The sequence below is a fragment of the Lampetra fluviatilis genome, chromosome 34 (assembly GCF_964198595.1).
Source record: "Lampetra fluviatilis chromosome 34, kcLamFluv1.1, whole genome shotgun sequence".
Taxonomy (NCBI): domain Eukaryota; kingdom Metazoa; phylum Chordata; class Hyperoartia; order Petromyzontiformes; family Petromyzontidae; genus Lampetra; species Lampetra fluviatilis.
The window spans coordinates 699,641-841,550 of NC_136308.1; the positions used below are offsets into that span (position 1 = coordinate 699,641).

General features: G+C 52.2%; 1 protein-coding gene and 1 long non-coding RNA gene across 4 annotated transcripts; one reads left to right on the plus strand and one right to left on the minus strand.

Moving 5' to 3' along the window:
• Positions 1-4,002: 4,002 nt before the first annotated feature.
• On the plus strand, positions 4,003-116,632 carry LOC144944268 (FERM domain-containing protein 4A-like). 3 transcript variants are annotated; one of them, XM_078872280.1, is made up of 23 exons: positions 4,003-4,096; positions 28,174-28,239; positions 35,997-36,091; positions 40,858-40,953; positions 48,405-48,489; positions 57,345-57,401; positions 62,386-62,408; positions 72,829-72,912; positions 76,166-76,231; positions 77,478-77,535; positions 78,209-78,295; positions 93,245-93,321; positions 99,246-99,417; positions 99,970-100,114; positions 100,505-100,638; positions 101,115-101,237; positions 101,599-101,827; positions 101,990-102,046; positions 103,004-103,202; positions 105,282-105,374; positions 106,030-106,907; positions 108,170-108,290; positions 109,884-116,632. In XM_078872280.1, the coding sequence occupies exons 1-23, from the start codon at positions 4,076-4,078 to the stop codon at positions 109,981-109,983; spliced, it is 3,066 nt and encodes a 1,021-aa protein (XP_078728406.1). In that variant the 5' UTR covers positions 4,003-4,075; the 3' UTR covers positions 109,984-116,632. The 3 variants fall into 3 exon arrangements, with proteins under 3 accessions (XP_078728406.1, XP_078728408.1, XP_078728407.1); XM_078872281.1 differs by lacking the exon at positions 4,003-4,096 and adding an exon at positions 27,776-28,030; XM_078872282.1 differs by lacking the exons at positions 62,386-62,408; positions 72,829-72,912; positions 76,166-76,231; positions 77,478-77,535; positions 78,209-78,295.
• LOC144944269 (uncharacterized) lies at positions 9,268-49,378 on the minus strand. Its single transcript, XR_013639570.1, has 3 exons — positions 49,364-49,378; positions 25,544-25,814; positions 9,268-9,374 (listed from the first exon to the last, which is right to left on the minus strand). It is a non-coding gene; the product is annotated as an uncharacterized LOC144944269 (long non-coding RNA).
• Positions 116,633-141,910: the final 25,278 nt, after the last annotated feature.

The window sequence follows — 141,910 nt, forward strand, 5'->3', positions numbered from 1 at the left end:
ATGCCCCTCCTCCAACCCCTCCTCCACCCCCTCCGTACAGTCCTGCCAGTCGCAGGTGCACGGACCAGTCTGGCTGGCTGCAGCCAGGTGAGACAATAGCGGCAGAAGCCGCTCGCTCCGCCTGCCGCCCCACTCGGTGGTGCCTGGCGCCTCGACGCGGGGACGGCGAGCTAGCGAGCGGTCTCGGCGTTGGTGCGGCGATGGTGGCGGCGGTGGTGGTGGTGGTGCCGGCCCGAGACGTCGTCGCGCCATGTGCACAGCGCCCCTGATCTGCTCTCGGCACGGGGCTGGCCGCTCACTCGACGCCACCATCACTGGGGGAAACTGAGAGGTGACATTTGGTCGTCTTCTCTGTCCGCTGATGTCTCCCTTCTAGCACGTCGCTCTCTCTCCGTCTCCCTCCGGCCGTCTGCATGGGATTGGAGAAGTCACTCGGTGCGTGAAGTTGTCGAGGCCTCTTTGTCAGTGCGCTGGGGGATGAAGGTGTCCCCCCCCCCCCCCGTGCCGTGTTAATTGTGGAGGCGGGATTGACCATACTTCACCATGCTGGTCAGTACAGGTTGGTGAAGATCGCCACATGTCGGTTAGAAATAAAACCTGTTCTTTTATAGTACCGTTTCATGAAACGTATTAAAAAAAATGTTTTTATTTATATTTGTCTTGCTGCTCTTGTGTGTGATCGATATTCTTCAAGGAGGTGTCGTTTTTGTAGCCATCCTATACAATGTACAAACCCTTTATGATTGTCAGGCTTCTGGTGTAGTGTGTTTCTGACAATTGGTGGCTCACAAGTGGTGAAATGTTACTCACTTCTGGCTGTATTGTGAAACCAAAGAATAGGTTCTGCGGACACGTGCTGTTGACAAACACCAGCGTAACGAATGGGGCTTGCTTGGCTCCAGCTGGTGTCATTTAACTCGGGACCATGCAGTGTGTGAGTGGGCGGTGTTCAAGAAGACCCGAATTGAATGTCACCCATTGTGGTCAAGGTGGTCCTGTGTGTGTTTTGTAATGGAAACCCAGCACCGTGTGTGTGCGTGTCAGACCGGGGCTCAATTACAACCGCAGTTCTGTCTTTCGTAGCGAAATGAAATCGCAGTGTAATAGTAATTCTAGAATCGGCTGACAATGCTGTTGTAATCATCAAAGTTCCGCGTGCTGGTCTGTGTATCTATTCGGGCATCGACAGCTCGGCAGGGTTAAGCCCGGATAGCGCCTGGATGGGCGATCACCATTAACAACAGCGACGCGAATTGGTTATCATGAGTTCAGTTTCATAGAATTTCGCGTCGAACTAGGGCACCATAGCGTCAAGAGAGGGGGGGAGCATCCTTCCGTGCACGATCAGCAGTTGACCAGCATTGATTAAAGCAAGCCCCACTGATGATGAGACACCGGTTCCCGAGTTTGCTTGTCTTGAATCACTCCCACAACGCTGTGGTGTGCGGCTGATATAATAATAGGTCGCGCAATAAATACTTAATTATTTTGTTGACGTTGCTGGGGGTATGTGAAGGAGACGTGTGCTGCCTGCTTGTCCACGTTCCCGTTGGTAACGGGCAGCAGTAATGTTTTAGATGTTTTCACGTGGCCATTTGGCGCCCCGTCAACTCGCTGCATTTGCGAACCCAGCTTAACCCTCTGCGTCCATGCTTACTCAACGTTCCTTTCCCAGTTATACGTTTCGGTCCATCTCTCGATGCCTCATATCGTAGCACCCCGAGGGCAATGCCCTTAAGGCAAGCTGCAGCTTACCGGGGCAACCGTTGGCAAATCCCCGCATACGGCGCAGCGGGCAGCTGCAGCAGGAGGTGAACCTGTGCCGACCACCACCTCGGTGCTGAGCACTCTGACGACGCTCGAGCCGTCCGTGCGCAGCGCGCACCGACAAACGCCGCGGCGTGAGCGCCAGGTTCTGCCGAGAGCGGCATCGTTCCCGGCAGAGCGCGTGAGGAGTGTTGAGTGACTGATGCCAAGTAGCTTCGTGTCTGCCGGAGCACGCGTGCCTGCGACCAAGGGGCTGATAGACATCTCACTGGCGATGACAATGAAAAGGTCACGTGCTGGACATTTTAAAAACACGTGAAGATGCAGTTGTTCTTTTATCTACGCGCTGCAGGAGCGCTTTCGCGAGAACGACATTCTACCGCTGATTCGGGATCACGTGTGGAGATGGGCATCACCCGGTATTCTTGGCTTGGCCTCGAGACGTTGACTTTTGGCCTGAGTGGAGTTTCTAGGCCTTCCTGGCAAAACTGACGATGGGTGTCATGATCGCTCGCCTGATAAAATGAAAGATGAGGGCAAGAAGAGGTCATCGCGGCCAATGCTGTTGTCATCGCTTCCTGCTGCCAGATTTCATAAGTGCCGTTGTTGTAAGTGGCTGAATGAGACGAGTAGCACTGCATTACCGAGAGCAAAAAGTCTGCTGCCGGACGAAGGCCGCGGCACGCCGTGCCTCGTGGGGGGGGGGGGAGACACCGTTCTGATGCCGTTTCCCACCGATGTTAGCCACGACCGGGACTCAACCCCAGGTCGCCAGGTTCATAGTGCAGCGTGCTTAACTGCCTTGCCACTGCTCCACCCTACTCTAGACATTTGTATAATTTTTCTACTTTGGAAAAACAACCATAATTCCGATGGCTATTACACATGCTGGTCTCTTAAGTTTGATCCGAACATCTTAGAGCCCCAGGGTCTTCCTTTTGTCGTGGCTCTGGGTGCTGCTGCGATACCTCTCGGCCACCCTCCCTCCTTCATCATCATCGTCATCATTCTGGGCTTTTGTATCGTTTCCTCTCTCCTGCCTTGGGATGTTCAGCTTCCTCTGCACGCGCGTGTAAGAGTCTTGAGATGCGCTTCTATTGAGACAGCCGCTTGTGGTTTTTTTAAATAATCCGGTTCTCCGCCCGTGTGCTGTTTCACCGACGCGCTGAGCCGCGGGCTCCCATCGCTTATCACTGAAGCCGATCTCTATTCTTTCGAACGATATTACGTACGTAAAAACATCTATTCCGCTATTGCAAACGCCGAATTGTTAGATGCTGTACATTCAGAAGCCACGAGAGTTGTATTTTTGCCTTTGAGCTGTGATTATCGTGGCATTTCAGAAATGAACTGAATGCACTTGAAGGCACTGCGTTTGGGCTATGAATAGGGGACATCTGTGCCACGCCAGTATGCTATGCTGGCAGCACATACGAACGCACGCACACATGCTGACAAACACGCCCTCCGTTGCCAAGCGGAGCCAGCAATAGAAGTCCCCGTTACGCATGCGAACATTCCTGCAGTGATTCTTGCTCCGGCAACGCAAAACATTTGAACGGAGTTTTCGCGAAATGCGTTTGTGTTCACTGTGAGATCGGTCTCGCCGAGATCGGTCGCACGCCCAGTGGTCCGTTGAGCAAGGGCCTGGAATTGTTCCTCGAGACCGGCTGTCAACTGCGACAGCTGCAGAATCTGGCAGCAGGAAGGGAGCGATAGCGAGGTCTGGTGGCGTCAACGGCTTTGCCCTTGACGTCCTCTTGATCTTGATCGCGTTGTTAAAGTGTCTAAAACTTCTTAACTTTCCTACTGGGTAATAAGCGAGCACTAGCCGGTGGTGATTGAGCGTGGAGTCGCCCGAGTTGAGTTTCGACGCGCACGCTTTGCGTACGCGCTGAAGGAACCCGTGTACCCTGCTTCGTGTTGCTGTGGACATTCCCTGCTGCTCGCGTCTCGTCGCCGCTAGCGCCCCACACTCGCGCGCACGAGCAGCGGCAGTGGGACGAGGCGGCTCTGCGGCTCCCCACGGAGCGCCCCGCGGGCCGAGCGAGCCCTGCACGGCGGCGGGGCTCGAAAATAAACCTCCGTGGAATTCTCCATCGGGCTCTCGAGTGACACACTGTCTCCCTCGCTCGCTCGCTCGCTCCCTACCCCTCTCGCCTGCTCGTCTCACGAGCGACGGGGGGAGAGCGGGGGGGTTAATTTAGCCGTGAGCTTTAGAGGAGACGCCGCCGGCACTGCGCGGAGGCTCGCTGAAGAGACCGCAACGGCGCTGTGTTGGAAAGTCGCTGACGCCCAGCCTGGGGCAATGGGCAGGGGCAAGTGCAAGGTATTGTGTCTGTACACGTGTGTGCGTCTGTACACGTGTGTGTGTTTGTGTGGACACACGGGTTCGATTGCTGCTCATGAACATCACCAAGTAGACGGTTGTGGGCTGGCAGACGGACGGACGTGGTGCCGGCCACCACCATTCCTGTACCATGCCGGACGAGCCGGGCTACCACCAACCTCACTTTGCTGCTGTGCTCTGGGAGGCGAAGTGAGAGCTCGCCTTCTGTTCAGTCTGCACCCGAGTTCAGCTTGGTGTTGCTGTGGTTTCTAGAAAATTATTTTCAATCTAAATATGTAAAGACGGCTTGGGTGGAAAATCAACCGCCAAATGTCTTGCTTCTCACTCGAGTGTGTGGTGGAAATTCCACATTGGGGCAGTCTTTCCATTGGGCAACTACTGCGATAAGTCGGCTCTATATATAATATATATCTATTTATAAGCTCATTACTGCAGTGACATTTCATATGCCCTGTATTGAGAAACCTGCTTAAGTGCTTCTTGTTTTGCAAGGTGAATTTGTTTTGCTCAACCTACGTGTGATGGCAGTCTAACATAGATAATGTGAAAGGTTCTTCTAATGTCCAAGTTATTGCAGGTCGTGACACTTTGGTAATTCTCCGTCCAGATGATCCGATGACTGTCTCATAGGAGCTGTGGCTCCGAAGTGAACGCTGCGACCGCTGCACCCGACTGCCCCGTTTAAGCAGATCCACGTAAACTTAGCCCGCTATATCCAGCCACACGTTTCGTGTGCCTATTAAAAACAACGCGAGCCTGTAAACAAACTCCGTGTGGGCCGTCATGAAGCCAGAATAGCCAGAGTCTCCCTGCTGGGAGCAAGTCTTGTTCACCAACACCATCTCCACCTCCCACCTGCGCTGCTACGGAGAGTGCAGCGCCCGGTCACGTGTGCTCCTTACTATCGGCTTGTTGCGAACCCCTTTTGAGGTTAGCATTCCCTGCTATAGGAATGTGGAACGGGGTCGCACCTCTCGCGCTCGTCCGTGCAGGGAGACGCGCCGATTGTGACGCGTAGGCGCCACGAGACTACGCACACGCACCGGGCGCGTGCGACGCTCGCGTTGGGAACGTGAGCACGTGGCTTCCTGCCCCCGAGCCCGCGTGGCCGTCTGCCCGGTCCCTGACATTCGACTCTGGGATGTCTCCCCTCCTCATCCCCTTCCCCTGCCACCACCATCACCACCGCCACCACCACCAACACCACCACCATTATCACCACCATCACCACCACCAACACCACCAACACCACCAACACCACCATCACCACCATTATCACCACTGCCACCACGGAGATCAAGGCCACCGTAGTCCAAGGCAGTGAGGCCACCACACCTCTCTCTCTTCATTTTTTTTACCACAATTTTGCTTTTGCTCCATGTTAGACACTTGGCCTCCAGGGTCCGCTCTTGACAGTCTAACCACAAAGACGATGATCCCTCGTGTGGCCTTAACGGACTTGCGCCAAAAGCTTTGAGTGAGCACCTAGGAAGGCCGGCACGACACACGAGAGGGGGTGGGTGGTCCAGCACCGCGCCCCATCGCTTCACTGCACGCCGCGTGGCTGATTGCGCCGTGGATTTGGTAACTCGACGGCAGGTGAAGCTCCCTGCGGCTGGATGGTGGTGGTGAGCGAGCTCGTGGCTGCGTGGTCTCGGCAGAGTTGCCCCTTGGGGAATCTGTCAACGTCACCGGGATTTCGGAATGAGAATCTTTATCGATGCTGGAGCTATAATGCTCTCTTTCACAGATGTTCAGTAGAGTTGGACCATAGTGGGCACCATAGTAAGGCGATTTCTGACCTCTCTACGCATCGTTAGATTTGGCGTGTAAGACGCCATCGTTGCGTTGACCGCCACCTCAGAGTTGGCGGCGTTCTAAAAAATCCGGCGCTCCGCAGGCAGGGTTGGTGGCTCGCGCAGAGATTGCGTGCGGACGCCCAACCCACAGTTCTACAAGTTCGACCGTAGGTGGCAGCAGAGCAAGTCTGTTTCTGACGTTGTGAGTTGAATCCCCTCATAGGCGTGGGTTTTCTCCAAGTGATCTGGTGCCCTTCCACACGAATGCGAAAATTGCCCAAACGTCCCAAGCAGCGGGGCTCTCAGCATTTCACAACTCAAAATGTGCAGCCCTTTTGTCAGTCCACAATACCAGATGTGCAGAACACAGGTTGGTGAAGGTGTGGAGTGTAGCAGCGAAGTGCGGCAATTCATTTTGCTCCACTGTCTGCTGCCCACGGTGTAGCGCAGACCCCTGCAGCTGCCGATGAAAAGCTGGCTTGCTTAATGGCGGTCCCACATTGACCCAGTCTCCAGGCTCCAGCCTGCTGAGCTTGTGTGACGTCACGAGATCGGGCGCATTTCCGATGATTTTGGCCACGGGCCGCTGCTGTAGGAATGTGCCATTCTCACCGCTGGCTCAGGATCGCCAATGAAGGCGAGCGTTTGCCCTCTTCTCGATTGAGCAGGGAGTCACCGGGACTACGACCCCGCGAGGCTGGCACGGCTGCACAGGCACATGACCCCTGGCACAAGCACGACCTCTCACGAAGAATCCAACGGTGAACGTCTCCGTCGGCCTTCGACGTTGAGCCTGAAACTCGTTGACCAAATATTTACCGGCGGCCACCGCCACCGCTACCGCGAACAGAGGGGCCGCCGCACGCGAGAGCCGCTGGTGCAGGGGGAGGGGTGGCTGGTGCCGTGACCCCAGGCCCAGCCGATGTTTTCAGACGCTTCCCTTCCGCGCCGGTGCCTGCGCATAATGCCCCTTTGCTGGCAATGGGGGCTGAGGGGAGCGCTGGATGGAGGAGGCCCTCTTCCCGGTTAGCTCAGGGCAATGTGACCTCATTTTGTTTTGTTGATTGTCCCCCCCCTCTCTCGATTCCATTCGTGCTATCGGCGTCTTGTGGCGAGATGAAGAAATTTTGCGTTGAGAATTTGCAGCGAGCGGCGCACGACCTTGCGCTAGAAGAGCGGCTGCCGAAGAGGTTGCAAAACTGCACGCTCGTCTCTGGGCGAACGCGTCTACGTTGGCAGCCTTGAGGGAGGAAACCAGAGGTCCTGTTTGTTTGGGGACATCACCGGCGACTTCCAACAAATTGGGTCGCGTTTTTCTATACCCCGGCCGGTGGACGACAAGCAGAGTCGACCCTTGACGTGGATTTTAACTTTGCACGGGCACAGATGGAGATGGGAGCAGCCACGCGCGGCCACGCACGCGCCGTGCCTGCCCCCCGCACCTCCAATTAGCGCGGCTAGATACGTACAGTGCGAAAGAAGTTGGACATACGTACGTACCCATCCCAGTCCGTGGGGGAATGGGGATCACGGCGGGCTCGGTGTTCACGAAGCTGAGTGGCGCGAGAGATATTTATTTTGTCGCTTGCTGGTTTATCCCACCGGGTGGCGCTGTGGTTGGAGTGTTATTGAATGATTTAGAAAAAAAGATTTAGCCTTTCTGGCCTAAATACGGGTGTTAAGATGTTCAAACACAAAAATAAACACCAATTACCACACTAAATTGTGGTAAAAAAACACATGCAAATGAATATGCTTTGATAATGTATGCACTGTACTTGAAACTGATTGGCCTGTACCAGAGACCGGCTTTATTGCATTGTCTCACCGGTACTGTCGACCAAAGGCTGATAAAAGGTGAGCGGAACAAGGACAATGCACACATCAAAGCGTTCAATAGCTCGGGTTGAGCAGTTATAGCTATGACCCCCTTTTGCCTGTATCAAGATATTGAATAAAAAAAGGCTTTACCCTTTCTGCGCAATGACAGCTAACGGGCCCCATAGCTGGCAGTCAAAGTGTTGTGAGCACAGTCGTCAGGGCTCGGCTCAGCAGCGTGAAAATATCACGAGTTGAGTTTCTCTCGAGACGCTGCTGCGTCTTCAGCACCTCTGCTTTGTCGCGAGTGTGGGACGCCTCGAGCCGCTTGGGGTACTGAGCTGCAGCTCGGCCTGCTCACGCGGGCCGCAGCCGCCGCAGAGAGGAGCCCAACGTGCGCTCGTTCGTGCGGAGAGGCATTTGACTTCTGTCACTTTTAAACACACGATATGGACTCTGCTTTAAGTATATATTTGCCCTGAGCGCAGCGCACTCTACATTAAACCCAAATGCAACTTGACAGGCGAACGGTGATCTCAAACGAAACCGCGTCTCCGCGGTTAAACCCAACGCTTCTTCATATATTTTTTTACGACTTCGATTACTGGGTCGGTAGCCGACTAATACGTGCCACATTCGGACGGACGTAAACCGATCGGCTCGCCGAACGTTGAGCGTCTACTCGGAGCCGTGAACGCCTGCGGGCGTTCTCCGGCTTGCGCTCTAGCAACCGTGCCAAGCGGCCCTTTTGTTCCCGCGGCCCGAATGCGGAGCGGCGCATTACGAATGTGACAACTTTGATTTGCACTTAACGGGGAATGGGTCTGGACATTCATTCACTGCACAGGGAGTGCCAATTGAGATGCAGGCCGGCACCCAATTCAATTTGACCGCTGTAATTGGCGCCATTTAAACATTAAATTAAATTAAATGCCGCGAGTCTTAATTCACTGGAGCTGCATTATGCATTGTGTGTGTGTGTGTTTATAGCTAATATCATTTCACTTGGATTTACTGTCTCAAGAGGTTAGCGTTGCAGTATTGGAGTCGACATGGTGCAGGGGATATATCAACATATGTAAGTCCTAGGGGCGAGTGCCGTTAGCGGGCACCTTAAGCCCAGAACATCACACAAAGGGGAGGTATGTAAGGCTCTGTATCAGGCTGCCTTTGTCTCCCCGGTGCTCAGGTTAACACACTGCACCAGGTGAAATGTATTGCACCAAGTCGGTGATTTCCTGCTCAAATGAGCGTTGAGAGGCAGTCTCATTGACATGCCTGAGCCAATGGTGGAAATCCTCATTCTAGCCATTGCTTATTTTGCACACACAGCTGTACTAATTTTATCGACCCCCGGAGGGATGATGGGAGTCGAATGTAAATCACAGTCAGGGTTGAAATTGCTCATCCCCTCTAGGGCAAATACAGTTGTGCAATTCCTTTGACCAGATTTTCTGGAACGTGCCCACTCTCGCCCGCTCTCGCCCGCTCTCGCCAGCTCTCGGGTGCTGAGTGGGCACTGGGCGGGTGCTGAGCGGGCACTGGGCGGGTGCTGAGCGGGCACAGTGGGCGAGAGGTTGGTTCGCCGAACTTGGATTGACGACCTCCGTGTGTACAGCAGGTGCTCCAGCTGGCTTGGGCTGTTGGTAGCAAAGGACAGGGCAGCAAAATCTTGGTTAGTACCATGCTCCTACGTCTATGCACTCCATCTTCCTCGCTGATCAGCGTGGTGAAGTATCGTCAAATTGCCCCCTCCTCCCCCTGTGATTCACACAGCGAGCGGCGGGGGTGGCCCTTGTCCAGCAGTGGATGGACAGGGCTGCGTTGACGTTAACGTGCGGAACATCGACAGTCGCCACAGGGAATGTGGAATTGCCATTCCTGGTTCAATGCCATCGACGGAGATGGGCACAACTCCATTCTCTTACTGTGTGTGCATTGTGTACCTGGTGGAGCTGGTGCGGAGTGTAAAACACCGCCACTGGGGAGACAAAGGCGGCCGGGCATGGTGCTCTCTACTCACCCCCTCGTGTGCCGTGCCAGCCTTCATAGGTGCTCGCTGACAACACTTGCCCCGAGAGCCAGTCGAGGCTATACGGGGGACCTTTATCTTTGTACGTGTATATATACGGGCACGGTAAGAAATACAACAGCAGCAGTCGATTAAAAGGAGGAATGCCCCCGCGTGTTTGGGTGCTCGGCTCTGCCAAGACAAACATCCCGGCTCGCTTCCCGCTCGCTTCCCGCTCTCACAGACGGCAGCGGTGTGTGGTGGGAGAAGTTCCCAGCGCGTGCTTTGTAACGAGAATACAAACCCCGTTTCCAGTGCGAGTAATGTAGGCCTCGTGTGTGCACACTCTACGTGTCTGTGCGTCTGTGCGTCTGTGTGTTTTGAGCTTTGCAGCGAAGGTCGAAGGGGGTGCCGCCACCACCGGCCACAGCCGGGCAGGTCGCTTCTGAAAATTAAGTTAATAGCTCATGGGGCTTTATCTGGTGAGATTTAAAAAAAATGATGGTGATTTCTTTACCATTCCTAGACTTTGCACTCCTATCGTGTTTTTGTTGTTGTTGTTGTAACGTTCTGAAAAAGAGCTTAATAGCTCATCAGATTCCTGCAGTATAAATACATTTTCCGATTGTGATTCTGGACATTCCTGATGCTGACGGTGGGGGCCAGTCTCTTCATAGATCAACTACTCTTGCTAAATGCCTGAAGAATACCGAGTGGCTGAAGCGGGAATCGAACCGCCGTCTCCGTGCAGACTGCCTCGGCGGCGGGTGCCATGCGACCCCTCGTCGAGGTTGGCGGGCGTGAGTCGGAGAGAGCCCCCGTGGATCGTTCTCTCTCTCGGGCTATTTTTGAAAGCGCCGCGCTAGAAACGTGTGTGCTTTGTCAGCGGCGTGCGCGGCAGCAGCACCACGCCGTATTTTAGCCGTAATGACCCGTGCCGTCTCAGGAATGGAGGTGCCGGCATGAGGCGGTTTCCGGCGCTTGGGAGAGTCGCTCCCTCGCACGTGGAGCTGTCTGTTAGCGGCCGCTCTTCTGCTTCGGCGGGCTCGCGAACGCGTCGTATTTTCTCAACAAACGATGAATAACAAAGAGGCGGCAGGGTGTTGTGGACCAGTCTCCTTGGGGCACAGCCTGTTCTAACAGGCAATCTCCCATGCAGGGTGTGGACCTATAGCGACTACCCCAGGCACACCCTGCTAAGTACAAGCCTGATGGCAATTAAGATACAAGTTACTGATCATGCTCCGTTTGTATGGCTGTGGTAATGACGATTGTTAGCCAGCCCCATGGAGCTGTTGGTCGTATGCCCAACTCGCGGAAGGTTGCGAGTTCATTTCAGGGCTCGGGATTGACTCAACCCATCATCTCTCTGGCGTGGGATAGAGCGAGTACCACTTTGTCATAAGTAAACAGTGGTCGTTCTTCGGCCATTTGTGTGCCGGTGTCAGGGTCCAAATTAGCCAAATTCAAAGCTTCCCCCACTGATACAGCAGCAATCATCGCGTTTACTGGGAGACTCACGCCCCAGGTCGCTCTTGCAAAGTCTCTGTCATGGTCTCTTGAGTTCTCACCTGGTTACGGCAAATACACTTGAAACTTGCCTCCTGGTGGTGGAAGGCAAAGGTCAACTTCTGATATAAGCACAGCTGTCCTTGCCGCCAAGAGGTGTGCTCATATCCAGCTTCTGCCGTGTTGTTTTTCGGGAGGCTGGTGCATGGACACGTTGGGACATTTTTGCTTTTCTAGTTTGTTTTGAATGCGAGTAAGTCCTCCCGTATGGGGGGAAACGCTGACATTGCGCACAGGTCGCCTGTCCGGTATCTGCTTGCTCCACCGCTCCTTGCAGGCAGGATGGGTTTTTTGTTTTTGCGCGGTTCTTGGCGGCCAGGTGGACGCAGACACATCGAGTCGGCGGGGCTGCAGCGTGGATTTGAAGCTCGGATCCCAGCGGTCCTCGCTCAGTGCTCCGACGTGGCCATCATCGCGAGCTTCCCGAGACATGCCAGCGGCTGGTTAGATCCGCGAGCTGATAAGTGGCGTTGGGTCGTTGGTACGAAATTCTTTTTCCACGCTGCGACTTTCTTAGAGGTTATTTTCTTTCTGGTATTTTAAGTCTGCGCTTCCGTTGTGTGTTTATCGTTGCATACCGTGGTTGGGGTGGGGGGGCCTTTGCTGTTTTGATTTTTTTTGCGTCTCAATCGGAGCTCTCGTTACAACTCTGTCTCATGGAATGTGCCAAATTCCAAGATTGAAAGTTTTTTTTAAATGCTCCCATTTAATGATGCAATGCACACTGGATTCATTCAAGAAACTGTCCTGCGATCTGTGTTACCTGACAGATTCGAAGCTTGAATCTGCCAGCTCCTCAGTGCATCGCGAGGTCAAGAGGTCATGCGGCCAATGCTACGGATGCCACCACGCCTCGTCTGTCATCCCTTCCTTCCGTCAGATCCCACAGCTGTCGCACAACACCGGACTCGGAGAATCGGATCCCACGGTGTCCCTCTCTCTTGCTTTCAGCCTTCCCCTTGGCTGCTGTGATCTCTGGGTGCCACTCCAATGTTTGTCTCAGTAACTGGCCTCCTTTATCCTGTACATGAGTTCCAACCATTGCAACCTTTCCTTTCTGTTCACATCGATGCATGCCTTTAAGCCTCTTTCTGCAGTAACTTGTTAAGTAAATACGCAGTAAACTTGAGTGTTTTTGTCCGGTGTCATCGGTGACTGGGCTGAGCCGTTCCAGCACACACAGTTCAGTTTGCGGCGAGCCGAACCTGCATTTGAACCATTGCCCTGAAACCGTCCCGGTTGAGTTCGGTGACCCTCGAACCTCCAACTGCAAACATCTTTTGTAAATCTCAACGGTATAGATCGCAATGACATCATCGAGATTACATCACGGTGTGTTAAACAGGACATTCCATTCGAGCAATCGTTGTCCGCACCATCCGTGCTTGGAAGGATTTAAAAGCAGCGCAAGACCGTAAACTTTACCACCTCTGCCGTTGACGTTGGGTTTTGTAACAGAAAGCGGCCGTGTCACTCGGACCTCAGATCGCTCCCCTGTCTCCCAATCCGCTCTGAGATCGACTACAAGATTACCCTCGTCCTCTTCAACCTCCTCCGTGGAATCGCTTGTACCTGCCTCTCGCATCTCTCTTCTCGCCCCACTCCCCTCGACGTGCCCCTCGACCATCCTGGGTCGGAGGTCTCCTGCCATTCCCCAGGGGCCTGAAACCTGAAGCCTCCCTCCGCCGCACCGTCCGCACTCATCACTCGCGGCTCAAAGCTTTCCTCTTCTTAGCACTCCTGCCAATGTAGCCACTAAATTAGTTTTTGCTTTTGAAAGTATCCGGAATTCTGCACAAATTAGAACTCATTTCCATTCCACGTCCCGCACATTTTTTGTTATTCAGAGACAGCATTGACCTTGCAGTGCGTTTTGCCTAGGAGTGTTTTTTTACCGAACTGTTGGCTTAACTTAATTGTTGGAGGCTGGGATTCGAACAAAGGCTTTGAGCAGTGTTGGGTCAAGCGCTCCGACAGGGACATTATTTACACTTTGACCACAACTTGTTCACAATGGTTAATGGAAGCCTGCGGCTGTTACTTGCGGTTTGTGAAAACATAGAAATGCCGTTGGCCGTGAAGTTTAAACATTACGTCCTGACTAAATATGTGGGAGCGATTTGGGAAATGCCAAAACTACGTGGCACAGAGCCAGGCGGCTGCGTCAAATATTGGGAACGGCAAAAGGCGAATGCTCGCCGCCATTCACAATCTCAAAAATCCAAATCCAAAACGAGCAACGGGGCGACGATTGTGTCTGTCGGCGACCCCGCGCCCGCGTTGGGAATGCCACGTTTCCACGGTGGGAGCCCAATGAGGACAAACTACCGTTGACTCCCAACAAAGTGGTGCACGTTTTATCTATACCAGAAAGGTGATGGGCTGGGTGATCCTGACCCAAATTTGACACACAGTGATGTTACAACTACGAGTGGTGCACTGTACCGGATTACACACGCAGACACATACACACACACGCACGCACGTGTTCACGTGTGTACACGTGTGTACACACGTGAACACGCACGCACCTACACACAGCTATGCGTGTGTACGCACAGATGTACAGTGCACAGCGTTAAAAAAGCTCAAGTGTCTCCGTGCTGAGACGCGTGATGGGGCGGCACTCGCCATTGTTGAACTTTCCACGTTTCTATGGGGGGAGGCGGATACATCCAGAGGATCGCCACTGATTACCGATTGAAATTCGCAATGTAAACTCGATGTTTAAACATCAGCAGCAGTCGGTAATAATTACCGGGTGGTATGTGTGTACGTTGTGGCCCGCCCTGTTGGTATGTACAGTTGCTCTGCGTATTTTTCCCGGTGGAGTGCTGCGGGGGTCACTGGGCCGGATGCAAACCGCCCTGAGTTTGAGTTTGAAAGCGAAGCGGTCGATCGACGCCGAACAACTTTAGAACATAGAACCCGACTTGCCGGTGTCGTTGCTGCCGTTGTAATGCGGCTGGGTGGTTTCTGTGGTTCCGAGAACTGTCATTCACGAAGTCGCACGTTCATATCCTTCACGTGAGTTCTGGTTTTATCATCGTCCCTCCAGGTGCAGGTGCAATAAAATGGTACCAACTTATCTGGGAAGTCGGCAGCGGGGCAGGCTGTGGGTCGACTGGCTCCGGACCACTGCTTCAGTACCAGCAAGATGACCGCCGATTGTATACTTTACTCATTTGAGCAACGCTTTGAGTCCGGCTTTTCCAAACAGTTATATTTTACAATCATAAAATGTGTTTTTTAAGCGTTTGCAAGTTGCGATGAAAATTTATTTTTAATTACAAAACTGGCAGATAATTAATTTGCTAATTGTTAAACATGACGTAAATTCCAGTGTTTTGTTAAGCCGCTGAGTTGTGTTGTCTATTGGAAGGCACGGCGTAAACAACTTGGGTCAAAATGTGCCACGTTCGAAAAATTACCCGCACATTACAAAAACTACATTTAGAAGATATCCACGCATCGTTGTCCGACTGGGGAAACTGGGCAGGACTCATCATGCTGTGGCTTGATGAGAACGAGAGGCTGTTTCTGCATCGTCTACCTACGGGGCGAAAGTAAATGACAGTCACGTCATGCCCCTTACTCTGTGAAATACATTTACGATGATGATAATTACTATTTCCAATCATTACGCTTGTCGACCCAGGAATACCTCGCTGAGTCTCGAGACTTTGTTGCAGGAGGGTCCTGCCCCGCTGCCAAAATTACTTGGACTGTCTTGGAAATTAAATGTCAAAGTTTTTACGGTGGCCGTATAGACGGCCCCTGATTGGCTCGATGGGAGAGACGCTTCCTCGCCGGGCCCCGCTCCTCGGCGAACGCCGTCCACTCTGCGCCGCACTCTTTGATGCAGCTCTGTTTATAAGGTCACGACCCAGGCCTTCCTGAATTCCTCTGGCCTGGCAAAATGAAACAACGCATTGGGTTTGTCGAAGCCACACGTCGGGCGTCAGTCAGCGATGCTCTCCTGCTCTTGCGGGTCGCTTCTTCGTCTGAAGGGTTCCTATGAGGTTGTTCCCATAGCGACCATCAATGCAGAGCTATTGCTGGCAGCCTGCCCATCCCCCCCGCCATGGGAATGTGGAATTTCCAACACTCTATTTGAGTCATCGACACCTATGCGCTGGATATGCTGACCCCTTCCACAGGAACTTCGCATTCCTGCCGTCCACTCAGAACCACACTTTCACAAACGGCTCATTTGTGTGCACGCTCATTATGCCATGGGCTGTTTGCTGTCCGCTCTCCAGCAATCTGTGTGCTTTGCTAATTTCGTGCAGAAATTGAGCGTCTGAAGCGGGGAGTTGAACCACTTGCTCGGTGTGGAGAGACTCGGTGGCCGGTGCTCTAACCACATGGACTCGCTCGGCCGTGTTGGCTTTGCGCTGGAGCAAGGTGCCCGTTAGCTGGTGAACACGAAGCCTTGGCATCGGTGGGAACGCTTTTTGTCCCCCAGCCCTCTGCCGAGTTGGCCAGGCCCTTGTGTTGATCTTTCCACTCGACGTTGCCCACAATGCGGCGGTGCTAAAACAAAAATAGATGACGTGCGCTCGCTAAACGACGCGCTTTAGTTATGGAGAGGCCTGGCGGGAAGTTGCCAACAATGCGAGGTGGCACACGTTACGTTAAATAATGCTTTGGATCGCTGGGAGTCAAAAGTGTGGCCCTGCTCTAGCGAGCGCGGGGGGGGGGTGCTCATCCTCGTCAACGTGGGTGGAGCGGTGGCGCAGTGTCGGTGCTGCACTACAAACAGGCGAGCCGAGTTCGATTCCCGCTTACGGCCAACATTGCTGACGAATATCTGAACCGGGTCTGGGGCTCCCGTAGGTCGACTCAGCCTTAAATTAGTACCTGGTGCATTGTGTAACACATCAGCACCGGGGAGACAAAGGCGACCCACCCCCTCGTGTCACGTGCCAGCCTTCTTAGGTGCTGCTCGCGCTCAGCACTTGCCCCAACAGTCTGCTAAGGCTACACGGGTGTAGATCTTTGGAAATTTCACATTCCTTTGGTGTAGGCCAGGCTCGCCATAAGATGACCACTCGCCAAAGGAAGATGCGACCCATCAGAGCTTTGGCAGTGGAGCGATGTCACGAGGGGGCTGTGCGGCGTGTCTGCCCTTGATCTGCGTGTGGGGCACGCAGCCTCGGAACGACCATATTCTTCCTAGATTTGAAGCTTTCGTGACTGCAAGGATTCATACTCTTAGGTTTCGGTAAAGTCACGTCGGTAAAAATAAATTATTTATTATTATTTATTTTTACCTACGTGACTTTACCGAAAAAAACCTAAGAGTACGCCCATATTCTCTCGGTGTTTGGGTTGCGCCCACCGTGAAAGAGCAGTTGGTGTGCCGGGTGAGGACGGGGCGCTGCTAATCTCCGGCGGCAGTCACAAGCCAAGTGGGAGAAGTTCCACAATCCCATGATGGGCCGGGGGGGGGGTCCAGTTCTCATCCATAACACAACCGCTTCAGGATTCCCAGAAAGTCGTTAGAATTAACGTAACGTGGTTTGGACTTTCATGGCACCCACAGTAATTGAATATCTGCCACAAACCCTACACTACTTTGGAATGTGTGGGTTCATTTGAGGGAAATGCAGTTATGTACAGCAATAATTGTGGGAGGCAGTGCAATTGGAAAGTTATGTTCTGATGTGGCCGGGTTGCTCCGAGGGCTCGTAATGACTGCATTGGAGCACGGGGTCGGCGCTGGAGCTGGCCTATTCTAATGATACCTTACCTGGAATCGCAAATCCATTCTGAGAATTCAATATGATTCCTAATGGGATCGGAATTGTGAAACCATTGGGGGGGGGGCAGGAGATTCAGGAAAGAAGAGAGGGCAGGTGGGGGCCTAGCCAGCCAGGCAGACACAGACGTGTACTCGTGTTCACGTAAACGTAGAGGCGCGGCCTGCAATGGCTCGCTCACGCAACTGCTGGCGGGTAGACCTCCACTAGAGGGAGCTCTAGGGGAGCCCCTCTGGAGAGGGTATTTGGTCTACTCTTCCACGTTGGCCTGATATATTGTAAGAGGGTGGAGTACCCACACATTACCCCACCGCACGCGACCTGCCGAACAACGGCCTGCGGTTGTGTGCCCGGTTCTACTGCAGGGTGGATAGAGACGGGAAAGGGCGTTTAAAGAAACCTGCATCGTTGGCCATGATAATAATAATAACACCCTCGGTTGTCTGCAATTAGCACGAGGCCTCAAAGTGCTTTCCATAGATCTCAAGTTGTGGAGGAAGCCTCTAAAATCAGGTGAGCCTCAGGACGCCGTTTTACAAAGTGTACCACTCGGATTCAACTGCCGTGCCCGCAGATCGAACCGGCGACCTCCGGAGGTCCAGTGCGCTGACACCACGAGCAGTGTGTGCCGATGTCAACGTGCGAATCGAGTGCCACTTTGGGGATGGTCAATGGTGGTTTTTCCTCTGGGAGACGCTGGCCCCTGGCATAATAATGTTGAATTTCCACCAGTGGCTCCGACATGCCAGCGGGTATTATCGCCACCTCACTCTCGTCGGAGCAAGCGAGATGCCGACGTCGTGAGAGGTAAACGTTGACGTCCTCCCCGGCGCGAGTGTGAACGTGTCCGCTTGCTCGCCTTTGCTGGACGATCACCCCTGAGCCATGTGTTTTGCAACACAGAGCAGTAAATTGAAATAACGGAGAGAATGAGTGATGGGGACATTTGCCAAAATGTCTCTGTTTCTTGCCAACTGTGGCTCGGTGCAGAATGTACACTGCACTAGAGCTTGATGGCATGCGCAGGTGTGTTCATCATTACTTTGGCGCAATGCGGCGGGTGCTGCAGCATTGGCCTTTCCAAAGCAGTGTCCCAATACTCTGAAGCCAGAGGGGTTCATTATACAATTGTTTTTGAAATATTATTCTATCAGTTCTAAGTAGGCCGGGTATAGCAGTCCATACCTGTGTGTGTGCTGGTGCAGTGATTAGCGCTCTAGGCTACGAGTTCGATTCCTGCTCACGATAAGAGTGGCGAACATCTGAACCGGTCCTTGGTTCAGATGAGTACCCGGTGCAGTGTGTAAACATCGGCACTGGCAAGACGGGGGCGGGCAGCGTGATGCTGGCCACCCACCCCCTCGTGTGCTGTGCCGGCATTAACAGGAGCTCGCTAACAGCGCTTGCCCCCAATACTCTTTGTGTTTTCATTGATTGTGAAAGTGCGTGAACCCATATCCCTGCTAATCTGATATGGTTTGAAGCGGCAGCGTTGCCATCGACACGAGCCGTGGTGCGTAACGATCGGCCCAGGAAGCGAATCACAATGGCCCAGTGCTGTGCCTGGAGCCGCTCCGACTGGGCATTGGGCAGGGCTGGTTCAAGTGGCTGCAGCTCAGTCGGCCCGGCCAACGCTCGCAACGTTACGCCGAGGTCAGGAGGTCATTACGGCCGACGTATTGATGCCACAATACCAGTGCTGTGCAGGATGCCTCGGCCGTTCCAATGGTGACTGGAGCTATGCAGTTTTAAATCTCGATTGAAAACTAATTTCTTGAAAACTGCTTTTTGTGCTTAGTTTGTTGTCCTTCCCCAGCACCTCCGATTAGCACGGTTGTCTACGCACAGTGCGAAAGGAGTTCAACTCGCACACACAACCACTAGGGACCACTCCCGCAGTCTCATCACCACCGCCACCAGCGGCTGGAGGCCTTCCCCTCGGTCACCGCGCTGAGGGTGCCACCCCAACGGCCGCCTCGGTGACCTAGGCTCCTCCACCCTGCACGTGTCCCACCTCAAGCCACCACTTTGTCCTTGTGATGTCCTCATCTGAACTTGTGAAGTTGTTCACCCTATCCTGCAGTGGAATGCATTGCATTCATTTCTTTATTCAGAGGCAACAAGTTTCTTTACGACAGTATTTCATATTCGTGTACTTTATTTACCCATTAAAAGCCTCCCCTGATTTTTTTATGATTCTGCTGAATTTGGATGTTTAGCCATTTCCTATTTAGTAAGTGTGTTTCTATTTGTATCAGAGTAGAAACCGGAGTGACTGGAGAAGAGCCAGGTGGGCAAGGCGATACCTCGTAAATTGGTGTCCATGGGTCCATGGCTTACTTGCTGTACTACCTTTTAAGGCTCAACAGAAGGTTAATATCCAGCCATAGTTAACCTCATTTACAGGTGGTATCTGAACCGGTCCTGGGTCTCCTTTCAACTGGAGACTTGCAGTGTCAAAGGGTTATAGGTGAAATGAAGGATGCCACCAATTTGACTCTGCTTTAATTGAATATCTTCTGTGGTGTGTAAACATCAGCATTGGGGACACAAGGTGGCCGGACGTGATGCTGGGCACCTATCCCCTGGTGTGCCATGCCAGCCTTAATAGGTGTTCGCTAACAGCACTTGCACCAACAGCCCGTCAGCAGTCTCTGCGGGTACATGCGTGTGATTGTGTGAGTGTGTGTGCGTACGTTCGTGTTCATACTTGTGTTTGTGGTGTGTGTGCGTGTCTGTGCGTGTCTGTGCGTGTGCCTGTGTGTGCGTTTTCGTGAGTGTGTCTGTGTGTGCGTGTCTGTGCGTGTGCGTGTCTGTGCGTGTGCCTGTGTGTGTGTGAGTGTGTCTGTGCGTGCGTGTCCGTGAGTGTGCGTGTCCGTGTGCGTGTCCGTGAGTGTGCCTGTGAGTGTGCCTGTGCGTGTGCGTGCGTATGCCTGTGCGTGCGTGTGCGTGTCCATGAGTGTGCCTGTGCGTGCGTGTGCGTGAGTGTGTCTGTGCGTGCGTGTCCGTGAGTGTGCCTGTGTAGGAGTTTACGATCGGTTATGTGTCTGTTCCCGGTTGAAGGTTTTATTTATTCTGCATTTACGCTTAGCTGCGTGCACAATTCACGGTCTGCCTCATGCACGTGCGTTTTATTGCGAGCTCTGTTATTAAAGTCCGCGCGTTCCTCGGGCACTGCAGCTGACTGGCCCCCCACTCCCCACTCTGTATCTCACAGCCCCCCCCCATACCCCGGCTCTCTCCTGTGGTCGTGTCTGGATACTATCACTTGAGCACAGCCTCACAGATGACACAAGGCCACGGCACACAATGTAGTTTATCTCACAGTGAGACACCACAACCGTCTATTATAGACACACTATTATAATAATACGAATTGTATACAAGACAAAGATCCCCGCCCCCCGCCCTCCCCAGAGCCTCAACAGATTGTTGGGGCAAGTGTTGTTCACGAGCAGCGATGAAGGCCGGCAAGGCACACGAGGGGTGGGTGTTGCTAGCACCACGCCCGACCACTTCCTATGGCTTTTGTTTACACACCGAACCTCCGATTAACATGGTTGGCTTGGTACGGTGCGAAATAAGTTCAACATACATATTCGTATAAGGCTGTGTCTGCTGTTTCGACCTCGGGGAAGCCCATGTATTCATATATTCGTCACTGATGTTGGCTGTGAGCGGGGAATCGTACTCGATTCGATGGGTTCGTAGCGCTGCGTGCTAACCGCCACGCTACCGTTGCCCACACGAACACAGCACCTTGTATGAGTTTACCTGTACGAGCATGTATGTATGTTGAGCTTCTTTCGCACCAACTAGCCAACGATGCTAATCAGAGGTGCGGGGGAAGGCCAACAAACTAAGGCGTTAAAACAGGTGTCGAGCAAATGACGCTGAGATGTTGGTGGTTTGGCCACATTTGTAATTGCAGCTTAAATGAGAACCCAGAGTGGAAGCATCTTGAACACTCCTGGCATTCGCGACAGTCTTGCAGCCCAACGCTCTTCTGAAGTCACTGCACTGGTTAATGCACCGGCAGTATTAACCAGGGCGGGTGCTAGGCCCGAACCGCGAATATTCGGCAGCAAGGGGTCAAAAGGCACTGCCGCTTGGCCAAGGCCAAGGGCTTGCCAGGAGCCTGCTGCTCGGGCGTGTTGGGTCTGAGCGAGCGGCACGGCCGGAACGACGCACACCTGGCGGCCACTGGGCGCCCCGCAGTGCAAATGTTAACCACATCGCTATGCAAGATGCTCGTTTCAGGCTAAGTCAACCTAAAAGACGTCCGAGCCGGATTCAAGTGCCACTGTTGTTGCGTGTGCGCCGTGGTCAGCATTGGAAGCGAGGTGCGGGACGAGGCTGGGAGATTCTAGTTGTGGAGTCCGCGTTTCAGCAGTGAGCCGATGATGTCAGCCTGGTCACCAATGGTTACACAAAAAATACACAATATTGAATTTGCGTGTGATTTTTACCCAATTTATTGCAGCTCTACAATGTGCCATTGCCAGCCTTGAGGCAATATGAGATATTTAACTTGTATTTATAATGGCAGCGATCAAATATCTCCAGAGGATAAGAACTCTATAATACCCACAAAGTGGTGTTCTTGTTTAGGAGCCCCCTGGAATGATGGGTCAAGTTAAACCACCGACATTACAGTTTGAGGTCTCGACCTTCGAATCCCACCATTCAAGGCACGGCTCTATCTGACCTGATCATACAATAGCATATTAGTATTACCACGACTACTATTCATTGTAAACCCACTATGTACCAACACAGAAATGAAAGGTGCAATATTTCCATCGTGCCAAAGAAAAAAGTAAAATCCCCTGGAGTTGGGAGCGGCATGGGTTTATCGCGCACGCCACTTCCAAGCGCGAACAAAGGTGCTCGTTATAGCGAAGCCGCCCTCCTCCTCCTCCTCCTCGCCGCGCTCACGCCTGGCGCGCTGCCCTTCTGCGGCCCTCCCTGGAGGGTATCGCCGTTGGGCTGGGGGGGGGGGGGAGGTGGTCACTGCAATCGGGGCCCGAAGGACTTTTGAGCTGGAAATGTGTAAATGGTGCCGAGCCCTGCGTGGGCCCCGCGGGGTGGGTGGGTCGCCACCACGGCTGGAAATCGACGTCGTCGAGAGGCCTCGGCGCGCGTTGCAAACGCAAACCTCCGCCCCCCCCCCCAAAAAAAATCTCTCTTCGCCTTCGTCACGTACCCTGCCCAGCAAGAGAAGAGTCTGTCCCGACATAGCCGGGGGGTTCCTGGCTCGTGGCTCTCCACCACCACCGCGTTACGAGTCGAAGTCGCGGTCGGGCATCGACTCGGCTCGTCGTCCTTGCGGTGTTGGCAAATCGAGTGCCGCTTTGCGGGCGGCGCCCTTCCGGCGCGGAGACACCGGCGCGGCGTTGCGCCGCTGGCAGCCGGGCCAAGTTGAGCGCCACCGCCACGTTTACTGAAGCTGGGAGTCAACTCCGACTCCAGCGTGGCGTGGATCCGTCGGGCGAGTGACGGCCGCTTCCCGTGGACGGAGGCTGAGCAGAGGGGAGGAGGGGGCCACTGATTGAGGCATTATCTGTCCCCCTGACAAAGACCCCAGGCTTTGAACTCAGGGTTGCTGGTTCGTCACCTAAACACAAGCATAATGTGATGTCGACTCAGGAACTCACAGACTCGGGCTTAGTGCCGTGACATGGATATCATCCTCGAGAGAAAGACGTCGCGTGACAAGGAGGGAAGAACGCATGGCCTCATTTACTCTGGTTCATTGCAACCACGTTAGCTCCTTGATGAAGAGCTACCACACCAATGGACTTCAACCCAGGGCATCACAGATGCAGGTCCCATGACCTAACTCTGGGTAACAGCTACATGATAGGGACACCTGTCACCTGGGATTGAACCCTGGAGCTCGTAACGCAGGCACCGGTCCTCTTGTGAGAAAATCCGGGTGTAGGACTTTAAACCAGGGGCTTGGAGGTTCTGGCTCAACGACCGTGTCACAAACACAGGGAGGGGGGGTCCCCTCATCCCAATGCAGAGAGCCAGTGCCCATAGGCTACCTCGTGGCAGATCTGAGTATTTACTCTATAAACCGGCTCGGGCAGCTGCATGCAGTTGGTGTGTTTGCACCGCGCGTGTTTACAGACGTGCGCCTGTCTGAGCCGGAGCCGTCTCCCAGCTCAGCGCATGGTCGCCTGGCTCTCCCTCCACTATGTATGTCGGTCGAACTTCTTCCGCACCGTACGTGCTAATCGGAGGTGCGGGGGACAACGAGACGCTCGCTGCTTTTAGCTTTACAACACAGGACAAGTGGTGAATCTAGCGTGGTGTTCTGCCGCCCCGTCCGCTCGCCGGCGCCCGGCTGCCCGCCGCGTGGCCGGGCACACGTCCACGGTTAGTGGCGAGTCGAGCGATCGCACCCCAGAGCTGCCCGCGTGGATTCCAGCTGCAGTCGCTCGCCAGCTGCTGCGTGAAATGTAAAAAGTCGGCGCTGGCGGAGCCGAGTGCCGCTCGTTGTCGAAGTTAGCGGTTCATTTCCGGTGGTCGCCCTGGTTAATACCAAAGGCGTATTAACCAGACAAGGACACGCCGTCTGCTGCGGAATGGATGTTAAAGATCCTGTGGTGTTATTCGGAAAAGAGGAAGCCATTGCGTGCTGGTGTTCTGGTCCAACTTTGAAAATAAATACTCGCAAATGATTTAATTGAGTAAAATCCCAGAGCAGCATGCCCCCAACTGACAGGCAAGATCCGTCGAGTGTAACACAGCAGCGCCATCGTAAATAATGAAGCAAATGCATTTGTTTTGGTGACTAATGATTTATCAACAAAGTGAATTAAATCTGCTGTTACACTAATGTTGCATGCATAGCCTCATCGGCTTAAGAATCCGTTGTTTTCAAAGTGTACAATTCACACAAAGATGATAAGTGTTTATATCTCTATTTCTAGGTAAACGAATGACAAACTAAACTATATAGAACTCACAAGACAGACGATACAAGTTAGGCATTACAAACAAGCCAACTAAATCGTTGATGTTTGACTTAATTGGCTTTTCCCAATGGTGCCAATTCACCCACTCGTGGTCATCCTATGTAGGCACAAATCCTGGCATGAAAACGTGGAATGGCCCGGTTCAAGGCTGCCATAGTAGATGACCACTGATCTGCGCTTGTTTGAGTGGGGGAGACGATTTGAATTCTTATCAGAAATCTAAAAAAAGCTCAAGACATATTTACACAACCCATCGCCCCTATTAATCCGGTGATAATCTCACGGGATTGATTGTACAGTGGTAAAACGGCCAATTGTGTCAACACATAATTTGGACTCTATTCCCGATTATCAGCGTGGGCGACAGATGTGCCTGCGTGTATGGGGGGGACAGGTGGCCTGCGTTGGGACTTAAGTGGCAGCCCAGGGCTGAGCTGGCCTATAACACAATGGGGCTACGCCGGAGGCCTCCGGGGCACGGGGATGGCACTCGGCACGGACTTCTGAGTTTGCGCTTTGGACCACAGCATCGGGGGGGGGGGGGGGGGGGGGGGGGGGGTGGGGTACCGCTTTGTGGGAAGCCCGCAGTGGTTACGTGAAGAATTGGACTCAGCCATAGCAATGTGGAATTTCCACCGCTGGCGTTTCAACGCAGATGGAGATGAGAAACCAGCCAAAGTTTTTTTATTTTGAGCAGGGAAGAAAATGACAGCTCGTTAACATTGCCATAGGGGGACCACATCAGTCCACTGTGCTTGTAGGGTCAATAAAATGAGTTCCACTTTGTGGCAGGCCGACAGCGGCCCGGGCCTTAGGAATTTGGAATTCACACCACTGGCTCCGGGCTGCTGTTGGACTGATGTTTTTCTGTCATCGTGCGGGTTCGAGAGCTGGAAGAAAACTTCTGGCTTGCAGATGATGCTCAATCGTATTCCAGGATATAATAAACAACTTTGAACTTCAAAATATAATGCAGGAGGAAAGCTTTGATAATGTGTAAAACGCACACAGCCGTTGCACATTATGCAAAAACCCATCGGCAGTTCCTGAAGAGCTGCATTGTGCTCGTCTTGTTTTAGGTCACCATCAGAATGCATTCGAGCAAATGTGACGCAACCGGTAGCAGCAGAGAGAGACGAGTGTGTGCTCATCCACGATGCAGGAGAGCATTGTGGATGTGGTCGGGAAGGCGTTGCCATGAGTGGGGCACGCGTGCAGGGTGCAGGCGAGGATGGCGGGTGACCCAGACTGCTATTGGAGTGGCACCCGGGCACCAAGCGAGCCACTTGACCAGGGTGGTGTTTAGAGGATTTGGCTGACAGAAATGTCCATGTGATAAGCCACTTCGTTGAGCTGTTATTTGTGGCCAGGTCGCCTCTGACAAAAAAGTTATAGAGCTCAGTGGGCCTTACCTGGTAACATAAAAGTAGTTTAGTTTATAGTGAAATTTTCGTGACGAGACCGCGTGAGACACAAACCTGGGAGGTGAGCTGCCAACCACGGAAGAAGAATACTTGGATCTGGCAGGAGGAAGGAAGCGACGCCAATGTACGGTGCCGTGGCAGTCCACGGCGTGGTCTGAAATGCCGTGCGTGGCCCTCGTGTTGTCGTGAATCGGTGAGCACCCAGGGCGCTACTGTCGGTGCTCCTCGGGGTTGTGTTTGCCGACAGCGACAGTACAGCCGAGCCTCCGGGTACCGTGCTCCCAGGTGCTTGTGGGCTATCCGCTTGAAATGTTGACATTGAGATCTGCAACGAAAGCAGATCCACGTGTAATGTTTGTTTAGATGTCAGCCACCTGCAGAACACACTCCCGTTAATCCTCACGCAATGCGAAGACGACGCGTGTTTGTTGGTGTGTTGTCATATACTGTGCGTGTGTGACCTGTGTGTGTACGTGCATGTACGGCCAGCAGTGACGATTATCTGAATTGGTCCTGGGCCTCCCCTAGGTCAGCTCCACCTCAAATGAGTACCCGGTGCGGTGCGTCAACATCGCCGCGAGGGAGACAAAGTCGGCCAGGCGTATTACTGGCTATCCAATCCCCTCTTGTGCTGTGCCAGCCTTCATAGGTTCTCGCTTGCAGCACTTGCCCCAACCCAACCGTCTGTGAAGGCTCTATGGGGGATCTTTGTCTTGCATGTTTATATGAGGGGAGTGGTGGCGCAGAGGTCTGCGCACGGTGCTAGAGAGCTGGCTGCCGTCACGGGTGACTGGCAGCGACATTCTAACCCAGGATCTCAGCGGTGCTCCGGCGTGGACATTGTCAGTCTCCTGAGCCGCCACCTCGAAGATGATGGACCCTTAAAAAACTTTCTAGAAATAAATAAATCCAATCGCCCTCCCAGTTGTAAACGGCATGGCGTTCACTCTCAAAAGCACGATTTACAACTCCGCGTGAACGAAGCGTTGGGAGTTTAAAGGTGTCGACTGAGCGCGCCGAGAGAGTGTGACGAGGGAGGGGAGTTGGACTGAACATGCTTCTATCCCACTACACTTCCAATTTGTGTTGTCAGGCGGAGTCGTGAAGGAAGCCGGTCAACACCTCGGGGTGATTCCTCTCTTTGCCAGCGTGGCAGTGCGGCTCTGTTGGCACGATGAACGGCACGCGTGCGTGTTCACCTTTTTATTTTCGTGCTCGCAACGCCACAATAATGTTCAAAAAACAAACCGCAACGGTCTAGAAGATAAACGAAGTGTCGGTGCTGTTTGACAACAGCTTTAGCAGCCGTCCCGTGGCTTGGGGGCTGCCTTGCGGGCGAAGCGCGGGGGGAGGGGGTAGTGGGGGGCGGCATTCGCAGCGAGCTCAGCCCCAGACTTTAATTGCAAACTGCTGCTACTGCTGCCACTGCCGCTGCTGCCGCTGCCGCCGCCGCTGCTCGGGATGCGCGCCCGCGGGTTTCCTGTGCACGAGCTCCCCAGCCGCCGGGCGTCCCCGCCTAGAGCCGTGCACACGAGCACACGAGCGCACGGCTCTCCCGTTCCGCCCTCGCACCTTGGGGGACGCATCCTGCGAGCCGGCACGCCGAGCGAGACTGGCGTGGCTAGAGAGTCACTTGCCCGGCCGTCTTTGTCTCCCCGGCGCATACGTTTACACATCGCCGGCTCGGCTCTGCGCGTGTTTATTATGAAGGGCTTTAGTTTGCCCCGAGGAGAGGCCCTGGACAGATGGAGGCGTGCCGCCTGCTGTGTCGTTGTGCACAGACAGGAGTTGAACTCGTCTGGCTGACGTCGTGGGATGTGGTACACGCGCCGGAACATTCGCGTGCGCTCGGGCACACAGATACACCCAACCAAGCACGCACTGCTGCTTCACCCTACCAGACAAAGACAATCTCCCTGTGTAGCCTTCACAGGCTGTTGGGGCAAATACTGTCGGCGAGCACTTATGAAGGCCGGCATGGCACATGAGTTGGATGGGTGGTCAGCACCACGCCCGGCCGCCTTTGTCTCCCCAGTGGCGATGTTTACACACCACACCGGAGACTCGCCACCGCCAGCACCACGACCGAAAACTCAACACGAACGCAACTCGGCCTCCCTCCCACCACCACCCCCCACACTCGCTCACCCGGCCACCCGACCCCCCTACCCTACGAGCCAATGGCACAGTTGCCGGTCTCAGCTGTGTTTGGACGAACAGACCAATGGGTGCTTAACTCGCTGTTGTGTTTGGGAGGAGGAGGAGGAGGGGAAGGGGAAAGGGGAGAAAAAAAGAAAAAAGTTAAACGGCCGTGGCTGGAGCTGCTCCGCGGTCCGCTGCTCCGTGCCCGTGGCCCCAGCGGGGCGCGATGGACACCCGCGCTGCCGCCGCGAGCCAACGCGCGACCTCGCGGGGACGAGGCGGCTCCTCTCACACGGCCACGCTTCCGGCACCTTCGCACTAAACGCCGACGGCGGACGCGAAACCTGGAACTCGGAGCGTGATTTAAATGTCGCTCTTCCAACCGCCGAGTCGGAAATGGTGGGTCTCCCGGCGCTGCGCCGTGGGCCGCTTGCCCGGAGCTCCGTGCGTGGTCTCCCGTGAGGACGCTCGCTCACTCGCTTGCCCGTCATCGCGGCAGCTCCCCCGGCGTCGCTAATCCGTGGCGTGTTTCTTGCGAACAGATGGCGGAGGGCCGGCGCTGCCAAATCCATCTCTTGGACGCCCGCAAGTTGGAGCTGCTCGTCCAGGTAACGAACCTGCGCCCGCACGACTCCGTGGCTCCATGCCCCTCGTTCGCCGGGGGTCTTTTGCCGTGTGCTGTTGGTTTGTGCGATTCGTTGCCTCTTTCTTGATTTCGTTGCCTCTTGTTCCCGTGCTCGTCCGGCAAGTTTCTCCGGCGCCTCTCTTGCACACGTGGCCCTCTCTGATCTCTTGTCCGCTTATTCGCATCTCTCGCCATCATGGCTTGCAAATCGTAAACATCACATTTCGTAGATCTCACGCTTGCCTCTCGTGAAACTCATATCACTCGGCATCTCATTGCACTCGCACTTTGACGCCATCCGTTACACATCTCTGCAACATCTCTGAACTCACACCGTCTGTTGAACTTCTCTGTCACATAATCACACATCTCGTGCATTTCTCTCCCACGTGATCTCACCTGTTCCACTCATCCACGTCGCTCTCTCTCATCTATCCTCTGTACAAAACATCTGTCACTGTGCGCAGACAACGAACCCCCGTATCTGTTAGCGAGCACCGATGAAGGCCAACACGGCATACCAGGGGGGGTGAGTGGCCAGCACCACCCCTGGCCGCCTTTATCTCCCTCGTGGCGATGTTTACACACCGCACCAGGTACTCATTTGAGACTGAGCCGACCTGTACGCGCACACACACACACACGTGTACGCTATCTTCACATCGGGTGCGAGCACTGCCACACGCTGCTGGTTTGAGCAGGAAGACTCCTGGGTGGCTGAGTTAATGGGTGGCTGAGTTAATGACCCTTGCTAATTCTGCCCGTGTTCGCGATGACCAATGATAATTACCGTCGTGCGTGACCCCACTTGCAGGGGGAGGTCATTTGTGGGATGGCTCGCACGTGGCTAATCCAGCACTCTGGAGGCGAGGGTTGGTGGAACACAGATCTGTGAAACCCCCAAACCCACTGGGCCTGGCAGGTGGTAACACATTGGCAGTACAGCAAGTGGGTTGATGAACTTGGTTGTGTGTACCTCTGTGATCTCCGCCTACGCACGGGTTTTTAGCCTTCCGCATGCAAAGTGCCCGCTGATGGAATTGGGCAAACATCCGAGTGCAGGAGCCTCTTGAGAAGAGTCTTGGCCTGGCGGTGAGGGCTGCCTGGGACAGGTGATGTAGTATTATTGTTGTTGTTGTCGTTTTCATCGTATTCTAAGTGCAGCCAGTTGATGGTTTCAGCCTGTTCACTAAAGCGCAAAACCCATCGTGCTGTCTGTTGCACGTAGTCTTTGCCCAGCTCTGCTGGGGAAAGAAAAAAAAACGAACGTAAATAAATGTCACCCGATGGTTGAGCAATCTACTTTGCCCTTTGCAGAACATAAATGGGCGCTGTGTGAGAGAGGCCAGTGGAAGCGGCTGCGGCGATCGCTCCGTGGCGTCATCTCACGGAGCCCTTGTTCTGTCGCGACGCTCGGAGCAGTTCCCACAAGGGGACGCTTCTTCCTCTTCCTCCTCCTCCTCTTCGTCACTTGAATCCCACGGCGAGGGCTCGCTCGTGCGCTGGGAAGGAAACGAACCTCCATCCGATACAGTCCACGTTGAGTTAATTTGGCAGTAACTAGGGTGTTTGTCGGGGCTAAGTGGATTGGGCGTGTGGAGTGGGGAGATTATCGGGTTCACGATGCTGCCGTCTGCGTTGGCCGTCCTCTACCGAGGAGGCACGAGAAGTGGGCGGCCGCGTGTTGCTCGGGGCAGGGCTCTGGACGTGCAGCGAGGGAGTCGCTGGCCACAGAGACCGGCGCGACGTGGCTCGCGCCAGCAAGGGGCACCCTGGGCCTGTTGGTGAAGTCCCAGGGGGTTCTGTGTAGAGGTTACGGCCTTGCTTATGCCGCCGCTATGCCGCCGCTACGCCATCGCGGTGGCAGCAGCAGCAGCAGCAGGGGCGGTACAAAAAATATGGTAGAGTTATCAACATTTTTCAGAATCACATGTAAACCTCATTTATTTGCAAAGTAAACGAATCCATAGAAAAGTAGCTGGTTTTTGTATAAATAAAAATGGAACCCTTAAATATATTAATAAATAACCAGTGAGTTGTATCCTCATGTGCTGGTAAGCTATGCACTATCATGTTATTTTTGGAAAGCTACGGTGTTCAAGTTCACTTGAACTTGTATCGGTCGCAGCGTTCATGTGTCCGATGACTCGAACTTGGACGTGTCCTCTCATCCATGTGTTCCGCCTCCTGTCGTCTCGACGTCCATCCCAAGTACGCATCTCTCCACGCCGCTTTGCACATTTCTCAGCTTTGGCTCCACTTTCTCCGTCCGTCTCCACGTTCGTGATTTGTATTCCATACCGGGGGGTCACGTGCACACCGAGTACAATCCCGCTGGTTTTAGAGCAGTTGCACGATGCTTTCATTTGTGACTTTAGATTTCCAAAAGCACTCCAACCCTCGCCTGTTTTTGGCAGCTTTATTTCACCATTAAGCCTTCCCCTATTCACAGGGAAGTGGTCACCGTCCTCCTCCTGCTCTTCACAAAGTGGCGGTTGCCCTGGCGTTGGCGCTACTGCTTGGGGCTCGCCCGCTCGCGGTGATTTGCGTGACACTTCGAGTTGCTCTGCGCACCCCCCTCACCCCCCCCCCGTCCCCCCGAGTGCCGGGTAACGGTCGCTCGTTGAGCCGGCGGCCATACAGCACCGCTATTCGCCGGGATGATCGGCCCGGCGTGCTTCAAATCCGCGTCTCCATGGCGACCGAGCGAACGCGTAATGTGCCGCCGCCCGGCGACTGCCCCTCTCCGACCCCGGCGGCGATGCCGTCCGTCGCGGTGGATTCTCGTTGACTTTTCCCGTGCTCTTTTTGCGACGGAGAGCTGGGATTGGTCGCCTGCCGTTCATCATCATCGGGCCGTGGTCAATCCGCTGCTGGATGAAGACCGGCCCGAGCCGCGGCCAACTTTCACGAATCTCCGATGCAATGATCCCACTTCCACCGGCACGCTAGCGTTCGTCTCGCCGCTCTGTCTCCCCTCGGTGGACGCGTTCTCGGGAGAGTTCCACTCTTTGGCTGCCACTCCGTGATTATTCTTGACCCTCGGCTGTTGTCCCTTTCTGGCAGTGGCACGGCCGGCCCAAGCCCCACTTCCTCGTTTACGTCCTTAACCTGCGTTCGTTCTCTCATCCACGCGCTTTCTCTTTCGCTCTCTCAGCGTAATCCCAAGAGTGCGTCTCTCCGCGCTTCTTTGAGCACTTTACACTTTTCGTTCTGTTTTATTTGTTCACGACCACGTTTATGAACTGCAGCAGTGATAGTTTTACACAGTGAGCATTACGATGCAATTTTAATGCAATTCAAATTAATGTACATTTGCTTTAATTCACTAGGGGAAGTCCGGTTTAAAAAGGAGACCCAGGTTATCCGAGTTACATTGTGAGCAGCTGCTATTGTCCTGGCTGGTGTTATCATCATTGTTGGGACATTAAAAAAAATTCGCATTTTTAGGAAGTTACAATTGAAAATGATTGTGCTCTTTGCGACAGAGACACGGGAGGGCAACACAGAATTACCACGGGATTATGAGACGCCACTTTTAATGAAGCACGTTTAATATTCTCAGGTTTTTTCGGTAAAGTCACGTACCTACGTGACTTTACCGAAAAAACCTGAGAATATGAATCATTGCAGTCACGAAAGCTTCAAATTTAGAATTAAGCACGTTTAAGTTCAGCACCCTTAATGTAGCCATGCGAGCGAGCTGATTGAAATTTGCGATGATCTTTGTCAAGGGAGACCTGGGAGTCTAATTAAACGCCTCTCCCTGCCACAGCGAGCAATGAGGTTATCAGCGCCGAGCCAGTGTTGGAAATTCCACATTCCCATGACGGTGGCCAGTCTGCAGTCAATGAGCACTGTTGACTTTCCCAAGAAAGCGGTATCCTGAAAGTGGTGCCATACCATGGTTGGCCAGGAGGAGGCCGTACGGCAAGTGGACTAATCGCCATCTGTTTCCATCCGTATGTGGGGATTAGAGCGTTGTACTCTCGCACAAAGAGTGGGTTTTCTTGCCATACGTTTAATAAACACAATTCATCATCATTAATTGGCCAAACACGCGTAACAAAAATACCCAAAGTGGTGGCAGGACCCTCCTGAAAGAGTGTCCTGGGACTCGGGGTGACTTTCCTGGGTAAATACCGACAGTTCCAATTTCCAAATTAAAATTTTCCTTCCAACTTGCGCTCACAGGAGAAATGCTCACTGACAGGAATGAGCAGCGCCTCACTTGGAGACAACTTGTGATCTAAAACGAGTTACTCTGCGTGTGCAAATACCCCATTCCCCTTGCGGTAATCTGGATGGATTATCATCCGTTCCGTACGTGCATGACGGTAACGATAATTTGTGGTCATTTATTTATTCGCCGCTTGACGAAGGCTTCCCCATGACAGTTTCAGTCGTGGGGGTTGTTTGACCATACTTCACCACGCTATATCAAATGCAGGATGGTGATGATGGGGGCACCGAGGACTGGTTAGCTGTGACCGGGAATAAAACTCAGGTTGCCGGGTTCACAGTGCGGTCGGCTAATCACTGCATGTACAGCTAGAACAAAAATATGACATTACAAACATCGGTTTGCATATACAACTTTTGCCAGTGTCGCTCAATTTTTTTTTAGCTAATTGAAGACCAAGTTTCATGTCCCCAAATAATTTCCAAGCATACATTTTTTGTTCACAGAAATCTTCAAATCTCTGGGGCTCTCCGCAATGTAAATCCGTTTCCCGCCAGGCCGAGGCCTGCATTGCTGCCATGATTTAAGGCGGGCGGTTTAAAGGGCCGCTATTTGTCTAAACAAATAAAAGATCCGTGGTCTATTTGGCGATAAACCAACTCTTGTTAGAAAAAAACCCCCATCTCATAAATCAGGAAAGCTTCACTCCTGGGCCATGTCAAGTACAACAAAGGAGCCACAGACGAGGCATAACGCGCAGGGGAGGGGGCTTTGTTCACCCTTTGATTTTAATCAAAAACAAAAAAATAACGACCCTTCCCAACAGACAGACTTGGCGATCATTCCCCTAGCATTGTTGCTTTGGACTGCCTTAAGTTTGGCCTTTAAGTCTTGTTGGGCATTCGCAGTGAACCATCACAATGTTAGACACGTACAGTTAACAAATTAAAACAAATCTATCCTCAGGTGACACGCGACGGTTGGATTATCGGCCGCTCCTCGCTTGCGGCTCCGTGGCCGACACGACCGCCCACCCGTTAACCCGTTAACCCGTTCACCGTTACTTTAGTAAACGATCCAAACAGATCTTCTACGTCGTTGTCCTCATTGTCTGCGCGTAAGCGATTCGTGTTGTGTGGCAAATAAATTGCCGTGTGCGTGGCATTGTCGGTGTTTTTTTTTAGACCCTCTCTCCCCATTACTGCCCCCCTCCCCGCATAATGGGGAGTCGACTGCACTTGCTTGAAGCAGATGTTAGTGCGAGTCCCTGGCTGTTTCGTGTGAGGTACAGCACCGTTGTGCCGCTCTCTTCGCGAACGCGGTGAGGAACACATTCATAAATAAAAATGGCCAGTTTAATTACCAACTATCCTATTGGCTCTCTGCGCCAATTTTATTTCTTTTCCCCCAGCAGCATTGATAGTGAAGGAAATCGTGGACTGAAACGGTGGACTACCGCCGAGTTGCCGCTGACATCCCGAACTCCGTCGGCACGACGTGGTCCGTTCATGGCCACTGAACTGCCTGGCATTGCACTCGGCAGCCCTCCATGAGCGCTGTGTGGGGCTCTCTTAGTGCTGCATAGCAACTAGGCCCGTCAGGATGCATCGATTCATTGATTGTTAATTGATTCCTCTGCTCAGGATGTGCAGAGGTGGATCTAGAAATGTTTCCAAGAGGGGGACAGTCTCAAAATTTAAGCATTTTAAATAAGGCCTGACATTAATAGTAATATTTATTCCTAAGTTCGGCGCTAGTCTCTCTATAGGACCAACTATGCTTGATTTCCCACAAAGTGGAACTTACTTTGTCGACCCCAGAAGGAAGTCTAACCCCTGACCTCGGATATGAACTGTCTACCTTACAATTGTGAATCAAAGATTTGAACCGGAGCTTTTAAATAAACATATCAATGGACCCATTGCTGGAGGTGCCTCCGCGACAACAAGAGCCCTGGAAAAAAATCACTGGCTGAAAAAATTGCACTTAAGCTCAAACGAAAATACCTCGTTTGCCAGCAAAGTAATATATTTAAAACCAGAATGCACACACGTTGTACGAGTTACCGAGTGTACGGTGAAGGGGGTCTCGACTCCGTGTGCAGTACAAGACGCCGCATTCATTCGGCCTCGCTCACAGCCCCGCCGGCTCCACCGCAGCCAAGCCGTGGCCGGTTAACGCTTCGCTTGAGCCGCTTTTGAACGTTTGAAAACGTTGGTTTCGCGGGTGGTGTTGTTGATGGCATCAGGCCCCAAATAGTCGCGTCACATCGCTGAGATGCGGCGGTTCAGATCCGTGTTTTATCGAGAATGAGAGAACACGCTGTGAGGTGAAACTACTCGAGCTATGTATTACGAGGCACCATGCCATCGATTAAAGTTAATTCTTAAGCTCATCCCCATACATGCATTGAATTGCATGTATGGGAGATATTTTTGTAATTAATAGATGTTGCAGTTAATGGACTCATGTGGGTATCTGCAGCCGTTAGTGGCTGCTGCATTCACCACACTGTTAACAGCAAAATTTGACTTTTGTATAAAAGCGCGGTGCTGAATTGCGACAATTGCGACGATTGGTGACGTTTCCGCGGTGTAAATCATTACGCCTCGAGTTGCATTACCCAGTCGTAACGTGCCGAGTGACAGACCCGGCCGCCCGAGTGAAGGGAAATCGCTGTGTGAGCTCGTCGGCCATTGGCACCCAGAGTGGTGCTCGTTGGACAAGAGGTCGACTGTCAAACGATCGCAGGCACAAAATCCTGACGTGGCAATGTGGGGCCCTTTTCTCTGCACGGGGATTCCCCAACATATAAAAACATATCTGATGTCTAGAAACCTGGGACCTCCTTCGTTACCCTCAGGAATTACATTTTCAAAGGCGAAAGCGTCTCCCTGATAATAAGTTTTTATTTTGGCCTTGAGCACAGCGGTACAAATTTAACATTGTTATGGCGGAGGGGAGTCTTGCAACTGGACAACCACCACTGTTAGTTTCCAGGAAAGTAAACCGCGCCATCAACCCTGGAGAAACGACGTGCCGAGTCGATCCCCGACCGCGAGTTTAGTTCGTAACCTCGTGTGCGCCGGAGCTGCCCCTCGTGCGCCGACGGCCATCGCAGTGCGCTTGAGGGTGACGGCGAGGATTTGCGGCACCCAATCCCTCGGCAACTCGGAGCCCGTCCTGTCGCATCCCATCACAAACATTCCAATGCCCTGCTGCAGCCTGGCCGAGGGGACCCGCAGCGGCAGCTGTCTCTGTGCGGCCTGCAAGCAGCTTTTATTTTTCCATTAGCGGGGGCGTCACGTTGCGCGGTGGTTTTTTCTAATCCAGTCATTGACGTGGCCTGCCCGTGCTTTTTCAAATCGCATCACAGGATCTTTGGCGTCCACCGAGGAGCGGACGGCCTCGCTGTCGTGGTCAATCGGGCCGCAACGTCAACCGGGGTTGGCCCGCGGGGGCTCGGGCCGCGGACTCTTAAACGAGCGGCAATCACGGTGCTGCCGCGGCTCGTCCCGCGTCTTGACGGCGCGCCGTGCGCTTTGTGTTTGTTGCAGCCCAAGCTGCAGGGCCGCGAGCTGCTGGACCTGGTCGCCTCCCACTTCAACCTCAAGGAGAAGGAGTTCTTTGGCCTCTCCTTCTTCGACGATGCGTGAGTTCATCCCCAGGGCGCTCGCGTCTGGCACTCCCCGCCCGCCGGTGCGATTCAAGGAGGAGGCTCCTCTGGTCTCCTCCGGTGGCGAGATGTTAACGATCTCGACTGGTATACTGGAGGTTGTGGGTTTGATCTCGAACCTGACGCCTGTATATTTGGAGTTTGCGTGTCTCTCTCTCCCCGTGGTCGCGTGGATTTTTCTCCCTGTCCTCCGGTTTTTTCCCTCGACGTTTAGAATCGACATCACGTGTTTAGAGTATTATGAGAGCTTGGGGCAATGAGACGATGATGGGGAGCGGTGCGAGGGAAGAAGCAGCGAGAGCAGCATTGTAGCTGGCAGTGTGGTGAGTGGGTGGCTGGGTGAGTGTGTTGTTGTGACCTGCAGTGTGGTAAGTGGCTAGGTGAGTATATGGGGGAGTGAGTGAGTGAGTGGGTGAGTATGTGGGAGAGAGTATTGGGAGACTGTTGTTGTGACCTGCGGTACGGTGATTGCACACACTGTGTATGAGGCGAAACAGTCAGTCTGTTTAACGTTTCCCTCTGCGCCAAGCTCCATAGACCAACACGGAGCGGCTCCCACAATCCACCGTGAAAGGGTCCACAGACAGTAGCAGCGTGCCTATTGAGGGAGTCTGGCTGCGGTGGCTGTTGAGGCTGCACGGGCACCTGGCTGGGTGCAGCTGTGCCGTGCAATAGCAGGCAGCAGGCAGCAAGACAGCAGTCGCTTCACACGCCACAGTCGCACCCCACCGGCACCACGGGGCGGCGCTATGTGGGTGGTTTTGAGCTTCGTAAATGTCACTGGAAAATCCACTTGTTTACGGAGCTTTACACAAACCAATTTGGATTTGAAATATAACCGCGGTCTCAAGACGCTGTGCAGAGTACGCGAACGTGTGCATCGTGGGGGGAAAAGGGTGCGCATATACACAAATACACATGTACACAAATATACACAAATACACATACACACAAGTACACATTTACACAAATATACATACACATACACACACATGGACACCAATATACACACAAATACACATACACACAAATACACATGGACACCAATATACATATACACACATATACATGTACACAAATACACTCACCAATAAACATAAATAAACATAAATAAACAACACGCGGATTTAATTTTCGGGCAAATGGGACGTGTGCGAGCACCCAGAGAGAGAGAGGTCCAACGTGAATCTGCCAAGAGCGGTCCACAGACACGTGGCGACAGGGAGTCGTGACGTCGTGTCGGAGCAGCGAGTGTCCGACACAGGCGGGGAGCGGCTTACTCGTGAGCAGTGTTGCTGCTCCCATTGAAAACGAGAGAATCTCTTGAGCCGAGTGCGAGGACAGCACGGGCCGCATCGCAAGACGCTGCAGAGAAGAAGCAGTGGGCACGGCGGTTCTATAAAGAGGGGGCAAACAAAGACACCGATCCCCTGTGCAGTCTCGAACAGAGACCCTCTAACAGAGACCGTTGGGGCAAGTTCTCTTAGCTAGGATCTATGAATGCCGGCACGGCACACGAGGGGGTGTGTGGCCAGCACCACGCCCGGCCGTCTTTGTCTCCCCAGTGGCGATGTTTACACACCGCACCAGGTACTCATTTGAGGCTGAGTTAACCGAGGGGAGGCCCATGACCGGTTCAGATAATCGCCACCGTTGTTGTTGGCCGTGAGCGGAAATCGAACTCGCTGGCCAGACTCACTGTGGTGAACTCATCAATACCACGTGAACTGATCTACACCACGGTGAACTCGTCTCTACCACGGTGAACTCCTCTACACCACGTGACCTCGTCTATAGTGCTGGGTGGACAGAGGCTGGGGGGTCAATCCAAGTCCCGTGTGCCGGATCGTGAAACTGCGGCCGCCGCCAACGGGACGAGAACTGCCGGAAGAAAAAGCAAAAAAGTGGTGCTGATTTTACCAACCCCAGACGGATGATGGGCTGACTCAACCCCCTGAGCAGGAATTGTAACTCGCGACCTCCCAGCTACACAAGCCTTGCGCTCCGCCAGCAGCAACAGCACCTGGCCAGTAAACCACCCTTTTATTTACTTCACAAGACTGTTGGGGCAAGTGCTGTTAGCGAGAACCTATGAAGGTTGGAGCGGTACACGAGGGGGTGGGTGGCCCGCACCATGCCCGACCGCCTTTGTCTCCCCAGTGGCGATGTTTTCACACCACGACCGGTTAAAATAATTGTTGCTGGTGTTGGCTGTGAGCGGGAATCAAACTCCGACCGCCGGGTTAATAGCGTAGCGCGCTAACCGCTACACTACCGCTCCCCACATATGCACACACATACAAACTGAAATGGGCATTTTCCGTGTTTACATTGAGGGAGCTTGCAGTACAGGAAAACGCTGTAAATCATGGGGGGGAGGGGTGGGGTTTTTCAGAAGTGTTCACTAAAACATGCTAACGAAGCGTCGTTTACGTTTCCCCATGGGATGGATTTTCTTTTTCAAGTCCGAACAATATTTTGTTGTTGCTCGGTTTTTAAACCGCGGAATTGCTTTAACCTGCGCGCCGACCGTTTATAATTTCAGGATTTGCGGGAACAATTTTTTTTTGCCAGGCGTAAATTGATATCGCCAAAATGTTTGCAGGGGGACGCACAAAAGCCCCATTGTTGCTGCCTCCGAATTAGCGGAGCAGCGTTGATCAAACGCCTAGTAGGACAAGGGCCCAAGCGCTCCCTCCGCTCAACCCCTCGCGGGACGCGGCCAGTGACGCAGACCGCCGCCGTGCCAACCGGGGCCCCAGCCACGCTTCGCAGGCCGGGGGCGTCCGGGCTGCGCCCGGTGGTTCGTAGTCACAAACGCCCGCGGCGGCCCCACAGGTAGCCCCGGTTAGGTGCAAATTCTAGGCGTTTGTGCAAAGCGTTTGCTGACTGAATGTGTGTGTGTGTGCTGACTGGGGCAAATGTGTGTATTATATGTTGACCCTCTGTGTGTGTGCCGACTGTGTGTGGAGCGGTGGCGCCGTGGTTAGCACAGTGCGCTACAAACCCAGCCACCCGAGTTCGATTCCAGCTCACGACCAATAACAGTGACGAATAGTTGAACTGGTTCTAAGCCTCCTCTAAGTCGATTTAGCCTTTAACGAGAACCTGTTGTGTGTAAACATTAGCATTGGTGAGACAAAAGTGGCTAGGCGTGGTGCTGACCACCCACCCCGTCATGTACTGTGCCAGCCTTCATAGGTGCTCGCTAACAGCACTTGCCCCAACAGTCTGTTCAAGGCTTCGCTGGCGATCGTTGTCTTTGCTGACTGTGTGAATGTGTGCACTGTGTGTGGACTGACTGTGTGTGTGCGCTGTGTGTGGACTGACTGACTGTGTGTGTGCTGTGTGTGTGCTGACTGACTGTGTGTGTGCACTGTGTGTGTACTGACTGGGGCTGTCTCTTGGGGTGTGTGGCCATCTGCCGCTTGGCTCCCTGCTGTGGCTGTGATGTACACGGTCGCGAGCACAGCGTGAAGCAGCAGGACACCGTGAAACACTCATTTGTGAATTCCGACTCTCACATGACCTGCAGATGGCAGCGTTTACTGATCAGAGGCAGGGAACTTCATCAGCTTTGTATCGCCTAACACTTTGCAGGTGCCCGTTCGTAAAATGACGACGTATCGTAGTGTGCAGCGTGTGCCCATCGAACAAAAATCCACATTGCCACGACAGGAACGGGTTTTCTCTACGAATAGCGCCACCCTTGGTTTGGCCACAAAGCGGTGCTCAATTAAAATGACCCCAGAAGTACGACGGACTGAGCAGACCATCGGCCCAAGATGTGAACTCTCATCCTTCCCGTTGGGAGTGGAATACTCAAACCTGTCCGTCTGCTAAGTAGCACTAGTAAGTACAAATGAATGAGACGTTATGCACGAATTTGGGCGATGCAACGTAGTAAAATAATGTCAGCAATTGTATTATCATAATGATTTTTTATGATCTTGCCTAAATCGAAATTTTCAACATTCGTTACGCTATTGTCACGCCGGATTTTGGACTCTCTCAAAACTCTGACTCTTGATGAGGACTTGAAAGCGCTTGGTGGGAGAGCGGCGTGCACCTGCGCGCTGGCTCAGGATTTCCCAGGGAGCTGCCCAACAACAGCCCCCAGTGCTGGGCTCAGACCTCCCTCTGCGCACTGCCAAGCTCAACCCCACACTGCTGTCAGCACCGTGGCAATTGTTCAAGTTTCACATTTTCTGCATTCCTCCAAGTAGTTTTTTTTGGAATCTCTTATCGCTTAAAAGCCCTTGTCGTATATTTTTTGTAATTGTTTTTCATAGAAATATATATATAACCTATGAGGACTTTAAAAAGTTAATCTGTCTGTGATGGCTGGATGGATCATGTCTCGGAGGGCTCATAATGGCTGTGTCGGATGACGGATCGTTGTCGATTATATGTCCTGTTGAGGCACGCACCACAAGGCATTCTGTAAATTAACACCACTGTAGATCCGACGGTCTCAGGACAATCGAGTCCATATATCCGCCTCACAGTTGAGTTCACAGATTCTACAGATATCACAGCACCCTGCTCCCCTGTGGTTCCTCCTCCTCCTGGCGTCTCTGCGTCGTTCTCTCTCCACGCGAGCGAGCGAACGCCGTGCGGCGCCGCGTTGCGAGTTTAAATCGTCACCGATTCCGACTGTCGCTGCATCGTCGTGACGCCTTGTTGAACGGTGGAGGCGGTGAACCGTTGCCTCCCTGCGGGTGGTGTCCGTGTGACGGCAGGGGCCATCACAACTGGCTGCACATGGACCGCAGGGTCCTGGACCACGACTTCCCCAAGCAGCCGCCGGGTCCTCTCCTGCTCTCCTTCGCCGTCAGGTGGGATCTCGCTCTCGGCTACGTGAAGGAGGTTCACAAAAGACGAATCAAAGCAGTGGCATCTTTCAACTCAAACGCCCCCCCCCCCCCCGCGTGTGCCGGCTACCTCCTTTGGCTGAATCTAAGCCAGCAGTGGAGATTCATGTGAGCAGCGATCAGTCTCTAAGTAGGACGACTGCTTTTGCCCTAAACTGATAGATTTACCTGCATGTATTTGTAAAACAATACAGTGCACGTACGTTGAAGAGTTGACGCACATACACATGTACAATTTCCCAGCGCTTTTGATTCCGTGCCAAATGTTTGAGCGCACTGCCCTATATAGTTTATTATCACAAGCAGATGTTTGGCAGCACGGCCGGTTACACAACGTACACATGGCGACTGGCTGGCCTCGTCCATGCCCACTGTGTGATGCGTTCTCTGGTGTTGAAGGCGACCTGCGTCCGTGGCCGTGATGGGTTCTGCCTTGTCGGCAGCCACGTCGCCATCGTCGTCATCATCAACACGTGATATTTGTTCCGCGCGTCCGACGCGGTATACACCTCGAGGCACGCTGCGGCAGGGGTACGCCCACGCTGGCGGCTGTCTCTGTGTGGCACAAGGCAAAGCCCAGAAGTGGCAACCAAGTGGGCTTAAGTCTGGCAGGAGGGGGCGGTGATGGTCCGTGGCTTCCGAGTTCAGTCGTTTGCGAGCAATCGATCGCTGTCGGACCGTGACGCCGGCAACGCGTGGCCTCTGTATTTCAAATGACATCGTGGGATCTTTAGCGTCCGCCGTGAAAGCAGACGGCGCGCACCCGCGGTTAATGTGATGCGCTGCTGTGTATTAACCAGGGCGGCCAGGAGGCTCGAACCGCGAACGCCTCAACAAGAGGCACTGCTGGTCCGCGTCTCCTCTGCGATAGAGCGACCTCGTCGTAGAATAGCCGAGGGGCTCGCTGCCGTCGGCAGGCGGCGGGGCGTCTCTGATCGTGTCGTCCGGACGTTGTCCGCGTCTCGAGTGCACGCCGCCTCTATCGCCAGTTCACCCGCGATGCGCCCGATCTCACCAGAGCTCACCAGCCAAGCAAGGTTGAGCCTGGATAATAGTGCTGGGATGGGTGACCACCGTGCACAGAACGGGTTGTTGTTGTTATGGGAGAGCGGGGCCGTGGGGTTGGGCAGCGGAGGGCAGTGCAGCACAACCCATTGTTGTACTGTACTCTGCGCTCCCACGTCTGTGCTCCCCGCCTTCCCCAACCCGCAATGACCAGCGTGGTGAAGTACGGTCAAATAGCCCCCCACAACCCACGCAGCGCGGGGGGGGGGGGGGGGCTCATCCAGCAGTGGATCGTACGAATACTCGAAGTGTAATAATAATCCTTGTAATCTTCAAAGGGCCACGCACGTGAGCCGTTGCTACTTTTCGCCGTGACTGAGCCGTTAATCTCCGTCGCCTCATGCAGCCCCGTGACGGCCACGCCCCTTGATCCCTGCCGCTCACCTCTGTGTCCTCTGCACACACGGAGAGGCAACCGCCTCCGAGCGGCGAGGCGGTGGTTTCCCTGCGCTACAGCGCGGGCCTTTGGGCCAGCGCTTGCCTTATTCTCCAGACCATCGGACACCCGGGAAAGTGAGGCGCACCGCGAACGTTTGGCGTAGTTGCGAAACAAGATAGTGGTTTATAATTTATAATATGGAGAACACGGTAGTGCTATGGAGAAGCCGTCTTCCGCAAGATGGTTATGCACGCGCTGCATTAAAAGGGGGGAGAGGGTGATTCTGGTGTGGATTGAAACACGTCTTCTGGAAAACGCAGCGTTCATTCTCTGCGTTATCAGACGCACCTCCAACTCTTGCTTTGAAACACAGGGGGGGGGGGGGTGGGGAATAAGCACATCATGATAAGGCATATACGGTAAATCTGTTGTATGTCCTGAGGCAGTCATGGATATTCCACATTGCTGTGGCAGGGGCTTGTATATGGAATGGATGAGCACTGTTGACCTCCCGCAAGGCAGTCTCGGATGATTTTGTGGTCAAATCATCCCCTGCCTGGGATTCAAACTCGGGCTCTTGGCTAAGAAAAGTGCTCTAACCATAAACCCAACTAGCCAGACGGGATGCATGCCTCTAACCCTGACACTGGCAGGCTGGGCATGGGTCGGTGGGTCACGTTGTGATGAGCGCAGTAATGATGCGCATGAGACGACCACTTAGTGGGCGACCAAAGTGGTGCCTGCAGGGGGCAGTACAGCAAGTGGGATTTGTTATGCCCTGCAGCTGTAACTGTCGCTCGTCCTGCAGCCGTCACTGCAATGCGTACTATTGTTGCGCGTCAATGTAACAACAATAATTTCACAATGACAGCTTTGGCTGCGGTGTCGGCACGTCCCCCAGGGGGCTCCTTGTGGCCGTGCCCGGGCCTGGAGCTGCTGCTGCCACCGCTGCCGCAGCAGCTGCTGCTGCTGCCGTTGTTGTGTGGTGCAATCCGTGGTGAAGCTGGGTCGTCAAGTGTAACACGTTTATGGGCTCAGCCCATTGCTCAATGTCTCCTTTTAATGCTGGACTTTTGTTTCTTTCTGAAATAATGAGCACGGAGGTATCCGTTTTAAATGATCGAAATATCATCGGAATTAAATCCGCAATTGGTTGCTTTCGTCATTGCTTTGTATTTGCACGCGTCTTTGGTTGGCTCACGCTGGCTCCTTTCTATGCCAAGTTGGGGAAAGGCGTTGTGGATGGGATCGGCGAGGAGATGCCGTGAGTGGGGCGCGAGTGCAGGGATGGAGAAGGACGGCACGGCGCTGACGGCTGCGGTGGCAGCCAGAGGGCAGCGGCCAAAGGGAAGCGCTGTGGCCCACATGGTGGCGATGGGACGGCAGGAGGAGGAGGGGACCCTGGAGGGTCAGGTGATCGCTGTGCAAGAGTCGCTCAATCTGGCAGAAGGAAGGAAGCGTGGCATCGGTCACATGGGCTATAAACGACTGTTTGACTTAAACTGGTCTGAAACAAGTATTTTTGTTGTTTGCAAATAATGACGTGACTTTTTTTAAGCTGTCTTTTTTAAGTGTTTAAGTATTAGATCATTATTGGGTTTTTTTGCTTGGGAAGATTTATTTTTAAAGTCCCGCTTTCGCCTGTCCTAATAGTTGCTTGGCAAACACGGAATGCAAACTTGAGCGAAAAAAATTATCCTTGGGAAAGAAAACTACGTGGGCTCGCCTTATTTAGGGGCGGAACGCGAGCCTCATCACGTCCCTGCTGATGCCTTCTTGGCCCGCACAACGTCTCCTGTCAAAACAAACGGTCACCTCCCAGCGGATTTAATTTCCTCGAATGTTTGATAAATCCTGCCGACGGAGGCTGTGGGAAGGTTCGGGTAATTGCCGCGCCGCGATATGGGAACGCTCGCGGGCCCTTTCCAAGTGGCACTTTTCAGAAGTCTGGCCGGAGGGGTGGTGGGGCTAGGACCGATTGGGTCGGTGGTTATCCTGGCCCTCTCCGCACGCTTACACCTCGTCTCAGTCTTTTGAGCAGGAATCAAGTAATTATTTCCACGCGTTCGTTTATATTGGGGATTGCTGTACGTTGGACTGGTCCGGAGAGGGCTGCTGCTGCTACGATGCGGAGTGGCGGCCGGCACCCTGGACCTATTCCAGAGCAGAGGTCGCCAGCGGTTCGATCTCCAGGCGCGGCGGTCGAAAGCTCGGTTGCATACTGCGCACGCAGCCAGTCGGCAGGACGTGTGTGTGGTGGGGTGAAGTGTGGGTACTCTCACCTCTTAAGAAACGTTTGGACATTGTGAAAGGGTGAACCGGGGTCCGTCTGGAGCAGCTGTCGTGAGCTCCCTCTGGTGGAGGTAGTTCTGCCAGCAGTGGCAAGGCGTGTCACCTGTCCAGTATGCCTCTCTGTGTTTCATCTCAGCCGACTTAGGTGATGGGAGTGAGACCCTGCTGGCGAGTGCGCTGCTGGTCTTGATAGGTTCTCACCAACAGCACTTGCACCAACAAGCCAGCGAGGCTGAATGAGGAAGTCACTGTGTCGTGTACGTGTGTGAACGCGTGTTTTCTGGGGAACGGTAGTGTCGTGGTTACGCACTGCGCTGTGATCCCGCCCATTCGAGTTCAACTCCTGCTGACGACCAACACCAGTTGTGAATATTTGAACCGGTTCTGGGCCTCCACCTCGGTCGATGTATCCTCAACGAGTGGCTGGTGCAGTGTGTAAACATTGGCAACAGGGAGGCAAAGGCAGGTCGGGCGTGGTGTTGGCCACCCACCCCCCTGGTGTGCCGCCTTCACAGAGTCTGTTAATGTGATAGGGGGGGGGTCTTTGTCTTAGTGCACGTTTACGAATGGGTGCTCTCCAACAGCACTTGCCGCCATGGTCTCTAAGGATGCAGCATATGGGAAATTTGCGTCCGTGCGACATTTATCATCAAACAATTAATGAAAAACTAAAAGCGTAAAAATTAAGCAATTATTGTAACTCGTTCATTGTTTACATTCTGCTATCGAGCCTCCGTGCTGCGGCGAGCCTGCCTAAGTGGATGAGCGCGTGTTGACTCTGCGCATTACGCGGGCAGGGCGTGCGGGCGCACAGATGGCCTCACGCACACGTGGCGGCAGCTCCACTAATTTGCAGGGATTACACCACGTAAAGCGTGCGTGCCCGCTTTAGGGAAATCCAATCGTTATCTGCTTATTGGAAGGGCTCGCCTTGCTAAGGAGGCTCTCCCCCCCCCCCCCAGAGAACTGGGGAGGAATCGACCCACACTGTTTGTCAATTGTCTCTTAAAGAGGCGGTGTGTGTGGGGGGGGGGCCAGGTGGCTTCAGGAATATCGTGACGGCCGAGTCGCGTTCTCGAGCGTAGCGACTCCGTGGCCTTCGTGTCGCCACTGTTGGACGCACGAGGAAACTGCGTCGAGTCGAGAGAGGTTCACTTCAAGCGGCTCCGCCTGTCCCTCCACCGCACCACCCGCTTAGCGCGGTTGGCTGCGGATGGTGCGAAATAAGTTCAGCATACACACGTCCCAGGTTTCGGAGCGCACGCCAGTAACACGCCTGTAACGCGCCGCTCCAGAGGAAAGGGCTGGGGATATCGGAGAGACTTGTCGCATGAGCAGGGCCTCTGGGCTGTGCGGCATCCCAGGAGCTGGCAGTACAGCAAGTCGCTCGGCCTCTGCCTTGTTGGATCCATCGCATAAAGTTGCGTTACGAATTATGCAAATTGTATCCCATAGTATTTTTATATGAATGTATCAGTAGCTCTCGAGCGAGGGAGTCTTAAAGCGTACGAGGCTGTCTGATAAATAAAGCAAGCCCACAACTGAATTTACTGCAAGGGCTAATTCTCTCCCATTGTCCCTGGTTTGTACGGTCGTTGGTGACCCAGTTGAGACCAGGCAACCCTTAAGAGCTCCGTTGAAAGGAATGAACAAAACAAAACACAATCGCGTGCTATTTCATGACGTTAGCAAACCAATATTGATCCACAACACCACAGGAGTGTTGCTTCCGTGAATACAAATCCAAACTTGCGCTTCACATCTCCAATTCTGGCTCCTGGCTACAGCACAGTATGGCGTCGTGCATCGTTATGAGCCATGATTGATCCACTGCTGGATAAAGGCCTCCCCAAGCCATTGCTACCTGTCATGGTCTCGCGATGCAACAGTCCCATCTAGCTTCTGCACAAGAGACGATTTAATCGCGGTGTCGCTGAAAAAAGTAAACGCCACCATTGCGGCTTTCAAATGCCTCTCCATGCTGCTCCTTCGGGCGTCGTGCCCGGAGTCCCACGGGCGAGGGCCACCAGCGTGTCACCGTTCTGTTCGACCCTTGCGCGCACGATGGCAGCGGTAGTGGCGGCGGTGGCAGCAGCAGCGTTCAGGAGCTCGTTGCCATCGTCGAGGTCAATGGAGCACGACGAGAGGGTTTCGGGAGAGAGAGTTTGAGCACTTTTGCTGTTCCTTCTCTTCATCCGTTGAAGGAGCGCAGATGATGGTTGTTTACTCGACGCACCATGGTTTGGATCGTGTGACCACGTGTGCGCCACTGCGGCTTGTGCGCGTTGCCCTGCTGACGTCCCCACGTGGCTGGTGGTCACGCCGCTCGGTCTCGCGTGGTTGCTCATTCTCTCGTTAACAAAGCTCGGACACCGTGCTGGACGGCCCGCGACAGACAGCCCGCGATAGACGGCCCATGCGTGCAGCAATTGGTTTCTGTAAAACAACAGCTGCTACGCCCTCTCCACGTGACGTACGTGTGTATGTTGAACTTCGTTCGCACCGTACGTAGCCAACCGTGCTCGTCGGAGGTGCGGGGGACAACGAGACGCTCGCAGCTTTTAGCTTTACAACTCACGGGACAAGTGGTGAATCCAGCAGCTCTGTGGTTCGCGTTTCCTCTCCTCGAGGGTGTGAGCCTCGGTTTGCTCCGTGATTCATGTTTGGTATCTCCGATACGGCCATTTGTGCCACCCGAACCACCCAATTGTCTTCCATTCAAAAACATAAAATATCCTCTGCTGCTTTTTATTTCACTGCGTTTATTTTTCCTGAAAGTTTTTTTTACACATTTCTTGGTTTTATTACAAATGCAGTTCGTATTCATTGTGTTTGGTTGAGGCGGGGGGGGGAGGTCATTAATAAAAGAATCGGCTCCCACTATTTGCTTTTACGTCTCACGAGTTCCCCAGGATGTTTCCCCAGAAATATTATTTCCTTTTTAATGAGCCGATTGGGGTGGGCTTGAACACACGCGGCACGGCTCGCTACACCCTCACCACAAACAGGAAAGCGGTGCGGTCATTTCCCACCGACGCCTGAACGGGGGCCACCAACACCACCAATACAAAGATGGCCTTCGCTTAGACGTGCAGACCACAAGATGGCCTTCGCTTAGACGTGCAGACCACAAGATGGCCTTCGTTTAGACTGCAGGCCGCGAGATGGCACAGGGAGAGGGGGTGGAGGGGCTGCTATCGCCACACCCGTGGCGCAGGTATAACCGTGCTTGTACGTACGGTATATACGTACGTTGAACTTCTTTCGCACCGTACGTAGCCAACCGTGGTTAATCGTAGGTGCGGGGGAAGGATAACAAATCCACCGGCCACAACGAATGGTAGAGGGAACTGCTTCGTCACATTGTTTTAAGCCGAGTCGTCCCGGAGGAGGACCAGTGCAGGTCGAGATGCGACTTGCCGCTGGTGTGTTGTGCATCGCGGTCGGGGATCCATCCTGCCACCGCTTGCATTGCTGCGCACCTGGCTGACATCATCCACGCGTTGCCAGAGGCAACGATTCACAAACCTGCATTTGCATCCGTATTCTGCCGGCAGTTGTATTAAAGTTGTCTAATTTATTTAATCCGATTCGAAGACTGTACTTTTTGTCCGCGGTGTCGTAACGCGAACCACGTGTTGACGATGCGCCTCGCCCCGCCGCCTCTCCGTCCACGCAGATTCTACATCGAGGACATCGCCTTCCTTAAGGACTCCACCACGGTGGAGCTCTTCTACCTCAACGCCCAGGCGCTGGTGCACAAGGTAACGACGGACTGCCTGCACTCGCGTATGTGTGCAGACAAAGGGGCGCTTAGAGACCGACGGGTTCTAATCTCGCCAGGTGGCACCGTGGTTAGAGTGCCCGTCTCACAGGTGGTCGTCATCGAACCACATCCCAGTCCAGGGTTGGTGACATTCGCGCCATTTTGTGGGAAGTTGGCGTTGCCTGTCGTGTGACAAGATCGCTTTCCCTGCCACGAGAGTGTGGAATTGCTGCCATTGTTGGCTCGGTGCCAGCAATGAGAATGAGCGAGAGAGATGCATTCTCTGGTTAGGTTTACAACTGTTTGTGACTAGTCTACACGAATCCCCAGGTTTGTCCTGAAAAAACGCACACATCTGTGGGCTGCTCTTCATTTGTTCTTTGGGCAAAGGTCTCCCTCCATCCAGTGCGATTCTCCATATCGTTGAATCGCATCCCACCGTCTCACTTTCTATCCATCTCTTCCTTCCTTTTGCTCCCTCCATTCCATTGTTAAGTTTTCCCATCTGTCCTCTGATGTCCTTGCTCGATGTTCCACCCGTATCTCTTGCTCACATTGTACATCACATCTCTTATCCTCGTTTTTAAATCTCAAACTTAACGTGTAACGTTGTGCCCTCCTCCGACCATGCTCACACCCCGGGTCGATCAACCTGGGGGTGGAGCGTCTCTGCCGACACACGCCATGGGGTGGGGGGACGGGGGTGGCACCGACCTCGCCGGGCGGCATCTCGTGGGGCGCCACGACCCCGCGGGGTGACGCCGAGCCAGCAGTGGATATTCAACGGTCCCATGATGGGGGGGGGGGGTCACTCGCCTTATGACCGCAGATGTCGATATTCTAAAAAGTGTCTCAACATTTTATCCACTCACAGGAGTGATGGGGGGGTGATTTGACCTTTGGCTGGGATTTGAACTTGTGGCCTTTCGATGATGAGTCGTGTACTCTGACCTCAGCGTCACCTGTTGAAGTAAGAAAATAACAAAGTTTAATCAGGTGAGAACTCGAGAGAGACCAGGGCAGTCACATTTCAAGGATGATCCAGATCACGGGAATGGCAGAAGCAATATGGCTGGATACCTGGCCACATTTAAATAACTCCCCTACACTGTGTTGGTCATGAGTAAGGCTATGATTTTGTCACTGAAATTTTGTAACATTCATGGCCAAGCAATATCTTCTCGTGAAATTGCAGTGCAAGTTGGTGCAGGTGGGAGAAACGCCGTTGTGGAATCGAACTCGGGTTGCAGGGTCCGTAGCACCGTTGCACACCCACTTAAGTGAAATGAGGGACACTGATTGTGTTGAGATGCTTAATTAACGGCGCGGTGATAAGCAGGTGCATGCGGGGGCTTGGGCCAGCTTGTGGCCCACTCATCCAGCTGCATTACATTTTTTATAATTCCAAAATATTATCTCTGCCTCGGCTTTTCTCAGAAAGCGTTATTCTATTACGCGGAACGGAGCTTGATGCGTACATTCCGAGAGGCTGCGATTCTGTCCAGGAAATTTAAAACCAAAATTAAAAAAAATATGAACGTAGCATACCTTCACTCTGGAATGGCGTCAGAACGCAAAAGTGCAACTTTTTGCCACCATTGGAAATACGCCCATTGTGTTTTAGGTTTGTACACTAGTGAGACACAAAGCCAGTCTTTCAGAACTCATCCCTTGAAATGGGCACAATGGGGATTGTTGAGTGGGCTAACTATGCAGTGCCATGTACATAAACATGTTAATGCATGTAAGGCGTCGTAAGATCGACTGACACATTTTTCTTCCACCTTCCGAAGGTTATTTGTTCAAGTTCCAATCGCACCGTGATGTTCAGTAATTTCTGTAGTGAGCACGAACATTATAAACATGTAGAGAGAGAGAGCTGTACGTGGCATTGTCGGGTCTTCACGCACATTTGAACATTTAACAACGAGGTCATATGCTTGGAGCCAGTCTGTAGTTATTGATTTCGGCTAATTTTGTCAGTGGCTGGCGACCCACGTTGAACTCATCCCGCGTCATTGTGTCGTTGCGTGATTGTGTTGTTGCATCGCGTGCGACGCGCCGTGAACCAGGCTGCGCGCAGTGCTAGGTGGAGCGTACGGATTGTCTGATCACTGATCGGCTCGCTGTTTAGCAGTAATGTAGTATGAATATGTATTTGGCATTTTGGAAGTATAGTTTTTTGTAATGATTACGCTTCTCATCACTTTGTTGTGGTTAAGGCACGAGGTTGAGTTAGACCAAGACATGAGAGCATTGTGCTGTGGCTGGAGGCCCTAGGAGAGTGATCGATGTGCATTAGCTGCTGCTGCTGCTGTCCGTAAGCAAACCCAAGCTTCCGACTCTTCCACTTCCCCCTCTTAGATAAATTTTGGAACATTTTGAAAAAAGTCAAACAATAAAATATGAGAGAAAAAAAATATAATCAGCCATGAACAACCCACTGCTGGAGGAAGGCCTCCCAAAACCACCACCACCTCTCACGACGATTCCTGAGATGCGGAAATGTATCCGTCACCTGCACGTGAACCGATGTCACACCTCCATCTCTTCGGTGGACGTCCCCTGAATTAGTAATCTCGCATACAAGTAATCGCGCCCGTTACGTGCCAAGCAACGGTAATCCCACTGCACGCTGCAAGCAGAGTTATAATGTGACGACACGTCTGTCCATTTTTTTTTCAGATTCGAGTAATACATTACAGGTGCTGCATTAAAATTGACACTTTTGCTTTTTCTTGAATCGAGTAAAATCATAAGAACTCGGGGGTAGGTGGCGGTGGGGGGGGAGAGACAATGGGAGGTAATTCCACAGTGCAGCAGTGTGAGGGAAGGAGGAGAGAGAGGGGAGATTTGTCCCGCGGTGCGGCGGGCGAGACAACGCGGCCATTGTGGCGCTGCGAGCCCTCGGGGTTGGGCAAAGGGATCAAGGTGCTGCTGCACGTCCAATTCTGTCTAGGAACTGCCCTGTGTCCCACTGCCACCGCACTCCTCGTCCTCCTGACTTCCGCTTTGCCTTGTCGGACGCGAGCTGTGTGCCGCATGTGCGGGGCCAGCATTGTGCGATTTAGCACGGTTGGCTACGTACGGTGCGAAAGAAGTTCAACGTACATGCATTGTTCAGATGCCGGCGAACGCTCGGAAAAGTCACCTGGGGCCACAGCAGCAGCAGCAGCAGCCAGACTCGTTTCACTCAGGCCCCGGCTCCCCCGGGAGGAGGAGGAGGAGGCAGGGGCCACGGAGAACAAAGCCTTCGTCACCTCACGTCCACCCTTACACCCAGGATGGCCGACCCCAGGCTCCCCCATCCAGTTGCTGTTCTCTCGTCCGCTCGCTTAACCACTCACCCGCTCGCTCATTTGCTCAACCACTCACTCGCCCGCTCGCTAGCCCACTCACTTGCCCGCTCGTGAACCCACTCGTTCGCCTATTGGCTCAACCTCTCGCTCGCCCGCACGCTCACCGACTCACTCGCCCGTCCGTCGTGCGAGCTTCCACGACGCGGGGCCGTTGGCGGCGCTGCCGCGCCCTCCCTCGCCTGGCTGCCTGGCGACGCTTTGGCGGCCGCTAGGAATTTGCGCCTTCATTTCTGCCTCAGCGGCGGTCCGTGTGCGCACGAGGCCACGTGCTGCGATCACTCGCCGGCTTGCGGGCACCTAGAGGTGGAGTCAGCAGGTCAACACGGCCAGCGATTCCACAACGTCTCGCCGTCTGCGGTTCGAGCCGAGCGGCCGCCCCGGTTAACACTGCGGGCCGGCGTATTACCCACAAACAGCGCGTCGTGTGCTTCGCGGTGCACGTGAGAGCTCCCCCGGTGGTTTGTGCAAGAGTGCATACTATGTGTGCCGACGTGACGGTAATAATTTACTCAATTTGATCGGTCTCTTGCTCACCTGGGTTAAAGCTTAGCATTCATCGCCTCCCTACTTCAAAAACTTGGCAGGACCCTCCTAAAAGAGTCATGAAACTTGGCAGGGCTTCCCAGGGTAAACAAGCGTAGTAATAAAATAATATTAAAATCCATAATAATATTTAAAGGTGTTGGCTCATTTAATGGATTGGCCTTTCCTCTTGCCATTCCTACATGTTCACTTTGATTCATCACCCCAGAAGAGGGAACCATACTTTTTCCTGGGGAAAACCAGCAATTCGTAGCCGGACGTTGGCAGGCGGTAGCCGGAACCCAATGGATGATGATGTTAGAGCCGGGTGGATGCAATGGCTCCTCTCTCGTCACACGTTTGCCTCCCCCCCCCCGAGCCATCGGGCTGGCGTTTCTCAGCGGTGAGCTCCACGTGCACGCACGTGCCTCCCCCCGCTCGTTTCACCAACGTTCCTGCACGCTGGAGCGAAGCGCTTGGGGAGCATGTCCTCCCACTGGAGGGGGCCTTCATTCGTTTCCAACTCAAACAACGGGCACCTCGAGCAAACACGGGCGGCCTGCGGAGAGCACTGTTTTGCTTGCGTGGGGGCGAGGTGGTGGTGTCTGTGCGAGCGGTCTGTGCTTCCGAGGTTTTCCGGTTGGCACGGGGGTAGGGGGGGAGCTCATAATGGCCGTGTCCAAGAACTGGGCTTGGCACCGCTGAGAGTCTTGAATAAAATAAATTGGGTTCCAGCACCCAAAGATTAAAGCAGGACGAATATACAGATGTTGGTCTTCGCCCAGTGATCAGACTGATCGCAGCTTTTAGAAAATTAGTTTTGTTTTTCTGATCGAGGTTTTCCAATCCAGAGGAGGCGCACGTCGCATCGGGGAGAGGCCCAGCGAGGCCACCCTGGAGCGGCCGCTCCTGGCCCTGCGTGGGTCCTCGTGGTCGCGCTGCTGCTGCTGCTGCTGCTCCGTAGATCACCGATGCGCTGTCCGGCCGTGCCGTGTGTCGTCGTTCTGCGCCGTGTCCGACGTTTGAGTCCACGTGCCGGGAGCTTCTTCAGAAACTGAGCTACGGTTTCTGCCGTAAATTCAATTGGCCTCTGTCATTCCACAGTAGACGCTGCTCCTTCTTCTTTGCTCTCTCTATGGAGTGATTCTCTGCATGTCACCTATCCAGTACATTTATACAATTAAAGATAATTAAAATATTTTACCCTTCTTACAGTTGGCTAATTAAAGTTAGAAAACAAATCTCAATGTGTACATTAAACACAGTCAATAGCGACTGAGCTGAGTCTATCAATTTTGAACAAACGTCAAGGCTTCACCAAAGTGGTCAGTGGCTGGAGATGCAGACTCAGAATCTCAGCGGTGCGGCCTCCATGCTGATCTGACGGCGTTCATCAGTCCACTCGTGTTCATTTTTAGTTGAGACTGAAGTTGTGCTTCTCTACGGAGTTTGCAAATCAAAATCTAAAAGTCTCTACCGTTTAAAAGGAGCATTGGACAAATACTCGTATCCATTGCCAGCTCTGAGTGGCAACAATTCACATTCCTATGGCGCGGGCCAGTCTCTACTGGATAACCACCCTCGGCTTCCCACAAAGAGCGACTGATTAATTGATCTTGATTAGATTATGAGCATGACGATGATGACGCCTGTGCACACAACCTGGTTAAGTGGAACAAGCACTCAAACTGTTGGACGTTACGGCTAAAAACTTTTGTAAAGGCTGAAGGACTAAAACACATTTTAGTCCTTGGCTTTAAAGACCATTATTATCCATCAGCATTTGTTTAAGCAAGCAAGCCAGCCCTGCACCGGTTTTGAAATGTCTCGGTCTCATCATCAGCGTCAGAAGGCGTGTTAAACAACTGCTACCCGGGTCACTAGATGTTATTGGTGAGAGCACTCCGTCTAAACTATGGGGGCACTGTTCATTGAAAGATATAAAAAGCCGCAGCAGCAGCAATGCTGCACAGCGAGCACTGGCGGGCTGCATTTAACAAAGGGCCACAACATTAGCGCTGTTCTGAGCGCAAAGCACGGGGGGGGGGGGGGGGCACGGGGGGGGGGCACTCGGGGGGGGCACCCTTCTCTCTCCACCTTAAAAGCATCGCGCGCAGTAATTGAGTTGGCGCGGAGCCCGGGGCGAGGGAGGGAGGGAGCTGCGGGGATTAGCGGCGCGCCCTGCGAATCGCTGCCGCTGCTGCTCTTTAACTCATTTTCGGCTCTTACGGTGGCTGGCTGGAGTCGAGACTCCCCACAGCTTGGATGATGATTATGATGATTATGACGACGGTATAAGCACGTTCCAGCCTCCGGATCCCCAGACGCACACGTACATGTATGTGTGTTGAACTTCTTTTGCACCGTACGTAGCCAATCGTGCTATTCCGAAGTGCGGGGAAGGACAATGCAAGCACATCCACACGCAGACGGGGTGCAGCATATACACACATGCACGCGTACGGACAGACATGCTCACACGTACGAAAAAGACAAAGCTCCCCCAACATGGCTATTAGCGGGCACTTACGAAGGCACACGAGGGGGTGGGTTTCCAGCACCACGCCCGGCCCGCCTTTGTTCTCCCAAGTGCTGATGTGTACACGAAGTACCACGTCATTATTTAAGGCTTAGTCGACCTAGGGGAAGCCCAGGTCTGGTGCAGATAACCACTGTTATTGATCGTTAGCAGGAATCTAACTCGGGTGGTCGGGTTTGTCGTGCAGTGCACGAACCACTTCTACTGCTGCTCCCCACATGTACACACACTTACAAACATGCAGTCACATACACGCACGTACGCGCACGTACACGCGCACGTACACGCACACACATACACGCACGTACGCGCACGTACACGCACGTACACATACACACACGTACGCGCACGTACACGCGCACACACGTACACGCACGTACGCGCACGTACACGCGCACACACGTACACGCACGTACGCGCACGTACACGCGCACACACGTACGTATGTACGCACGCACGTACGCACGCACAGGCACACACATGCGCACACACGTACACGCACATACGTACATGCACACACATGTATACGCACGTACACGCACACACGCGTACACGTAAACACGGTCATCTCAAAGGAAATGCTTTTCAATGTAAAACGAGGTAAAGGCGCAGACCTGAAAGTGTCCGCTCCAGAGTGAGAGCCCACTTCCACGGGTGTCTGGCCTCCTCTTCCGCGCTGGCCGGATGTCTTGGAAGAGCTGGAAGTGCCCACACTTTACTCCACCACTTGCGGGACTGCCTCTCGACTCACCGCCGTGTAACCCATCGCTACCCCTGGGTGGATTCACGAAAGTTGCCGCAGCAGCAGCAGTAACAGCAGCAGCAGCAGTAACAGCAGCAGCAGCAGCAGCAGTAACAGCAGCAGCAGCAGCAGTAACAGCAGCAGCAGCAGCAGTAACAGCAGCAGCAGCAGTAACAGCAGCAGCAGCAGTAACAGCAGCAGCAGCAGCAGCAACAGCAGCAGCAGCAGCAACAGCAGCAGCAGCAGTAACAGCAGCAGCAGCAGTAACAGCAGCAGCAGCGCTGTTTTAACTTCCCCCGGCAGAGAGGACTAAGCGGGGATGTCTGGAAGTCCCGTTTGGTAACTGCTCCACCTTGGCAGAATGTCTGTTTTCCGCTGCGGTGGTGAGATGTTAACTACCTCGCCTGCTGTACAGGAGGTCGTGGGTTCGATCCTGATCCTGACGCCTACTGCTGTATATTTGAAGTTTGCATGTTCTCCCCGTGGTCGCGTGGATTTTTCTCCAGGTCATCCGGTTTTTCCCCTCACATTCTGAATCATGCATTTAGAATATTTGGCTGCTATACATTTCCGCAATGAGCCACTTCATTGGGCTATGATTTGTGGCCAGGTCGCTTCTGAAAAGAGCTAGATAGCTCAGTGGGCCTTACCTGGTAAAATAAAAATAGTTTATAGTTTAATATTAGTTCTTGATTTACTCTTAAAGATTGCCAGTTGCTGCCACCGCACCCCACCATCGCTTCCTTCCTTCTGCACAGATCCCACATCTGTTACTCATAACAAATGCACAATGTCTTTCCTGTATTCCCAGCTTTTTTATTTTAGCTGCCTGATAGTTAAATATAATAATAACAATAATTTACACTTGCAAGATGCATTTCACCCGTAGATCCCGATGCGCCACAGGCTATAAGCGATGCCGTTCAATTGTAATAATTTGCTTGAGTTTTAGGTTCATGTTTTGTGGTATTCTGCTGATAACAATGCAGGTGATGCTCAAATTATCATTCATGGCCACGTGTTCTGATGGTATTAAGCCACAGACAGCTTTGGACCTAAATTAACAAACATGTCACACAATATTTATGAGCAATTCTGTGCCGTGCCCGATAAGCGAACACCAAAATCGGACGCAGAATTCATTGTTCCGCGAGTAGACCCACCGCATGCAAGTTAACATCCTGGTCAGGTTTAAATCGGACTGTTCATCTGGGGTAGAATAAACTGTTCTCACTTTATGGGAATTCAACGTTGGCTGTCCAGTGGAAAAACTAGCCACCGCCATGGCAATGTGGAATTCCCACCAATGTCTCAGAGAGCAGCTTACAGAGATGAGCATCGGCCCCATACCCTATGCGACCAGGCAGAGCCTAGTTTACCCTGCGGTCTCTACCGCTGCGTGCAAAGTTGCGCACGTCAGCAAGAGGCGAGCCCTACCAAGTGAGTAAGAACTCTCCACATCCCCCAACATCTCACCCCCCCCCCGCTCCCCTGCCCACCGGTTGAAAATGGAACAGTCCTGGCTCCTCCCCTGGGCCGGCGCCTCTGGGTGGGTTCATCTTCTGCGTGCGGCAGGGCTGGTGGGGGGGGTAGAGATCTGTGTTGTGCGAGTCGGTGTTCAGCTCTCGCCCGTGCTGCTGCTGCTGCCGCTGCTGCCGCTGCTCCCTTGTGTCCCCCTCCGTGCCGTGCAGGGCCAGGTCGAAGTGGACACCGAGACGGCGTTTGCGTTGACCGCGTACGCGCTGCAGGTGAGAGGCGTTGCGCCGTTCGTGCACGCGCACACGCACCTGTGTAGGGCCTCATCTGTGTGGGGCCGCCTCACCTGCCGGTGCTCGGCGGTGCTGGCCACTGCGTCGCTCGGCTTGTGTGGAGTCGCCACACCTGCCCGCTCATGTATGTTTAGTGCAATGCAATCATTGTTATCGCGAGGAGTGTGCCATCTGCTAAAAGCAAGCGCGTGTTAACTCTGTTCTGTCTCCACTAAAAAATAAACATTATATGTTAGTCCATCTGTTCGTTTTCCAGACAATTATTTTAACGAAGCATTTGATTAAAGTAGGCAAACTTTAGACTAGTTTTAACCTTCCATGTCTCATCAGCAGAGTCAGACTTGTTAAACAATTGCCGGTGGCTTTAACAGACGCTATTGGCAAGATCGCTCCATATGAACCATGGGACCCTGCTCAAAGCATAAAGCACTGCCATCTGGTTCAAGTGGATACAAAGGTGAATAAGATACGAGCAATAACGACGATCCATTTATGAGCGGAGACTTTTCACAGGCGGGAGTCCTGCTTGAGATGTTTCATTAATGTCTCACTGAACATTTTTGGAATTAACCAGATACTCCCAAACCACAAAAGGGTTGCAGTAATTCTCCGCGAACCACATCCTCGGTATGGAGACACATTTTTCGTGATTCCTATTTTGTGTTTATTGCGGTCTCAGTTGCATTTTTCTAAATCCCAGCGCTCTGGATGCGCAGTGGGTGGGACATCATTGTCGACGTGCTGTGATCCTCCAGATCTGCTGGGCTGTGAGATGGCCAGGAGATGACAGTGCAGCAAGTGGGATCATGACTCGCATCTGTAGAGCTGAGCTCTTACTCCTTGCGTGTGATTATTCTACAGCTAAACCAATTTATTTCTACATACGAAATAGTCCTTAAGGTTCAATTGGGGAGGGAAAATATAAGCAAGGCCGTTCTGAAAAACAAACCGGTACGGAGACTCAGTGACCATTCCTGAGTAAAATAAATGACTAGACATGCATGTCAAACATTGGGGGTGGTTAGTGCGGTGACCTGCATTTAGATTTTGGGCCACGGCTGACATCAGTGGCGAAACCGGTCCTGAGCCCAACACCCCCAGGACTGACACGACGTGGCGAGGCCTTGATCCAGCAGTCGATTGGCGGCAGGGGGCTGTGACGTTTTACTTTAATACACCATTGTGGTTGTTGTGGCTTTGTCAACCAGACGATCTGCAGCACCACGGCGATCATCATCACGTGGGTTTTGATGACGATACAAACGAGATTGCTCCTTGAGTAATCGGTGCGTAACGGAAGATCATGATGTTTAAACGCCCAGATCTTTAAAACTAAAGAAAACCCCACAATGGCCTCTAATAATTATTATATTTCACCCCACAATGCCCATGTTGGGGCAAATGCATGTTCTGAGCTCCGTCTAAGCCACCGTTATTGCATGGGGCTTGTGTGGGGAGTTTCCCTCTGTCTGTGTGCAGTGGTGCTTCTGCCTTCTGTGCCTCTCTTGCAGACACAGCCACTCTCTCTGTTGCTAAAAGCCTGAGTTGACCTTTTTTATAATGGCACTTATCCTTTGATGTTATTTCTTGGCTGGCATAGTTGTTTGGCAGCTGATGGAAATCCACCTTGCGTGGGAAAGATATTATCTTGCTTTTAGCATATATATAGGGCACAAGTCAAATGATGCATGCGATACAACGTGAAAGTGACCGTGAATTAGGTGTAATTATATTCCATACATGAACACTCAATAAGGCTATTGGCCGAACAACCCTGGCGGAGATGAAGAGTTATAGATGCTCAGTGTGGCGTTTCTGGGTAGAGATTTGACTGGAGGGTGCTTTCCATAAACAAACCTTGAGACCGGCAACGTGTTTGTACTGTCAGGGTTTATTTGGTTCGCTTTGTTGCGCTTAACCAGACTGCAAGGTTAAGTGGGATTTTGATGCATAAGGAGAGCGTGTATGTGATTGTGTCTGTGTGTGTACACATCTGTGTGTGTGTGTGAGAGGAGCGGTAGTGCAGCAGTTGGCGTGTCGCTCTACGAACCCGGTGACCCGAGTTCGAGTCGAATATCTGAACCGGTCTTGAGCCTCCACTAGATTGACTCGGCCTGAAATGAGTATCTGGTGTGGTGTACAGAAAACCTCAGCGCTGGGGAGACACAGATGGGTGTTAGCCACCCACCCTTTGGTGTTTCCTGCCGGCCTTCATAGTGCTCGCGAACAGCACTTGCCCTAACGCTCAGTTAAAGGCTATATGGGAGGGGGAGATATTTGTCTTTGTCTTGTGTGTTTGGGGCGGTGTAGTGGATCACGCATCGCTGCAGTGTCATCCCGGCAACCGAGGTTTGATTCCGAGCCATCTACAGTAGACTCAGCTGTAAACGAGTCCCTGGTTCGGTGTGTAACCGATCAGCCGTTGTGCGACGCCGCACGAGCCACGTGGTGTGCCTTGCCAGCCTTAATAGGTACCCGCGAACAGCACCCAGCTCAACAGTCTGTGAGGCAGTGACAGGGGAGCTTTGTTTCTCTCTGTGTGTGATGTTGTACGTGTGTGCTCGAGTTTGAGTGTTTAAATGGGGGGTGTACACTTGTGTTTGTGTGTGTGTGTGAGCGCGCGTGCGCTCTCATTTCTGTTTAACAACATTCCGTCTGCATTTAGACACAGTGCACACCTTTGTTCAATATTCACGTGTAAGGGCTGGAATGTATTTAGCTCTAGGAAATGGTTTGGTAAACTTTGGAGCTCTCTGAGTGGTTGTAAACTGATACCCGATGTCAGGAGATGGCTCGCGGGAGCCAACCTGAGCCAGCAACGCTGAGAAACCACCTTGGGTTCGACTCCTGCTCACCTGCCCAAGACGCATCAGTCGTCTTACTACGAACACACTTGTCTACCCACGCACACCTCGCTGAGTCGCAGGACTCATTTACAGGAGGGTCCTGCCAAGGTTTCACTGCAGGGGGGTGGGCGATGTTGCCGTGTATGGACGTTGAACTTCTTTCGCACCGTACGTAGCCAACGGTGCTAATGGGAGGGGCTGCCATGTGTGTGATCCCATTTTGGGAAATGTGCAGGACATGTTTCTGCATTGAGATGTTTGGCCAAGAGCGGTTACATTGTACGTGTTTTGTTGTTGCCATGTTTGATGGTCTCGGCCAATGCAAACATGCTGCAAGTGAAGCACGTGTGTTTAGTAGACGCAAGATTAGACTCTGAAAGGGTTCCAAGGCGGGTTTTGTGATTCTCCCCTTGAGGGTCGCTCCACATTCGGTTCTGCCTTTGTTTGAGGGCTTCAGATTCGAACAGCACGCTTTGCGTTCGTACCGATATCTCCGTGTGCTTGTAAGCGTTCTCCCTTTGGGTGGTGTGTGTGTAGTAACCACGCACACACACGTGCTCATATTTCCTTATTGTAATCGTAATTACCGTAATGTCCTTTATTCGTCTGGCGGAGCTTCAATTCATCCAAACACTCCTTGCTATAAGAGCCTCGCCTTGGGATATTTCACCAATTTCTCTCTGCGCGTTATGCACTTGTGAGGACACAGACGGCACCCGGAGGGAACCTACGTTTGCCAGGGGGAACGCATTCAAGCCGTCCACACACAACAATGCAGCAACCCACTTGCTGCACTGCCACCTCCTGATCACTTGAGCGCACGGAGATCTGCGCGATCCGCCAGCCCACCCCACGTTTCTAAAAAAGCAAGGAAGATACGAACCCCGTGCTGCTCCAACGCTGACCGCTTTAACGCGATTGGCTGTTTCGGAGGCGCTGCTGCCGTTCAGGGATTTGACCCGCAGGCAAAAGTTTCGCGTTCGCCGAGGAGAGGAGAGGAGAGGTGGTGCACCCCTCGCGTGCGTCCGAGCGGTGACAGCTCAATTCCCCCGGGCGCTCCGAGATGCGGAACAACGCGGCTTTGCGGTGCGCGATGGTGGGGGCCGCTCTTGACTCCGCTTCACAACGGGGGGGGGGGGGCGGGGGGGCCCTTTGAGCGCGTGACCCAGGAGGCGCCCACAAAAGGACGTTTCGTCAATAGTTCATCAGCCGTTGCTTAATTTATGAATCTGGCTCAAGTGTACGGTTTCGTCTGCGCGCGCTTGCTGTCAGCGGAGCGTCCCGGCAGGCAGGGGTATCGCGTACGCCAGGTGTGGATGCCGCGTGTGCCTGGCTAGCGTGGGGCCTGATGCAGCACAGGGGCTGGGCGAGCTTCGCCGGATCCGCTATGCAACCCGTAGAGAGGGGGATTCTTTTAGTGTTGAGTGGCAGGAATGATGCCTGTTACTCTATTGGTCACTGTGCTGCTGGACTCTTTAACAAAGCAAACTAGAATATAAGCCTCAGGTCCTTGGAGTAAATGCTTGTAATGCTACAGCCGTGTTGTCTCAAGAGAAGCATTGGAGGAGCAGGTTGTGATGAGTGGGGCTTGTGTCCATGAGAGCGGAGAGTTCTGCCACCGCCACCCAGGGATGGGCTACCAAGGCAGGAAGGGCCTGAAGCCAAACGGAGGAACACCGTAGGGGTGGATATTGAAGTAATGGCGCGAGCGGGTCTCGTGGCATCGGCAGAATCGGCTGTGCTGCCCCTCCAGTCTGTGGCATGCCCCTCCAGTCTGTGGCATGCCCCTCCAGTCTGTGGCATGCCTACCTGGTGGCATGGTGCTGTGGGTGGGGCGCTCGCCTAGAAGCTTCTGGGACGTTTTGGGCTCAAGTCATGAATTTGGGGCGACTCGGCAGGTCTAGAGTTCATGCAGCACACGTGTTGATCTCTGCGTGATCCACCAACCCTGCCTCCAGTGTGCGGGGGTGGGGGGGATTGAAAGAGTGCCACTGTACCCAGATCTTGATGTGCGTTGTCTCGTGCGCGATTGCTGTATGTGTGCGTGTTTGCCGTGTGTGTTTGCATGTTTGCTATGTTGATGATTAAAACCCTTTGCTGTGTTTATTGTTTTGCAGGAGGCTAAAGGCGACTACACAAGGTATTTGCATTTCCCCCACCAGACATCCATTAACACTCGTTTCCGTGTTGCTGTGTGACCGTGTACCCACCGCACACCACTGCAGCGCTACTGCTTGTTTGCACGGGGAGCTCTCGGCGGCCCCGCAAGCGTGGAGGAGTTGTGGCCCGGCGTGATGTGTGGTCTCGCGTCTCTGGCACGGAGCTGCGATGACCTGGGGCAGTGTCAACAGCGGTTCGTTTCTGTGACGAGCTGGTGCGTTGACGAAGGTGCGAGAGCGAGAGGAAGGCCACGATGTGGCCAGCGCCCTTTGCACGGTGCCCTTCTCCACTGAGCCAGCGGTGGAAATTCGACATCTCCGTGGTAGGGGATCAGTTCACGTGGGAACAGCCTTTCCGTGTCTTTTGAAAAGTGGTGCTCCTGATAATTTTATCAGTCGCGGAGAGATGATTGGACGAGCCGACATCAACCAGGAATTGAACTTGCGATATAGCGATGGTCGAGCCAAGTCCTCTGACCACATGGGTGGAGGCTGCATTAGTTGGGGGGGTGGAGGGGGTGGAAAGCTTCGAGGCCAGGAGCCGCTATGTTGTTGCTATCGTTGAGTATCTCCGACGGAGGGGAATGATGACAAGTTGCGTGCGCCTGTGCGCGGAGAGGGCCCCGCGCGCTGTTTTGGAAAACGTCGCCGTTTAAATTGGCCGGTCTGACGTTTGTTTAAAATGAACGTCACATTCCCCTCCGCTGCCCCCCTCCTCCCCCCGTCGGCCCCCGGTGCTGCTGCAGATTAGTTTGAAGAGCTGGCTTGTCTCGTTGGAGAGCACCCACCACACCCACCGTGTGTTCCCCTAGTCGCAGGGAGAGGCGAGTGGACAGGATTTCATCAACAACACGGCCCATTCTTAAGTGGCCGTGTGAGGGATTCCACTGAAGGATGTTGGACAAAGACCCACGATAAGAATTATTGGTGATTAAAGAATGAGGCTTCATCATTTGTATTGGGGGTCTGGAATGCATTACGAATGCCTCAGACTGGGCTTAGACCACCAGACTCTCGGTTCATGAGAACCTGCTTTGAGCTTGGAATGGGATTTGAACCCAGGCTCTCACGATTGCTGGCTAATTCCACTGACATATGAATCGCAGGAGTATAACTATCCGGCCACGTCTTTGTTTTCAATATAATTTAAAGCGATGTAATCGATATTTGTCGACCATGGAAGGGAGATGTGTTACTCCACCGCCTTCCAATGTTGGGTGGCAGCAAGGCGACCACAGCCGCTGTGAGTGTGGGAGTTGTACAACTGTGTACACAGCTCCTCACTGGTGGCCAGTGGGAGCTCAAAGATGTCCAGATGTACCTCCCAGTTTGTTAACGCAGCTTTGAACAAAAAATGCAATTGTACATTCTTCTCGTGAAGTGCTTTAAAAAATATGAAAACAGCCTGGCGGTTAAGAACATGTGACCTTGGTGCTGCCATCATAATTGCAATGGAGACTCGGCGTGCGGCAGAACAGGAGCACGTGGTAAAGCTGCAATGATCGTCGCATAAAGTTATTGTGCAAGTACTGCGTTTAAGAGTCGAGGGTAAGCACAGTTTCCTGAAGCCCATCATCACTTTGGGGCTGACAAAATGAACATCGATTTTGTGGCAAGTCAACAAGCACTTATCCTGTGGAGATACAGGTCCCTTTCATATGAATGTGGAATTTTGACCCCTGGTTCATGGCCACTGACAGAGATGGACACCCCCCCCCTTCCCCCTCTCGCTCGTTTGAGCAAAGAGATACAAGTTTTGATTTTTAAAGTCGGTTTAAAAGCCCACTACTCGTAAGAGCCAAAGACAATTTGCTGACGGTTCTAGGAAAAGTGGGAATAAAACTACCCCTATCCAGCCTCCGTAACCGCCTTGTTTAATCGCCTTTGACGTAACTTTAAATATTTTGACACATTCGGCATTTGCAGTGTTTCACGGTGTGCCTTGCTCTGTCTGGCGAATTCACCGAAAGCGTAAAGTTACGTCGATAAATTTGGCTTACCGTGCCATTGGAGGAGTGGGGGGGAGACGTTGACTTTTGACTCGCCTGTAATTTGTACGTTGTGAGTTTTGTTTTGTAAGCTCGGAGTATTGCGTCATTAAACCCGCTCGGTGACGCTCAGTAAATATTTAATGCGCAGCAGCAACAGATGCACGTGGGGCACTGTATGAACGGGACATCAGGGCCGCTGCCAATAGAGGCTTTTGCAATTGCTGCTTTGAATAGGTAATGTCAATAAACGAAACGATTATATCTAGCAGGTGAAGCCCACTCAGCTATATAGCTCTTTTTTAGAGGCGACTTGGCCACGAATGATAGCTCAACAAAGTGGCTTTACATATGTGGGGATTTATAGAAGCAGCCAAATCATCTAAACGCGTGTTTATAAATGTGGAGGGAAAAAACGGAGGACCTGGAGAAAACTCTACGCCACCACGGGGAGAACATGCAAACTCCAAATATACAGCAGGCGTCAGGGTCTGGATCGAACCAACGACCTCCTGCATACCAGGCGAGGGAGTTAACATCTCGTCACCGCGGCCCAGTGGTGCTGTGGTAATGTGCTGCGAGTGGGGAGAGGGGCCCATTAGGTCACCCAATCTCCCAAACATCGCAAAGCGATCAACGGGAAAGACATCAATGGCAGGGATCGTAAGTCGTGGCCATTAAAGAATGTATCCCCATTGGGTTGTCAGCTACCAGGTACAGAACGAAGTGCACTGATACGAATCTGTTCTGCGTCAATCAGAAGGTCACCATTCATCCTGGTCACGTGTATGATATATGTCAACTTCCTGCATTTGCTCTGACTTGCATCACTTCTTCACTGTTTTACTACAGTTAGCTATTGTGTGTCGTCTTGACATACATTTGTATTCAAGGCAGTTTATGCACCCATGTGCTCGAACATAGTATTATACACATTCAGCTGCAGTAATTCTGTTGCCATGGTTTAACTGTGTACTAGGCGGGGCATGCTATGACCGTGCCGGCTAAATGAATGTGGTCTCAGCCTTGCACGGTGCAATTATCTTAATGGCAAGCCACTTGGCGGCAATGCAGGAGTTCACTCTGTGTAACAACAGAAACATCATGTGGAAGTATTGGCATTCAATGCCGACTTAGTGCTTCGCGAATCTTGGTCGGCCGGTCTTCGCTCCCATTTGTGTGTCGATTATGGGCAAGAGAAGCGTGGCTTTGAGTATAAGTCGAGTTCCGCGTGTATTGAACTTCTTCTGCACCGTACGTAGCCAACCGTGCTAATCGGAGGTGCGGGGAAGGACACCAAACTAAAAAACTCATAATGGAGTCAGGCAGGGCTGGCACCGTCATCGCAGCACCCGGCTCACGGTGAGAATTTAGCGAACATCATCATCCATCATCATCCTGGGGGTGAATAAAAGTAGTATCACTTTGTGGGGAGTAAATAGTGGTTATTGAAATAGTTCTTTTCCGAAGGAAAGACTGGCCCCCGCCATGGGAATGTGGAATTTACACCACTTTGAGGGCTTCCAAAGGAAATGAGAACTTCCCCATGTTCCTGTCCTCAGGGAAGACACTTCGAAGTTTTGTAGACTATTTATGTTCCGATGAATGGTACTGTATGTAATTTGAAGAGTTGTAATTATTTAAATGATTGCTGCTGTGCAGTCATATGATTTAAGCTTTGGGGTTGAGCCACCCAAATATAAACGTCTGTGCAAGTGCTAAGGCTTTGCAGGTGGCTGATGTCTCAGAAGTTTCATTCCCAAAGGCTTAAGCGTAAACAAGTACACCTCCAATGAAGTGTAAACGTTTGCACATTAATACGTGTTTGTTAAAGAGTTGTACGGATTAGGTTAAGGTTTTAAATGTGTATACAAACATACCAGTTTGTTAAAGTCCAGGGAGGGCCGGTTTATTGGCTATCGAACAAGAACGGGTCTGACGGCACGATGCAGTCAAATGCGCAATGGGTGTTACTGAAGAGGCGTTGTTAGCGGAGGGCTGCTGTAAACTCAGGGACAGGTGGGAAACTCATTCAAGTTGTTGTGTTAGGAGCCGAGGGTAGTTGTTGTGTCCTTCGCATGGTCTCTGGACGCACATTAACGTCGCAATAAAAGCCCAGCAGCAGTCGCGACACTGGGGGGGGTCACACCACATGGCCATCCGCGTGTGGGGTTTGTGTGTTTGCGCGTATTTCTGCATTTCTCTTGATCCGTGTCTTCACGAGCGGCCTATATGGGGACACTGGCTCCGGCCATAGGATTGTGGGAGTTTCAGCTCTGGTTGAGACTGCCGATGCAGATGAGCGTTGTTTGGGTAGAGAGACGATCCGTTGGAATCTTTATTTTATTTTTGATTCGCGCAGAGATTTAGCGTTTTGTCATCCATTGCTTTTGGAGGTAAAGGGTTGGTGGATCATCATCACACGTGTCTGTGACCTCTCTAAACCGACTGGGCTGTGAGGAGGCCAGGAGGTGGGGTTGTGGAACCAATTTGTGAGTTATCCCCTCGTAGGCGTGGGGTTTTCTCCCACATGAAAGAAACGCCGAAAGCAATTTTGTCAAAACACCTCAAGGCAGGACCCCTCGTGAAAGAGAAACTCGATGAGGAATTATAAAAAGATATAAAAATAGCAAAAACGCCACGATTACCCAGCCATGATTTATACACCTCTCAGGGTCCTCGTGAGAGAAAAACAATCCTTAAAGTCAAGGAGAGATTTCAAACGCCGTTGCATTGATTGAGCTTTCAAATAACTTGCAAAGTCCGGGCAAAGCGTCTCCCCGCTTAATCACGCACGGGCGCAGCGGCATTTCATCTCCGTGGGGCGCCCTGAGCTCGTGGTGGTGGTGGAAATTCCACATTCCTCCCGCACTTGGGTCAGTCGTCCGTCCTCAGCGGGGCCCGGCAACTAACTGGACCGCTCGCTCCCTCGCTCGCTCGCTCGCTCGCTCGCTCCCTCGCCGCTTTTGAAATATAGCCGAGACGGGGGGGGGGGGGCTCGTGCCCAGCGGGCCTGTTTTGCTTTCCAGCCCCCCCCCCCCCCCAGCTGCAGGGCAGCGTGAATTTTCAGCTGCTCTCAATAATATTTCTGGAATGTAAGAGGCAATTGCAAACATAGGAGTGGGACAGAGGTTTGTATTATATGCGGGCCTGGCTTCGGAGGTTTTTTTTTATGGGGGGGGGGGGCTGTGCTTTGCGCAGCATCGCTTGACCCAGGAGCGACGCGTTGGAAGTGCCGAGTGGAGGGCGCTGTCAGCGAGCGCCTGTCGGGGCCGGCACGGCACTCAAGGGGTGGTGGGGCCACAACGCCGTCCCAGCTGTTGGCCTCGGGCACATCAATGCCAACAGCTACCTTACCTGTTTCAGGCTGAGTTGCCCCAGGGAGACAGAGATGAGATTTAACTCCATTGGCAGCTGCTGCTGGTGCAGTGTGGGCAGGAATTGCACCTGGGCAGCTGCTGGGGGGGTCATTGTGTAGGCATGTGATTACCACCACGTATGTACTGCACTTCACGTATGCAGCACAGTGTACAAAAAACACAGCACACAGGGAAAACGCACCACGTCCAAGAAGACAAAGACCCCCACCTCCTGCCTAGCGCCGTTTGCGAGCACTGGGGCTGGCACAGGGCGCTCGGCCATGCACACGATGCGTGAACCTTGCAACTCGCAACACATTCACACGCGCGCACAGCATGCACAAGAAGACAAAGTCGCCACACACACACACACGTCGTGTGCAGATACCATCCACAGACGTCACATGCACGCGCGACACACACGCACACACCGTACACACGAAATACAAAAATATACAAGGATGCATATACAAAGAGAAAGGTCCCCCGTGTTGCCTACATAGACTGTTGGAACAAGTGCAGTTAGCGAGTACCGATTAATGCCAAAACGGGGCTCAAACCAGCACCACGCCCGGCCACATTTGTCTTCCCAATGCTGATGTCTCCACTCGATACCAAGAACTTATTTAGTGTCGAGCCAACCTAGGAGAGGTCCAGGACTGGTTCTCACATCACATGCTTGGCACGCTAACCACTCTGCCCTCGCTCTTCCCCACGCACGCTGCGTTTGTAAACATGCACAATAACTCCAACTTCTTGGGGCGGGCTGGATAGTCGAGCAACATTTATCTTGGTCACAGCCAGGCCCTGTGTTGACGGATTAGCCGGTTTGTTTGACATTCGTTGGCATGCAGATGAGGCTCGCCCTGCTGGGATTGAGCCTCGCGAATGCTTCAGACCCCACGACGTCAGCGAGGTCACGCAGCAGGGGGGGCTGCACCCGAGATTAGGGTGGAGGAGTGCTTGAGCTCCGTTAATTGTGCCCTGTTATTTATCCCAGACCAAATGGCAACTATATTACTACTACTAGGACATCAGCTAGTATTATAGTTGATGTACAACTCTAATACTACTAATTGTACATCAACTATTATTATATTATTATAGTTGATGTACAACTCTAATACTACTACTTGTACATCTAGTAGTACCTGCCAGGGTAGCAAGTCCTGCCAGGACTTCTCGACTCGCTGTGAGAAAGTCGCAAGTTCAGTCGACTCAGCCCACCCATCTCCTCTGCGATCATCACGGTTGGCTACATACGGCGCGAAAGAAGTTCAGCATCCGTGCGCACAACTGTGCGTGATGCCATCGACAGCTGTGGCGTGAACAGACTGGTGTCGCCATGGGAATATGGAATGTCCAGTTGCTGACTCGCGGCCCTTGCGCGGTGCAGGGAGAGACGGCGGCGGTGTTTACTCACCGCGGCTGTTTACTCACCGCGGCTGTCTGCTCACCATGGCTGTCTGCTCACCACAGCTGCCTGCTCACCACGGCTGTCTGCTCACCACAGCATCTCCCTCACTCTTATTTCACGTCGTTATCAAGCAACGCAGGCAGCGGAGGATAGCTCTGGGCTTGAGGGCCATGATGGGGAAAGCCCGCGTTGATTTGCATTGCCTTGCTTTTAAAGATGCATTTTGTAAAAGCATTCCATAGTTGCTCATTGCGATAACAGAATAATTAATTTGTTTTAAGGATCGTGAGTGTAGGCCTAGCCCTTCCGTTCCAAGTGTAAACTGTGCCCCAGGTTGACTCTGTGTTCCCTAATCGGCATTTGAAGTGTTCTCATCGTTATTTGGAAATGATTGGTGTAATATAAACTCTGATACCTCGCTGCCAAGATCATCGTCGACCCTTTAAATACAAATCCCACCCTGGGTGAGGTGGAACTCGGCGCCGGTGGTGACCCCTGACCCAGTGATGGAGATTGCACGTTCCCATTGACGCCACGGTTCTCTCTATGGGATGACTACTGTTGGCTTGCCACTACCTAGTACTCGTTTTAACGACCACGAAGGGACGCTGGGCCGAGTCATTCCTCGGTCGGGATTTAAACTCGCAGCCTTCCGATTGTGAGTGGAGCACCCTGAGCAGTATCGTGCTGCGAGGCTGGTGTACGATAGCGAACATTGCTTCTACAATTATTGCTGGGTACTGGAGCGGGGCGGTGCAGCGGTTAGCAGAGTGCGCTACGAAACCGAGTGATCTGCTGCGTTCCTTTCCCGGCCACGGCTACGTTGATTTTGTTTAACCGCTTGAGAACGTCGGTGGTGACATCTGAACCGGTCCTGTGACAGACACCCTTCTGGTCAACAACCTTCATGACCCGACACGGCGTGGGGAGGTCTTCAACCAGCAGTGGACTTACAAAGGGTCGTGGTACAAGTGTGGCTGGAGCAGCGATAGCTTTTACAGGCTTCCCCGATAAACACCTTGTGGGGCCTTGCATACAATGAGGGATTTACACAGCCTGATTGCAAAATTACCTCCAGATGGTGGCCAACCCTGTGGACTGCCAAAGAAAGTTCCGGGCGCAATACAAAAGTTGCGCGAGTGATTCACGTGAAGGCGAAATAATTGCAGATGGCTGGAGGCCTGGCCAGCTGCAGACAACTGTGGCAGTCCCTTATCTGGAAAGTCACCAAAACAAAGAATTAAACAGTGGCTCCAACTCCCACTTGGGTGGCTTATCAGTCTGAAATGTAGATAAATATAAAAGGTCCCATTGTTCATAATCGGTCCCTTGATGGCTTGATAAAGGCGCTGAAGCCAAAATAGGTGGGGCTGCCTTTCTGGCCAGGGACTAGGATTTTGGAATTTGTATTTATAATTCCGCTGTGTGTGTGTGTGCTTGTAATGTGTGTGTGTGGTCTTGGGTGGTGCAAGTGGAGTATTTATCTCCCACAGTAATGTGAATGTCCCTGATTGGCCAATTTACAAGCTCACAAGAGTGGGTATTTTTTCCCACAAATCTACAAATACCGGACATGTACATCATCGCGTGTTGTTGTTGCTGTGCTTTACCGTTGTGTCCCTCCAGTCGTTGCATCTCACTCTTATTCTCCTCCTACCGAACTCGAGCACCAGTAGCTTCCTTTCTTAATATCATTGCCTGTGGTTAATCTCCACTGGTTGTTATAATAAATACGTACGAAGGTGTACAGCAAATGCAAGACAAAGAACCCCTCTCCCCTCTCACCATACACACGGTGATGGGCAAGTGCTGTTGGCGAGTTCCTGCTGTGGTGGGGCGTGAGGAGGCTGGCCTCCATGATGCTCGCGAATGCAAAATCTCGTGGTCCAGGCCGAGTTGACCCGAGGCAGATTCAGATGCCACTTGCTCCTGAAACTATCCACGGCTTGGGGAAAAATCTAACCGAAGTAGCGTCGTTTGTGAATGAGCGTGACAAACACTGCACCCCTGCTGCACGCTAATGTATGTACTAGATGTTGAACTTATTTTCATCGTACGTAGGCGGTTGTGCTAATCGGAGGTGCGGACAAGATATACACAGCATCGCTACACACATTCTGCTTGGCCAAATGTTCTGCATTAATCATAACAACGAGTCAAGTACGAGTCAAAGCATCTCAGACCAGCGTGGAGCAGTGCAGCAGTGGTAATTCCACATTCTGTTGGCAGGTGCTATTCAGGAAGATGCCTACACTCATCATAATAATAATAAAGACACTTTGAGTGCATAGTGGCTGCTGAGAGAAGCTTCCCTAAGACTGTGAGCCTCATTATTCTTGAAGCCAGTGTCTTGATTACACCCTTCATTACTTATTAACCTCATTAGGAGTATATGTTTGCAATGTTCCCTTAATCACCATTGGCTCCAATTCCTGCTGCTTGCATTACCCCAGAAGACAACGGGTGTTTGTTAGCCTCTGTGTAAAGGTCTCATTCAATTAGCCACGCGAGTCCATGGGAGTGTATTTGTTTATTAGATTTGTAGGTTGGCTTGCATGAGCATTATACATATGGAGTGAACCTCCCTCCCCGATCTGTAGCTCCACATAAACAATATATTTTTGACGCATCTCATCAGTCACACGGCTTTCTCGGGGTGCATGATATCAGCCGCATTGGTTCAGCACCAGCGGTTTAGACATTCACTGTCTCATCACAGTCAGGCTCACTGGATCCAATGCCGGTTTTATAGGCAACGACTCTTAGATGTGGGTCATAGTTTGACACGCAGCTATAAAATACACAACACTGAATACTCACTTCGCTTTGTTGTGGAGAATATAAGTAACGAATTAAACAAGTGGCCTACAGTCATTCTTTCCAAAGCTAAATACGTTTGTCTTTTTATATGGAGGGACAGACATGCGAAGGAGGGGTTCTGCCCGCTTGTTTGGTTGTGAGTACAGTCATCTCCAAGGGCACTACACATTGTTTTGTTGATGAGGGGTCACAGGGCGCCCCGGTGGTGAGATGTTAACTACCTCGCCTGGCTCTGTCTCACTCTGTGTCTCTCTCTCTGTGGCTCTCTCTGTGTCTCTCTCACTCTGGCTCTGTGTCTCTCTCACTCTGTGTCTCTCTCACTGTGTCTCTCTCTGTGGTTCTCACTCTGTGTCTCACTCTGTGGCTCTGTGTCTCTCTCTGTGTCTCTCTCACTCTGTGGCTCTGTGTCTCTCTCACTGTGTCTCTGTGTCTCTCTCTGTGTCTCTCTCACGCTGTGTCTCTCTGTGTCTCTCACTCTGTGTCTCTCTCACTGTGTCTCTCTCTGTGGTTCTCACTCTGTGTCTCACTCTGTGGCTCTGTGTCTCTCTCTGTGTCTCTCTCACTCTGTGGCTCTGTGTCTCTCTCACTGTGTCTCTGTGTCTCTCTCTGTGTCTCTCTCACGCTGTGTCTCTCTGTGTCTCTCACTCTGTGTCTCACTCTGTGGCTCTGTGTCTCTATCTGTGTCTCTCTCACGCTGTGTCTCTCTGTGTCTCTCACTCTGTGTCTCACTCTGTGGCTCTGTGTCTCTCTCTGTGTCTCTCTCACGCTGTGTCTCTCTCACGCTGTGTCTCTCTCTCCCCGTGTCTGTGTGCGGCAGTGAGGAGGAGGCGCGGGAGCATCTCCAGGTGGCCGCGTCGCTCCCCGTGTGCGTGCTCAAGCAGCAGCCCGGGATCGCCACCTGGTACGGGGGAGGGGTGGGGCCACTTGACCATACTTCACCACGCCGGCCAGTGCGGTTGGGTGAAGGCGGGTACCGGCAGAGACGTTTGGAGCACAGCGATACAGCACAACGGTGGCTTTGGCTGCACTGCCCTCCTTCTGACCATAACGTATCCCCACAGCCGACAGCAACCAAGTGTGCAGAGCGGTCACCCATCCAAGCACCATGTGGGCACAAGGCTGTTTAGCTTGTGAACGCCTATAGAAACACCCGCACAAACACTCGCCTACGCACTGCGCTATGGGTGGCTAGTCGGTCAAGATGAACGCGAGACCGTTGCGATTCGCGACGTATCCCATCGCGAGCGTGTGCTGTCGTGCTAATGAGCAACCTGAAGAAGTTTGGGCAGTCCGTGCGTGTGTGTGTGAACTTTTTTTTGCACCATACGTAGCCAACCGTGATAATCGGAACAGAGACACGCGGTCGGTCTGCAGCAATAGCAGCGTGTGGACTTGCGCAGACAACGCCGCCGCGTGTCTGCGCGCGGTTCGGACTGAGATGAGCGCCACCCAATTTCTCGCCGCGCGTGGGAGACCCTCCTTGACCTGGCCCTGACTTTGCCGAGCGTGACGCTCGCGTGCAGCCATGGGTGTCTCGAGCAGAGCGACGGCAGCAGGGAGATGAACTCGCTCGTCGCTGCGCTCACGCGGCACAGGTGGCCTGTGCGAGGGGTGCGTGCGTGCCTCCTCTGTGGTGAGCACGTGTGGATGTTTTGTCAGCGTGCTCGCTCGAGCGTTGCGTATGGCGTGACGCAATTTGCTTCTGTTTTTTGAACACTTGTCACTTGTGAGTGTGTGCACGTGTTGGCACAGTGGGGAGCGCACAGGTGGTGCATCTGCCATTCATCTCGGTCAGTCAACTCATAACACCCGGGTCTGCCAGCAAACCTTCCATGCTTCGCGTGAAGGCCTCATAGTGCACCTAGCCTGGCACAAGTGTGCTGACGTCACGGCCGCTTAGTGGTAAATGACAGCTGTTGTACAGGGTGTGTGTGTCGAGGGGTTTGACTGTGTTAAGAGTATGCAAGCACGTGTCTGTGTTAGCACGTGCCTGACAATCTGTAAGGCTTAACAGAGGTCCCTTGTTATAGTATGTGTTAGAGAAAGTGTGGTATGTGTGTGTGTATTTATACACACACACATCACAGCTGGTGAATCTGCAATCACCCCAGTCTGCTAGCTCACAGTCCTTGGGTCAGTCCCACTATGCCTAAAGCCCTACCCTCCTCGTATCCTCAAAGTGTACCCAGCCTGGCACCGAGAGTGATACAGTGGTTTTAGATCTGTGATACATGCAGAACGTCAGTGCTACTGGCAGTGGATCTCCTCTAGGTCGAATCAGCCTTGAACGAGTACCTGGTGACAAGTGGCTGGGAGTGACACCACCCCCTCGTGCGCTCGTGCCAGCCACTGTGGGTGCTCGCCAACACCACTTGCCCCAATGTGTTCCAGGTTAAAAGGAATCCTCTGTATTTATTATTGCAACAACTTGTGTGTGTGTAGATAGTGTGGCCGCACGAGTGCATGTGCGTCAGGGAGTGTTAACGAGATCTTTACTCCGGCACACTCGCTTGCACGCATATTTGCATTTTTCTGTGTGCGTGAATTTTTGTGTGCGTGTGTGTGTTTGGGTGTCCGTGCATGAGTTCTATTCCTGATCATGGCCACGACCAGTGACTATTGTCTGAACCGGTTCTGGGCCTTCCCTGGGTCGACTCGGCCTCAAATGAGGACCCGGTGAAGTGTCTTAAACATCATTAATAGGGAGACAAAGGCGGTCGGGCATGGTGCTGGCCATCCACCCCGTCATGCTCCATGCCGACCTTGACAGGTGATACTCGCCAAGCGCTTGCCCCAACATCCTGTGAAGGCTATACGGGGCACCTTTGTTTTTGTTGTCCGCGCGTGTAACTTCAAAGAGACCGGGAGACCAAGGTCCCCTAATCCTCAGTGGGCCCCGCTGCGTAGCCCCCTGCGTGTGGGGGAGGCCCGGGGGTCACAGGGCAGTGGTCCATTGCCTGCAGACGCCTCCTGTCTGTGACCACCGCAAGAGCCTCGAGCGTCGACCTGCGTGGCGAAGCCTGCGCCGACATTGGCACCGAGTGTGTGACGTCCACAAACCTGTCGTTGTCGTTGATCATCCTTCCCTGCAGGGGTTACTGTGGACTTGCTCGTTACGGGCGGAACAAACTGATTCACTTCTTTTACAACCTTAGTCGCAAAGCGTTAAAAAAGATGGAGGGCTTCCTTACTTTTATTGCCGGAAGGATCCACAACATCGCAGGGAGTTAAAATCGGCTTCTGAAAGGTAAATTAAATTAAAAAGCAGCCAGTTCTCCACCCAGCATCGTGAGATATGTATATTTTTATTTTACTAGGTAAGGCTCACTGAGCTGTATAGCTCTTTTTCAGAAGCGACCTGGCCACCAATAATAGCTCAACGAAGTGGCTTATCATGTGGAAATTTATAGCAGCCACATACTCTAAGAAAGCACGTTTTTAAATGTGGAGTAAAAAACCAGAGGCCCTGTAGAAAAATTAACGTGACCACCGGGAGAGAGACACGCAAACTCCAAATATACAGCAGGCATCAGGGTCGGGATTGAACCCATGACCTCCTGCATACCAGGCGAGGTAGTTAACATCTCCTCACAGTGGTGCCCATATAATGCCGATGCCGACGCGTTTCAAATGCCCCTCCGTACGCCGGGCATCGTCGACTCGCGAGGAGAGTCCCTCGCCCGCCTCGCTGGAGGCCGCTGTGGCCGTGCACCTGAAACGTCACCACCGCCGCCACTTGCAGTGCCTCTTGAACCCTTTGCTGTGTCTACCAAGCGGCGTCATCCGTCCACGAACACGTGGAATTAAAACACAGTCTTTGTTTGTTCGATTTAGCGCACAAGTGGTGCAGTACAGTAAGTAGGTCCGTGTGGATTTTTTTGTTACGCCGCATCTCCAATGCGCCGCTTCCTGCGGGCACTCTGGTCTCAAGTGGGGGAACCCTGCACAGAAATTGTTTTACATTTAGTAAAAAAAAACACTCAACATTTTCTAGAAATAGAATCGGTTTGAATGTTTTACGGCATTCCTGGGTAAATAAAAGACGTTTACACTATTTTTTGGCACACTTTTCCAATGGAATACTTTCCTTCACATAGCTTGTATAAACAATGACAATTCTTCTTCGTTGCGTTCCTTGCTTTCTCTGCCCGCAGTGAGAGCCGGGTGATTGAATATTACAAGAAGCTCCAGGGACATTCCAGGGGACAGGCAATCGTCAAGTGAGTGAGCATAAATACGAAGAGCTATTTTTTGCAACTGGCAGTTTTTAAACTTGTTTTACAAATAAAATCTCAACAATTTGTCTTTAAGATTATACATTCCCATGGCAGGGGCCAGTCTATCCTTGTCTGCTAAAAAATCGCAGTCCATTTCCTACAAAGGAGTTCTACATTTATCGACCCTGGAAGTATGATTGGCTGAGTCTACGTCCTAACCAGATGCGAATGCTCCAGCGTCGCGTGTGAGTGGAGCCCTCGACGCGTTGGTCGGTGTCCACGCTCTCTCTGGTGCTGCTGCTCTACACTGGCAGCCCTGAGCCAGCGATGGACATTCCACACGTTCGCAGCGAGAGAAAGTCAACCCTTTACACGAGCACTCGATACTTCCCAAAATGAGCTGTCAGCAACTGTATTGGCCGCCCAGGGACGATGGGCCGAGTTTAACCCCTGTTTTCGGGTTTTAACTCGCATTCTTCCAGTTGCGATTGATGAATGTTTGTACGTTGAACTTCTTTCTCACCGTACGTAGCCAACCGTGCTAATCGGATGTGCACTCCCAGCGAAGTGCCGTGTGGTTGGGCGACTCCCCGCCGTGTGGACTCGCACTCGGCATGCACGGTGGCCACGTGGGGAACCCACTGTGGGCCGCCCAGCACGGCGGCGCTCGCTCTACGCCCGTCTCTCAGTCGGTGTCCGTTGTCCCGCTCCGTCAGAATTCCGTGTCTCTCTCCTACGTTCCTCGCATCCTCTCTCCTTCGTCCCTGTCAGGGCCGGCCTCTTTCGCGGGATGACCGAGTACCCCTCTGTGGGACGTTAACGTTGCTCGATCGTGGATGGCTGCCCAGATTGTATCTTGGCACCGCAGCCACGCGGGGGCTCAGTGCTCTGATGTAGACACAGCATTGCCCCTATGAGCCGCACGAGCATTTCTAGAGGCGAAAGTGCAGTCCTGCAATTGCTCACTCATTGCCACTGCAGGCAGAAAGGCCTCCACTGGAGCGATCAATTGGAGGCCCCTTTTGAAGATATTTTGCCTATTTTTTCACGCTGGTCAGATGTCTTGGAAGAGGTCATGGCAGTGAATAAAAACATTGGGAATATTCTGCTAATAACTTGGCCAGACCCTCCTGAAAAGTAGTTGTGAGACTCGGCTTGGAGGCTTTCCTGGGTGAACAAGCATCTGCGTAATCATCATCGTAATAATGAATGCCCAGTGTGTTAATCGATGTTGGTTTGTGGTCCGCAGTTTTATGAAAATAATAGAAGCCTCTCCAAGCTATGGCGTGCACTTATATGGCGTGAAGGTGAGTGTCCTGCCCGTGAGAGACGCACGACACAAGTTGTGCTGCGCTGGCGTTGTCGGTGTGACCAGGTGGCTAAGCAGGATCATACCGCAAGTGCTGAAGACGGATTTTGGAGTCTAATCCGGGAGACCCCCCCCCCCCCCCCCGATGCTGTCGCGAGTCGGTGGCCTCCGCTCGCTCGCCGATAGCGATGTCCACAGGCCCTGCTAGTCGCCTCAACTTGTCACTCATTGGCCCAGTCGCAGTGATGAGTGTTAAATCGTTCCAATCTGGGGATCTACGGATGAAATTCGCCTTACAGATGTAAATTATTATCATTATTCACTTAACCGCCGTGCAACGAACACTGCGCAGAGCGTTTCCACTTCAGCCGAGTGCCCAGTTTGGGTGATAATTTCATGATTGAAGGGAATTCAGAAGTGGTTATGTGATGTCACCATCTCGGTCCGTTTTTCTGACGCAAGGTGGTGCGCTGCTCGCAGCAAGAGTTTCACCACCTGACCTCACCCTCGGTGGGCACTGCTGCGTATCTCGCTGGGTGTGGGGGAGGCAAGGGGGTTACAGGGCAGTGGTTCATTGCCTGCACAGCTCCCTACCAACCCCTGTCTATGACCACAGCAATCCGGGTGATCTTTATTTTGAATGAATGAATGTTGCCTGTGCGTGGTTGCAGGACAAGCAGGGCACTGCCTGGTGGCTGGGTATCTGTACCGGAGGAATCTTCCAGTACGACTTTGGCAACAGGGCTCAGCCCAGACAGGTGAGTGGTTGAGTTGGGTGCGGTATTAATTCGGCCGCTCACTCGTCCAGTACGTGACCTTTAATAGTGAGCATTCAATGTGCCGGTGTGGTTGCATGCCGATAAGGGCCTTCTTCCAAAGCCACCGCCATTACCTCCATCGTTTCCTGTCAGTTCACTTTCATCGGTTGTGATGCAGGGAAATCTGAGGTGGTTAATGCCGTTCTCCATTTCTTATTGTTCATTTATTTCTCCAACCCAATTTTTGGAGATAAATAATCATCAAAAGTTGCTGTGAGTGTCTCCTCCTTGCCGGACACCTCTTCTGATTTGTATTTTGTAAACACAAAATTCTGTTTCGTAATTATTTTCAAACATTTTTATCATGGCCTTGGTTTTGTGGCAGCTTGGATGACATCAGCATCAGTTTCCACCGAATCAGAAGTCTTTACGTTGTCTGTAAAAAGCCAAGCATATGCGGCCGTTTCTAATGCAGTATAACCACGTGCATCATACCCACGTGTATCATATCCACGTGCATACGTCGGTGTAAAGGTGAGTAGGTTACTGCGGGCAATGCAATTGATGCCAACAGGCCTCGCCATCGCTTCTTTCCTTCAGCCTGATCTTGCAAACATTTCAGTCGACACCCGACCTTCACGGTCCACTCCTCCAGCAGTTCTCCACTTGACACGAGGCCTTCCGTATATCATGTGCGCTCATAACAATGTGAATATATAGCCCTCTTGGCAGTCCACCACGTCGAATGGGGCATGGGATATGTTTGACCATACTTCACCAGGCTGGTCAGTGCGGGCTGCCGAAGGTCGGGAGCGTAGACGTAGTAAGGACGTAATTCAGTACGACACTGGGTGTTGGTGAATTTACCCCTGCTGACAACGTCGCCCTGAAGCAGCAGTAGCCTTCGAGCACCGACCGTCGTTTGGGCCGGTCACCCATCCAGGCTCAATCCTGCCAGACAGGCTCAAACCTGCTTAGCTTCTGAGATCTGACGAGATGGGACGCTTTCGGTCATAGGCTGCATGCGCATCGCTCGTATGCACAAGAGCGCACGCGAAGGCACGGACGTAGAAGATGAGAGATAGGAGTTGCCTGGGAGCCAGGGGGCCGTGAGCGTCGTGCAGACACGAGGAATGCCCGTCGGCTGCTACACACGCAGCAGCGCTTTCTTTGCGCTCGGGCGGGGAGGGACGAGCGGGGAGAGACGTGGCGATGGAGGAGATAGGGCGTGAGAACGGGAGTGATGATTTCCCGTGCAGACGCACAGACACGCGGCGCTGCAAAGATGCAGGCCGCGTGGGACCCAGAACACTGAGAGACACGTGGTCTGCACTTGCTGTCAGAAGCATGCGCACCTTGCAATGTAGGAATGCTGCAAGCGGAATTATATTTTCTTTAAGTAATCTCTTATCGACAATTGTATGAGATTCTAGAAGTAGTGGAAAGTGTTGCTGTGTGCGGTGATTTCAAAGAAAGTTAATCTAATTGCGTAGTTACTTTTACTCGTGTAGTCAGTGTCGCCGTGTCCAGATGACACGGCGGCATAACAACTCAGGGCCCTTGGCCTCACGCCTGCTCATAGACGACGGCTTCCAGGAACTACCAAGAACTCGGCTGTCACAGATCTTGGGGAGGGGCGGCGAAGGGGGGATGGGGGGGGGGCAAAGGTCGTTTCACGGTTCCTCTGTAAATGGGAGAGCCCAGAAGCTTGTGAATAACCATAACAGCCATGGAGCAGGACACGTCAAGGGACGGCAATCCTGTGCCGTGACAGCCGCTGAGTAGCTTACAGAAAGGGGGAGTGGTAGCGCAGTGATCGGAGCATTGCACTACGATGAACTTGGCGACCCGAGTTCAATTCCCGGCCACAGTCACGGCGTCACTGGTGAGTGCTATTTGAACTGTTCCTGGGCCCCCACCTTCACGGACCCGCACTGACCAGCACGGTGAAGTATTGTCGAACAACCACCGTGACCGACACGGCATCAAAGAGGCCTGCATTCATCAGTGCAATGACAAAGGGCTGCAACGATGTATTATTACTACACAGCATAGCCGGTGGTTTACTTCGGTAAAGTGTGTTACGGCAATGCATTGCTCGTGATGCATTGGGGTGGACGATGCGTGTGTGCTGTGCTTTGGTGAAGTGAGACACTGATAGGCGGGTGTGTAGAGAGAGGAGAGCGTGCAAGCCGGGGGTGAATGAAAGAGAGAGGCAAACTGAGAGATACGGGACGGAGAAATGAGGGTGCAAGGAGGAGAGGCGGAGAGCGAGAGAGATGGCGTTCAGATCAAGGTGGAGGACAGATGTAAACAGAGAGATAGGTGCCGAGTGAGCACTGTCTGTAGTCGACGTTAGTCTCACATACACCAGGAAGGCCTTTGTATGTGGTTGTGTGTATGTTAGTTGAACTTCTTTCGAACCGTACGTAGCCAACCGTGCTAATCGGAGGAGCGGGGGAAGGACAACAATCTAAACACAACAGGCAGTTCTAAAAAATTGAGTTTCTTATCTAGTTTTAAAAGTGCATAGCTCCAGTGGCTTCCTAAGTATATATAGCTGTGTGTAAGTTTATATGAAGAACTGTGACCTGGTTAAATGGAACGGAGTTTGAGTGCTCGACCCACAACCGGAACGTTGCGAGTTGTCCCGATTGTGGGTCAATCGCCCATCATCCCATCAGCCCATCAGCCCATCATCCCATCATCCCATCAGCCCATCATCCCATCAGCCCATCATCCCAGCATCCCATCATCCCATCATCCCATCAGCTCATCATCCCATGATCCCAGCATCCCATGATCCCATCATCCCATCAGCTCATCATCCCATCATCCCATCATCCCATCAGCCCATCATCCCAGCATCCCATCAGCTCATCATCCCATCATCCCATCATCCCATCATCCCTTCATCCCATCATCCCATCAGCCCATCATCCCATCATCCCATCATCCCATCATCCCATCATCCCATCATCCCTTCATCCCATCATCCCAGCATCCCATCATCCCATCATCCCATCAGCCCATCATCCCATCAGCCCATCATCCCATCATCCCATCATCCCTTCATCCCATCATCCCATCATCCCATCAGCCCATCATCCCTTCATCCCATCATCCCATCATCCCATCATCCCATCATCCCTTCATCCCATCATCCCATCATCCCAGCATCCCATCATCCCATCATCCCATCATCCCATCATCCCATCATCCCATCATCCCTTCATCCCATCATCCCATCATCCCATCATCCCATCATCCCATCATCCCTTCATCCCTTCATCCCATCATCCCATCATCCCATCATCCCATCATCCCTTCATCCCATCATCCCATCATCCCATCATCCCATCATCCCATCAGCCCATCATCCCATCATCCCATCATCCCATCATCCCTTCATCCCATCATCCCATCATCCCAGCATCCCAGCATCCCATCATCCCATCATCCCATCATCCCATCATCCCTTCATCCCATCATCGTCATCAGCCATGATCGGTCTGCATTGAGACGAAGGCCTCCTCCAGCCATCTTCATCTCTGACAAGCGTGTGACGTTATAATCCACCTCGCACCTGCGCACACGCTGATTTAGTCGCTCCCAGCCCCTCGCTGGACATCGTTCACCATCGCTCGGTCGTAAATGAAACGGTCGCCACTTTCTGGGAAGGCGACTGTTGTTGTCTTCAGGCCTTATTGCCTCCCAGCATAGGAATGTGGAATTTCTACCCACTAGCTCTAAGGCTGCCAGCAAAGTTGAGCCATGCTGGTTTGAGCAGTACTGGTGGTCAAGAGGAGGAGGTTGGGCAGGGCTCATGTGCAGGGCAGATCTCCGAGACGGACCCTGGAGTGGCAGCCCATGAACAGTCAGGGACCAAGGTGAAGAGCTACAGCCGGACAGTGGGAGACTCTCAGAACAGGCCTGGGAGGTCGGCTGTCGTGGACTGCAAGAGTGGCAGGAGTTCAATTTCACGATCACTCTCTATGCCTCCCTTTACCTCTAACACTGCTGCTGTATTCGACGCTCTTCTGAAGTCTCCGTCATCACCGTTGGGCTGGGTACGATCAGGTTCACAACAGATGTTGTAAATCCTTCGTCAGTAGCTTTTAATTAAAACAAATACGACAACGATGTCCTATAAACGGGGAGGAACCCGGGAGTCGGATACAGAACTGCAGCGTTATCAGCCGGATGAGCTCACTGCCGTGATGTAACACAAGGTGTGATCTCATGGCGTGTTGGGAGTTGAAACAGCAGTGTCTGTTTACACACTGGCAGAGGCAGAAAGGCAGAACAAACACAACACGGAGCCCTGCTATACCTTGTGTCAATACGCAACAGCTAGGGGGACAGTGTTTCAGTATACATCCCAATTCACACCACGGCACTTGTGCTTCTCGCTGCGTGCGGACGTGTTGTGCCCCTCGTGTTCAGCTTGTACCGCTTGTGGGTTCGGCAGCGATGTCCGCACTGGGAGCTTTCTCGGTTCCTGAAGAAGCTCCCAGCACGTGGCGCGAAACGTCGGGCGCCGTGCCGAACAAAACGATCCAAACACAAACCATTCGGTCACGGGTGCTGGTACCCGGTTTGAGCTCAGCCACTCCTCAAACATGGCCACTATGAACTCTCCCGAACCGCCAGGCCAACATTTATGCCGACTGATGAGAACAAACAAAACAATTACTGATGAACAAGACGATTCGTATTTAGGCTAAGCATTTTGTGGCGCTATGTGAGACAACAACAACAACCGCCATTCGCCACTAAGTGGCGGTGACGTCACCACGACGCTTGTGCCAGGCCATGTGCACCTTGAGGCCACGTGAAGTGTCGAACGCCCGCTGGCAGGAGGTCACGGGGCAGACTCAGATGTCACAGGTCGACTGACTGAGACGACTGAGACGACTGGCTGATGCTGTGTGAGTGCACGGGCTCTCACACTCACTGGGTTGCAATTTCAACTGAGTCGGCATATTACACTTCTGAGGTTGATAAAATGACTACTAAGATATGGGAAGCGGTTGTCCAAAGCGTGCACACGGCTCCCGGTCTTAGCAACGTGGAGTTTTGTTTTCAAATTAGCTCGGGACCCTGAATGAAGATCGGTGGCATCACCGTCGCCGGACTGAGTGGCATCGCTCGAACGGCGAGGGTGGCCATCCAGAGAAGCTGTGTGCTCTGTAATCCAGGCGTAGAGGGTTAGCTAAGCGCATAAATAAATGAATAGTAAATGAATGATGAAGCAGATAAGCTGTGCACACACACGTGACTTACAGCTGGGTTTCCTTCCAACTAAAAGCACCATCAAAGGATCTCCCTGCTTAAGGAAAAAACAAGCTACTGCTCATGATCTGTAACCTATGGCCCATCGTTGGAAATTCCACATTCGCATGGCAGAGACCAGTCTCGCCACGCTACACGCCAGCGGCTAGCTATGGAGCTTCCCATGGGCGTGTTTTCAGTTGTCAGTGTGCAAAGTCAACCCATTGCGAAGGTGCGCAAGTTCAAATCCCAGCCATTGGTCAAACCAACCCACAGTGCTGGAGTCATTAAAACAAGTACCACTCAGTGACGCCGAACATCAGGCGGCACAGGCCAAGAGCGCGTCTGTGAGCCGCGCGGCAGGAACGACTCTTTGACTTCCCACAAAGTGGTGCTCACCTTATCGACCCTGGCGTAATGATTGGTGGAGCCACAACTGGTATGCAAATGAGTAACGCGCTCTGCAGGTCGGAAGTCAACAGTGGGGTGTCGTCTGGAGAAGGCCGAGCGCTGTCTGCTCGGCCATCGCAGTCACCCTGAGGTGGTGACGTGTGCAGTGGGCAACGATGCTGCGCTGGGGGAGCGCATTGGGAACGTGATTTGCGACCAGTGGAACTGGTAGGCGTGTAATTATGATGTTGAAGCTGGCTCGCCTTAGGCGGTGCACAATTGCTGCGTTATTACGGCTGCATTCCACACACGAGGATGAACACTGAGTCAGGAAGTGTGTGCGTACACCTATTTGGCAAGTGTTGAGCGTGTGCAAACACCAAATACCTTTTTGACTTAGGTATCTGGGTACCCATGAATTATTTTAAATATTTACTCGGGGGTTTGGCTGGATGCTGCTGCCACTGTTGTGGTTACGACTTTCGACTTGCAGCTAAAGAGTTGAGTAGAGAGTTCAAATCCCCACCCCGAGTTGGGCAAATGAGTGCAGCTTTTAGAAGGAAGTCGGCAGTCATGTTTCCTAACGAGAGTCTGACTCCATCGTGGGCATGTGGGATATGCACAAGTGACTCGAGGCTGGCAATAGAGGGGTGAGCACTGCCCATCGCTGTTTTCGAGCAGGCAGCAGATCTGGGGAACAAACCGATGGGAGCTCCGGGCAACGGCAAAGCGCCACTTGTGACCAGTGCGGTGCCGTGGCCAGGAGTTGATGGGTGTTCTCTACCTACCACTAATTGAGCACACGACACTGCAAGAGACACTTTTAAGCATTCGGCGCGAATGAACGGTGATGTTGCCACATTATCTGTGCCAGGCTAGGTGCACGTTGAGGCCACGTACAGTGGCGACGGTGCACTGTCAGGGCTTGGGGGTGGACCCGCTGTTGTGGGTTGACGTTCTGGGGATCATTCATAAGTGCGTGTGTTTATATGCTAACAGTGCTGTTAGCGAGCACCTATTAAGGCCAGCCAAGTACACAAGGGGGTTGGGTGGCCAACGCCATGCCCAGCCGCCTTTGTCTCCTAAATGGGGATGTTGACACAAGGCACGAGGCACTCGTTTGAGGCTGAATCGCCCTCGGGGAGGCCCCAGCACCAGTTCAGATCATCGTTGCTGGAGTTGGTGGCCGTGAGCGGGAATCGAATTTGGATCGCCGGGTTTTGTAGTGCAGCACGCTAACCGCTACACTACCGCTCCTACACGCGCGCGCACACACACAGGTGTGTGGGCCGGGCCGATAGAGACATTCATTTAGTCTATACACTCTTTCCTCCAACTCGCGTAAACAACCGGATACTTTACCGCAGAGGAAATAACACGCGGCAGGTGACGCGCTACAAAGGCTCAACAACCCCGGCGTGTAAATTTAAGTCCAAGTCTGAGTGGTGAGGGAGCTCAGCTCCGCGTTGAGACCCGGCGAGGGCAGCGAGGGCGCTTTTAGCGTCGTGCTCTTGGGGACCCGGAGCGGCGCCAGGGAGCGAAGCGGCCGCTGTCACACGCAGAGGGTCATTCGTTGCGCCGTCGTATCGCACGTGTGCGTGTGTGCGCGTGTCCTCGCTGATGGCGCTTGCCCCAAAAGTCTGTTAAGGCTATACGGAGAATCTTTGTCTTGGCACACAATGCAAAATGTGTGCGTGCGTACGCGCGCGTGCATGTGAGTGATGTAAAATCTTGAAGTGTGTTGTTGCATGTGTGTCAAGAATGTGCAGTATGCTAGCAGTGTGCATTGTGTTTGGTGTGCATTTACGTGCTACTGTACTGTTTTGAGGATAAGAGACAAATCAAGAGGCAAGGCTTCGTGCTCTCTTAGCAAACGCCGTTAGAGAGCGCCTATTAAGACCCGCACCACAAGTGAGGGAGTGGCCTAGCCAGCACAATGCACACCAGGGCTGCCTTTGTCTCCCCAATGCTGATATTGCCACACTTTAAAAGTAAAAAAAATATGTGGTCGAGTAAACCTATGGGGTGCCCAGACCGATTTGGATACCGGTGGCGATTTGCGCATGGCCAGGATTCGACCATCGGTGAATGGTCAGCTCAGGGCATGAACAGCCACGCTGACGCTCCACCGTTGGGGTAAGTGGTGTTTGTGAGCACCTATGAAGGCCAACACGCTACACGAGGGGGTGGGTTGCCAGCACTACGCTGGGCCGCCTTTGTCTCCCCAGTGCTGATGTTTACTACACACCGCACCAGGTGCTCATTTAAGGGCGAGTCGACCATGGGGAGGCCCAGGACCGGTTTAGATATTCGTCACAGATGTTGATCGTGAACACGACTTGAACTCGGGTCACCGGGTTCCTCGTGCGGTGCGCTAACCACTGCACCACCACATTCAGACAGACACACCGACTCGAGTCTCAACCCCTCCCAGTGTCTCGGCACAGTCAGACTGTTGCTCAGCGGCTGTCCTCTAGCCGCTCTAGCGCCCATTCCGGTCCCCTACCCCCACGCCACCCCAGTGGCCTCGTGTCCGCCCACGCTCGCGTACACACAACAAGCTTGCTTATCCCAACACCGGCCGCCAGAGTACAGAGAGTGCGTGCCCACGCGTTGGCACGAGCCGTGATGTCGCGTCAAAGTGTCTCGCTGCTCAAATGAGCGGTGTGGGGTGGCACGCGGCCACATTGGTGGTGGTGGAAGTGCCACGATCCCACCCACGCCCGATAGCCAATGTGACGAACCCGCTTGGTTTAACACAACAGCGGTGGGACTTGTTTAAGGACTCCAGAAAGGATGATGGGCTGCTTTGACCAATGGCCAGGTTTTTAACTTGCCACCTTCCGCATGGGTTGACCTGGCACCCGAATAACTGGATACACGCCAGTTGCAAGCTCCATTGGTCAAAGGAAAAATCTTTACTCAGCTGGGTGTTGTTTATGCAGCTATGTAAATACAGTACGCTTTTGTGTCTGCAGAATGGGCAGATTATTACATTTTCATTGTAGAAATATGTGCAATAGAACGACCCGGATATAGCACGACTGGCTTTTGTATGACCTTCCCGCGTCTTCCACACAAACATCACCCGAGCCTCCATCCCCTGCAGCTGTGTACCCACGCACCGCTTCACTCTCTGTGCCTCCTCATTGCCGAGTGCCGAACTCCACGAGGGATGGAACGCGCCGGGGAGATGGAGCGATGGAATCGGCTCGGGCACACCAGGTGCCGGGTGGATTCTTCCATCGCTGAACCGTTGAGGACACTCGTGGCTTGTGGGATGGTTTTACATCCAGCAGTGGATTGTTCATGGCCCGGGATGACGCAGTGTGACGCACAGAGGAAGCTCATCTGTCTGTGCACGCTGACGCCAAAGGGACACGTGTGCAGACGGTAGCCACACGGCTAACATCAGTGGCAAGTGATATCTGAACGTGTCCCGGTCTGCGAGTACGAGGTAGGCGAGTGTGTCGCAACACGTGTACATGCATCTGCATGTCTGGGGGCAGTGTACTTTGTTACGGAAAATACCAATACACTGCACAAGTGACGATCTGGTTGGCTTGTAATCTATTGTGTAGAATGGTCCACTGATATAATGCAGAATACTGTCCGGTGAAGATAGTGCAGTGTGTAAAGAAGGTGTTGGCTATCACCACTGACCCTTTGCCTTTACGAAGACTCGGAGTCATGCAAGTTGACGGGGGTTGTTAACGCGATGTTTGGTGGAGTTACAAGTGGCCAGGATAAGGCTACATAATTAGTTTATGCAATTAAGGTCCTCGTATGCCTGCTCAAACAAGCGTTTTATAGTACTGTACTCCTCTCTCATCGTATGTCCCGAGCCAATGGTGGAAATGTCACATTCCCGTGGCGGCGAGGGGCGACTTGGCCATGTCACATCGACTATTCACTCTGCGTGCTGTGTTTTGTTGCCACGAGGAGACTGAGTTGATCCCGAGTGGCGTCAACTCGCAAGCTTCTTACCGTGTGGCCAGCAGTCTCACCACAGCCAGGCCAGACCACGATTTACAATCTCGTGGCTTGACCGGGATTCGAACCCATGTGGTTTTCTCCGTGACTGCTGGCTCAGCATCCTGGCACAAGCATCGTGAGCTCCCCTCCCCCTGAGTGAGTCACCAGTCAGGGTGCTGAGGCTGTCTCTAACTGCTCCCAGCAGGGAGCCTTATTCACGACACAAACAAAACAACTCGACATCAGTTCAACAAAGACCCAGGGAGTGCTTCCCCGCGATGTGTATTGGGCAAGGCGTTGCTTCATTAACTTGTCGGGTTAATGCTTTGTTTATGAGGTCATAAGTAACAAGGCTCAAATGAGTATTATTATACATGAAACCCACTGTGGCTCGACTGGGATTTCAATCGTGGACCTCAGAATGTTCCTGACTCAGTAATTCCAACAGCACCCTGGCCCAGCGCTCCATACCCAGTGGAGAGATGTGTGGTCAGCCTGTGATGTCCACTCGGTAAATACGGGGGGGGGGAGGCTTCCCCGTGCCTCACAGACGTGAACGGTGTGTCTAGAACACCACGCGCACCGAGCGGGGAGTGATGAGTCGTGTGACCGTGACTGCCGCGTGAAGTGCGATCTACCACTCGCGCTGTTTTATACAGTAGGGGATTCTGCGTGAGATGGGTCTGTTGGAGTCAATGTGTCTGTCTGTATGTGAGTCTGAGTCTGGGTATGAGTGCGTGTGAGTGTGGACTTTGGGTTGGACTTTGGGTCTCTGTGAGTTAATATGAGTCCCTGTGAGTCCCTGTGAGTCTCTGTGAGTCTCTGTGAGTCCCTGTGAGTCAATGTGAGTCTGTGCGTCTCCCTACATTTGGGGAATTGCGGAGTCACCTGACTGTGTGAAGGTACTGTTCTATTGCCGATCAGTGCCCACACTCGCTTTGGCACGCGGTACAAATGCAATATCCACGTGGTTTCCCCGTTTGCCATGGAAGGGCTTTCCCAATGAAAACTTTTTAAATTCCATACGAAAGAAAGAAACAATCCAACACGGGAATCAATTATGTCGCTCAGCCACCAATAATCCTCGTTAATTAATACAAATTGTACCCAACGGGGGGTGGCCCTTTGTCTGTTCAACAAACGCAAATTGAGGTTACAGACAAATCAAGGTCAGGTGTGGTGGGGGGTGTCCTGCGGATCTCGATGAGACTGGCTGCTGCTGCTGGTGACTCAGCGGGTGGCGTGGCAGTGATGCAGGGCAGGGCCCGGGGCACTGTGGGGGGGAGGGGCTGCGGTGAGTCACCCGAGCGGGCGCAGAGCAGCGAGCACGCCGCGGCTGCTCACCTGGCCCAGGTGCGCGCCTCTGCGTGCAGCTCCCACGCCGTGTTCCCCAGTGCCCCGCTGCTGATGCTGCTGCTGCTCGCAGCCGCCACAGAGATTGGTCTCAGCCTTGTTTGGGGGTTCGTGTCGCAGCAGCGGCTACCACACCACGTGGCCGGGACGTCGTCGTGGTGAGCGAGGTGAGCGAGGGTGTTAGGTTGTACAGTGTTTGTCAGCCGTAAGCGTCGTGCGTTGTTGTAGTTACATTGTTGGACATTCCTTTCTCCGTGTCTCTCTGTGTCCCTGTCTGTTGTGTCCGTCTGTGGTATCACGTCTCACGCCTCTAACATCATATCTCTCATGTCCACCGCTCACTTTTAAAATGTAAATATCCATATAGCGCTCATTAATCTCCGTGTCATAATGGTCTCGGTGGAACTCGCCTTCCTTTCCCGGAGCCTCATCCCATCTCGTCTCTCTGTTTTCTCTATCTCTGTAAGCGCTGAAACGGTTTCAAAGCTTCTTGATTATCCTGTTGAGCGAGCGTTACGGGCTGGTTGCAAATGTGATTTGCATGCGAGAGTGGGGTTGGTTTAAAAACCACAAGAATATTTAACTTGGTCGAGTGTGTAACATATGCGATGAATACTTTTTGGTTCTTTCGGTAAAGTCACGTAGGTAGAAAAATAATAGATCACGAAAAAACTGCTGTACTTCAGCAGTTTTTTTCTTGCTGTGGTTGTCCCACCTGATGACGATTGCTTGTGTTGCAATCAAAACGTCGTGATCTATTATTTTTCTACCTACGTGACTTTACCGAAAGAACCAAAGAGTATGGATTCCTGCAGTCACGAAAGCTTCAAATCAGATATGCGATCAAATTAAGTTAAGAAAGCATTGTTGGCGTTCTGGCTGCATGCTGCATTTCCCTGACTCTGTCTGCAAGTTTCCCAGCCTTGCACCCAGTCTCATAGTCAGCACTCTCGATCTATCTGCTGATCACTGGTGGTTAAATCATGATTTTGTAGGCTGCCTCTGTCTCCTTCCCCTCCATTCCGCCTCTTGTCTCTCCGCCTTGCAAACGCTTCTTCTTGACGAACGAGGGGAATTGCACAACTAAAAGAGAGGAGGTGTTTGACTGTGGTGACCGAAACGCACGAATACTAAAAAAACTGTGCAAATTTAATGGCAGCAAGAGAGAGGCACCAGACAAGTTAGGTCCAGTCAGCTCGGAGTTTTTGTGCCCAGTCAGGAACACATGTCGAGGAGTGAAGGGAGGAGGGGACCATGGGTGATGGGGAGCGACTCGCCGCTGGCATCAGACAACATCTCGGCAGGCAGCAGCGATCCCATGTTAACACTCTGTATGCAACGTGCCATCAGATCACCCGGTGTGCACCTGCTTCATTACCTTTCTGATTACTTGCATTCCAAACAATTGCTTAAAACTAATTATTTAAAGGTTGTTAATTATCGTACGGACAGCAAGCAAGGACGACCGTAGCAGCCAGTGCACCCGGATGACGCCACTGGAGAGCCTGCAAGCATGACGCACAGTGCCAGTGTTTACCGATCTCGTGGAATCAACTCGTAGATTCACACAACCCTTTGTCAATCCACTGCTGGATGAAGGCCTCCCCGGTCACGTGGGTTTGCGTGAGTACGCTCCACAGTGGTCAGTGCGGAGTTGTGAAGGTGGCGAGTGGGTGGAGTGGGGTTGTTCACCAGGACCACGTTCACTTATCACTTGCCACTGACGGTAGCCGTGCGGCGATGAATGTCCGCGCAAAGAAAACGATCACGAAGTTGTCCCGCGATCCGGTTACGTTTCTTTGAATCGACCGGCCGTGGCGCGATGATTCTGGACGGTGGCCAACGTGAAACCTAGGGGTTTAAACTCTGACTGAAGATATTCCGGAAGATGGATTTGTATTCATTGATGTCCCGTCTTGAAAATCTCCTATTATTAAAATCTCCCGGATCGCTTTCAGTCGCCACCGGGAGATCGATGTCAATTCCGGTAGAGACTCTCGGATCAATCCGGGAATAATCCGAGACGATCCGGTACAAGGGTTGGCAATAGCCCGCTGCTGGCGATTGTACAGTGGCTGCCTGTGCAGCGGATTTGACAATGAGTGTTGGGCAGGGCTGTTCCGTGTTACAGTAAAACCTGCCCTCTGCACAGAACGAGGGCTATTGCCGGATCAGCTGTTGTTGTGCAACCGCGGCGGCGTGTGAATGGAGGCTGTTAAAGAGAAACCCGTTCGTACACCAGAGTCTATGAAACGACACGTGTGCGTCGTCGTCGTACTCATGCAAAGTGTACAACTCAAGAGTGACTTCTGATTGTGAGTGATTGTGTGTTCAGAGTACTGTGGCCAGTACGCGTGTGCTGTGTGTACGGTGAACTTCTTCAGCACCGCGCGTGGAGCCACCGGGGTTTGATGGGAGGTGCGGTGACGCGGTGCTCCCGTGTTGGAGTCTGGCTTGGTGTAAGCCGGGTGAAGAGTGGGATAATGGTCTCATTGTGTGTGACTCCGAGGCTGGGTTGGTGAATTACACCGCAGCGATTGTGTATTGCGAGGGTGACAGTACAGCAAGTGGGTTTGGGAGCATGTTTGTTTATTTCAGGTGCTCCGGTTTCTTCCCGTAAGCAAAAAAATTATAATTGAAAACGAATTGGTCAAACATCCCAGATAAGAGGTAGTGGACACTCAAAGTGCTTTGCTCTTTGACAATAACATCTGATAACCCAGCAGCAGCGTTTGTTTAAGAAGCCAGGATGTCAAAACCGGTCCTGAGTTGGCTTGCGTAAACAAAAACAAAAAAACAAAATGGCTTGCGTAAACTTGAAAGCCAGTTGGTCAATGGACTTAGATATTTAATATAATTCTGAGACTCACAGAGACTTCTGCTTGTATCTGCTTGTGGCTCAGTGGTAGCCTCTTCTGGATAAATAAAGGAGAATTGCTTATTTACGGAGTAATTATGATACACTTCAATTAAGCTGCATAGATTTAAACAGTGGGAGTCCGGTGACAATCATCGTCCGTCGCAGTTTGCAAAGGCAAACGGAGTACAGTCCTCGCAGAGGCTTAGAGGCGGATGTTGTATTTTTATTTTGCTCTTAACTAACAGATGGGTGGGTAACTTTGAAGTTGAGGTTCCGGAGTCCTGAAACTGAACGGCAGTAACGCTGCTGCTGCTGCTGCTGCTGGATCCCGTGTCGCCACCTTCTCAGTCGGGGTGCAAAGTCCACTGCGCCGGTGGCCACCAGCGGAACGCCCCGAGAAATCCGAGTGCCCCCATTGGCGCTGTGGCCTGCTTAATGGGTTTAAGGTTGCAGGTTGATAATAATAATTGGTGTCATGTGATGTCTCTCCCTCTCTTCTCCTTAATGTATCTGTGTATGCGAGTCTTTCAGTCTCTTTGTCAGGTGCAGTGTTTTGTTGTCGCTGTGTGTCTGGTCTCTCACGGCGCGTGACTTTGTGTACGCCGCGTGAGTGTGTGTGTCTGCGTTTCTGGGGGAAGTGGTGGCATACAAACGTGTCCTGGGCCCCTTTCAGCCACCTCGGTTTTACACGAGTGCCTGGTACGGTGTGTAAACATCACCGCTGGAGAGACGAAGGCTGCTGGGCGTGGTGCTGCCACCAGCCTTCCTCGTGTGCCATGCGGCGGAGGCGGCTTTATAGGCGCTTGTGAACAGCCTCTGCCAGTTATATGGTGATGTTTGCTTTATCACTCGCCCTGTGGGTGTCTATCCAACTGTCTGTTTGAAATGCCCTTATACCTGTCCACATTTTATATCTCTTTCTGTGTCAATCTGTCATCGTGCGTCTGTCACTTGTACGTGTCTGTCTGTGTCGTTGTTTATCTGCCCGTGTGTCCTCCCTCTCTCACCGTTTTTCTCCGCCCTGTGCGTCTGTCCCTTCGTCTGCATTTCCCTGTTTCACGAATGTGTGCGTGCCTGTCTGTCTGTGTCTACCGCAGGTGTTCCCTTGGAAGGAGCTGGAGAATCTGTATTTCCGAGACAAGAAGTTTTTGATCGAAGTGCAAGATACAAGGAGGTGAGTTCGGAGCGCTCTCTTAACACCAAGTAGCAATAAGTGGACCATGAAACCACCAACATCTAATGTGATACCTCAAACCAGGTGACCCCCTGCTGACAATGTCCTCTACGTGTCTTGGGGTAACGTACAGACAGAGATATTTTGTAGACGCAGGGCTCTTTAAGAGCGGTATAAAAAGAGCAGAGAGTTTTAACTTCCACCAAGCGAACGCACATCGATGGGGGAGAGTGGTGGCACGGTAGTTCGCACGGTGCGCTACGAACACCGCGTCATGAGTGCACGGCTGACATCAGTGGCGAGTGATATCTGAACCACTTCCTGTTCCCCTGCTTCACAACCCGCGTTGACCAGCGTGGGGAAGTCTGGTCAGATAACCGCCAAGCGAAACCGACACGGTTTGTTTGGAGGCCTTCATCCAGCAGTGGATTGATCAAGGTGGTGTGTGATGAACATACAACAAAACATTCTAAAGGCAGGTTAAATCAAAGTGGCTCCAGGCTCAAATGGCCACAGGGCAGTGATCATCTCTCCACAAGCTCACGGTGGAATTTCCCCAGTCACATGTTGCAACTATTGTTGGCTTCTCCAAGTTTGGTATTCATTTTATTCACCCCTTGAGGGAGGGGGCGTGATGATTTGGCTAGGATGTCAAATTTGTCATCTTCTGATTAAGAATCGTGAGCTCTAAACGCAATGTCACTTGACTGGTTCCCACCAAGCAGCCAAATCGTAAACAAAGCAAACCTATAGTAGAAGACGATTAAAAGTAGAAATTTTGTTTTATGAAACCAGCTGACAGCGTATTGATGAGCCTCCTCACGGATGTGGGGTAATATACAGGACAAGTTTTATAGTCCCAGTCATCTGAAGAGAATAAACCTGACACGGGACGGAACTTATTAAATGGAAAGGAACAAATGAAAATTACAGGTTTGCAGATCAGTCGGTTATTTAGAGTTAGGCCCATGGAGCTAATCCGTACTCTTTCGATGGCGACTGGGGCAGACCGTCTGGGTGCGTCACGTGGGAAGGGAAGGTTTGGAGGGGCTGCATACAACAACAGCAGGGACATTTTATAAACATGGATAGCAGTAAATATATATTTTTACTAATAAACAACAAGAACTATGTACGATGGAAATCTGGATAGAAATGCAACCTAACGGGACGCATGAGAGAGGAGCGAGCGCTCATCACACGTGGCGTTTATAACGTAAAGGGTTACAGTAGCATTTGATGAGACGGATGAGATTACATATGAAACAAAACACATATTATTGTCATCTGAAAGCAATCGTGAAGGGGAGGTGACTCGTCACCTGCCTCATTAACATCTTCTGAGCAAATGACATTCGCGAGAGGTATTCCCGGAGTTGACCTCTTTGGCCAAAAGACACTCAACCGAAAGGGCACCATAACTTGTAAATAAAGATTAATTGGCTGATGGTAATTTCCATCTTAATGCCAGAGATAAAGCAATGATGTTTATATTGAGGTCATAAGTGATGAATGGATTTAGCTTGGTCTATAAAGAAACATAATATAGGATGGAAAAACGTGGTCTCGACTCTGTGTGGGTGACGGATGGACAAGCTTTGCCCCACCGCTGCACCCCGTGCTATTTGCTTTCCTTGAACAAACGCGAGAATGATTCCTTGGGTTCACGGAGCCTCCTCAGTGGAGCCTCTTCGCCAGACGATTGCGCTGTGCGAGAGCTCGTCTGGCCGTTGTGACGTTTCTGATGGCTGAGACGACGCTCTTTGTGCCCCGAGACGTAACGGAATCCCGTGCGCTCGGTGTAGTGAGCCGTGTCGACGTGAACCCTGCTCACTCGGCCGGCATTCCTCAGCAGCGCGGTGGGGCGTTATCACCCTTCTTGCTGTGGTCGCGAAGCTTCGCTCCATGGTAATGGACTTGTATGTACATGTACGTTGAACTTCTTTCACACCGTACGTAGCCAGCTGTGTTAATCGGAGGTGTGGGGGAAGGACGACATTACTCAACACAAAAAGCAGTTTCAAAGACAAATGAGTTGTAAATTTAGATTTAAAAGTGCGTAGCTCCAGCGACGGTTAACGAAATTTTACGAAGATTTCACAAGCAAGTGGTGATCCTAGGGAACAGCTGGCTCCTGCCATAGGAACGTGGCATTTTCATTACTGGCTTTCATTGGGGGTAAGCGATGCTCCAGTGCTTGTCAGAGCGTTGAGGTGCTCCGATTAACTTCAATTCACGGAATAACGATAGTAACATCGTTACAATCACACTTTTGAGTTTAAATGAAATAAAACTTTATCTGTTAAGGTGCCGTAATGTTCCGTAAGCAGAACATTTCAAATCGGCGAAACAAACTCTAGACCTTTTAAAACAGATGGTTCACAGCGTACCGAGATTACATCCCGACTCCCCCGTGATGAGAGAAACAAAGTAGCCGCAGAGCCCCTTTTCAGTTGGCCCATTACTCTGTCAGCGACGGCTACGCCGGGAGATCGAAGCGACGACCTCTGGACCGCAAGTCCGACGCTCCGACCGTCACGGCACGGCGGCAGCGCGCGCCCACCCTTAGCAACGCACGCACGCCGTAGCTAGCGAGGCAAATCGAGATCGGGTTGGCACCCACTTAGCGGGCCCAGTTTTACGGGAAAAAGTCATCCCCTCGACAAATAATGCCGACGTTGTGGCTCGCGGCGAGCGCAGCAAGGCGGCGGCGCGTTTGACAACGGGGCGAGCAGATAGACGGGGGGGGGGGGTGTCGCGTTCACAGAGATGGGCGATTGCGGCTTGGCCCGGCCGCGCGCGAGGAGATTTTCCCACCGATAGCCGCGTGCCTCCAACCCGCGCGGCCGCCGAGAAGCCCCCCTCCCGCGCTCGTAGCGGCGGAGGAGGTGGAGGGGCTCCGGGCGATATTTACAGAAACGTACGCTGCGAGACGGCGGCCAAGCTGCAGCGTCTGCGCTCCGCGCTGTCGAGGCGCGAGCGGTGTTGTGTCTTCCCGCCCCAAAACAAAATGCGCCGGCGGGGCAACATTCGCCCGCTCCCGGTGTCACGGCGAGGACAAACGCGCGCTGCCCTCTGGAGGCCGCTTGAGCCGAGCGTCGTGTAGGGGCCCATCCGTTTCAAGGACAATCCATGCATGATGAATGCATATTTGTTTGCTTGTTGTACCACAAGTGTGTGGTGAATGCAGACCTTGTAATAGATGCGTGTCTTTGGTGTTAACCATCTTAACACCTCCTGTATTATTGCCAGAAAGGGTGAAAGCCTTTTCTTCTTTATAATCTTAATACCGGCAAAAAAGGTCCCGTAGAGAGGACAAATCCTGCTACGACAGCGGCTTGTTCGTGATGTTCGCGCTGAGCTGCTGTTGTGTTTTTTTTTAATCGTATTGGGCCTTCTGCCTTGATGTCGAGCCAATGTTATCAGGGGAAACATCACATTCATTCATTCCCTCTTTGATTGCGGAGTTTCTACAGCCAATTCCCAGTTAAATACACCTCAGACAGTTCTCAGCCGTAAAATAAATACTGACATTCACGCCCAGTCAGACGAAGCCTTCCACCCGATTAAAAAACAAAACGTCAAGTTAAGTTGTAGAATTTTACATTTAATGTTCCTTTGAAAAATATCTTGAACGTCTCCTGCGGTAAACAAGCGAGGTGCATTGCTCATCATTGGTGGCCCAGGGCCAGTGGTAGAAGTTCCTCATTCCTTGGGCAGGGCCAATCTATCCACGTTAAAAAGTGTATCGTAATAGACGATGACTATATAAAAATTCCAACCCCCTGTCTAGCCATCGGGCAGAATTTACTAAGTATTTCTAAATGTGTTTGAGAGTGATGGAACAATAATATTGACATACGGCTCACTACCTAGAACCCCATTGATTTGAGTCGTGTCAGCGCTCTCTCTGGCTTTGCTCACAATGAACCGTCTGACTCGCAGGGCGCTTGTTCCATCCATAATAAAAACCAATAAAACACTGCGACACATTGTTCAATGTATGCAACTAGTGTATGATCTGTATCAACATTCAAGCTATGGTGGGTTAATCAGTTTGCTTAACATTCTGACTGGTACTCTTTGGTTCTTTCTGGTAAAGTCACGTAGGTAGAATAATAAAATAAAATATATCATGTCATATGATATATTATTTAATTTTTAATTTTTCTATCTACGTGAGTTTACCGAAAGAACCAAAGAGTATGGATTCCTGCAGTCACGAAAGCTTCAAATCAAGATTCTGACTGTATGTAAAAAACAAAGAGCTCCCGTCTAGCCGTATAGACCGCTGGGGCAAGGGAGGTCGTGTGGCTAGCACCACACCCTTCCCACCTTTGTCTCCCCAGCGCTTGATTTATTTACACCCGGCCCCAGTTGTTAGTCGACAGGCCCCGGCCCAGTTTACAGACAGCGCGAGTGCGTGGCCGGGGATTTAGCCCAGATGACTACCTGCATCACCGGCACCCAACGACCATTGTGCAGAACAGCTAGACGGCGATGGTGACGGTGGGTTGATGCGCGTGCAGTGGAATCAGTCTTGCGCGCAACCATTTCGTCCAGTTGTGTACACGGCGTGCAAACAATTGGACGTCGGCGCTCCCCGAGCCGAAGGAACGTTGCCATTGTGCGCGAGCAGATGAACCTGCTCATCCACCGCACGCCGGTTTCCGCGGTGAACCCCGTGAGCGCGTGAGGGTTTATGGGACACGGTGCGACCATGTGGGCGGCTGGAGACGCGTAGCCCAGCAGTCGTGCGAGTGTTGTTTGTACATCATAGGTGCTTGCTAACAGCACTTGCCCAGACAGTCCGTTAAGGCTATATGGGGGATCTTTGTTTGTTTTTGTCTGGGGAGCGGTAGTGTAGCGGTTAGCATGCTGTGCTACGAACCTGGCAACCCCCCGAGTTCGATTCCCGCTCACGGCCAACACCGGTGATGGTGATCTGAACCGGTCCTGGGCATCTTCTTGGTCGATTCGGCCTGGGGAGACGAAGGTGGCCAGGCGTGGTGATGGCCACCCACTCCATTGTGTGCCGTGCCGGCCTTCATAGGTGCTATTCGCTAACAACACTTGCCCCAATAGCCTGTTGAAGGCTACACGGGGGATTTTCTTCTTTAGAATGTGCTTATGGGGGGAGCTGTGGCACTGTGGTTACTGCACTGCGCTGTGAACCTGATGTCCTGAGTTTGAGTCCGGGCCACGGTTAACATCCATCAGCCTCTTTCAGCATTCTTATATAGAACTCTTACTTTATGGTTTTCTACATTCAACAAAATAGCAACATTGCACAAATATGAGAGGAAAATGAAAGAAGAGAGTTCTACCGAGCTTATTGCACAAATGCGTCTAAAACTTGGCAACAATGCTTTAAATGTTAACATGCATCTTGCATTCTGCCTTTGTGTGTCTGCTTGTTCTTACTTTTTTGCATCTGTTTAAATAGGTCATTTGCTTCAGGCATACCACATTCAAATCATGTTTAGCTTGTCATATCTATTGATATATAGACAATCCAAAATGTAATACGTACATACGGTTGGATGAACCCACCATCCCTCTACTCTCGATAAACTAGGTACCGTTGTGTGCTGAGCCAGCGGTAGAAATTGGATATTCCCGTGACGAGGCCCAGTTTATCCAAAGACCTCCGATCGCCGTCGACTGTCCGCAAGCGGCACCTATTGATTCTAATTGTCGACGGAGCGACGAGTTTCCGAGGTCGGTCTCGGGGCGGGGGTCCTCGCGACCGCGAGTCGAGCGCTTTGCCCTGGACGCTGCCATGCCGTTGGCCGCCCTCGCCGGACCTCGGCTTGCGGCGGTGGCCGCCGTCGGCACGGGCCGCCCGACGGTGGCTGCGCCCCCGTGGTGCGGCGCAGGGATTGAGCCGCGTGTCCTGGGGCCCCTTGTCGTGCGCTCCGCAGGCAGTGCGTCGTGAGCCGTCGATCGTTTGGACCGGGCGGTGTCGGAGGCGGAGGGGGAGGAGGGGCGGGCGTGGTGGTGCACACGTGGTATGGATCGACGTCTCTGATCAAGTGCATCTGGGCCATGGCCATCAGCCAGCACCAATTCTACCTGGACAGGAAGCAGAGCATGGTGAGTCGGACGTGCGGGGCGCTACGGCACAACGCCGGTCCTCTTCTGGAATCCTAAGTCTTCTACGACGGTAAAGAGGTCGTCATGGCCTGGGACATTGGTCTTCTCAGCTGGCCACATTGCTTGATTCTTTCTCGCACAGTTGACATCTTCCTTGGGGAGTCTCATCATCATCATCGTCGTTGCCGTATGGCTGTAGGTCACCACCATCTGGCTGCTGTGGGTTACCTGCAACCTATTATTGTCCCCATTGTTTTCCTGCAATTTTATGTTACGAATATCCAAGTTGCTTACCCCATACTGCCTCCTAGGGCTTGTGGCCTTGCGAGGAAAAATTTACACCAAGCGATGTTTATACACCGCATCAAGTACTCATTTGAGGTTGAGTCGACCTAGGGGAGGCCCCGGACCAGTTCAGATAATTATCTGGTGACGAATATAAACCGGTGACGATTATGACCGTCACCCGTTATGGCCGTGAGCGGAAATCGAACTCGGATCGCCAGGTTCGTAGCGCAGCGCGCTAACCGCTCCACCACCGCTCCGCACCAGGCCAAGATCGCTGCAGCTCGGAGCCTCGGGGAGATGATGTCCGACCTGGACGACGCCGGCTCCGTGCGTGCCGCTCGGCTCACCAGCGTCGGCAGCAAGAACCTGCTGAACAGCCGGCCCAGCTCCAGCAGCCTCTACTCCACAGGTCTCCCCCCTCGCCCCCATCACGCTCTCCCTCCTCGCGCTTTCCCCCCTCGCGCTCTCCCCCCTCGTGCTCTCTCCCCTCACATATTCATAAATGGACGAATATATGAATACGAAGTTCATGAGTATGCAAACATCACACCACCTGGCGTCGACATTCCTCCTCGAAGACAATGGTACAACCATGAACCGCATCGGAACGCCAACTTGCACATCTCCTTAATGGAAAATAACAGGCATGAGCCACAGCAGTCCGGCAGTGCAACCCCAACTATTCGTTGCCATCAGCACGATAATTGAATACAAATGGACGAAATCAACACCAGCGGTAACGATAGCGCCACTGCCGCTTCTGTTGTTGTTGCTGCCGCTGCCGCCGTTGCGACCGCAGACTCGGTGGACACGGAGGCGAACGATGCGGCGGCGCGCGAGATGCTGACGTCGCTGCGCAGCAAGCAGAGCGAGCTGCAGGAGCAGCTGCAGGAGCAGCTGCAGGAGCTGCGCAAGATCTGCCTGCGCGAGGCCGTGAGTTCCACCGTCCCGGCTTCCGTCCCACGCCGCCGCCGTCCTCCCCGCCAATCCTCCCTTCGTCAAGTCTCTACGTTTCCATGCTCGCCCTCTGGCGTGTCAGGCCCGGGCTGAGTTGGAGCCGTGACAGTCTTCCCCCTGTCTTAGCGGGCTTCTTAAAAGTCACCGCCCCCCTCAATATGATTTGCGATTGATTGGAAAATCGCTTGCGATGGGACGTCTCGTTGGTTCGCAAGGAGTGGCCCGGGTTGTCGATTGATAAGCGCCGTGGCAAACGCGTCGTGACGCGCGGACAAATGTTTAAAATGTGTGACTTGAACGGCGCGCATTCACACACACCGAACATCGCACCCGCTCAAGCACGCGCACACGCGCACACGCATACGCGCACACGCAGGGTAAATCAACACGAACGCAGGTGAGCGGTACTCGCCAACCCAGTTCACACGGAGCGTGCCACCGCCCGCCTGCAGGAGCTGACGGGGAAGCTGCCTGCGGAGTTCCCCCTGCAGGGCGGGGAGACGCTGCCACGCGTGCGGCGCCGCGTCGGAGCCACCTTCCGCCTCGACGAGACCAAGATCCGGCCCAAGGGCCTGGTGAGCGTGGGGGGAGCGCGGGGGGAGCGCGGGGGGAGCGCGGGGGGAGCGCGGGGGGAGCGCGGGGGGAGCGCGGGGGGAGCGCGGGGGGGAGCGCGGGGGGAGCGTGGGGGGAGCGGCTCTCAGGTGAATGACTGTGGCTGATGGGTAATTATTGCTGCGAGGCCAATCGAGGCGGCTGTGTGGTGAATGAAGAGCTATGGCTGTCAAATGCATGACTGCTACTTTCTGGTGAATGACTTTGGTTGACCTTGTGAACGACTGTAGCTGTCTGTGCGACGACCGCGGATGTCCGTGATGTGGCTACGGTCGACCGTGTAAGTGACCGCGACCGACCGTGCGAACGACCGTGGGGTGGCAGGAGAGCGAGCTGGAGCGGCTGGAGACGGAGTTCTCCGTGCAGGAGGGGATCGTGCAGGCGGCGCTGAAGCTGGCCAAGGAGGAGGGGCTGCAGCGCGCCACGCGCAGGCGGCGCAAGGCCGACTACGCCGCGGCCGCCGTCAAGCTGCAGGCCCAGGAGGCGGCGATCAACGCGCTGCGCGAGCGGGCGGGGAGGAGGCCCACACAGAGAGCCTCCGTCATCGTGCCGGGTGACCGCTCGCCCCGCCGCGCGACATCCACCGATTGTGCCTGCGAGGCGCTGGGAACGCGGGCGGGAATTGTGAGAATCTGGCGCGGGGTTTGAAGTGCGGCGCTTGCGACCTTCGCTCTGAAACGGCTGCCGTTGTTTCCTCGTGCCTCCTCGGTTGCAGATGACCTGATTCTGTCGGAAGAAAGCTCGATCTCGGACGGACTTCCAGCTGCCGACGGTCAGTATCCCAACGTTGCTACGTCCAGCGACGCGCCTTGCACTGCGCCCGTGGCACTGCATTGCAGCCCTCCTGACCCTTAGTAAAGCAATGGAATGAATTATTTTTGCACCATTATCGCAGCCCACGTTGAGCATTCTCATGAGCGATGTGTCTATACAGCCACAAGTTACAATATGCTGTATATTTTTGCACAGTAGACTGCACAGCCAACAGGCCTCCCGTGATAATCTTGGTCTAGAAGAAAGCTTGGCTATGAGTCTACAATCTTGTAATTATTTACATTCCTAACTATTGTAGTTAAAACAACGTTGTGAAGTTGCTCCTCTTCAGTTGTTTCCCCACGGAATACGGACGCACGATGATGCACACTCTCTCTCCTGTAGGCACGGGAGCAGGGAGCAGGGAATAGAAACTTTGCTCGTTTCAAACTCTAGCTGAAGAATTGCTTTGATCACAGTTCTAACGGTTTCACGTTGTTGTCGGGAGGGAGCGAGTTTTGGCGGAAGCTCTTTTGTCGCTGGCGCCGGCCAGATGGCCCCGTGGGCGCAGCCCGCCGACCCGCCCGGCAGCCCGTGGGGAGGACTCGAAACCGGGTGCCACGGCGGTGAAATGTTAACTACCTCGCCTGGTATACAGGAGGTCGTGGATTCGATCCCAACCCTGACGCCTGCTGTATATTTGGCGTTTGCGTGTCTCTCTCTCTCCCCATGGTCGTGTGGATTTTTCTCCGGGTCCTTCGGTTTTTCCCTCCACACTTAGAATCAACGTCATGCGTTTAAGGGTATTTGGCTGCTGTACATTTCCAGACGATAAGCCACTTCGTTGAGCTATCATTTGTGACCAGGTCGCTTTTGAAAAATAACTACATCGCTCAGTGGGCATTACCTGTTAAAATAAACAACAGTTTAGTTGTAGTTTTAGTAGTTTTAACCGTCCGCTGTGGCTCTTCCACAGACGACATTTCGGTGAAATCTGCAGTGCCCGCCGAGCGAGAGGTCACCCCGTCCCCGCTGGAGGATGGCCGCAAGGGGCAGCACGGCTCCCCCAACGGGATCCTGCACTACGCCTTCTCCACCCTGACGCTGCGCAGGAGCAAGGGCGCGCGGCCCAGCTCGACGCGCGCGCGCTCGCAGTCTCGGGCCAGCCACACCAGGTGAGCAGCACGCACTTGGCTTCTCTGTTGTGATGTTCGTGTGTGCGTGTGTATATTGCTGTTGGCGTGTGTGTGCGCGTGTGTATACATCGGGTGGAGGGGTAGCGCAACGGTTAGCGCGCTACGCTACGAACCCGGCAACCCGATTTCAATGTGTAAACATCGCCACTGGGGAGACGAAGGAGACCGGACGTGGTGTTGGCTACCCACTCCCTCGTGTGCCGTGCCGGCTTTCATAGGTGCTCGCTAACAGCACTTGCCTCAACAGTCTGTTAAAGGCGGGGAGGGGCGTTGGGGGGTGGCGACCGCGCCGTGAGGAGAGCTGGGAAGGGCTGCAGCAGCCACATCAGTGACCACACGAAGAGCTCCGTCTGCATTCTATGCAAAGTGGCAGTCACCTTTTGTCTGACGTTCGCCGCCTGCCCTGAACATCGAGTCCCGCTGCCCGCACGCCGCTCGGCCTTGCTGGCTTTGATAGGTGCTCGCCAACGGCAATACCTCCCGACGCTCTGTAAGTCTACATAGTAGGCTTGTAATGAGTCGGCTAATTACGTGCTAATGTTGCTTTAGAGCAATTGGATGGGTGAGAAAGCACAAACGAGAGATTAAACATTGACATTGCAAACAAGATAAATACAAAAATGATTCGTGAATGTGATCATGACGATTCTGTGAATTGGCAGAAAGAGTGGAGTCGTTTCATGCCTACGTAATGTGTCTTTGCGTGTGTGTGTGTGTTGCATGTATGCATACAGGGGATCTTTATGTTTGCATAGAGTGTAAACCTTTATAGTTCATATCCATGCGTGTTTGTATATCAAACACGTGAGTCTTGTAATACGAACGGTTACGTAGCCTAGAGGTCTGAGTGCTTTCCACTGAAATAATTTTACACCGGGTAGACGATTCGATTCCCACTGCAGCCACCCGGCAGTGTGCTCGTTAAAGACCACGTGACGTTATTCACAAGAGTAGGTCATCGCATGCCATTGTCGTAGCGGGAATCATGGATGTAAACATGAAACCAGATAAACAGCAATCATGGCTTGCAAGTTAATGGAACACACGGTGGGCCATCACCTGCTTAAAGGGCAATTGATTTATGGGCTCTCAGGTGAGCAGGCTTTTTGTAATGAATGGGCACCTTTCTTTATTGAGGCGGTGTGATGGCATGTGCTCATGTCTGGTCTGACCACACTGCATTAGTCACGCCGGCTGGGTTGTTGGAGCTTGGCCAATTCATAGCCTCAGGGAGTCAATTCTGTCTGAGTTATTATAGCGACGTGTGTGTGTGTGGGCAGTGGCGTAGGAGAGAGCGTGGGAGCCGTAGTTGAGCGGTTAGCTCACTAGCCAAACCAGATTATCTGAACCGGTCCTGGGCCTCCTCTAGGTCGACTCGGCCTCAAATGAGTACCTGGTATGGTGTGTAAACATTACCACGAGCGAATCAAAGGCGGCCGGGCGTGGTTCTGGCCACCCACCCCCTCGTGTGCCGTGCCGGCCTTAATAGGTGCTCGCTAACAGCACTTGCCCCAAAAGCCTGCTAAAGGCTCCGCGGGGGATCGATGTAGTGGAAAGCGCACTGCGCCATGAACCCGGTGACCGGATTTCCACGTGGCGCACATCGACCCATTGCCCGCGTTCGACTCGACAGAGGGGAACCCAGCGTGGCTGGCGCCGCGAAGGGCAGCGGCGTGCCCTGGCCACTCGTGAACTCTGCGTTTCCAGTGGGCACTCTGGTTGGCACAGACGGCAAAAAACGTGTGCCCCCCCCGCCCCACCTAGACCTGGCTTCCAGTGACTTGTTCCTGAAATTGAAGAATCACTTGCAGGGAAGCAGTGGTGACTCTAGGAAACATGAAATAATCATAAACATTAAATAGGGGCCATTATGGAAAACAAATCCTGGTTGTCAAGTCAACACTGGTGCTCCTATGGTTAGACATCATACTGTCATAATAGGAATGTGAAATTCTTTTGGCTCAGGGCTGTAACAGAAGATGAGCACCAATGCCTCGATGCTCATTTGAGCAGCAGGAGATCGCTCATCGCTCGCGTTTCCCTCCCCGTTCCCTGCAGCACGGACGAGTGGAAGGACCCTGGGCCGGACCGCGACACCGCCCCCTCGCCGGCGTCCACGCCACGCACGTCCGGATCGAGTTCTCACCTCAGGTGCCCTCCGCCGCCCGCTTGCCAACGCCCAGGGGCAACCCGGGCTACCGCGAGCCCGTAGCACAGCAACTCCGCTCAAGTGACCCGGCGTTGCACGCAGTGCAGGCAACGCTCTCCCCACCCCGCTCTGCCACAGGAGGGAGAGAATTGCTCATGGCACGACAGTCGGGACGTTAATTGTCATTCCCAGGGCTGGTGTTGAGCCCAATTTTAATTAAAAAATCTAGTTTCTTCAGATGTGGCGTTTTGTGTAGTCATTGGCAAGCGAGTTTCCACTCGCCCAGCGGTGTTCGCTGTGGGCAGGAATTGGACCGGGGTCGCCGGCTTCGTAGCTCTGTGCGCGAACCTCTGCGCCACTGCTCAAAAGAGACCGTTCAGATTCTGTGCTTGGTATGAACGTTATCGACAGATTTGTCTGGTATTTTGTTGATCCTTCGATAATAGTGGATACAAGAACCACCAGAGCTCAGTCTACAACAGTAACACGACGTAACATAAAGCGAGTCACCATGTGTATAATGCACATGGTGACTCGGTAGGTTTTATAAAAGTGTTCAAAGCCCGTGGAAAAGGTCTCATTCTTTCATGATTGCCCCCTATTATTGATCGCCAACATTGCCCCACGGTATTGATCGCCAACCCCGTTTTCCCGCAGCTCGGTGGAGTCGAGCCCGGTGCGCTCGCGCTCCTTCTCGCACCAGCTCCTCTCTCGGCCGCTCGCCGTCGTCGGCCGGACCGGCAGTTCCGACCCCGCCGCGACCCCCGAATGGCCGGCCCCTCGCGAACGAGCGTGGGCCGGCAGGCGCCAAGGAACCGCAGCCCCCGCTCCTCGCCACCAGCAGCAGCAGCCCCACCAACACCGCCATCCTCTGTCACCGCAGCTGCGGCCACACCCGGACATCGTCGTCAGCGGCAGCGCGGGCCCCCTGGGCCGCGGCGGCGGCGGCGGCGTGGCGAGTTCGCCCGCGACGGACGGCCGCTGCTCGTTGGCCAGCCGCTCCGGCTCGGACGCCGGCTGGGCCGAATGGCCCGACGGCTGCACGCAGACGCTGGGACGCTACCCGCGCGGGCGCGACCACCGTCAGTCATCCGCCGCCGCCACCTCCGCCGCGAACGCCGCCTCCGAGTCGTACGGCCACGGCGCGGGCCCGCGGGGCTCGCACACGCCGGGGCCCCGCTCTCGCCGCGCCGCGCCCGCTCCGTCGCCCCCCGGGCTCGGCGGGGAGCGGCAGCAGGGCAGCCTGCGCAGGAGCGCCACGGCGCCCGCGCCCGGGGGAGTCTCCGGGCTCCGGACGCCCGTGCTGGCCGACGACGACGACGTCGGCGTGGAAGGGGGAGGCGCGCGGGAGCGCGAGATCGCCAAGGAGAGGCTGAAGATGTGGTATGACGAGAGGCGGCCGATCGCGCGCAACCAGTTCTACCAGAGCCTGCGCGCCGAGCCGACGCACGGGAGGCGAGTGAGCGCCGGTTCCACGTGCTTCTACGTCAGCCAGAAGCTGCAGCTGAGCCGGGAGACCGTGGACCGATGCAACGGTTCGTTCACGCGGTTGCTGCAACCCGGGCTGGCGGCGGTGGCGGCGGTGGCGGCGTTTGTGGCGTAGCGCAAGGGGAGCCGGGCGGGCGGAGGGGGGTCATTTACCGAATGTGTTTAGGGGCCTCGACACGTCCGTCACTGTTGCTCATAACAGCAGGAAATCTGTTGACATAAAAACATCATGCAGCATTCTGTATGATGTTTTGAGTCGGTGCCCCCTTTTAAGGAGGTGTTGGGGCTTTATCTGTGCCTTTGAGCACAGTGCTGCCTTAGTTTTGTGCAACCCATCCATGTTAGTTTATTGGGCCGCAATCAGAAAGAGTTGAACTTGGCCCAGGTTTTCTGTGTTTAAGCCATTGTCACTGGGAAACACTGGTCTGGATTGTTATTTTAATATTGGTTATTAAAGAGGCCACTTGGCTGATATTCTTCTTTACCCACTCTTGTCTCATGGCCAATTACAATTACTCATGAGGCCAGCAGATGGCAGCATCGCGAGTACAAAGACAACCTGCGTCCAGACACGCAAGTGATAGCCCCTTGTCTGTGTGGGGTTTCTCCAGGAAATCCCACATTCAGAAATGGATTGAAAAATGAATTGACCAAACCCTCCCAAATCAGGATCTTCCTGATTAAGAGCGTGTAAAACTCGGCTTGGCTTTCCTGGACAAAAATCTCAAAGTATTGCTAACGCCCGTGCCTGTACAAGGTAACATTTCTCGTGTAAATGCATTATTAGCATTGCGCCTGTTTACCCAGGAAAGCTTCACCGTGTCTCCGGTTCTGCCAAATTTGGGAGCGGGTGACGATTGCCGTGAATCATCCAGTGTTACACGTTGGAAAAGACGGCGACATGAGCCAGCATCTCTCTCGGCGGGGGGCAGGGGGGGGCTGTATTGGACCACTAAGCTGTGTTCGAATCCAGGTCTGTGGCACAAACGCTAAACCATACTCTGTGGAGTGTCGCGAGTTGGTCTCGGCCCAGTCGCCCACAGCACCCATCACAAACGCACTCTGCGGTGTATACAGTCAGCCTGTTTGGACATCATGCCAAACAGCTCCCGTGGTACAACCCTAAAACGCGTCCGAGAGGGCCACGGCATAACCGTGAAAACCTATGCACCAGCTGCCTTGGTGTCATATAGTACCATAGCAGCTACTGTGCGGCACCATGATCTAACAGATAGCCACTGAGAACCGTGAGCCAGTCCCCCTGCCGGTACGTGGGCTTCAAGGAGGCTGTGCTGTGTGTGTGCCGCAGGCCTGGATGTTGGCAGGAGAAGGGAGCCCATGGTTTACTCCCCGGGCACCGGGGACTCGGTGCTGCACGCTGCCGACCGGAGGCAGGAGGCCACATCCGCTACGGTGACGGCGCACGTCCGGTACGGGGGCAGGGGGCTAGTCGCGTGCGTGTGTCTCGCCACTGTCGCCGTCGCTGGTGCCGCGCAACAGAGACCTGAGATCTTCTCGGACACATCGGTGTTTAACATTAAACAACATACTCAAAAAAACTAAGACACCCCACATAGCATTTCACAGACTGTTAGGGCAAGTGCTTTTTGTGACCACCTATGAACGCCGGCACGGCACACGAGGGGGAGGGTGGCCAGCACCAAGCCCGGCCGGCACCACCTTTGTCTCCCACATGGTACCAGGCACTCATTTCAGGCTGAGTCGATCTAGGGGAGGAGGCCCAGGACCGGTTAAGATAATCGTCACTTGTGTTGGCCACGAGCGGGAATCGACCTCGGGTTGCCAGGTTTGTGGCGTAGTGCGCTAACCGCTACACTACCGCGCCCCACAAAAACATACACACACAGGCACGCTTATGTTAGGAACCTACTTGCTGTACTGCTAGCTTCTGACCGCCTTGCATCCTCTTGGTTTGGATAATTTACAGAACTTGGTGATGTTGACGATCCGCCGACCCCGACAAGGCCTGCTCTCTGCCTGCCTCGAGTGCCGCTGCTGTTCTCCTGTTCACCTCCAATCTCCTCTGTCTGACCTCGACCTCCCTTTCCCCTCTCTCCTCCTTGTCTTTCCCCCCTGTCCTCGCAGAGTGATGTACGTCGTTTCAACTCTCGTTACTGCTTCTCCCTCCCTGCCAAATGCCAACCTGACTTAGTGCCCCCCGCAGGTAACCAGCAGATAAAATAAAAACGCCACTCGGGGGGTTTCCTCGGTTGTGCCGCCGCGGCTCCTGCGATACGCTGTCGGGTCGTACCGCGCGTTGCTCGGCATGACGTCCGACGTTTCGCTCCACGCGCCGTACAACGCGCGGTACAACCCGAAAACTCATCGGGAGAGCGAGGTCTTAAAAACGAGTTCTTAAAAACGCTTCGCAGAAGAGGTGCGGCTATATTGCCGCATCGTGACGCATCGGTGCGGCGGTTGAAGCCCGTCAAATCCTCGCACCCTGCCACAGGATGGAGTCCCGCCATTACGGCGTCTACACAGCCCTGTGGTGCAGCGGCTCCCACCCAGCGCCGAGGGTCACGATGTCGCTGGGTCGCCGGCCGCCTCCCTGTTGACCACTGCGGCCATAACCAGCGCGGGCAGCGTGGCTCTGGATCAGTGTAGAGGCTGTACGGGGGCTGCTCGCTGCGCGCGGCGTGAATGGAATTGTGAAGCGAGGCTGGAGGGGAGCGTGGCGAGGGTATCCACACGCCGAGGACGCTGCCAGCCTGGCGCCGCAGTGACGCAGCACCACCCACAGCGGTTATGCCCCAGTAGCGTCACGTGGGGGCGCTATTGCAGTGCATCTAAAAATAACATTGTCACAAGAGGAAATATTTCCCGCTTTGTGGAACGCAAATAGTAGTTTTCCCATGAAGAGACTGGTTCCTGCCACACAAATGTAGAATTTACACCACTGATTTGGTGTAATCCAGTGTTTCTATGGAAAATCTTAACAAATTGAGACAATGTTAATGATACATTAAAACCGTATTAATCAACTGCTCGTGTGTTTCCAGGTCCTACCCTGAGCGGTCGTCGTACCAAAGATCATCCGACTTGAGGCCGGAGCCGGGCTACGCGAAGCACATCGACATGGATTCCGGAACGCTCGTTTGACCCCACATGACCCCCGGACTCCCCGAGGGGGGATGGGGGGGGAGCGAGTGCCGTTGGTGCTCTTTCGAACTCGGCGGTGTTCCTGTCCACGGCCGCCGCGCGAACGGTTCGTCACCTCCAAGCTGCCGTGAGCTTTTGGCTCGAGAGGAAACGTTCAAAAGGACTACGAGAGGGAGGGAGGGGGTGGCCGTTGGGGTGGTGGTTCCAGGAGGGCCCACGACGGCCGTGTCGGAGACACCAAGACCCGGGGTCCGACTCCACAGGCTTCGGCAGACTCTCACAAAACCAGCAAAAAACACAATTGGGAAGAGAAAACCAAAGAAAAAGTTTGTGTTGAGTTGAGACAAAGTGGTCGCCCCTTGAAGTATCCATCACAGACGTGGAGCGAGCAACTCGCTTGACGACTCAACTGAAGGAGGTGCAAGTCCGGTGGATGTCGGCAAGATGGAGCCTTGAAGGATCTCAAAAGTTTGCAAGGGCACAGCTGCGTGTCTCTCTCTCTCCCTGACGTCGAGACGAGGAGCTGATTTGAGCTTTGCTCTGCGGCTAAAGGCTGAGAACCAGAATGGGGGAAAAAAATTGCAGAAAAACTGGAGTGTCATTGACATGGAAACATTTGTCATGTTATGTTTGTGACCACACTGAGCTCATCACGAAGCCATACCCAGCAGCCACCTGCCTGCCTTATTTAAGATTCTTTTTTACTCTTTTTACTTTTACAAATCGAGGCCCCTTCACGATCCCTTGCGTTTAATCTTGAGAAGAAGTCTTAGTTATGAAAAGCACAAGCGGTTTCCAAACTTAACTGAAATTTGAAAACGCACACATCGATCATCGCCACATTTTAATCACTCGCTCTTTAATTTCCCTCCCGTTATTTTATTTCCTGTAAATATTTACGTTAGAAGTCAGTCTGCTCGAGTGAGCATGGTGGCAGTGTTCCTTGTTGGTGGCCCTCGGTCCCAGTGGTGGAAATTCCACATCCCTATGGCAGGGGGCCAGTGCGTCCATAGAACAAGCACTGTTGGCGTCCCGTGAAGTGGTACTTGTTTTAATGACCGCGGAAAGATGATGGGCCGAGCCAACCCCAGGTACGGGATTGTAACTTGTAACATTCCATTTCTGAGTCAAGAACTCTTAACCACCCCATCGACCGGCTGGAATTCATCAATACGCTCTCATTTTGTTCAATTTAGTGCGAATGGTGCAAGGGTTAGGGTTTGGCTACGTAACTGTTATATACAAGCCCGCCTGAGGATTAAACTCGCAACAGGGCTTTGGGATTCCTTGCAGTGGTCCAGTACTCGACAGCGACATTGAATCGATATCTTCAGGGAGTCTTGTGTGTTTGTGTGTATCCTGTTTGAGCACAGGCAACAAGAACACAACACCTCAAGCTGCTAGTAGTAGCAGCAGCAGTAGCAACGCAGACAAACAATGGGCGAGCGAAATGAGGGACTTAAAGTTTTCTTCAAAGTGGAAAAAAACATTAACTCTGTCAGCAAGGGCGAGGAAGATGGATTGCACGATCAGAGAGAGACACCTGGAACGGCATGCGAGTCGGTCACAAGCAGAAGAGGAAAGGTCACGGGCAAGGTCCGGAACAGGGGAAGTGAGCGATGCGAAGGGGGGGGGGGTGTCTAAGACTCCGGCCACTGGGCAGAGGTGATGTTAGCGATCGATAGTCACGTGGGTTAAAGCATTTGAAAAAAAAAAAGAAACGTAGCAGCGAACGTAATAACAAACACGCATACATCTAATACGCATTCTGTTAAAGGTTAATTCAAACTGTTTAAAATAGGTTTCGATGTCATTGGCAGTAATACTTTGTGGAAACTAGCATACATTGAAAATATTAAATAAAACCTCAAAATAAATGCCTTGTGTTGCCACCAAACATGTTTTTCAGACCTTATTTTAAATTAGCATTGCACGCAAAAATAATTACCATTCTCAAATGTGGCATTTACACCGTTGCATTTAAATCGACATTCTCCCCGATGAGAAACTGCATTTGGGCTTGGTTGCCAGGTTACGTGTCGTTCTGCACTTGCGCTTCAGTTGCACTGGGTTTTCTCGTCGGTCACAGATTCGACGTACAGCTGAATCGGCTGACCTGAAGGCAGCTGCCGTCACGTTGAAGGTGCGACCAAAGGGTCCGCTAGCAGTGCACGGGTTGTTCCTCGAGTAAATAAATAATGACCGAGGTGTCCGAGGGGGCTCGAGGAGAGGCCGCTCCTAAATGAGAGCACCGAGCCTGGCACCACCACCACCACCGAGATGCTGGGTTGTTGGAGCGCGGCTTTCGGCTCTCCACCGGCTCCCTGGAGCGGTGGCGAGTTTGTGGCCTCCGCCCGGCGGTCCCAACGGTGGTGACAAGTAAACTAACATGTTTACATTCTCGTCAATCCAACATGTTTACATTCTATTCACGAAGAGGTTTAAACAGTTGCATAAGTGTTGGTTGGGGGGGGGGTAAGGAAATGTAGTTTGCGGAGGACAAAGCAGGGATTATTGCAAATCCGATTGTAAAGGTGGCTTTGTAAATGTGTGGGTGTGTGGAGGAGGTGCATTTGATAGGAGAAGCAAAGTTCTATTTCGTACACCTTTACATATTCATCCAAAATCCCTCTGATAGTCTCATTATCTTTGTCAAAGGATACCTGATTGATTAGAGACGACACCAGATTCATCACCGAGGTCTGATTTCTAGGTGTTTTGTTTGTTACTGAGCGATGGACGCTGGGCCGAGTCATCCCCTTGCCACTTGTTGAATTCGGCGCTATTCTATTGTCCCAGGAACCCCCCGGCATTGACATGTGGACTTTCCACTCCGGGCTTGGGAGGGACAATGACGACGGGCACTGCGCCACGATTTGTTCAGGGAATTCTCTGGTTTTGCGCTACATTGGCAATTGACGATAGGTGGGTTCGTACAGCGAACTAGTTGACTGCATGCAGTGTTGATGAGATTGGTTGCAGGTCTGGATTCAGAGTGCAGAAAGCATCAGAAGGTCAGATAGAAAGGGGAGGTTTGCAACAGGGCTGTACAAGCAACAGAGAGGGGGGGCAACCTCCCATCGTGCTGTCAGAATTGAGTAATGGTAGAGAGAGTGAGGGGGGCAGTGTTTGTTGGGTAGAAGGCATGTCTTGGAACTTGTTGTTTTTACGTTTGAGGAGTAGATAACATTTCTTTAATGTATCCCTGTGGCTGTTTTACGGAAGTAATGTTTCAGTAACCCACAGAACGTGACGTGACCAAAGAAGGCTCGGTCATGGTCCAGTGGGCTGTAATGTTTTGTACTACATTTTACATTTGCAGTGTAATCCGTTTTACAACGTATTGCAAATATATTTGCAAGGGCATTCCAGGATTGAATAATCCCATGAATACACTTTGCTGCAAAATGCAACATAGTCGTGGATTCGGTGTGGAGTAAAAGAATAATAATAATACGTAGGCGGATGGATCGATATCCGTGCTGCGCTTCCTTGGCTGTGGGTGGCTGTGGGTGGCTGTAGGTGGCTGTGGGTGGCTGTGGGTGGCTGTGGGTGGTTGTGGGTGGCTGTGGGTGGCTGTGGGTGGCTGTGGGTGGCTGTGGGTGGCTGTGGGTGGCTGTGGGTGGCTGTGGGTGGCTGTGGGTGGCTGTGGAGCCGCGCGGTCGCAGTGCTCGCCGCCGAGTCGGTGTCTCGTCAACGAGTCAGTCCCTGGGACAGCCGTCCTGTCGCTCCGGGAACCAAATGAGACGCATGTTGGATTACATCGAGTCCCTTTTGGCATCATTGTTCACGAAAGGAGGCCATTGTGTGCCGGCGGGTTTAGACTTCATACTTTTGAGGCATTTATAGAATTGACGCTTTGGCCTGTTGGTGGCATGATGAGATTCCACTTCCGTCGAGCGGTGGAGACGATCATTGTTCAACCTATGGATGTATTCGGGGCTGGATGTAAAAAAAAAACCCCAAGGTGATCTCGCAAGGACGGCATTACTTGGGTTTCATTATCCGTGTTGGGGTAGTTTGAGATTACTTGCAAGTAAGGGAACTAAATACACGGGTGACCAATAGTGTCTCAGTTTTACACAACTGTAAAAACCCGCTTTGGTAATACCCTCGTGTACTGTGTTTGCTACGGGGGGACTCGCCTGTCTCTTAGGGGGGTGGGGGGGAGGGGGTGCAGTCTTGACAAATCTGTCAGTCTTCCTGGAAGATGTCTCGTTTTGTTGTCAGTTGTCGCAATACGCGACTCAAAACATTTGCGTGCGGTTCTCTCCCCCGCTTCTGATGTCGTCAGAAATTCTGAGTCCCATGAGAGGTCCCACCCGGCGTTTGTACCTCCGAGGTTGCCGCAGCTGATCCGCGGCGTTCGTAGTCGCACAGGAATGCGTCGGTTCTCGTCGTCGGGGATGGCTCCCGGAGTCCTCCGGTGTTGTGTGGGTGCTCAAGTTTGAAATCGCAGCCTCCTGAAGCTCCGCTCGCTCACGGAACTGTCCATAACAGTGGTGTGTTTTGGGTTCGATCGCGTACACACAAAGAGACCTATTATGGATATTGCTCGTGTCCCGTAGTGTGCTTGCACAGCTGCTTACCGACGAGGAATTGTGAAAGGCTTTCCGCTTTCACTGTCACGCCATTAGTTTGCGTTCATTACATAATTTAATTATTTCGCGAGGAAGTGAAAATAAATAGGATTTTTTTTTTTACCAAACTGGAAGTAGACACTACCTCAAATGTCAAATGCTTGTTGTCTGGCGTCCGTCATGAAACATTTTTGATGAAAATGTGTGAGAAAATGTTGACAGGTGGTTACCAGATGGGTGACTCGATTGGTTCATCCTAAAAAGTAACGGAGCTGAAGGGGCTTGGTGCGTCCATTGCCAGCCCGCGGCACGTGAAGCCACTGCATGGCACACACGCCCTTGTGGACTGCAAATGCAACAGTGAGCAGCCTATTAACCAATTATCTTATAAATGGAACACGAAATCCATTTTTGTGATTTATTGGTAAAAAAAAAGTGTTGGGATGCAAAAATAACCACATCGGCGAGGAGTGGGTGAACTCACAGTTTTTTCAAAGTGACATCGTTCCTTGTGGTGGCCGTGATCGTAAAGCCGCCGCGAGGCGTTCCCGGTGTGCCTCGCCCCGGTGTGTTGGAGATCTGTGTGGGGGGGGACTGGCAGTCTGCAACCAAAGTCAGCGGTGTGTGCCCATGGAAGACTTTGTAACAGTGCTGTGATGCGATGATTTCAGAGGGGTTTGTGTTACACACGCCGCCACTGCAGAAATTGTATTACACATCGTCCGTGGCTCACGTGCAACACTTTGTAGCCTCTTGCTCTTGGTCGCGTTTCCCCAACGATGTGTGCACAGGGCCAGTGGCTGCCCGTATCACACCCACAAGTGATCGTCGCTCGCCCTTGGACCGCTCTCAATGACCGCCCTGGCTAAGAGGCCGTCGTGGCCAAAGCCGTTGAAGCCATCCGAGATCGCCAGATCACGCAGACTAGGTTGCCACCTGTCCCGGTTTTCCCAGGATCGTCCACTTTTTGAGTTCGTTGTCTCGCAAAGTGTGTTTCAAGTCTCTCCGCGAAATTAAAGGTCCTGGTTTTTGTCAGTTGCATAATAATAATACACTGCTCATGACGACGCACTCACATGCACCTGTCCACTCTTCTGGTGTTGTGAGATTTTCTTCGCATGAAATGTCCTGATTTGTAAGTACACTACTTCATAAGAGGTGGCAACCCAACCCGCAGATGTTGCAAAGTTGATACTCTACCCCTAAATTCCCCACTCGTAGCGTTTCCAGCACGGCCTACGCCTTGATCAGCTCCAGCGCTGTCTCAGCAGGCTGCCCTCCTGTGTCCTCAACGTGTTCCACCACCTCCCATCACTAACTCCTCTAATGATACCCACAATGATTCTCTTCCACTTGAAATCACCAACTTAGTAAAAAAAAAATTTGGTAGTTTGTTTTATGCAACTGGCCACTGGGCTGTGGCTCAATGCTAGTGCCTTACGCAGTAGGCCTCAATCATAGGCCAGGAATATTGTACATATGCTTGCCAGTGGCCGAGCGATTGCAAACGTCAGCATCTGGGAGTGAGGTCTCCCGGAACTTTTTTTTGGCAACAATTTTGGAGCCTGAAGATTTTACTGTGAAATGTTCTCCGTTTGAAACAAAATGATGAATGAACTATCTGGGGCTAAGCCCTCCCATTTCCCATTCTGAACACGTTTACTCCAAGCTCGTAAATGTTTCGGATCTTAATCCCAACTCAAATCAACAAAGTGATTGATTAAAAAATGCAACACCAGCTACTTGGGCTTGCTTCATAACTATAGACTTTTTCTCAAAATTGAAAGGACTCATAATTTGCCGAGGTTATATAAACAGTATTTATTACTCATCCTAAATGCAGGCCTGGATGTCTCCAAACAAACAATATTGAAATGGCTGTGTAATATAGTTCTGTACATGTTGTTTTTGTTGTTAATTTGTAGTCTTAGTCTTGCAATACTGTAGTTGCTTTGCTTAGTCACATTCTGGCTTGAGAGCTCAGTACAATGTTAACATTGTCTATAAGCATGTTATTTGCACAAACTCTTGTAAAGACAACAGTGTAAAGTGTTTCTATTTTTGGCTGGCCGTGAACTTACAGTGTTTTTGAAATTAAATAGAACTTATAACCAGTTGTGGCTGATGTCAATGTCTCAAATTGCCTCCGTGTGGTCATGCACGTCGGCAGGGCTTGTCGCAGCTCAGTGGACCGAGATGGGCAGACCCCCACCTGTACATTGATCTGGATGGCGACCTCCTTACTGCAGCCGCTTGCAAAAGCCAAACAACCTGCTTGCCATCGTGAACATCGAGGGGAGTTAGGCGATTAGTTTGCCGAGCTATCTTCCACATGCAAAATACTCAGGGTATTTTTTACAGATGACCGAAGCGGGTAAAAGCTAAAGGTGCAGCCCTGCAATTACTCGCTCACCACTGCTGGCAGAAGGGCCTCCTCTCGAGAGAGACCCTCTAGAGTGCACTTGGATTACTCTTCCTCGCTGACCATGCGTCTTGTAAGAGCCCGAGTACCCACACTTTATCCCACCACACGCAACTTGCCAGTACAGAACTCTTCTCACTCTTTTTACCTGTCCATTATTTCAACTGCCGCGCCAGGAGATCGAGTCGAACCGGTGATCTCTGATACAGTGAGAATCGGGCGTTCCCGTTGGGGGGGGGGCAGTCTTTTCATAGAATGACCATTGTTGACTTGCCATCAAGGGCTCATTCAGCACAGGTTGAATCATCAACCCTCAATTGTGAATTGAACTCTCAACCTTCACGTCATCGATTCGGTCGCTCTCACCAAATCGCAATCTTCCCAGACAATGGGTACTTGAGCAATCCTTGTATGCCTGAATAATACTTGAAGAAGAAAAAAACACCACATCCTCGATTTACAGAAGGAGGACCTCCCTTGTCCCTTGTTACCCTGAGACAGCCCGGACCGGTTTGTCATGAGTCAGCAACTCGGCTGGTTGGGTGAGTGGGTGAGTGGGTGGGTGGGTGAGTGGGTGGGTGAGTGGGTGGGTGAGTGGATGTTCTGGGAGTGGCAAGAGGGAGGAATGAGTTTGCAACCCTCCGGCAAGAGCCACCTCACCTGCAGGGTTTTTCCCCAAAAGCATCCTGGGCCTCGAGAATGCGGCGGTTGCTGTCGAGACATTGCGCAAGAGCGGAGCTGTGTGACGCGGGGCTCTGTGACGCGTGGCTGTGTGACGCGGGGCTGTGTGACGCGGGGCTGTGTGACGCGGGGCTCTGTGACGCGTGGCTGTGTGACGCGTGGTTCTGTGACGCGAGGCTGTGACGCTTGGCTGTGTGACGCGTGGCTGTGTGACGCGAGGCTGTGTGACGCGTGGCTGTGTGACGCGAGGCTGTGTGACGCGTGGCTGTGTGACGCTTGGCTGTGTGACGCGTGGCTGTGTGACGCGTGGTTCTGTGACGCGTGGCTGTGTGACGCGAGGCTGTGTGACGCGTGGCACTGTGACGCGTGGCTGTGTGACGCGTGGTTCTGTGACGCGTGGCTGTGTGACGCGAGGCTGTGTGACGCGTGGCTGTGTGACGCGTGGCTGTGTGACGCGTGGCCGTGTGACGCGTGGTTCTGTGACGCGTGGGCGCTTTCGAGCAGCCCGGCTCGCAACTCGTCGCTTCGAGAGTTTCTTGCTCGACTGGTTCCGCGAGCGAGGAGGACACGCTGCCGCTGGCGACAGGCCGCCACGTGGGCGATGCAGGCGATCTTCCCCGTGGAGTCATGCGGTGTCTTAACGCTGGTTGCGGTGAACGTCAGGCACCACGTGCCGTGCGATCGCGTGCCTGTGTGCCTGTGTGTGTGTGTCTGTGCCTGCGTGTCTGTGTGTCTGTGTGCCCGTGTGCCTGTGTGTCTGTGTGCGCGCAGAGAATGCGAGACTGTGCTCCGTTTGACTGGACACGCGTTTCAATCTGTTTCGCACAGATCGCTTGAAGGTTCCTCAACAAGTCCACGCTGATTTTAGATGAGTTATAACTCGGTTCTGTGCCTCACGAAATTGCCCCTCAACCCGTTGGATTTACGCACAGCGAGAGAGAGATATCTGGCCTCTCTCTGCGCTATGAAGGAGGGTCATTGCCCGAAACGTCACCGATTACATGTCTTCCCTTTGAAGGCAACAGTGTTACTGACACGGGACGTGTTGAGTTGTCGTGCATTGTGCATCACCACCATGCAATGTGCACCGGGAGTGGACTGGGAGCCACTGGTTGAGAGATCAGAGAGAGATTTGCCTTTGCGATGCAGTCAAAGGCGAGCAGCCTCACGGCTCAGGCGTGGGGGAGGTGAAGGGCCCTCATTTCCATTTACAGCCGAGCGTGCGGGGACAATCTGGACTACAAAATTTAAACGTGAATTAATGAAGCAATAATGACACCCGTTAAATGTTACATTGCATAATAAAGGGCATCTACCTCTGTTGAGCAATGCCTTACTACGATCTACCGTGCGCTACATTGGCGAGTCTGTGCTGCAGCGCAGTGTTACCACATCGACGGTGTTGGGCAAGTGGGATTGTCACAACGTCTCCTGTAAAGTATCTATGTACGGTGCGGAAGAAGTTCAACATACATGCAAGGCATCTTGAGATGTCAATTGCACTTCAGCTGTTGCATACAACTTGTTTCGAGATATGCATGTGGCGGGACTGTCCAATCAGTGGCTACGAGCCACTGGCGGAAATTCCACATTGCGGTGTGGAGGGTCGGCCTCCTCATCACGGGGTGACCGCTCGACTCCCTAATGCAGCATCGGGATTCGCTTCACCGCCGATGTCCGACGTTTCGCTCCACGCGCCCGGAGCGTCTTCAGTTTGAATGTCAGTTCCTGGAGAAGCTCCCAGCACGTCCCACGCTGAGCTGTAAGTCGAACGAGAGCCGGGTGGCAATGTGGCCAATCAGGAAGCTGAGGAATGCCCCCCCCCCCCCAATTATGAGTGTGGAGGGCGTACGCAAGACCAAAGATCAAGACAAGGAGAAGACAAAGATCAAGACAAAGATCAGGACAAAGATGAGTGTGTGATGCAAAGTTCTTGAGTAAATATCATGGGCAGAGCTGGATGGGAGGAAGGCCATGTTCGCCCACGTTTCTTTTGCGAAAGGACACGACGCTTATGAAGCGAGATAAATGAGCGGTCTAGTATCAGCGACAAGATCGATGAGTACACCTGTGGGCAAATTGGAACCCTCAAAAGTTTTAGGCGAACCACAAAATTTTGTATTTTGTGAAGAAATAGTGTGAAGTTCCACAGAACACTGCGCCATGGCATTGCGCAGGCCGGGCTTGGAGCCACTGCTCCAGGCCATCCCGTATCGGGGATGGAACTCATACGAGACAGCAGATGGCAGCAGTAGGCGCCTTGAGATGCCTGCTTGGGCGTGCGTGTCAGCGGTGTCTTACAAGGAACATCGGTGTACTGTGCAGTGCTGGTTTTCACACGGCAACGCAATCCGAGCCATGCCACGAGCAACAATGTACCCGTGTTGCCATGTCAAGGCAGATCTTCGTTTTACTGTATCCGTGGGGGATTATGCATGTTGAACTTCTTTCGCACCGTACATGGCCAACCGTGTTAATCGAAGGTGCAGGAGAAGGACAACAAACTAAACACAAAAATACATTCTAGATAGATTAGTTTTCAATAAAAAAATATTTAAAAGTGCATAGCTCCAGTGGATTCATAATATTAGAAGTGTAGTGACTGACTCAGAGACGTCAAGAGTCGGAGGCACCTTTTTAATTTAACCGAGCACCCTTTGCACAACACACACCCTACGCTGGTACACACTCTTCTGTCGCTCGCTTATACACAACTCTACATAAGTCGCTCGCCTACACACAACGCGAGCCGTCTAACACCGACGGCGCTGAACCGAGACAGCCAACTACCGTCCAGCAGCGCAATGTCGAGTGAAGACGACAGCGACGATGGCGACGATCTTCAGCACGACGGGGATCCCACTCCAAGCGACAGCCCCGAGCTCTCGCTCAGGGCCCCCTTTTATGCTCCCAGGGGCGTGGCCTCGCTCCGCCCCGGGCACGCCCCCTTTCTAGAACCTACCAGCGGCGGCTTCCCCCTCGTGCCCCTTCTGTCACCTTTCCCCCAGATATTCCCTCTGGTGTATCACGTGGCCTGCTGACGTCAGGGCTGCTGTAAGCCGCAGATCCCCTACCCCGCCAGCAGCCAGCGCTGTGCCGCTACATTACTTATTCTATGTCACTACAGAAGGAAGAGCGTCCCAGACGACCGCCGAAGCGCACCCGAAAGCGCGCGATGCGGTGACCGTCTTCGTTCGACGGCCAGCCAAGAGCCGCTACTGTGAGGATCACGGGAGCTGGCGTGGTGATGGTTCACGCTCCTTGACGGGATCAGCGAGGTCTTGCGGTTAATTAGTGGCACACACTTTGTGTGCAATGAGTGCGAGGCTGTGGGCACACAACACGGGCCTGCGGCGAGCCGAGACGCCGTGACACGGGAGCCCCCTGGAGCCTGAGCGGACTGGCCGATCGGGCGGTCACCACTGCCGTCAGGATCACGTCTCGCACGAGGAACGCGATTGGGCATCTCGTGGCGTCGGCTGCCCACGAGTAACAATCGGGGGTCTCCGCCACTTTCAATGTAACTTCAACGAGCACCTAGCCTGGCACGAGCGTCACGCTTGGCGACGTGGTGACGTGGTGACCATCGCCGTCTGGTGGAGGTGACTTGTGGCGGCTGCGCAACGTGGGGCACGACGTGGGGTCGGAGAACGTTGGCAACACCTCCGGCTGTACGCTTCTAGTGTGGGACCTACCTAGGTCGACTCGGCCTGAAAACGGGCACCTGTTGCGTGTGACGTCACGGCAACGTGCGCGGTGACGGGAGGGTGCGGCTGCATCGGCCTTGCGAGGTGCGAGCTCAAAGCTGGCGACCTTGTTTGCGACCTTGTTTGCCTTGGCCATAAAGCGTCCGTCTCTACAGTATATAAATGTGCGTGGTGCGTGCGTGTGTCATCGCTATACGTCAGCCCATAACGCCAGGGTGGGAATCACGATTTGAGTTTCCAAGAAGGTGTTTGTGGATCATCTCTGTAAAGGCACAACCCCCAGGGGCTGTTCCGTGGTTTAGTTCACAATGATGTCACAGAGCCTTTAACGTGTCGTCATGGGTGACGATGTATATTTTGGTAATGTATCTGCCATTCTCTGGTCTGAGATCTGGACTTTAACAGAGCAGATAGGTATACAGCTCCGTGAAGAGCATAGTAGGACGTTCTGAACAGAACATGGCTTAATATAGCGTTGTTGATGTAGTTACGCAGAGTAGGTTGGGATGGGTTGGAGACTTATTTAGGATGGAGAGCAGGTTAAAACAATCACCTGATTGGCACGCTCACAATATAGACTCGTATCGCATGCTGAAAGTCCATCGTTAACATCTCATGCAAATTCTCAGCGAAGTCTACCCAAGCGTAAACCTCGAGGCTAACGGGACACAAGGAGGCACGCGAGACAGACAATGATTTAGATTTGTTTTAGATAAAGACTCGACTTGAATCGCAATCGCTTGGGGGCACGGCGGGTGGTGTAAAGATCGACTTACCAAGTGTCGAGTACTCGCGCATCCGCAACCCGAGGACCAGCGCGATAGGCAAAGCGAATCGCTCTCTGCGACTTGAACTCGACAGCGTCCTGATTGTGAGTCTCATTTGAAAACCGCATCTTGCTGATAGAGGCTAAGTAACTGTGACGCAGCTTACTGCAAATAACTTTACGGACTCAAATAGGCGAGATAAACTGGAATGGGCCGGGTTTGGCCTGGCCACGGTGACCCTGACGGCTGCCACAGCGCAGCGCTGGGCTCTGATAGGGGTGAGGAGGAGGGGGGGATACCGTGGCAAGGCAGAAAGCTTTGAAATCTCGGGGCAATGTCCAATGTATCTATAACGCCGGCCTGGAAGAGTCACTCTTCCACGTGCGACTGATGCCTGCTCGCGTGTGTGTGACGTCGTGGGGAGCGGCGGTGCAGCGGTTAGAATGCTGCGTTACGAACCCAGCGACCGGGGTTCGATTCCCGCTCACGGTCAACGCCAGCGACGACTATCTGAACCGGTTCCGGGCCTCCCCTAGGTCGACTCAGATGAGTAGCTGGTGCGGTGTGTAAACATCGCCACTGGGGAGACAAAGGCGACCGGGCGTGGTGCTGGCCACCCACCCACCCACTCGTGTGCCGTTCCGGCCTTCATAGGTGCTCCCTAACAGCACTTTCCCCAACAGTCTGTGAAGTCTATACGGGTGATCTTTGCCTTGGTTACGACGCAGTGTTGCCATGTTTGGCGCACTTGACTCACAACTCAGAAGGGCGCAGGTTCAACTCTCATTTGTCGGGGAAAACACAACGCTCTGTCCACCATTCCTCCTGTGTCGACAAAATGAGTAACGACTTTGTGGAACGTCGACCGTGGTTGTTCTATGGGAATGTGAAGCCTCGACTCACGCACCACGGATCTTGTAAAATAACCCGGCAACTCCATTGGAACCTCATTCGCCAGTAAAAAATATGATACATTTTTTTTTACCCTTTTATCTGGCAACAAAACTGACACCTTTTTATTACAAGGAGTCATGTTTGCATAGACCACAATACCTGCAGTCATAATGCAAACAAAAACATAACTCTGATAATGTATGCACTGTCCTTGAAGTTGATTGGTCCACCCGGCAACTGGCTAAATGGGACCGTCCGTTTTGCCGAATCAAAATAACCTCAAACTTTGCTCGCTGACATCAACGTGAATGAGTAACGGCCCTGTGCTCGTTTGAGCAGAGAGACACTTTGTCGACTTGTGCGACACCGACCTGCGTGGAACAGAATACCGCTGGCTACAATCTCGCACGCAGAGCAACGGGGTCCCAGCAGACATCACGTGCGCGGAAACCTTCATCGCTTGGAACCTCCTGTGAGCCCCCAGCTCCCTCATCGCGCGCCGGGTTGAGTGACCGGCTCGATATGACCCCGAGGCCAGCACTGTGGAACAGCTGATGTTTGTTTGTTTGTTTTTACCAAAGATCCCAATAATAACCCCCGTCTTGCACGCGGGATGGTGTGGCCCCTGATGAGTGGCCAAGGGGCTCCATGAAGGCTGTCCATTGAAGGGACACACGTGGGGGGATCTCCACCACCTCTTCGTTTTCCTTCCCCTATGACCCCTAAACTTATTTTCTGATATTTGCCCCCCCCCCCCCAATTTGCACAAATACTTGTTTTAATATTAATCACCTTAAAATCAATCCCGGAGCGTTTCATTTGTCCTCATATGAACTGTAGACGATTGCTGGACTCACAATCAAATAACGTTGCGAGTTTAGATCCTGTTTGAGGATCGATCGTCCGCTCTGGGTTTCATGAGATTTAAACCCTTTCGCTAGAAAACCCGACATTGGGTTGTTCACTGAATAGTCCCCACCTGTAATGGGTCGCGGAATTTCCACTTGTAGCTCGCGAAGACAAAATAACTTTGCGTGCGGCGGCAGCCCCCCCGCCAACCCCCCCCCCCCCCCCACTTCTGGCGCAAGTCACCGCTGTGCTTGAAGGCGAAGATCACTTTTTGGGTTTTGCACAAACACCGCCCTTCACGCGCCCGTGGTGCCTGCGCGACGACACGGGGGAACACCTTCGTGGGCTACGTCAGCCCTGACCCCGACCCGCAGTGACTGACTCACGCGGTTCATGAGCTCGGCATGAACGTAAAACGAGCCGCCGAGAGCCTGTGAATCCTGTAAAAAGAGTCCCTTGTGCTGCTTTCCTTTATGACTCACAGCTCCGCGTTTTATTGTTTTCTTGTTATGGAAGTGTTCACGTATTGCGTAAGAGTTTTTTTTCAGGCAACTTTGTAGATTTGAAAAAGTAAATTTTGTTTAAAACTGGCGGCTGGAATGAACTCGGTTGATGACCTCAGTACTCTTCGCCACCGCGTCCTTCCACCTCCCAGATCGATGTTACTTGTTGTTGTTGTTGTCATCATCATCAACATGCCAGACAGCCCTCGTAACCACAGATGCTCTCCCCTAGTTAGTCCGGCGGCTTGCAGAGAGACGAGACTGAGTTTAGAATTGCCCTCCCGCCACGATCTTAGTGATCACGGGGACACGGACTTGATTTATATATGCCATGAAGAAGGGCCCATTGCCTGAAACGTCGCATATTATATATCATTTTTTCGTTTAAGGCCACGCAGTGTTATTGACTAATGTGTTGAGTATCACACACAAAAGATGATTTCTAGACAGGACAACATTTGAGAGTTATTTCGTACCGAATCACCGGTGTCCACGGAGACACGGGGCCACTCATTACTCAGACGTTTCTCTCCGCGGGGTTATCCACCTCTGTACTCCTCTTGTCCGTGGAGAGAAGTAAACATTCGTGGATGACCGCGCGGGTAATAGGGTTATTAAATAGGGCCGCGGGTAATAGAGGAGTTTCCGCGAGCCGTATTTGATGGTAGCGGTCGGGGCTAAGAGGGCCGCGGAGAACAGGAGTGGTTCTCCAGTGGTCTCATTGTTCGCGTGCTGCTGTTGTCGAGAACAGCGCGGCCACAATGATGGCACCCGTGGGCTCAACCATAGCTGCTGTGCATGACACACACAGGTATGCTGGGAGGACTGACCTTATGGTGACAATAGCACTTTGTGCTGTCTGAAAACCACCTTTTAATGCATGAAGACTTTGTTTTGCTATTGCGGTTGTGTGCACGTGCACGCGCCCGTGCGTGTGTTTGCGTGTATCCAAAATAAGTGAACAACAACTCCTTCCGTGTAACTACAGCTTCCCAAGCAGAAGTGAATTGCCAACGCCACCCTGATGGGTCCTCCAACTGGTCGGATACATGCGGGGTCAGCGTTGACTCCCATTTCTTGAAACGAGCCAAGAGTTGTTCTGGCCACACGTGCTCTGCACCGTGGAGCCGTCGTGTTGACAAGTCGTATGCAAAATAGTCGTGACGAACACAGCTGCTCTCAAATTGCACAGAGCCACCTTGTTTGCGTCGGTCCTTTACAGTGACTTTGGAGACATCTCCGTTGCGCGTTAATAATATTTACACCGCGAGTTTACGATAGTTTCATTTACCACGAGCGTCGCGTATGGTTAGAGATGCAACTTTGCAACGACAGTAAAATTATGAAGAGTGCCAGGTTAAAACTTTTACGGACAGACCATTGGATTGCATCGAATGCCCTTTCCAGCCCGTTAAAGTGTGCTCGGAGCCACGCGACCTTGACGCGGCTTCCGTGAGCCCCCGGACTCGGGTGCGAACTGGGGTTGCCCTCCTGCCGCGGTGCTTGCCTGCTCTAGTTGGACCGCCACATTGACCTGCAATCTGAATTGTCGGGGGCCCATTTCCCTTTTCAAGGGCCTGGCGAATTCAGGCCGAACAGAGACGCGCCACCAAATTTGTTACAAAATCTGAACCCTTTGAGATGGCGGCAACATCTAATTTGACATGAATTTTCCTTTACGTCACGTGAACGATGGGACGGTCTTCACTCGGAAGAATTTCTCACGTGGCGATAACTCGAGTAACGTACCTCGGTATCAATGGCAACGTTCGCTATCGTTGACCAACCAGGGTTAGAATTCAGCTCGAGTGGAGGCCAGCATTGGCAAACCTGCTTAGAATGACACTCGGAGACAGAAAGAGAAACGCACCATGCTTCCACAATAGAGTTTTTTTGGGGGTTAGATCGCGTAAATTTAAATGTGTCGTTAAACCTGCCACCACCCGACACAAACCAATTAGTAAGGCTTGTCACGTAAACAATTCGCTACTATACAGCACACCGGTGTGTTGGAGAGTAAACTCACAACATTTACAAGTCGAGTACGACGTTTCGCCAGTGATTACCACTTGCATCATGAGGCGACAGCCAGATTTGAGGAGAAGTCCTCCTGTTTCGTTCTTAGAGGGATAGATGTGATGACGTCACTTGTCAGCCAATCAGGTACGGAGGCCAGGCGGGGTGGTTAATGTGTGCACATAAATTACTATGGAAACCCATTACCGGCTGGGTTATTCACCATGCTTGTTGGAAAAGTTTAGTTGGGCAGGACACGTCACGACAAGGGGTGATGGCCGGTGGTCAAGACTAAGGACAGAATGGCAGCCAAAGTATAGAACCCGCGTGACAGGATGTGTGTATGTTGAACTTATCTGGCGCCGTACGCAGCCAACCGTGCTAATCGGAGGTGGGCGGGAAGGATAACAAACTAAACACAAAAAGCAGTTCCAAAGAAAAGAGTTTTCAATCAAGATGTAGAAGTGCAGAGCTCGAGTGGCTTCATAATATTGGAAGTAAGAGCGTTCCAGACGGTCGCAGAAGCGCATCTAAAAGTGAGCGACGCAGTGACCCTCTTTGTTCAATGGCAAGCCAAATGACACTGCAAGGATGACCGGAGTTCGCGTGACAGTTTATGTTCCTTGACGAGATCAGCAAGGTACAGTGGTTCATTGTAGCAAATGTCCTCCATGAGGATGGAGCGATGAGATCAAGGCCGTGTGTGGGTGCTGTCACTGATGGTGGTGGTGGTGCTGTCAACAACACCTCTCAGACCACGTGCAAGGACAAGCTCGAGTCCAGTATTCAACACGACGCAGTCGTCGTGCAGTTGAATACAGTGGAAATGTTTGGCCAGTATGGTGGCCAAGATTCTACTCTGTAGTCCCTGGCGTGTTTTGCCACGAATATCAGGAATGAGGAATCTGAAGTGTGGATGGATCCTTATTCAAGGTAAAATAAAGGTCATGCATTTTTTAAAATTCATGTCAGGGTATGGCAAGTCTTGGGTTTGATTTGCAGAGGTTAAATAAACAACATATAACAAAACATCTATTTATTACCTTTCCAGTTTTACTTTTACAACCTGTCTTCCTTATTTACTGCATGAATGTCTGTCTGTTCATATGTTTGTCTGACCAACGATGCATTGTCAAAGGTCAACACCCAGAGAGCCAGACGAAGGCACGCTCACAGAGCCGTATGCATCAGTGGTTGAAGCCTGAGACTCAAACAGGCGGATTAAGTTCGCGTGTGGTTAATCATGCTCCTTTGTTAATGATGGAGCCTTAGAGCGCCCTGCTTAAGGTTGCTGCCCACCAATCATAAGCAACGGGCCGTTGTAAAACCCAACGCGCATCACTGAGAAAAAAATAGATAAATCATTAGCGACCCACGTCTGCTACGGTGTGCACAGACGTGTGGAGAGATGTTAACTACCTCGCCTGGTATACAGGAGGTCGTCGGTTCAATTCTGGCCCTGACGCCTCTATGTTTGGAGTTTGCATGTCTCTCTCTCTGCCCGTGGTCTAGTGGATTTTTCTCCTTTGATTTTCCCTCCACATTGTGGTGGCTTTGCTGTAGACAGAATGTCCCGACGAGCCATCAGGTCTCTTCTCAAACATAACATCCAGGAATGGTAGTTTACCATCCTTCTCCACTTCCATGGTGAATTTGATGGATGGGTGTATGGAATTAATGTGGTTGAGAAATTGGTTCAACGCTGGCAGGCCATGTGGCCAAATGACGAAAGTGTCATCCACATATCTCTTCTACAAGGAAGGATGTGGAGTGGATGTCTGGATGGCATTTGTTTCAAATTTCTCCATGAAAACATTCGCTATTACTGGTGATAAGGGGGAACCCATGGGGGTACCTTCATTTTGTTTGTAGAAAGTACCATTCCAGGTGAAGTAAGTGTTGGTAAGGCAGTGCCTACCCAGAGTCGGAACATCAGGATTCAGTCCATGTTGGACTAAATCTTCAATTATTGCTCAGGTGTCAGGCACAGTAACCTTGGTGAACAGAGAAACCACATCAAAGCTGACGAGAAGATCATCTGGGGACAGTGAAATGCCCTTGATAAGAGAGACCAAGTGAGCTGAATTATGTACTGCTGATGTAGTCTTGCCAGTGAATGGAAGCAAGGTATCAGACAGAAAACGGGCCAGCTTGTAGGTAGGTGAGTTGATCGTGGACACGATGGGCAGAAGTAGAGTGCCTTCTTTATGGATCTTATAGGAAGATCATATAATCTGGGTGGTCTAGCAGCAGAAGGTTTTAGGGAGAGCCGTTTGACTGGTTCGATTATAGAAGTCGAACTGGTAATGATATTGTTGTTTTTTTGTAGTCTGGAACGCGTACACCAGGCCCTCAAGATGAATGGGTACTCGGACCGCATTATTCGCAAAGTTGTGTCTCCAACCAGGGAGAAACAACCCCCTGAGACGCCAATCAAAATCATCATGTTACCATACATAGCAGGCGTTACCAAAAAGATTTCCAAAATATTAAACAAACACAAGATCCAGGTTCGATTCAGTACAGTACACAAAATCCGTGATCTAATCCCATCTGTGAAGGATGTCATTCCTGACATGCAATATCCTGGAGTCTACAAACTAAGTTGCACATGGGTGTTACATTGGGGAAACGTAACGACATGTTTCGCGAGCACAAGTCAGATCTGAAACACGGCAGAACTAATACCTCCGCCGTGGCTGACCATTGCTATAACGATGTGGGCTCTCGTGATATTGCTTTTTCCGAGACCAAGGTGCTCTGCAAACCTTCGGGCTACTATCAAAGGTTTGTTCACGAAGCCATCCAGATATATAAACATATACATAACTTCAACCGAGAAGATGGATACAAATTGAGCAATCATTGTAAGGATGTTATTAACCAGGTAAAACCTCGACTGCGTTGTGGTTGTTGCCTTCATGTCCGCATCTCCAGTTCCCTCAGCTTCCCACTCCCAGCCCCGCCCACTTTCTCCCCCCCCCGCCCCCCCCCCCGGCAGTTTGTTCTTGCTCCGTCGCTCCTCATTCCCTCCGGTGAGCAGCACTCCACTCCCCCTACCCCTACCCCCCCCCCCTCTAGCTCTCCTCCCTGGCTCCTCCCCCCTCTCTTACCTACATAGCCTCTTGTTGCAGCAGCCCCTTTTGCCCACTGCAGCAATTGTTTCTTGCTGTGGTTGTCCCACCTGATGACGGACGCTTGTGTTGCGCCCAAAACGTCGTGATTTAATCTATTTTAGTTTATACCCACGTGACTTTACCGAAAGAACCAAAGAGTATGGATCCCTGCAGTCACGAAAACTTTAAATCTAGACTTAGTCTGTAGCTATCCAAACGGTAAAAATAATTTTGATTTCTCTTAATTTCGATAGATTATCTAATTAGTGTTGGCCAGTCGTAGATAGTTTTGCACATAACTTCAGCATTATCAAAATCAATTGAGTGTCCTTGTTGGCACGCGTGTTCTGCCACTGTATTTGGGAGTATTTAATATTTATTTTGTGTTCTTTTTATTGCAAATACTGGCAAAACGTCGTACTCGGATTGAAAATGTTGTGGATTTGCTCTCTAACACACGGGTGTGCTGTACTAGTGACGAATTGGCCACGTTCTGTTTACGTGACAACCCTTACTAGTGGGCTGTGTCGGGTAGTGGCAGAATTTAACGACACGTTCATATATTTACGCAATCTAACCCCAAAAACCTCTATTTTGGATGATATTGTTCGCGAAAGCCTCCTACTACTATTAGGTGTTAAACTGTGAGAGCAGTGCTGCGAGGACGGTGCGAGGCAGTCGACGGGACAGTTTGAATGAGGCTCCCACTCCTGTGAGAGATCAGGTGAGATCTCGCACTCCTGATCAGTGAGATCTCGCACTCCTGATTAGTGAGATCTCGCACTCCTGATCAGTGATATCTCCCACTCCTGATCAGTGAAATCTCCCACTCCTGATCAGTGATATCTCCTACTCCTGATCAGTGAGATCTCCCACTCCTGATCAGTGAGATCTCCCACTCCTGATCAGTGAGATCTCCCACTCCTGATCAGTGAGATCTCCCACTCCTGATCAGTGAGATCTCCTACTCCTGATCAGTGAGATCTCCCACTCCTGATCAGTGAGATCTCCCACTCCTGATCAGTGAGATCTCCTACTCCTGATCAGTGAGATCTCCCACTCCTGATCAGTGAGATCTCGCACTCCTGATCAGTGAGATCTCCCACTCCTGATCAGTGAGATCTCCCACTCCTGATCAGTGAGATCTCCCACTCCTGATCAGTGAGATCTCCCACTCCTGATCAGTGAGATCTCCCACTCCTGATCAGTGAGATCTCGCACTCCTGATCAGTGAGATCTCGCACTCCTGATCAGTGAGATCTCCTACTCCTGATCAGTGAGATCTCCCACTCCTGATCAGTGAGATCTCCCACTCCTGATCAGTGAGATCTCCCACTCCTGATCAGTGAGATCTCCCACTCCTGATCAGTGAGATCTCCCACTCCTGATCAGTGAGATCTCCCACTCCTGATCAGTAAGATCTCCCACTCCTGATCAGTGAGATCTCCCACTCCTGATCAGTAAGATCTCCCACTCCTGATCAGTGAGATCTCCCACTCCTGATCAGTGACATCTCCCACTCCTGATCAGTAAGATATCCCACTCCTGATCAGTGAGATCTCCCACACCTGATCAGTGAGATCTCCTCCTCCTGATCAGTGATGTCTCCCACTCCTGATCAGTGAGATCTCCTATTCCTGATCAGGTCAGGTCTCCCACTCCTGATCAGTGAGATCTCCCACTCCTGATCAGTGAGATCTCCCACTCCTGATCAGTGAGATCTCCTACTCCTGATCAGTGAGATCTCCCACACCTGATCAGTGAGATCTCCTCCTCCTGATTAGTGATGTCTCCCACTCCTGATCAGTGAGATCTCCTATTCCTGATCAGGTCAGGTCTCCCACTCCTGATCAGTGAGATCTCCTATTCCTGATCAGGTCAGGTCTCCCACTCCTGATCAGTGAGATCTCCCACTCCTGATCAGTGAGATCTCCTACTCCTGATCAGTGAGATCTCCCACTCCTGATCAGTGAAATCTCCCACTCCTGATCAGTGAGATCTCCTACTCCTGATCAGTGAGATCTCCCACTCCTGATCAGTGAGATCTCCCACTCCTGATCAGTGAGATCTCCTATTCCTGATCAGGTCAGGTCTCCCACTCCTGATCAGTGAGATCTCCCACTCCTGATCAGTGAGATCTCCCACTCCTGATCAGTGAGATCTCCCACTCCTGATCAGTGAGATCTCCTATTCCTGATCAGGTCAGGTCTCCCACTCCTGATCAGTGAAATCTCCCACTCCTGATCAGTGAGATCTCCTACTCCTGATCAGTGAGATCTCCCACTCCTGATCAGTGAAATCTCCCACTCCTGATCAGTGAGATCTCCTACTCCTGATCAGTGAGATCTCATACTCCTGATCAGTGAGATCTCCCACTCCTGATCAGTGAGATCTCCCACTCCTGATCAGTGAGATCTCCCACTCCAGATCAGTGAGATCTCCCACTCCTGATCAGTGAAATCTCCCACTCCTGATCAGTGAGATCTCCTACTCCTGATCAGTGAGATCTCCCACTCCTGATCAGTGAGATCTCCCACTCCTGATCAGTGAGATCTCCCACTCATGATCAGTGAGATCTCCCACTCCTGATCAGTGAGATCTCCCACTCCTGATCAGTGAGATCTCCTACTCCTGATCAGTGAGATCTCCCACTCCTGATCAGTGAGATCTCCTACTCCTGATCAGTGAGATCTTCCACTCCTGATCAGTGAGATCTCCCACTCCTGATCAGTGAGATCTCCCACTCCTGATCAGTGAGATCTCCTACTCCTGATCAGTGAGATCTCCCACTCCTGATCAGTGAGATCTCCCACTCCTGATCAGTGAGATCTCCCACTCCTGATCAGTGAGATCTCCCACTCCTGATCAGTGAAATCTCCCACTCCTGATCAGTGAGATCTCCCACTCCTGATCAGTGAGATCTCCCACTCCTGATCAGTGAGATCTCCTACTTCTGATCAGTGAGATCTCCCACTCCTGATCAGTGAGATCTCCTACTCCTGATCAGTGAGATCTCCCACTCCTGATCAGTGAGATCTCCCACTCCTGATCAGTGAAATCTCCCACTCCTGATCAGTGAGATCTCCCACTCCTGATCAGTGAGATCTCCCACTCCTGATCAGTGAGATCTCCCACTCCTGATCAGTGAGATCTCCCACTCCTGATCAGTGAGATCTCCTACTCCTGATCAGTGAGATCTCCCACTCCTGATCAGTGAGATCTCCCACTTCTGATCAGTGAGATCTCGTTTTCGAAGAGGTTTTACTGCATAACAAAGAGTTAAAGTGTCTCTACTTAACCAACGATGCTGATTCGGTTTGCTTGAGAACATTATTGGCAAATCTCGGTCAAGTACTGTCGTATTCACAAATCCATTTAATGTTTTCTAGATTTATAGTATTGCATTTAGTTTGGATTTTATCTTCACTTGGGTGGTGTCGTTTTTTTTTAATGTGCAGCGTATTGAGATTCTGTACTTCGATATGAAAGGCGCCTTTACAAGCTAAAAATATTTGTATTATTTGCATCCGGTTCACATTCCAGTGGTAGATGTTACGCGTGTGCACGTAACAGTACGACCTTACCAGCTATTCGTGTGCTCTCCTCGTGTTTTCAAATGATACGTAACAATAAAAACAAACTTAACAAATGTAAAAACAATTCGTCGAAGCATAGCTTTATGAAGCGTCTATCGGTCACCATGTTGACAGGCCCATGTGACTCCATGCATGCAAATGCTGTGCGTAATATTATTATTACTGCACAGTGGTAAAGCTGTGACTGTTACAAAACAACCGTTGTCTCCCCGTTGCCGCGTGTGTGTGTGCCCATGGGGGCCCCAGAGCAAGGGGCTGTAACAGACGGGGGTTGTCAGCACTCTCAGCCGCGGAAGTTGGGACCTTTATCGCCCCACGCTTCGCGATGAAAGGAGTTTGTGAGTCACGTTCATTTGCATCAACTTTGGGAGGAGGCAGAATACTCGGAAGAGACCTTTGCTTATGAAGCAAATAAATAAACAAATAAGCAATCGGGCACGATGTCACACCTTCACATCCACGTGGATTCCTTTTTTGCACCTGCGATTAGCACTTCTTTCGTACGATGCGAAAGAAGTTCAACATACGTACATACAAAAATGAAGAAAATGCTTAACCCATTCTGGCAACAACATATAACATTTAACATAATTGCGTAACCATCGCGTACCATTGCTAATAATTAATCCCACGTTTAATGGTAGTAACAAATATCATGTCATAACTCCCAACCTAATGAGTCACAAGTGTTATTTTGTTCAACCGGGAGAAAGGTCAAGAGACAAAGATGACTTTGGTTTGCAAGCATGACCTGGGGTCACCTATGTGTTGAAGGCTATAGGGGGGATCTTTGTCTGTGGATACTTGTGGTATTTACCAAAATACAACAGACCAAGTAAACATCAAAATGTAGGTCAGAGCTTTACAAAAAAAACCGACTGTGACGGAATGTGTGTTAATGTTGTTGTTAAACGCGCGTCAACCGCAAGCCACCGAACCAGTTGTTTTACCCTCCGAAGAACCAGTACGTGCATTTTTAATGCAAAAATAAGAATGCTGCGAATGTGACGCCATTACAATTGCCAGTTGATAGGCAACTTCTGAACATGTCGGTGAGCACGTGCCTGCTAAAACTGCGACTTAAACGGTGCTCCCGGGCTGTGTTTGAATAAAGGATGAAACATGGTGCGTGATTGTATGTATGTCGCGCCCTTCTGGGTGGGCTTTTATGTTCGCTACTGAGTGATGACCTTCTGAATCAGGGCCCACTTATATGCGAACATCTCGCGTTGAGACCAGCAGAGATTGACCTATGGATAAAATGGCTGACCCGCCCACCACCCACCAAAGGAATGTGGAATTTCCACGACTGTTTCAAAACCACGTTGTAGTTCAGCACCGATCCACGCTTGCTTGTGCAACACTTTGAACTGCAATTATATTTTGTGTTTAAGGATTTGCATCCGTCACGCGATTTTATATATTTGTATAGTGTATTTATTAGAATCCAAGATGATATTCATACGTAGGTATACATTTTTCACTTGGTCAAAAATGGGATACATTTATATGATGTTCATCCGCCTGTTTAACACGTAGACTTTCGCAATCAATATCACTCATAATACAGGTTTTTGAGGTTAGATCGTGTAAATATATAAATGTGTCGTTAAACCGGCCACCACCAAACACAGCCAATTAGTAAGGTTTGTCACGTAAACAAAACATGCCAATTCGTTACTAGTACAGCACCACACCGGTGTGTTGGAGAGCAAATCCACAACATTTACAACCCGAGTACGAGCTTTCGCCAGTAATTGCAATAAAAAGAATATCAAAGGAATATAAAATACTCCCAAATACAACTGTCGTCAGTGGCAGAACACGCGTGCCAACAAGGACACTCAATTGATTTTGATAATGTTGAAGTTCTGTGCCAAACTAGTTACTACTGACCAAGTCTGATTAGAAAATCTATCGAAATTTGAAGAAATAAAAATAATTGTCACCCTTTGGATAGCTACAGGTTAAGTGCTGCTTGGAAGCGAATCATCAAATAATACATTATTTAAATGCATGCCTAGACAGGTTGATGAGGATTACCTGTGCGCAAACAATAACAGGTATTGCTAACGACAGGAGGTACAAGAGCAATGTGCATGCATAATGTGCATGTGTAGTGACACACTGTTGTACAGCAGCTGCAACTGCAGGTGGGCACCTAGCGTACACGCCGCTGAACGTGTACACGGTGTGTGTGCCGGCAGGGCGGAGGAACTGGGGCAAGAGTCACGGCAGACCTCTTGGGGAGGCCCCTGGAACCCTCTGGTGGGTTCGAGAAGGGAGGAGCTAGGGCAGAGCGAAGCTGCGCCGAGGAGAATAAAAGCAGCGGAGAGCGAGAGCTCCAGGCTGCCGGTTCTGGGAGTGGACTCGTCTCGTCGTCACTGTCGTCGCCGCCGCCCTCGTCGCCGCTGCCTTCGCCCGATCATTGCGCGGCCGGACAGTGGTTGGCTGTCCCGGTTGACGCCGTCGGTGCAACGCGGACAGGCTCGCGTCTGGGATGGGTCGTGCTGCAGCGTGGTCATCAGAGAGAGGGGGGCCCGAGTGGTGGTGTGAACTCAACAACAATAAAAAGGAAGGATGGTGCCTTCTGCGACCACCTCGTCTCTGACTGAGTGTGTGTGCGACGCACGCCACCCGCACGCACACACAAGACTCGAGCAAGAGAACGAAGAGGAAATGCACGACACTACACGTGCATAATGTAGGTTGATTACCAATGAATAACCCAAATGGTAATGGATACCCATTGTAATGTATATGCCTCCCAAAAACCAACCCTTCGTCCATGTCATGGGAGGTGGTAACAGGTAAAGTACAGGATTGCCAGATAGGGCGAAGTATGGTGGGTGGTTCGACCACCTGGGCTGCTTCGGTAACCATGAAGGCCTGTCTGGTTAGACATTTAGGCTAACAGAGTAAACCCTGATAGAATCCCGGGTGGATACCAAGTGGCTAACGGCCCACCTCGGTGGGGTGGATGAGCTATAGTCTAGATGGCCAACGGCATTTGGCGGAGGAGCCACTGGATGTCTGGTGCTTCAGGACAAGCCTTCCAATCGTCTTGGTTTTCTGCCTCGTCATTGGACCCAGGCTTGGTTCCTGGTTAAGCCCCGTGCGGTAGCTGGTGTGCAACAGACAGTGCACGTAAATTAATTCACGCACTGCCACCCTCCAGGGAAACTATGCCATTGCACCACCACACTCCATACCCAGGGGCTGGGTGGGGAGGGGCTGGGTGGGGAGGGTGGGGCTGGGTGGGAGGGGTGGGGCTGGATGGGGAGGGGCTGGTCACCCCGTGGTGCCCTTATAAAACGCAACGTTTAACCTACTCACGCCGGCTTGTGCCCGCCTTCACAGTCGGCCATATTTGCGGAATACACCACGCCGCCGTTGACCCTGGCCATTGACCGAGCAACCCAACGTTCCTACCAGCTCCCTCCGCAGGAATGTGTTTGCGGTCAAAACAAAAATAAATATAACCTAAACATTAGATCCTGGAATGTCAGGACCCTCACAGACAACCCAAACTCACAACGTCCAGAGCACCGAACAGCAATTGTGTCGCACGTGCTGAGACGATTTAATAACCATATTGTCACCCTCAGCAAAATCCGTCTGGCGGATGAAGGCCAACTGACCCGAGCTAAGTGGAGGTTACACCTTTTTTGGAAGGGTAAACCAGCGCATGAACGACGCCTGCATGGTGTAGGGTTTGCAATAGACAACGTGCTCATCAACAGCTCAAGTGAGCTCCCAATTGGTATCAATGAGCGTGTTATGACCCTACGCCTGAAACTCGCAAAAGACCAACATGCAACCATCATCAGCACCTACGCACCACCACTGGACTGAACAAGACACTAAGGACACCTACTACAGCCAACTCAACCAAATCCTTCAGAGTTCACCAACAACTGACAAGCCAATTCTCCTCGGTGACTTCAATGCTAGAGTTGGGAGAGGCCATCAAATGTGGAACGGTGTAATTGGTAAAGAGGGAGTTGGAAAGTCCAACTCCAGTGGTGACCTTCTTCTTACAACCTGCTCTGAGCACGACCTGACAATCACCAACACCCTATTCAGGCAGAAGAATAGCCTGAAGACCTCCTGGTGCCTCTCTCGATCACACAAATGGCATTTACTGGACTATGTGATTGTTAGGAAGCTTGACAGCACAGATGTCCACATCACTCGTGTCATGATCAATGCAGACGATTGCTGGACTGACCACAGACTAATTAGATCAGTGATGACTCTCAAACTAAACCACAATCACATTAACCGACCAAAGCTACAGAGGAAAAGACTCAATGTAACCAGACTAAAAGACCCAGCAGTACAGGCCCGACTGAAAGAATAACTAGCTCATAGACTCAACACCAACCAGGCTTCAGGAAATATTCATGAGTACTGGACACAACTGAAGATGGCAGTTATAACCAGCTGTGAAAACACCATTGGCTACACAAGAAGGAAAAACTGTGACTGGTTTGATGACAACGACCAGGAAATCACAGGCCTCATTGACAAAAACCCGAAAGCATTCATCACCTGGCAACAACACAACAGTCTAGTCAGAAAAAACCATCATATAAGACGCCCAAATCGGAAGTACAAACTAAAATCCGGGAACTGAAGAACTGGTTTAGAAACAAAGCAGAATAAATACAACATCTTGGAAATTCCAATAACCCACATGTTTAAAAAAAAGTCTTATATGGGCCATCAAAACAGGGCCTTGCACCACTCCAGTCTAAAGATGGGACAGAAATCTTCAAATATAGAAATGTAATCATCTCCCGCTGGCAGGAACGCTTCAGCACTCTTTTCAACTGCAACGCTGTTGTAGACGCTTCCATATTCAGTGAGATTCCACAACATTCTACCACTGAGGATTTAGCTGGAGAACGAACGATGCTTGAAGTGGCTAAAGCTGTCAAGCAGGTGATAACGAAAGCTAGTGGGCTAGACCAGATTCCTGCTGAGATTTACCAACATGGAGGACAACGCCTACCAGAACACCTGCACTCCCTCATTGCCAGGATCTGGAATGATGAAGACCTTCCCAACTAACTGAAAATTGTACATGGCCTTCTTTTATTTGACTAAAGCTTTCAATTATGTTAATCGTGAAGCACTATGGAAAATGCTTCTAAGATATAGCTGCCCAACTAAATTTATTAACTTCTTCCGTCTGTTGCATGACTGTATGAAGGTTGTCATCCTCTCGAGAGCCAATCGAAGTAAGGACCAGTGTGATGCAAGGCTGCGTTATTGCACCAACTATTTTCTCCATCTTCCTGGCGGAAATGCTTCATCTGACAGAGAACAGATTTCCCAGAGGCAAAGATATCACATATAGGACAGACGGGAACATATTCAACATCAACCGTTTCAGAGCCAAGTCGAAAACATCAATCACATCCGTATTTAATTCCAATATGCTGATGATGCCCAAGTCAGTGCCTGCTCAGAAGCTGCCCTTCAGGTCATCGTCAACATATGTAATGGGTTCCGGAGACACTTGTAGAGGTAACTTCTTTATTACAATCCAACACTCCAACACTCCAACTCTCCAACACTCCAACCCTGCCCTCCCAACAGTCCTGATACTCTGTTACAGCCTAGGTACACAGCCTAGGTACACAGCCTAGATACACTACTATGGCTACGCTTTGGAACTCGCCCTCACAAGGTCGTAGAGTCGGGAGTTCCCGAGTCCCACCACTGGCCCTCACAGCGTCCCAGGGTTCTCAGATGGCTGGTCTTGGGTCTTGGGTCTTGAGCTACAACTGGCCTTGATCGTCCAGGGAGCTCCCCTTTTATGCCTAGTCCCCAACGAGGGGCGGGGGCGTGTGCGCCCCCAGATATCCCACAGAGCACACACAGCCCCCCCCGTTGGTGGCGCCAAGAGGCTTAAGCGCCTGGGCCGCCCGGGAACCCAACGCCTGGCGCCAAGAGGCTTAAGCGTCTGGGCCGCCTGGGAACCCAGCGCCTGGCGCCAAGGGGCCCAAGCGCCTGGGCCGCCCATGGTCCCAGAGCCCCCCAGCAGCCCCTCCCCTCCCATGTCACTACACATATTTACAGATGCTTACAGCAGGATGGGTCTAACATTCAATACCAGCAAAACAAAGATCATTTTCCAACAATCAATTTATAACATTTTTGACATGCATTTTTCTGGATTTTGTTGTTATTCTGTCTCTCACTGTTCAAATAAACCTACCATTAAAATTATAGACTGATCATTTCTTTGTCAGTGGGCAAACGTTCAAAATCAGCAGGGGATCAAATACTTTTTTCCCTCACTGTAGATGCCCTGGGGCCAAGGAGGGCGCTCGATTAAAAGCCAAATTATTTTCATTGTTAACGAAATCTAACGTGATTTATAATCGCGCCATGGAAATCATTATATTGGTCGAGAAAGCTTACTAGGAATTCTATGAATGGCCTCTTTACCCGCACTTATAATTAGTCCTGCAAATAGTGAGCGCTTTTTTTTTTATCTCACAAGGCAAACAACCCCAAAGTTTAACGTTTGTTGTCAGTGGTACGGGCTGATATTTGTCGTCAGTGGTGCTGGGTGATGTTTGTCGTCAGTGGTACGGGCTGAGGTTTGTCGTCAGTGGTACGGGCTGATGTTTGGCACGACGGAGTGGCTGTCGCGCTCAACGCTGCACAGCGGCGCAATCCGAACTCTGCCCGGCAGAGAGCCGCACAGCACCACTCCGCAGCGGCATCAAGCGATAAACACTTCAGCTCTCGGACACTGAATGAGACAAATGAAGTGCCGGACATAACGTCGTCGTCACGTCGACCGTTGTTGTTGTCGTTGCCGGTCAATGTTGACCAAAATGAGACTGCTCTTGACGGCTCGGATTTAAGCCGTGCACAGCAGCGACAGTGGCCCAGTGCACGAGAGTTTGACCCCGGGCTGTGTGAACCACTGACCCAGCTCGCCGTGTTTACTGCTTCAACATTCGCACAGCAGAGTTCAGACTGTGGGGAGTAGCTTCCCACCCGCTCACGCTGCCCACTGCATTGACACAGGTGGCCTCTTAGACAATGTCCTGCTGCGAGTACACATTGCAAGGAGTAGAAAGTGTGGTGCATGTACCTCGAACTGCTGAGTTAAGCGATCGCGGATGACGCCCTGGTGTGCTGGTTGTTGGCACATCGGATTTGTTCAACCTCCTGGCCAGGAAGTAGAAACATTGGGAAGTTTCTTAAATTCCTACACCTCTGCAGGATCAGCAGTAGCAATGGAAATGATTGATTGGCCTATACCAGACACAGTCTCTTTTATCGATGTGTTCACCGAGTAAGGCTTTCTCTGGTGTAGGCCAATCCGTTTTCATGACGATTCAGACAATACTGGATTTGTTTGCACGTCTCACCACAAGCGTGTGGTCAACGTAGCCTTGATGTAATCGCTCTCTATTTGGTGTTTGAGCATCTTAACACCTCCTGGATTATTTCCAGAAAGGGCAAATACTATTTATGTCTTCGTCATCTTCATACCGGCAAAACGTTCTCTTGCATGTAATCGATGACACACACAAGCTGTTTTTTTTTTATGAGACTGCGGAACAAAAATATTTAAAGACTCTTCACCCTCTAGCTGCTATGGGGTGAGTTTCTGTGACTCAACCAACTGCCCAGGCACGCGGTGTGTGGATTTCCCAGCTTGCCACATCGACGCGTCTGCCTATTACACTCGCGGCGTCTCAAGCGGCGAGCAGGAGGTGTGTGTTGCGAAACCGCAAGAGCGAGACCCAGCCTACACCAGTTGCGTGGTTTCCTATCAGACGTGGGGCTTTCCACTGACACCGTTAACGACCGCGTTAGTGCCGCCACTGTGATGGAACTCGGTGTTTATCCGCTGGGCTGTCAGGGCCATGGATGTAGCTCACGAGTCCCATACGAGGGCAGAATGTGCACGTGCTGCAGAATGACACAGGGCTACAAATGTACCGCCAATTCCGACAAACTTCTTCCTCTTATATATTGAGACACGGAACAGAGTTCTGTCTTTATGTGCCTTGATCCAACGTGATTTTACCCATAATGCTCTATACGAAAGTTTAAATATACAAACTTTGCATTGAACAGAGTCCCAAAGTTCAGATGGAGTCCCATTGCCAATGACATCGGCTACCCCAATAGCGTGTGTTTAAAAGCCCTGGCTTTGCTGATGAGACCCCGAAGTTTGCATTTAGAAAAAAAAAATTGCAAGCCAAAGGACGAAATATATTTGTAATCATACGTTGAGACACAGAACGGATTTCTGCTCTTATACGATTTAAGTTCTGTGTTTTTTTGTTTAATAATGTTGCACCGATTAGCACGGTTTGGATACGTACGGTGCAAAAGAAGTTCAACATACGTACGACTAATGATGTGTGGGGAAGAAACCGGAGTACCTGGAAAAAGCCTACGCGCGCAAGGGGATAACACTCGATCCCATACAGCAGGGACAGATGACATGAGCCCGCATTTTGCTGTACCACCTTCTTCCTGGCAAGCCAGAGTATTGCACCTCGACGCCCATGGAGTTTCACAACATTTGAGTGTGTGCGATTCACCAACCATCTCTGCCTCCACACAGTGCTGGATCACAGCCATCACCACCCGGCATCGCGGTGATGATTGATGTCTGTTTTTAAAGTTGCCAGAAGCCGTGCCGCCTCAAGATAAGACAGCGAGGTGCTATTGCCTCGCTTCCCCTCTTAAAGTTTGACGTGCATACGCCTCTATATGAGGAACGAAACAGGTGCACTTCTCCACAAATCT

Excerpts from the sequence above, each read along its gene's own strand:
- LOC144944268 (XM_078872280.1), top strand. The coding sequence starts at position 4,076 with ATGGGCAGGGGCAAGTGCAAG. Across the intron at positions 36,092-40,857 it reads CTCTCCTTCTTCGACGATGC|GGGCCATCACAACTGGCTGC; the intron begins GTGAGTTCATCC and ends GTGTGACGGCAG. Across the intron at positions 101,828-101,989 it reads AGCCTCCGTCATCGTGCCGG|ATGACCTGATTCTGTCGGAA; the intron begins GTGACCGCTCGC and ends CCTCGGTTGCAG.